Source organism: Lepidochelys olivacea (assembly GCF_965140295.1).
Source record: "Lepidochelys olivacea isolate rLepOli2 genome assembly, chromosome: 4".
In the NCBI taxonomy this organism is placed as follows: domain Eukaryota; kingdom Metazoa; phylum Chordata; order Testudines; family Cheloniidae; genus Lepidochelys; species Lepidochelys olivacea.
The window spans coordinates 37,427,160-37,571,338 of NC_140414.1; the positions used below are offsets into that span (position 1 = coordinate 37,427,160).

A 144,179-nucleotide genomic window follows, 5' to 3' on the forward strand; every position below is an offset into this window, starting at 1 on the left:
AAATTGACGATTGGAAGGGTTTTAAAAATCAGAAAATCATATGGAGAACTCATGAAACCTGTAATAATATTACTAGATTCAGGATACTGATTTGTGAATCCAGACTTATAACAATTTGTGATGATTTTTCAAATTTTTAGAAACAAATTAATGTTTTTATACTCACATTCAGTACTTAATCATTTCCAACATGGAAATTACCACCACTGTCGCCCTTGTAACGGTCAACAAAAAAGGGCAGTTTTTTATCTTAACTTTTTAATTTGTAGTTGGGGCAATAAATCCAAACACACTATAGAAGCTCCCAGGAATTGATTTAAAAAAAAAGTTCTTGACAGACACACCTAATCATCACTGATGTTACTCTTTTTCCATTGTCGTTTAAAGCCAGCATCTTATCCCGTCTTAAGGTGACTCCATAGAAGCTGGACTTAGATTGTCAGGGAAAAATATAAACAAAAATGAAATAGAGGCCAAAGTAAATATTAATTTTTAAACTATGAACTGAAGTCCAAAATGAAGTAACTCTTTTGGCAAACACCTGCAATTTTGCTAAACGGTCTGCACTTACAGTAAATGTGGAGCGAGAGTGTTTTTATAATAGGGATGAGAAGTGAGGATATAAAACACAATACAGAAAGGTCTATGAAATGTTTCATGTGTACTGAATTTGAAATTAAACTTATTACATTCTTTCTCCCCAACAAACTGACTTCATTCTGCAATCCTGACTCATACAAAAAAGGGTTTCAGGGTCAGGTCCCATAGTTTAGAAGCATGGAGCCCTTCGATAGATGTTGTAGCTTGAAGAAAAAAGTGCAATAGTAATGGGTGATATTGCCTGACCCAGGATATTAGTACAGGATATCTTCAGTGATTCCTTTATATGCCATTAGACATTTGCATGAACACTTAACTCTATTCTCCAGGTGTGTGAAAGTGATGCCAGGTATGTGTCATGTTTAAGCTACTAAATGATTTATTTTAAAGTATTCATTTAACACAAAATGAGAACATGTTTTTCAGGTGTGTCCCTTGGGATGACCATGGGTTAAAACACAGTCATCCCAAGAGAGACACCTGAAAAACAAGTTGCCACATCAACTGCTGCTACTAATCAAAATGAGTCCCCCGGCTAAATGGCCAGAATTTATAAATATAGTCAGTCAACTCAAATGATAGGAGATATCTCTGCGTACACATTGCAGAAAGACTGCATCCTCCTGAGGTTCCCTGTGCAATGTCTGCTGCTTGGTCTTAGATTAGAATTTTCATGTTCAGTTGTTATTTTGACATGCTGCCAAAATTTTGCTGATAAGTTAGCAACAGAAGAGCAAAGGGAATTTTAAAAAGTTTATATCTCAGCCACACCTGTATGGAATTTCATGGGACAAAGAAGAGTCATTTCACTGGGCTTTCTCCCTACCAAATTTCAAAGGCCTTCTGCAAACAATAGAGAAAAATTAAACTTATTACATTGTCAAGTACATGACTGACATTCTTTCTTCCCAACAAACTGACTTCAATCTGCAACCCTTACTCATACAAAAAAGGATTTTAGGATAATGGAAAACGTTAATTGACCTAAATATATGGGCCATTACCAGCTTTCCCTATTACATTCATTACAGGTGGAGTTGTGGCACCAGCTTGTTTTACCCCTTTTTACCAAAACAAACAAAAAATTCAGAGTCTTGTTGATTGTTCCAGTTAGAAGGAGAAATTGGTGAGAGTCAGGTATTTCTTTGAGGCAATTTTGTTTATTTATAAAAAGAATGCTTTGTAAAGTGCTGCAAGGAGAACCTTAATTTTGTTATTCCCTAACTTTTAAAGTTGCAAAGTTAAGTGTTACACTTTCTTGGACAGACAGACAAGTGGACACGGTTGTCAAGACACTATAGTTAATTTTGAGTTGAGCTTTGCTATTACCAAGAATTCAACTTTGTTATGTATAAAAAATACAATGTATCCTTTCTAAAATAATCTAATTGTTTTGAGTATTGACTAATAGAGGGTAAATTGATAGCTCAGATCATTGAAAAAATTGTAGCTTAACAAAACAAAATACTTTAGTTTCTTTAAAAGTTATTGTCTTAAAAATAAAAACAAAGCCAAATTCTGCCCTCAGATGAAGTCGACGGGAGGCACATGCTTATCCAAAAACAGTATGTGACTTATATGTTATGGACAATTTTGTACAGAGAACAATCTATACATGGATCTCATGAATTCCAATGGACTGATTTTGCTCCCATCAGTCACTGGCATAATTCCCATTGAGTTCAGTTATGCAAGATCAAGTCCAGTGTAAGAATGAGGGGATAACATACCCAATTGTGAAATTTCCTGAATTGGGGCCCACTTGTTCATAACTGTGAATGGGACTTGAATGACTAAAAACTAAGAAAAAACACATATGCATCTACTAGCATTCATGCACAGGACTAAACTAATTTTTCAAGTGGGTGCAAGTGCTGATGGTCACTTGCATGTGTGCATTTTTAGTTCAGTGAAAAAATGGTGGAGGCATCAGTATGACAGTAAAGTTTTGCAAACTTCTGCCACCACATTGTCAGGTTTGAGACAGTCAATTTAAAACAAACAATGGACATCGTAGACACTGCATAAAACACTATGTGTTTATGGTCCTGCAGGTTGTGTGTCTGGAATGCATCCAAAGAACAATCAAATACTGAGTTCCAGATCATACTATCAGAAAATAATTCGACAATTGGTATTCTTAGTCTTGTTTATACCTTTTACCTTTGCATTTGTTTTTTCCTCGTGTCAATAAAAAGCTGCCATAGACTTTAACAAGTAAAATATCATGATTGACAGAATTATAAATCATACTATATGACCCAGCCATTTATAATTTCCCTGTCATATGCTAGAGGGAGTACCTATTTGCCAAATCTGTATTAAAGACAAAATGAAAAATAAATATTCCCAAAATACAATAAACAAAATTAAAAATATTATTTCTTTTTAGATTATTTCTGTTGAAATGATATGTGTAAGGTGGTTTTAGAAAACACTGATTTGAAAAACGTTACACTTTTCAGATTTTCATTTTTATCTCATTGAAGGAATGCTCAGGACTTTACATCTTTAACTATGTGGTCTTCACAACAACTGCTGTGAGGCAGATGACTAAGTATTTCTGTGCCCATTTCACAGATGGCTACACTGAAATTCAGAGATTAATTGTTTTTTTCAAGGCCATGCAGCAAGTAGATTTCAGTTTAACTGAAATTTAGGGATTTTGTTTTTAATCTTATGCTTAAAAAAAAAGTAGACCATGCTCCTTCTAGTCTGAGTTAGTTATCTGTCAAAACACACAATTGTGTGGTATAAATATCTGAATCAGTTTGACTGTGGAATGACCATAGTATATGATTGTAACTCAGATTTGCCAATCGAAGGTTTCTCTCAAACAAGTGTCATTAATATGCAGAATACCCGATACGGTAACAAAATTATAGAAATGGTTTAAAGCGTTTATAATATTTATACGTACCTTTGTCCTTATATATCCCCCATCTGTAATTCTAGGTAGATTAGTTACCATGAATCCAACTTTATAGACTTTTGAAGGAATAAAAGAAATATAATATAATACATTTTTAAACATGCTAAAATGACATTAACTTTTCTCTACATAAACATGTCACAGCTTTACAATCTGAAACCTTGCTTCCTACCAGGGCTAGAAGCAAGTGCTATGTCTGCATGTACTTTTGGGACTCTCCCTTTCCAGTGGCAAAGAGTCCCTATTTCTGAGCCTTCAAGATTTGGGGTCCTAATCTGTAACTGGTGCAGGACTGAATATTGGCCTTAAACCAGTACTGTGTTTTGTTTTGTTTTGAAAGTGGGGTTAGAGGTGGGAATTTCACATTTGGGCCAAAAATGTGAAAAATGACCAATGGTTTTGAGTAATGGTTTGCGCATCTTAAAGAGATCTGATAGTCAATGCATGGGTTCTCAGCGCTGTCTGGAAACCAGGCCTTTTTTACGGCATCTCAGGTTGGACACCCAAAATCAATTTAGAAAATGTTGACCTTTGAGGAGAAATGTTCTCTGACAGGATATTAAAAATGGCAACTGATTGACGCTGTTAAGAGGTGTGGAATGGATATGGATATGAACAAGTGGGCAAAATGGAGGTCTGAATTAATCAAAAGTGTGTGAAATTTCACTATCACATGGCTCTGCAATGAACAGCTTTTGGAGATGTTAGACTGGTGTGAGACTATAAAGAAACAAACGACACACACACACACACACAACCCCTTCTCTCCACCTGATTCTGCCTGGTTCTCCAATGGATAACAGAGGTTTCCTGGGGATGATGGGAGCACAAACTCAATTGGAAAGACTGTAGAATCCTTTCAGGAAGAAATAATTTTTCCTGATTATTAGAACAAAGTGGTCTCTTTTTGTGAGTTAGTCTATTGACAGTGAAACTATTCCACTAGAGGGCATTCAAACTGGAGTGTCATGCAACTAGCTAGGTTTCTTGTTTTTCTTAACCCCCATGTGGAAACTGGAGGACATCTATATTGCATATATTTAATTGCATAGCTAGTTATGATGGATGCAAAATTTGAAGAGAAGAATGAAAGAACCAATGAATGAAAAAGTAGTGAGAATGAAGAGAGGAGCTAGCTAACATACCTTCTAAACAGATAAGTATTGTATTTCACACCACACAAAGAAATTAGATAAAAATATAAAATACTCTTGCTGGAAGGTTTCAAGGTAACACTACTTTATTTCTTAGAATTCAGAACACACAAGAACCCCAAAACAGAGAAACAAAACAGGCTGCTCCTTAAAACAGAGAGCCACGATGCACCCCACTTTGCTTTAAGCTGGTTCTTTTCAGATGGAGTCCAATCACAGACTACAGAGCCCACTAGCCTGCAAGCAGGACCAGTAAAGCACCCCACTCAAGCAATAACTTTCAATTCCAACATAGTCCTCACACACCACAGTTATACTTCTGAAATTATTTCAGCTAGTACATTTAGCAACTAAGTACACAATGAAATAGCTCATTGTGACCTTGACAAGCCCAAAACAAGCTCTCGCCAAAATAATTTTAACCACCCCATAGCTTGACAAACTTTTAGCTGGATAAACAGTAATTAATACTTTGCACTTGTACAACACCTCCTACCCAAGGATGTGGAAATTCTATGGTATCGGGAATAGATGAAGCCTCAAAAAGTCCCATGAGGTGTGACTATACTGATATTATTTCCATTTTGAAGATAGTTGATTTGACTAAGGTCACACAGGGCTAGACTGTAACCTTACAATCTATGTTCAGTTAGGGGTAATCAGCATCTGCACTACTCCAAGAGCAGACTAGAGAATGGACTGTGACTCAGCCCCCAGTTACCTTGGTTGGGGAAAAAGAAAAGGAGTAAGTCATTTCACTTTTTGTAGAGCAGCTAACTCCTTGCTGTGTGCTCTACCAGCTAGTCTGACAAATGAGATGGGGAAAGGAAGCCAGGGTTCCTCCACTCCTTGCCCACTTGCTTGTAGGTGGGAGTATTGGGCAAGTACCTCTGCTCTCTACCCCCGGGCTAGTCACAAGCAGGGGATGAAGGGGGAGCAAGACCTTATGGTCCCATGGAACTCAGTAAAAGAGCTGTGATAATCTAGTCCATATTTAGTGGCAGACTAGAACCAGATCTTTGCTCCAGAATTGCAGTCCATGGCAATGGGCTGGTAAGAGGGGACTTTGGGCGCCATAACTCAGAAGAAAATATGGCGTCTTCAGTGATAATTTAATAAAATAGCAATATGGCATTATGAAATTAAATTGTCACTGAAGATTCCCAAAATGCAAAATAGAGAAAAAGGTCAAAGCCTGAAAATTTCTCACAGGCTACAACGTAATCTTCCTCAAGCAGCATCCCTTCTCAGATGGCAGCAAAGCATTTTTACAGGGGGCTTTTCCTTTTCCTCAGCTTCCTAATAATACCTTAAACATTAAAAAAAAAGACTTTCAGAACACAGTGAATATGGTTATCTAATATTTGAGTTGATTTTATGAAGGTGGGTACCACGATTCCTTCTTTACAGTCAGAGAAACTAAAATGGCTGCTATAGAAGAATCAAGTTACTTAAATGAAGGGGCATTTCTTTAAACTCAGTTTCTTTAGTTCTCCCGGATTAATGGCAGCAATTAGGCAGATACTGTATTGCATAAAAAACATGTTTGTTTATTTATAGACACATGGGAGCCTGATTCTGCACTCAGTTAACGCCTGTGTAGAACAGAAGTAGTTTCACTGAAGTCAGTAGAATTATATTAGACTATTGTAAAACTGGTGTAAATCTGAGGAGAATCAGGCCCTCATCTTTTGACTGGTCCATGCACACAATCACTTTTGGTATAAGAGTCATTGGAGTTGCACCAGTTTCTATCAGGAAAGAATTTGGCCCCTATTTAAAGCCTTCCAAAAAAACTCCCATAGTAGAAGTTCTTTCGGTTCCGTGTTCTCTTCTCATCTCTTCCAGCCTCAGTCTGCCCAGTGCTCAGGCATTGGCTCAGACTCCTGAGAGAAACTCATTCTCAGAACTTGCGCACAGTGCAGTAATTTCACGGAGAACGTTACCATATGGTGTCAGCAGCTTTTTTGGTCCCAACTTTTGGACCGTTCAAATTTTCCAGAGACTTAGGTGGGAGGATTTTCTGTAGCTCATCCACCCCTCCCCCGCCCTTTAAATGCTCATTTTTCATTGTAGGCCTCATGGGCAGTGGGCTGTCCAGCCAGAGTATGTAAAGATGGAAAGGGGCTTTTCCACCAGCACAGCTTTTACAATAGATGCCTATTATTCAAAATAAGGAAGGCAGTTTTATAAGGCCTGTGAGTACACATTTCCCAGTCTGCTGCTTCTTAAATTACCAGGAATGCAAAAATAACCAATAGTTTGACCTCTTAAATCACAAATTGGATAGGCTTACCATTAAAATACACTGTAAATGTGTTTCCCATTATTTAGCTCATTTAGCATATTCAGCAGTGAGCATTCGGATGTTTTGTATATTTTTTCCACAGAAGGCATTTGATGATTTTCCAACCCATGGGCTGTTTAAAGGACTAAAATATAACTGGCATAATGCTAATAGCTCATCATAAGCCTATGCAGAATAAAGGACACTGAAGATGCAGTGTCATTTTGTTTATATTGAAGGTTTGGGCAGTGAGGTACTCTTAACATGTTCAGTATAAAAACCCTTCAGTGTTTATACATATAGTATATACAATGTGCAATATTTATACTGTACTTATTAAATGGGGATGAAGTTTATAATGGGTAAAATTGCCTCAAATTGAAAATAGTGTCCAAAATTGAGATATCAGTATATCAGATACAAATTTTCTGTCAGAGTGGAAATAATTTTCTTTTTAAACCTTGGCATGTGGGATTTTCAAAGCACGTAGACCAACGTTAACTCTGCTCCTATTGAGCTCTATGGTAACGATCAACTCTTTTGAAAATCCTATCCTAAGCATTTGGATAGGTTTCTCTTTTTTTTTACGCCATAGAAGATTCCTGTTTGTCTTCCAAGTGCTACATCTGCACTTTCTTCTTTGCTTTAGGTTTTTCGCTTTTAAAGACTTTGGCAGCTTGTGAATCTCAGCAAGAAGCAGAGATCCAGTCATAGGTTGGGCTAGAGCTTGGGCTCTCCAGGCCCCTCCTGCCCCAAGCACTGCTGCACAGCTATTTTTAGTGGGTTAGTGTAAGCCTGGCTTGCTCCCAGATGCAGTGGAGATATACCTTTAGAGGCCATGCTATTGTCATTCCCCTGGCCCACACACAGCCTCCCTCCCCACATACACCGTGTTTCTGTTGAGAATGCCCTTATGAAATGACATTCAAGGGGCCAAGGAGTCCCTCTATAGTGTCTCTGCTTCCCATTCCACCACTCATAAAAATGATTCCCTGGCAGTAGTTCCTCTGAGGTTTTGGCCTTCCATGGGCACAGAATAAGTATGACATACTGATACGTATTTGTACACAGATGGTACAATTACTACCTAGATTAGCTAAAAGGGTAACATAGAAAATTATTTCAAGTCATATGACGTCTTGGCCCACTGGGCTATGTTTGATACGGTAGGAGATTCAGCCCTGATTTCAAAGAATAGTTTTCCCTCCCCCCCCGCATCTGAGGGCGGGGGGGGGAATGAAAGGTGTCCTACAGACATCCAGAGGAAATGAAAGAGGGATGAGATCTAGACAATGAGAAGTGCAGGTGGTTTAACTGGTTTTGTGATGAAAATTCTGCCCTTGATTTCTTGAAGGGAAACATGTAACTAAGGAAACATCTATTTTACTTCAATATATAAAGGTAAAATGTGTTTTTGAAAAATATTTACATGACTAGAATATGGATTAGTGAAATGTGCATGGCAGTCTGTGACCAGATAAAATAATCTGTTTAGATATATGCAGTGCAATCCTCTTTTTAAAGTCTTAACAGTAAAGAATTAGACTTACTGATGACAATGTAATAGAACATTGTTCTAACATGACCTTCTCAGCAGAATGGAAGGCATGACCAGAAATAGATAATTCCAAACTCTGCAGCTGTTTTTAATGGAGATGTGTGGCGAAACTTGAACAATGCTGCTAAAACTTTCATGGCAGTTTCTTTTAAAAAGCTAACATTTATCTGCAGCACAGTTTCTATAACTTTAAAGTTTAACTTCAAGAATTCCATTTTTTAAAAAGATTTCCACAGAAGTTAAAATGCTACTGACACCTCAAGAAAAAATTCAAAAAATTATGAGCCAAATTCTGAGACCTTTGCAGCATTCTAATCCATTAATAGTTTCACTGAAGCCCTATATGGGCTATGATATTACTGAATGCTAATAAGGTATTAAATCCCAGGCCCAAGTATTTAATTTCCAGTTGATCATTTGCAGGAGCTAGTTTTGCATGCACACCAATCATTGAATGCAAAATTCCCATTTTAACAACAAATCAGGTAATTTCATGTCCAAACACCTAACAATACACATGAGCAACAGCCCAGCCCCAGACAAAGAAAACTGGATGGTTTGCTGCCTTCTTGGTTTTAGGTCTAATTATATCAAAATAAGATTGCTAGATATCCCAATGAATTCTGTGGATTTCCTATTGATAATAGCTCACATGGGAACAAATGACAATAGTAAAAGGAACAGAAACTAACATGGGATGGGAAAATTGCAGCTGCAGTCAAGAACGGAGAAGAAGGGTACTGGATATACTAAACAATGAATGTAGAGGGCAAGATAGGCGGCTCATGGGAGGGACACAAGGGGGGGGGCGCGTGTTATTTCCCCATGTGACCCACCAAGTGACCCCTCCCCACCTCGCTCCCAGCCTAGGCCCCCACACTCTCCCTGTCCCCTCCCCACGTTACCTGGTGGGGCCTCTGTCCTCCCACTGTGCCAAATACTGATTTCAGGCAAAAGGAGGGCGGCCCCATGCTAGTAGTGTGGGTGTGGGTGTACTGCCCCCAGCCCTTCCATGCAGCTGTGTCTCCTGGGGTTTGCACAGCCCCACCAGAGAACAGGGCTGGGGGCGGTACCGATACAGCCCTGCTGGAGGAGCTGCCGGCAAGGGGTGCTGGCTCCTGGGAGCAGTGGCCCCACATTCTGCTCCTTGCGCTGCTGCAGTTCCCTGCGGAATGTGCTCCTCCCCCAGGCATCTGCAGAGGGGCATGTGACCCTTCTTGACCCTCCCGGGCATGGCAGTATGTCTTTCAGATGATGGCCTGGTTGAACTGGATTATCTCCACTTAAACTGAAGGGGTATGGACCTCCTAGAGCTGGTCTATACGGAGAGTGTGGTGTAAATCTAGTGCTCTAGCCTGCTGCATGACTCTAGGGACCCTACCGCTGTGCACTAAAAGTTTCCTAGCACAGTGGTTCTCAATCTTTCCAGACTACTGTACCCCTTTCAGGAATCTGATTTGTCTTGCATATCCCAAGTGTCACCTTACTTAAAGACTACTTGCTTACAAAATCAGACAAACACACAAAAAAGTGGCACAGCACACTATTACGGAAAGATTACTTACCTTACTTACTCATTTTACTTACTTACTCATTTTTACCATATAAATATATAGTACATCAAATGAAATATAAATATTGTACTTGCATTTCAGTGTACAGTATATAGAGCAGTATAAACAAGTCATTGTCTGTATGAAATTTCAGTTAGTATTGACTTTGCTTTTTATGTAGCCTGTTGTAAAACCAGGCAAATATCTAGAAGAGTTGATATACCCCCTAGAAGACCCCTGCATACCCCAAAGGGTATGTGTACCCCTCATTGAGAACCACTGCCCTAGTGTACATTGACCTAAGCTGTTTCCAACTAGCAAGCCACGTTGCGTGAAGAGGGAAAAGAAACAGTTTCTCCTAACTCACATGATCTGGGGCAAGATTTACAAAGGTGTTCACACTGGTTCAATGAGAGTTAGGCATCTAACCTGCTTAGGTGCTTTTGAAAAAAACATACCCGCCTTTCTGCATCTTCAGCTACCTAAATACCCTTGAAAATCTGGCCCTCAGTGTATTTTTAGAACACTGAAAGCAAAGCAGGAGACATAGTTCTAAAGCAAAGATGAAGGCTAAGAGGAGTATTAACCAGGGCCCTGTGCACTGACAACATAGAAGAGCTGAATTCTACTACAATCAGGAAAAGCTACAGAAATGTCAGGTAGATGTGAATCCAGAGGATTTTAATCTATATAATATGAAAATGAAGGAGTTTCAGTATTCCTTGTTGTGGCTATTGTGTACATTAAATTCAGTACAAATCTCTGTTTTGGATTTTTACACCCTCCCCCCTCCCCCAATTTCCTTCAATGTATTGTGCCAGAGGATATTCTATTTGGTCTGAATCAGTTTATCCCAGTGGCATTCTGGGATGGCCAGTTTCCAAATGGAAGAGGAGGACCCTTTCCTCCACAGGTGTAGAACCAATATGAGGTGCATGCTGTCAGAGAAGCTCTAGAGTTGAGATTTCTGTGCAGAATTTACAAAAAGGTAGATCTCAAAAGTTCTCTTACCACTGCTTGTCATCCCAGCTCTGCAGAATAATCATCTCCCACCAATCAACACTGGTTTTCTGGGCCCAGAAATGGTGCTGAACACTATGTAGGTGATCTAGGAATTAGTCCTCTTGTTCCAACAGTTCAGCCTCCTACTGTCTTCTGCTTCATCCTGCCACCGCTTCAGAGTGTTCTCCTGCTGCCGCTATCATAGACCATTTGCCCGCTCCCACATTATTGGCTCAGTGGTTCAACAGGCAAAGTCCAATGCTGAATTCATCTGGCTCTAAGTGCTGTAATACACTCCAAGCAGTCTAGTGACAAGTGAGACTATATGCACATAGAAAAGGAGTACTTGTGGCACCTTAGAGACTAACCAATTTATTTGAGCATGAGCTTTTGTGAGCTACAGCTCACTTCATCGGATGCATACCGTGGAAACTGCAGCAGACTTTATATACACACAGAGAATATGAAACAATACCTCCTCCCACCCCACTGTCCTGCTGGTAATAGCTTATCTAAAGAGATCATCAGGTTGGGCCATTGCCAGCACAAATCCAGGTTTTCTCACCCTCCACCCCCCCCCCCCCACAAACTCACTCTCCTGCTGGTGATAGCCCATCCAAAGTGACAACTCTTTACACAATGTGCATGATAATCAAGTTGGGCCATTTCCTGCACAAATCCAGGTTCTCTCACCCCCTCACCCCCCTCCCAAAAACCACACACACAAACTCACTATCCTGCTGGTAATAGCTCATCCAAAGTGACCACTCTCCCTACAATGTGCATGATAATCAAGGTGGGCCATTTCCAGCACAAATCCAGGTTTTCTCACCCCCCCCACCCCCATACACACACAAACTCACTCTCCTGCTGGTAATAGCTCACGCAAAAAGAAAAGGAGTACTTGTGGCACCTTAGAGACTGACCAATTTATTTGAGCATGAGCTTTCGTGAGCTACAGCTCACTTCATCGGATGCATACCGTGGAAACTGCAGCAGACTTTATATACACACAGAGAATATGAAACAATACCTCCTCCCACCCCACTGTCCTGCTGGTAATAGCTTATCTAAAGTGATCATCAGCTGTAGCTCACGAAAGCTCATGCTCAAATAAATTGGTTAGTCTCTAAGGTGCCACAAGTACTCCTTTTCTTTTTGCGAGAAAACCTGGATTTGTGCTGGAAATGGCCCACCTTGATTATCATGCACATTGTAGGGAGAGTGGTCACTTTGGATGAGCTATTACCAGCAGGATAGTGAGTTTGTGTGTGTGGTTTTTGGGAGGGGGGTGAGGGTGTGAGAGAACCTGGATTTGTGCAGGAAATGGCCCAACTTGATTATCATGCACATTGTGTAAAGAGTTGTCACTTTGGATGGGCTATCACCAGCAGGAGAGTGAATTTGTGTGGGGGGGTGGAGGGTGAGAAAACCTGGATTTGTGCTGGCAATGGCCCAACCTGATGATCTCTTTAGATAAGCTATTACCAGCAGGACAGTGGGGTGGGAGGAGGTATTGTTTCATATTCTCTGTGTGTATATAAAGTCTGCTGCAGTTTCCACGGTATGCATCCGATGAAGTGAACTGTAGCTCACGAAAGCTCATGCTCAAATAAATTGGTTAGTCTCTAAGGTGCCACAAGTACTCCTTTTCTTTTTGCGAATACAGACTAACACGGCTGTTACTCTGAAACCTGACTATATGCACATAGGGGATGGATCATTGTTGGTCAATGCTGGCAGGTAGCAATTTGAAAATGGCACGAGCCACGCCATACTTACTTTCTGGGGAGGAGACAGCAGAACAGGGTTTAAAAAAATTAAACCCACCTGACATCCCAGAATGCATGCTGCTTAGCATCAAAGTAAAGGGCCATTGGATATCCATGGAGAACACTATGCCTTCAGTTCACAGCAAACTGCTATCATGTCACACAATGTGACTTGAAACTAGAAGAGAAGGTTACTCACCTTGTGCAGTAACTGAGGTTCTTCAAGACGTGTCCCTCTGAGGGTGCTCCACTCCCAGTGATGGTGCGTTGATCGGAGATCTTCAGTAGCAGTCCCTGGTCGGGATGCGTCTGCGCAGTTGCCGTCTCATGGCATCTTTGGAGTCTGTTCGGCACACGCACATCCTGACCCCCTCGGTTCCTTCTCTACCATGGAGTCCTCTGAATCAAACTCAGAAGTAGAGGGGAGGAGGGTGGGTAGTGGAGCACCCACAGGGTGGTGGTAGGGTGTGTGAAAACCGAGAAGCTGTCCAGTTTGTCATGGAAAGTGTTGACTGCTGCGAGGTGTACTCTGATGGAACTGAGCGATAGTCCGTCATTCTTTAGTTCAAAAATGTAGTCTAAGATACGTGGTGCAGGGTGTGAGGCCCTTCTGCCAGCACCACGTAGAGAATAGTTTCCACTTTTGTAGGTAAGTATTGCAAGTGGAGTTTCATCTACTGTGTAACATGTGTTTTACTTGCTCTGAACAGGCCAGCTCATGTATTTGGAATCACGTAGGAGCCACACTTTCAGACGGAGCTTCTCTGATTGTAGATGGAGGATATGACCGTCACTCTGCGAGAGGAAGTCCAGTCTCTTTGGGAGATTTCTTGGAGGGAGGATCGACATGCGTTGCAGGTTTGGATACCAAGTCTGCCTGGGCCATCCTGGAGCGATAAGTATGACCTTGACATTGTCATCCCTGATCTTGCGGAGGACTCTGTACCAGTGGAATCGGTGGGAATGCATACATGAGTGTCTTGTTCCACAGGATCAGCAACACTTCTCCTAGGGATGTGGTCCCGAGTCCCGCCCTAGAACAGAATAGATGGCATTTGTGGTTCTTTGCTGTGGCAAATAAGTCTATCAATGGGGAACCCTGTAGGGAGAATAGTTGGTGTAAGATTGAAGGGTTTTATTCCCATTTGTGTTCTCGTGAGAAGTGTCTGCCGAGTATGTCGGTGGTAGTGTTCCAACATCCAGGCAGGTAGGAAGCCGTGATGTCTGTGTGATGTTGGATGCACCAATTCCACAGTTTGATGACTTCTATGTATTGGGAGTGTGATCATGCTCCCCCTTGTCTGTTGATGTAAAACATGCATGCTATATTGCCCATCAAGACTCCAATTGATTTGTTTCTTATGAGGGGGAAGAAGTGAAGACATGCATACCTGACTGCTCTGAATTCTAAGAGGTTCATGTGCAGATGGGCCTCCGTTGTGGACCCTCTGCCTTGTGTGGTGTGGTGGTCCAGGTATGCTCCCCAGCCTACCAGGGAGGTGTCTGTCATGAGCAAAAGCGCAGGAGGATTTAGGTGATGGGGAACACCTGTACATATGTTCTCCCTTTTTGGCCACCACTGCAGCAGCTTTGTGTGTAGAATTATCATGTGGAGGCTGTGCTTGGTGGGTTTGTATACTGAGCTCAGCCAGTCCTGGAGGCACCTCATGTGTAGTCTGGTGCATTTCACCATGAATGTGGTGGCTGCCATATGGCCCAGAAGTTGTAGGCATGTTCTGGCTTCAACCCTTGGGCAGATGGACACTGTGTCTATGAGGTGTTTAATGAGGAGGAATCTGGTGTGTGGACATGAGGCTCTGGCTGGAATCGAGTCCAGGTAAGCCCCCGTGAACTCTATTTGTTGTATGGGTATCAGAGTGGATTTTTGGAAATTTATTTGCAGTCCTAACCTTTGGAAAAGAGTGATGGTACACTGTGTGGCCATTTGTGTCTCTTCGTATGATCGGCCCTTGCTAAGGCAGTCATCCAGGCATGGGAAAAATATGATCCCTTGTTTGCATAGGTGGGCAACAGCCACTGCAAGAGTTTTGGGAAACACTCTTAGTGCTGTGGAGACACCAAATGGTAACACTCTGTACTGGAAGTCGTTGTGTGCACTGTGAATTGTAGAAATCATCTGTGCGCTGGATGTATTGATACACTGAAGTATGTGTCTTGTTGGTGGAGGGCTGAGAACCAGTCCCCTTGTTCCTGTGCAGGTCTTATTGTGCCCAATGAGACCATCCTGAATTTTTGGGAGCGTACAAATTTGTTGAGTCTTTGTAGGTCTAGGATGGGTCACCATCCTCTGCTTTTCTTCTGGGTCAGGAAATGGTGGGAGTAAAATCCCTTCCCTCTGTGTTCTGTTGGAACTGGTTCCACTGCACCTAACTGTAGGAGGTGAATTATCTCTGTACCTCTGCAAGCAACTGGGCAATAGAGTCAAAACAATACTAATGAAAAAAAATCAGTGGTAATCCATAACTAAAAGATGGGAGAAGTTAGACAGTGAAGGAAAGAACCCCTGCCCCAAAAAGCACAAAAGAAATATATAGAAATAAGACCACAGATGCCCAAGGACCACAAAGGTTCGGCACAATCCAAAAAGCGGCAGTGATTTGAGAAAAAGGAAAGAAAAGCAGATTGTAATTATATACTGATTTAGCTTGTTACCAAGGCAGCCTCCACTGATAGGAGCTTAAGATGAACACTTGATGTGTTTTAAAGTTTCCTTCTACCACTTGAAACCCCCAGAGCGTAGGAGTGGCATGTAACACCAGCTACCTTCTCTTGAGGTGAAATATCCCAAGGTGTGGGGGACAAGGCTGGCAAGAGGAGGTGTATTTTACACCTGTGTCCCTCAATATGAATCTAGCCAAAGATCCGTCAATACCAATACAGGCAGTCTTGCCAGTCCTTGTCAGTATGAGCTAATGAGGAGTGTTCTGATGCTTTATGGAATTTGTTGGAGGTTGGTGGGCGATGGGTTTGTTTTTTTTTTAAGAAACTACTCAACAATTTCCTTTACAGCCAAACACATTAACACAGAGTAATAATGTAATCTAATACTTCTATGAGACAGAGGAAAGCAATGCTTTTTTCCTAGGAATTTAGCAGAATCCAGTAATCACATTGATATACACTAGGCTCAGACCTTCTCCCAAAGAGAAAAGACAGGGGACTAACAACAGATGCTAGGTTGGATATCAGTCTCTTGTGATAATAAAAACATTGAAAGTTTCAAGGTAGGAAGGTCTAAATACAGAAAGTGTTGGAAGATCTGGTTGAAGATTAGTATTAAACCTCATGTGGGGGAAAGGGAGGTGAACTCTTCCATAAATCATCCAGATACTTAATTTGATATCAGACATGAACCTTAACATGTGTCATATAATCTGGTTTAATACACCTGGGTCTTATTAAAATTGTGATCGCCAAAGATTACAATGATTTAGACAAGTTTGAACAAGTCCTTTGCAAGGCAGGAAAATGTACCTTAAGTTATAGAGGTCTCAATTAGAAATTGTTTTACTAGTGTGAAAGTTTCTACCAGTTCTACCCTGGGCACCTACTATGGGTGCCCATTACTGTCAATGGAAATACTCCCACTGACTTCAATGGGCTTTGGATTAGGCCTTAAATGTATAGAAAAACTTTCCAAAAGAGTAAGAATTTTCAAAACATTTAAAGCTCTAGCAAGAGTGAACACATGGGGAGGAAGAGGCGGCCTTGTTGTCCTAAATGGAGCATGAAATCTAAAGATCCCAACTCAAAACAACATTACACGAATAAGCGTAAACGATACCGTTAATCCAAGTATATCTAATATACTGTCAAGTTGATGGAGAAAAGAAAAATCTGATTAAAATGCACAACAAAAAGCAAGATTTCTTGAAAGCACAAATGTTGTCCGAACCCTCAAGTAATGAGCAGGCCTTAGATGAGCAGGCAGGAGAATTAGAAGACTTCAAAAAATGGGAAATTCTACAAGAAATTTTTTCCACAACTATGCAACTGGTGCCAAATTCTTTACATCACTAAGTCCATTGTCTTCTGTGGAATTGCTCCTGATTTTAGTAATCTAAGTTAGTTCAGAATCAGGCCCCACATGTCCTCCATGTTCTTGTTAATCAAAAATTGAAAAGTGTACTTTGGTGGCGGGTCCTTCAGTCGCTGACTAACTTTGGCAGCATTTTGGCAGCGGGTACTTCTGTCTTCGGCAGCAAGATTTATTTCCTGCTGCCAAACGTGCCGGGTGAGTGTAACAACTGAAAAGGCGTTCCCCCTGTGGCAGTCCCGATATTTTGTATTTAGCATCTGGTCACCCTAGCCCGTTCCCTACTGTAATTTGGTGGTGTATAGAGGACACCAACTGCTACCCAATCTTGCGCTTTTACAATGGATGTGTGATCGATTGTAGGTTGACTTTTGAACTACAGCTGACAAGCTATGGCCCACTAATGTAAGGCTTTATTCAGTACATTAAATCTAAAATTTAATTGAGTTAATTCTTTTGGTTAAAATGTTGCATCTTGGATCATATAAGGCTTTAAAGTGTGTGATTTACTTTTATGTATATAAATTCCAGTTTATCAAAAAGTATCCCCAAGAAGTGATCAACCTAGTCAATTCTTTTCTAACACATGCTTAAGTAGGTGTTATTTAAAGAGTCTTAGGCTCTACACTAACTTATTTACACATTTTCCTTTCAATTATGTCTTTAAACGTTATATAGAATACGTCTTATTTTAGAAGTTAAGAATAAATCATAGGATAAGCTAGAGTATAAATATAATTAGCAAACATTTGAGATTCAAGATTATTCAGTACACTGAATAGGGTATGTTAGATAAACACAAATATATTTTATAAAGCTGAGTAACTAATGTTTGACAGAAACAGTATATGAAACTCAGTCAAGTACATACGTCCTAAGACATTAATGACAGCATATGAAATAACTCTCAACAAAACTCTTGTTTATATTGATCATGCTAAATCTTATCTTTAAATATGAACCACCAACAGAGCTGGAGGATTTATAATTGGCTGTTGAGCCAAGAATAGACAGAAACGTTCTTTTTGTTTCAAATTACAAGGTCAAATCCTCACTGAAGTCAGAGCTATGCTGGTTAATAACAGTTGAGGATCTGATTCACTACTTTTGTTCCAGAATTGCGGTTTCTGTTTAAGGCATAACATTGGGAGGTAGGAAGCTCTGATCCCCCCTGCAAAAAAAAGTTTCCTGTGTGTATTTGGGCAAGTAACTTTTTACCTCAGTTTCTCAACTTGAAAAATGAGGCTGATAATACTTAACATCCCAGATGTATTAAAACTTTGATTAGGTATTTCTATAACCTGTTGCTCTTATATTGAATACTATTGTATTAGAACATGACTGAATCACCACTTAAATCAATCTTGCATGTGGGTTATTGGCTCAGTTAGCCACTTCTACTGAACATACTCTCTCACAAAACCTACATATGCTTATGCGCTTTTTGTTAAAGTGCAACTGAGGCTTGAGACAATTATCCATTGGCCTAGAGCAGGGGTAGGCAAACTACGGCCCATGGGCCGGATCCAGCCCCTTGGGGCTTTGGATCCGGCCCACGGGATTGCACTGAGCTGCTCCGGGAAGAGGCCACATCGCGTCCCTGCGGCCCGTGGGGGTGGGGGGCGTGGCAGAGAGCTCCGCACACTGCTCTTGCCTGTGGGTACCTCCCCCAAAGCTCCCATTGGTCAGGAATGGGTTACCATTGGCAATGGGAGCTTCGGGGGAGGTACCCACAGATGAGGGAACACGCGGAGCCCTCTGCACCCCCCACTCCCACGGGCCGTGCAGGGCCGTGGTTCCAGGCGCTTCCTGGAGCAGCGCAGCGTGGGGCCAGGGCAGGCAGGGAGCCTGCCCTGGCCCCGGTCTGCGCTGCTGCCACCGCAGAGCTGCTCTAGGTAAGCGGTGCTGGGCCAGAGCCTGAACCTCTCCTGCACCCTGCCCCCCCAACTCCTTGCCCTAAACCACCTGCCACACCCTGCACCCCAACCCCTGCCCTGATCCTCCTCCTCCTCTACCCTGTACCCCTCCTGCACCCCAACCCCCCTGACCTGAGCCCCCTCCTGCACCCCGTACCCCTCCTCTGCCCCAACCCCTTGCCCTGAGCCCCTTCCTGCACCCCGTACCCGTCCTCTGCCCCAACCCCTTGCCCTGAGCCCCTCCCTGCACACTGAACCCCCTCCCACATCCCGCACTCCACCCCTGTGCCTCAACCCCACAAAACAATTTCCCCACCCAGATGTGGCCCTCGGGCCAAAATGTTTGCCCACCCCGGCCTACAGCATCAGGCCATATCACAGCATACAGATCCAAAACAATCTCTCTATTCAGTAATCTTGATAGTTCAGTGATAAATATTTGTTCCCCAAACTGTTGCTTTAGATGGCATTTATATATTTGAAATCCAGGATCTTCTATAGGATTTGATCCAGATAGATTATAAATGGCTTTACATTTTAAAAGCAACGTTTAATAGCATTACCAAGATGGAAAAAGAGCCTCAGTGAAACCTGTTTTAGCCTCCTCTCATATATCATTAGATATTTCCAGTTCAAAATCTCTCTATTAATATTATTTATGGAGTATTCAAGGTAATAGGTTCGGTTTTGGGAAATAAAACTTTAGGGATTAAACATTGTATTTGTCAGTGCTCATTCCAGTGACTGTACTTTTCCTCCAGCTAACTCCCAAGGTTCTTGAGATAATAGCTTTTACTTGTAAATACTTATTTCTGTAGCCTGATCTTTCCCCATCAAAGATGAGATAATTGTATTCCACAGATAGGTCAGCCAGGCTAGTTTCCCCACACTGCGTCACCAATGTACCTCTATTCTGACTTGGGGCTTGACTTCACTACAGTATGTTATTGAATCAGAATATAACTCTGCAGAATTGAGCTAGCTAGCATGATAATGCCCATGGCTTTGTGACCAGTATATATAAGAATAAGTTGTGTCCAGTTTCATGTCTTTTGATTAAATTATACCAGGACTTCTGTTCAGCTCTGGACAGCTCAGATCGTTAACCACCACTTGTCTGGGTCCACAGTAACCTCAAAGTAATAGTGCATCTGACGTTAGCTAACTGTGCTTTTTCCAGTTGTGATATAGCTTGATATTTTTGTAATGAAGACAACACTTCTTGGAGAATGAAATCTTTCCTAGATATGTCCCCTGCAAGACCATTCAGTTACTGACTGCTTTAAGTCAAGTCTTCTTGAGAAGACAAATTTAAATGACAATTTTGCTGGTGACTTGATCTACATGTCCACCAAGAAATACAGAAAACATTTCCTAAAGGTCACCAAACTTCTAGATTTTTTTTGGTAACCACCGACCTAGAGGGAAGCATGATATATGCACTAGCCATGTGTAAGCAGAGTCAGGATGAGCTCCACCCTGACATCTGGTGGTGAGGTGTGGCAAGTTGTGGAAAAGAACTTCAGGGGCTGATCTCATTTGCATAGGCACACCCACCCCGCCTAGAATGAGGCCATAGCTACCCAAATGGTCACTTTGGCTGCTGTGGGATCCCCAATGTCTCTGTTATTGGGGCAGGAAGAATAAATGGTTATTACCCTGATTATGGGAATCAAGGACAGTGGAACTGTACTTGGCCTTTTGTTATGATGGAGGGACTCGCCATCAACCAAGTAGCACTCGCTAGGCAAGAGACATGGGTTCCAAAACTCTGTGAATTGAGAGAGGTTGGGGACAGGTATTAATACTTGGTGGCATGAGCCCCCTGGTGAGGGCCTTACATGCTAATTGCACTTCCTCCTCTCTCCACTGTGGAATATCAGAGCTAATTTTGATTCCATTAGGAGTCTAGTTACCGGCTGCTGAGCTGAATTCATTTTGAGCTAATGGTGCACCAGTATTGAGGCTCCCTTATTACAAGCTGAAATCACAAGAGAGCTAAACGTATTAAAAGCTGAAATCACTGAGTGTTGTGTTAAGTAGTGGGGGAGCCTGAAGATATATGGTGGAGCAGTTTGTGGGACGGCGAGCTGAGCGGCTTGTGGAGCAGAGCAGTTTGCGGGACGGATGGCAGAGCAGCTGGTGGAGCAGAGCAGTTTGTTGGATGCCTAGAGATGCTCATGGGGCGGCTGGCAGAGCGGAGCCCCATAGAGAGGTGGGGCCATCAGCTTTGGACCATGTAAGGTGCCCCTTAACCCCTCTCCCTCCCATCTCCACCCAGGTTGGGAGGTTAAACTCTGCAGATACACGTTCGAACTCTGGGGCTGCCCTGACCAGGGACAGAGACTTTTGCGTCGTTGGACTTTTGGGAGATTTTGGGTTGCTGGACTCAAGAACCGAAGGGAAAGAACATGCCCTAATTTGCTTGGGGTGGGTATTTTGCTCATGGGTTGTGTTATGAATCCTGTTAGTGGTGTTTCCCCAACATAATGCCACATTGTTTCTCTCTGTTATTAAAAGGCTTTTTGCTACACTCAGACTATGTGCTTGCGAGAGGGGAAGTATTGCCTCTTGGAGGCGCCCAGCGGGGGTGGTATATATTTGTCCCAGGTCACTGCGTGGGGGCTCGAGCCGGTTTTGCATTGTGTTATTGGAATGAAACCCCTAGATACTGAACCTGGCCCTTGTTGCTGCCAACTCTGACAGGCAGAAGGGTTACACATGTAAAACTATACAGAAAATGGCGAAAATGTACTAGACAATTATGGGAAGGTGTACATTTGGAAGAATCATGAGAATTTGACGACATGTTAACATCTTTGATCTACAACCCAGGCTCTAGAATAATTTGTCTGGTTGAGACAAATTGATTTTTTTAAATGGCTTATGAACCTAATGAGCCAAAATGAAAAAAAAGAGTCTTTGTATTTACAACAGACCAAGCCCATGAAGGAGGAGAATAGTTGAAACATTCATGAATGACTAAAGTTATGGGAGTGAGGTCTGGAAGAGAGAAGATCTACACCACTCATTGTCATTTTGTATTAGCATTTAGAGGAAGGCTCTCAAACAATTTAAATCTAGGTATATGCAAAGCAAAGTAGATGAAGCTAGGTTTCAATAGAGAAATATGTTCTTTAGACACTTTCTGAAGACACTGATTAGAGGGACATGCCTTTGGTACTGACCAATTTTACCTTTCTTTTGCAATAGAGAAAGGTCTGGAGCCAGCAGCACATCTGAAAAGACAGATAATGCTGGGTCTGGTAATTTGCAGAGTATGTAGGATTGCATAGCAGTCCTGTCAGCTACAGCCTGGGTGAAACACACCAGTGAAAGTCAGCAAAAACTGTAAAAGGAAAATCAAATAATGTAGTCCCAAATTGGGCCGAACATCTGATCAACAGTCCTGTACTGGAAATATCTTCTAAGGAACGAATGATATTTCAGATTGCATTAGAGATCTCACTGAACAGAGGTAGTGCAATCAGGACAAAAGCCCATTTCCAGAACTTCACTCTCCCTGCCCCCTTTTGGGAATAAAATTCAGTTAGTAGTCTATTCTAAACATGCTACTTCCAAGCCCTTTGATCCTAAACTGGAACACAAAATAGATCTACAGTTTCAAGCTTAGTTTCTTGTCTACTCTGAAGCACTGGACAAATGCCCTCCCACGTATATAAGGGGGAAAAGAACAGTTTCTCATTCTGCACAGGACAAGCAATGCAAAAAATTCACAAATCAAAAGCAAACAATGGTCTTGGTTAGTGTATGGAAGCATTCTAAATCTGACAATGCAATGGGCTCAGACAGGCAGTGCTAGTATGATTTTATAGTATGCAAATTACTGTGGGGGAAAAAACTTTGTCCAACTCTACGAAGATTTTATTCTTTAATGTTGATATGTTTCAACCTTTGCCCCCTGCATGCACTGAATGTATTTTGCATCATGACATAATAGTTGTGTGTTGCTATGGAAGTGCATAATGTTGTTTTAGTTGTCCTAGGAAACACAGAAACAGCATCTGATAGTGGTGGTCATGCTGTAGCTCAAGACAGACAATTGTATTTTCTGCTTCAGTCCTCAACTTCAGCATTTTGCCCTTCTCTCCCTTTTGTCCCTGCAATTGTAGAGGCTTTTTTGTGACTATTTGTGCTGTACTCTGATGCCAACCAAAATGACAACTCCACACCATTGAATACAGAATCTCTGCCCTAGGGAGTTCTCAGTCTACGGCATCAATTTGGCGAATCACTTAAGCCCATGAGCAGTCCCATTGGCTTCAGTTGGGCTATTTACACATGAAAGTTAAACTACACGCTGAAGTCCTTTGCTGAACTGGGGCCTAATTGAAATAAATCAATGTTGCATCAGTTGTAAATGAGGATTTGTGAATTTAATTTGGAGAGTTTTTTACTATCACTTGTGTTTTAAAAATGGAAAAGGATGTTTTAGCTTTCAGTGATCCCCTACCACCCACAACTCAACTGAGTGAAAATAACGAGGAGTCCTTGTGGCACCTTAGAGACTAACAAATTTATTTGGGCATAAGCTTTCATGGGCTAGAACCCACTTCATCAGATGCATGGAGTGGAAAATACAGGAGCAGGTATAAATACGTGAAAAGATGGGAGTTGCCCTACCAAGTGTGAGGTCAGTCTAACGTGACAATTCAGTTGACAGTAGGATACCAAGGGAGGAAAAATAACTTTTGTAGTGGTAATGAGAGTGGCCCATTTCAAACAGTTATAAGAAGGTGTGAGTAACAGTAGGGGGACATTAGGTTTAGGTTTTATGACCCAACTAGTCCCAGTCTTTATTCAGGCCTAATGTGATGGTGTCCAGTTTGCAAATTAATTCCAATTCTGCAGTTTCACATTGAAGTCTGTTTTCTTGAAGTATTTTTGTTGAAGAATTGCCACTTTTAGGTCTGTTATTGAGTGACCAGGGAGACTGAAGTGTTCTACTTGTTTTTGAATGTTATAATTCCTCATTTCACACTTGGTAAGGCAACTCCCATCTTTTCATGTATTTATACCTGCTCCTGTATTTTCCACTCCATGCATCTGATGAAGTGGGTTCTAGCCCATGAAAGCTCATGCTCAAATAAATTTGTTAGTCTCTAAGGTGCCACAAGGACTCCTTGTTGCTTATACATACTAACACAGCTACCACTCTGAAATATGTCGGAGTGAAATTATTTTTAAAAAGAAGGAAGAGACTCCTGAGGTAGCACCATGGAACTGAATGCCAGCTAGTGCTAAAGTGTGTGTGTAGATTGAAGCATGGGTCCAGTATAATCAGAAGTTAAACATGTATGTCTTTATCCCATCCAGTGTGGGTAGGACTATTAATGGCATTATTGTGAACCCATTTTACTGATAGTATTGACTAGTTACTCCCAGTAGTTCTATTGACTCTATGAAACTGCTTGTGAGAATGACTGCTCATTATTATGAGTTAGGGGTTCACAAATTAGCCTTCAAAGAGGCCAAAGAGAAAGTAGGACATGGTAGTTGTGTATGCATGAGAGAGAGCTTCTTCAGAAGCTATTTCCTTTAATATATGAAATGATTGCTTTAAGATTCTTGTCCCAGCAACTCTTTTGGTCTGTCTTAGTCTGGGACAAGCAATGTGTGAAGAATCACATGGAATAAATGGTAGCCCAACTAGAACACTTAAAAAACATTTTAAGAAGCCTCTGTGAAATTAGATTTTTTAAATTAACAACCGTTTAAGGGTTGTGTTATTCAGGTAAACTGGCTGCCTAAGAGAAAGTACAAACTGGGGAAAGCAACAACACAACCAGTTTTTTTTTTAAGTGTGTGTTTGGTGGGGAGTGGGTACGGTTCTTGTCTAATTCTTGAGAGAGACTTCTGGGTGTGGACGACATTTCTGGCTGTAGTTCTCTGTGGACTCAGCACTGGGTGTCAATAGCACAATGTACACCTGCATTTTCTGGCCTGGGATAGTTCATTTCATTACCACATCCTTTTTTTGGAATTAGAGAGAGTGAATCTGCTCCTTTGGGGAGGAATCCAGTGAAACTGTTGTGCCAAATGGAGTTGTTTTGTGTTCAATGCATAACTGCAGAACATTCAAACCATCTCAGTGAGGACTGACTTCAGTTTATTGACTGACTGTGGCTCTAAAACGTATTTAGGGTATTTCAACAGAAGATTTTAATTTAGGTGGTATGATAAAGCAATATTTGATAAAAGACATTTGATAATTGAGGTTCTGATACACAGTTGCCTTCGTAAACATTTAAAGAAGTGTTTTGAAGAAATGATTTTTTTCAAATTATAGGCTTGTTTTTTAAAATCAGTTGAGTTATTCTAGTGTAAAATCAGTGTGACAAGATCAGAATCAGGCCCAATATTTGGAGGTGCTTAATCACATTAGTCAGCTGTTTTAGGCACAACTTGTTATTGGACTTACAATATATACACATAGCAGGAAATTCTAGCAAAATGCCAATTGACTTCAGTGGGCCCAGAATTTCACCCATAGTATACAAGTTGTGTGTTTAGGGCTTGATCCAAATCTCACCGAAGTTAAAGAATACTTCCAATGGTATCAATGGATTTGGGATCATGCCCTTAAAGAATATGCTCACTTGCTCCTCTCTCAGAACCTTCCTCCGTATAACTACTCTTTTACCTTTTCTCACCCAGGTATTAGCATGCCAGCCCATGTTTGGCATTCCCTCCCATTTCTTATGAGTCAAGAGAAATCTTTCCTCTTGCGCGTGCAACCCTTCCTAACACAGGTCTTATCTACAGTTCCATGTTATCCTTCTACACATTTCTCTTTAAAACCCTCCTTTGCCATAATGCTTACCAAAAAAACCTTGGCAACAGTTAGGTGCCAGTGTGCTGAGACCACTGCCAATCAGGATGGCCAATAAAGACTCATCGTTTCCTTTACTCTCCCCATCTGCCTGTCTGTATCAGTAGTTACTTGTCGGATACTTAGATTGTAAGCTTTTTGGGGCAGGGACCGCCTTTTGTTCTTGTCTTTGGAGTGCACCTAGCACAGTGGGGTCCTAGTCCTTGACTAAGACTCCTAGATGCTACAGTAATGGAAATAATGGTGTCTACACCCCTTTACTTTTTTGAACACTTACCTAGTATATGGTATGACTAATTTAGATTGTAAACTTTTGGGGCAAAATGCTGCATCTACTTATATTTCTCTATTGTTACAACTAATGCCTGGTTTTTGCTCCAAGTTTTCATTACTGAATTTTGAAGAGCCATTAGGAGAGATTCATGGTGAAAATTTAACATGCTTTCAGTTAAATAAATTAATGAAACTCCCTTTCCAAAATAAGATTGACTCCTATCACGGTTAGCAAGAATTACTCTATTATACATGAGGAAGAATCAGATCCAAGAATATTTATATGATCATGTCTTTCTTTCTGTTTTCTGTTCATTTCTGGACACCTCTAGAAAGATTGACAAGTTGGAATGAGTTTAATGAACATTCAAAATGTTTGAGGGGCAGTAGGGAGTCACTTACTACATGAGGAGAGATTAAAATAAATGTAGACTGGTTCAGTGATGACTATGGGTGACAACCTACAAATATTTGATGGGTATTCATATCACCAAGGAAAAGAAATATTTGAAGAATACAAAAGGATGTAAGTGAGAACAGAATAAAATTAAGAATGTCTGAGTACCAGGAAAAACTACCTCACATTGATTTATAAGCTTATGGGATATTCTCCTAAATAAAGGGTTAGAAAGTCCCTCCAAGTGACACATTTAAACCTAGACTGGACAAAACACTAGTAGAAGTATTATGAAAAACAGAGATGGGATGACCAAAGGAGTTGTTCCCCTAATGAAATCATACAGCCACCTTGGAGATGTATGTTTATACAAACAAAGCAATTGTATAACCACTGTCTTTTTTGCCCTCCCAATGATTTCACTTCATTCCTCTGAATTACAAGCTACTCACTTGGCCTTGTCATCGCAATTTGTCACAATTCTGTGAAGTCCCCTCTCCCTTATCCCACTGCCCTTTGGCGGGGGGGGGGGGGGACACAATGATCCAAAACTACAGAGTAACCTCCAGGATAGAGGCATTAGTTTTTAACTTTATAGCGCTTAAAAAAAAAGTTGTAATTCAATATTTTTAAAAATTTCATTAATGGATGCCCCCTGGTGTCAAATACTACCCTAAAAATCATCATAACCAGAGACTATGTAGTGCATAAAGTCTCTTCCCCTTTATTTCAAAGGAATTTTAAACTCCCATCGACGTCAATAGGTCCAGGAGTTCACCCTATGTTATTTTCCCATTTTTTTCTTTCAAATGGATGAGTGTTTTAAACATCCCAAAATGCTAAGTTTAATTAAAACTATTTAAAGATTTTGTTGTTGAATGAGTAAAGCATGATACATAACACTGAGTTTGCATCTCACTAAATTTAGGATAGTTTGAGACTAGCATTTTGTTTACCAGTGATTCTGTGTACCCACATCATACATAACTACACATCAATATTTTCTTTCCTTTGTCACTATGTTTCCCTTCCACTAATGGAAACAAATAGCCTTTCTTCGGTGGCTCATTTAAGCTGTACGGTTTCCTACCATTTTTATTGCGGTTGAGTTCTTATTCAATTTCTATTCCTTTCTTCCCAAAACAAACTGACAAGAGGTCCTATTTCAGGCAGGAGGTCTTACATTTGTCTCTAGCTCTCCCGTCTTTCTTTCCCATGTGCTGTTCTCTGCTTCTGTCCCCTTTCCTTCCATTTTCTGTCACCCTTCCTTTCCTTCACCATTTTCTCTTTGCTCAGCCCTTATTGGCCATCTTGCTTCTCCACTGTCTTTTTGTCACCTTCTGGACTCCACCCTACACATCTCGGTCCTCTGACAACTGCCACTGGGTTCAGTAGCTTACCTGTTGTCAGGCAATTAAAGCACTGTTTGCATCATATGGCAGAAGATACATGTGAGCTATTTCATCATAGCTAATTAACAGAATAGACAAGTAGAATATTTTCATTCTGCTCCTAACTATTCACTTGTTGACTACATGTTGACTACATTTTTGGGACACTCATCCCCCTTAGTTCCACCATTCTCAGGAGGATATTATGGGCCAGACTGACAGCCTGTTTAAATCCAATGAAGTCAATGAAGCTACACTGATTTACAGCAGCTTAGGCTCTGGCCCTGTGCACTTTAAAAAAACAACAACCCCCAAAACAATGATGGAGATAAAATTGTGTGGAGATAAAAACCTGAATATGAGCAGATGTAGGCATCTGCAACACCACCACATCCCCCCCCCTTTCAAAAGGGTTTAATTGTTTGAATGTAACATAGTTACATTCAGTGAATTGTGCTAATAATGTGAAATGAAGGGAAGGAGCCCAGTGAATTAATAGCGATGAGTTGAACGCATAGGGCCTACAGAGGAGTCTAACAGTTGGGCTACTCAGCAGCACAGGATGCATATTTAGGACAATGCAACTGTCATTTATGACAATGAAAGCCTTGGGATTTAATTGGTTTTAGTAATGGAAGTTTGCACTGACAATCATGCAAATGGCTCATGCATTTGACTAAGAGCTAATATAGACAGGCACAGGGCTAACTTATTAGAATGACAATGGCCAAGCCTACTATGAGTCAAGGAAGTTTAGAATATAGTAAAGATCTTGATAGCACAGTTTACCATCCCACCAATCTCAGGACATGTTGCTCAAATGCCATTTTGTGGTAACGCAACATGTCACAGACCCCTGAATCCAGTTCAGCTTCGCTCAGCTTAATAGCCAGGAATCAGCTCTTAACTTATCCTCATAACTAAAATTAATATGAGATAAGATTAAACAAGATACTGGAGGATTTATCTGTCTTCCAGATGTGGGGGTGAAGAAAGTATGGGAGTAACTGCATGACCCAAAATATCCATATTCTGATGGCCACAATCCAAGTTCTGACAAACGATTTTGAAACACTGAGTACGGTAGTTAAACAGGCATCTAGATCTTTCACTAGGGAGCTCTTGATCAATGTGTGGGGGGCAAAAGGGAGGGAAGCTCTGAAACCTGAAGCAAGACAAGAGATTAAAACCCATAGAGTCTGTGGATATTGCGGGTAAGATCAAAAGTGCTGTCTTCATATGAAGGAGAAAGAAACAGTCCAAGGAAGGATAAATCAAGAAACCTGAAGACCGAGAACATGAAATTAAATGGACTTGCAGAAGAGGATTCTACTACAAGTTTTATTAGTGGCTTAGGAATGATGCAGTGTTCCAACAGCAGAAAGGATATGCACAGAGATTTCCTGATACAATCAGAAGCCTTGGTCTTTGCTGCACAGGAATTTATGGAAGAATGATGATCGGTACAAGTGAGAGTCCTGAAAAGCTGTATGTGAGCAATAAGAAGTTAATGGGTAAGATCACTGGGAAAATATTGCAAAACTTGGTAAATGATGTTGGGAAATTCTGATTTTAAAGAGAATGATGGGGAATATTCCAATGTTTCAATGTTTCCAAAGAATATGGCAGAAGCACTTTAGACTACATAGTAAGTTTTTAAAAAGTGCATAATGGAAAATTATACTAAGTAATTGCAGGTCAATTAGAAGTGTGCAGAAAGGTCTGGCAAATTCTTCAGATGTTTTCAAAGATTTGCAGAATTTTGGTGATTTTTGACTTTACATCACATTTTAAGGAATGGGTCACTGACTCTTGGCAGACATGCATTTAAATGAGGATATCTGTGATACTTTGTATGTCCAAGATCCATCGCTATAGTCACATTATTAAGAGTGTCTAACCATTTATGGAACAATTCAGTTTAAGCAACATTAAACAGCCAAAGGTAGGAGATTCTATCCAAGTCTGGATTCTGTCTTCCACTTGCTATGTCTGCAAGAGATTGAATATTGCCACTGCACTTTCTGAATTTCTAGGTGAGGCAAATCAAAGGATTTTAGACATTAGAAATGGAAACAACTTATTAGGTCATCTAGTTCACTACCAATGAAGGACTGCACTCTAAGCTATTTGTACAGCTTAAATGGCTGAAGATATGAGATTTACACCACTGATCTTGTGAGATGTTTGTTCTTTTAATAGATCTCACCATGATGAGATCATCCCTTCCACAGAAAGTCCGGTGGGAGGCGGTCCATGAAAAGGAAGCCCCCCTGTTAGTTTCTTCTTGCAGAGTTTCCTCTGATAGATAATTGTAAGGCATGTTATTTGTTGTAGTGTCAATGGACCAACCAATATTATGGTCCCATTGTGCTAGTCCTGTACAAACACTAGTAATAGAGTCCCTACCCTGAAGAGCTTACATTCTAAATAGACAAGAGAGGCAGGGAGTAGGGGAAAGGATAAGAACACATAAGCAGAGCAATCAATGTGATGGTGACAACGGGCATGTTAGTTCTGCCATTTTTGAGGGTGGGAGAGTGGATGTGTTAGAAGATTAGCTACACAGAAAGACAAGGCAAGGAAAAGGAGAGAGTGAGGGGTCAGAGCAGGGGTGAAGAGGAAGATATGAGTGGCAGGCAAATGTGGAGTGAGACTGAGGTGAAGAGATTGAGACGGGGCAGTATGGGATTGGAGCAAACTACCAGTCAGCACAGGGCAGAGACAATCCAGTAAAAATTGTGGAAAATCCTTTCAGTGTCCATTAGTCCCAGCTTTAGATGCTTCTCTGCTGGGTTTAGCTTCTAGCTGGTGCTTCCTTGCAGTTTCTTTTCTTAAAGCCACATGGCAGGGGACAGAGGAGTGTTTTGCACATTTCTGGGTCTGGGAGATGCTTCAGGGAGAGGGTTGGCCACAGCAGCAGGATCTCCTTTGACCTCTCCCTTCCTAATGCAGCAGTCCCTGAATAAATTGCTCCTACAGCTGTTCTGCCAGCTTGAATATTTGGCATACAATACATGCAAAGTTTTACTTTAATGAATCTGTGATATAATAAAGGATTTATGGGCATAAATATAAGATGGCCTCATTACCAGGGGCTAGTCAAACTACAAGTCAGTGCTTTATCACATGGCGCTCCAATTTATATTATCTTTCTTTTCAGTTACTCTAGTTAGTTTGTTTTGTGGTTTGATCCAAAGCCTTTTGGACTCCCATATAGCCTTTAGATTAAGCCATTTCAATAGCCTTTAATTAAGCCATTCATTTGTTGCTTTTATTCCTTTTTTCCTGTAGCGCCTGCTAGTAGATTGCTTTTGAAATCCAGTGTGATACTGTGTGACATTGTATTTTGATTTTCTTATCCATTTTACATACTATATTTTGTTAGTCTACTCATATGCATTGGCAACTCATGTTTTTATCGTAAGAGAAATGAGCATTTTTTAAAGTTAGATGGATGGTTTGGTTTACCCAGTAAATTAGTATACCAGCATTTAGACAAATTCAAAACAGTTACAAAAAGTCTCTGTCATGGACAACCACAATCAATTACAGGGGTATCTTGTTTAATAAAATGGCTGAATCGCCTTATTAAAGGGAAAGAACAAAAGCTTAAAGGCTAGATTTTGAGAAAAGCTCAGCTCCAGCCAGATCTAATTTACACACCTAAATCAAATGGCCAGATTCACATTGTCATTCAAAGTACATGGCATTTTTGGAGCAGGAGCTGATCACTTCTGAAAATCTGGCCCTAATTTAAACTGTGTCTGTTAAGAAGCTCATTTTGCAGCAAAGGAGCATTAATATTTTAAATCAGGTTGCTCTGGAGAAGTTTCTCTTCCTAGAATTCCGAATTCAAATAGGTCAACATCTTATTCAAATCCCATTCAAATACAAAAGGAAAGCTAGTTAATTTAAGTTATGGAAGAAACTGGGGACTTAACCCTTGCTATGTTATATGCAAGCTCTATTTCATTTGAATTTGTTGAAAAAGTTCATGCTGTGCTATTTGTTGGAGAATATGCTGAACCACATGTACTCAGAAGATACTGTAGATTTGTTTCTTCTGTAGGCATCTTCAGTGTATTGAAGGAGACGAAAGACACATGCAACGCCTGGAAAGAGCAAACCATTTCAGAGATCTCTTTTTATTCCGTTTTATTACCAGTCATTCTAGAATGTATTTTTTACTAGACTAGACCTCCCCCAAAATAAAACTGATTACAAAATAGGTTACGTTACACTCTTTGATCAAGCACTCATTATGGAATTCCTCCTTTGATCTCCCTAAACCTAGTACACGGACATGATTAGTGAATAGCATTCTACTGCAGGACAAAAATGTGATGCAAGAAATGATTACTGTTCTTTATGGGTAAAAGTACTATGGAACAAATTTATATCTACATCTTCACGGTGGAAGCTATGGCAAACAAACTGTGCACAAAGTCAGATGAGACTTTGGAAAGATCAATGTAAAGATTATCCTTACAAATCTTGTTTTAAAGATAGTATTTAACAAGCGATACCTGCTTGTTAGAAATTAAAAATCTGAATTTAGATTTACTAAAGGATTTTGTGGGGAAAGTTCTCTCATTATCACTGAGAGCAAGTTGGCATGGATTATTAAAAACAAAGGATGCTAGCACTAGATCTGATCCTGGGAAATTATAGATTTAATGGGTATTTAAAAGGCTTTTAGGAATTGATACTAGGGGGTCACAGAAATTGTATTCCTCCCCCCAATTTGGAAGATTTCATTAATCCACTGAACAAACAAAAGCCCTCTAAACTAGGTTGTACACACAGGACAAAGGGTATGTCTACACTGCAGCTGAGAGGTGTGATATCCAGCTGAGGGAGACATCAAGCAGAGCTGGTGCATGTAAGTAGTGAACTAAAAATAGTAGTATGGTTATGGTGGCATGGGCGGTGACCCAGGCAGTATGAGATCAGGGGTTGGACAGGACTGTACTTGGGTAGCTAGCCTGAGCCACCAGCTACACTGCTATGGCCACACTACTATCTGTGCATGTATATATATCTACCTGAGCTGAGAATCACACCTCCCAGCTGCAGTGTAGATATATCCAAGGTCTGTTCTTATACAATAGACCAGTGGCTCTCAACTTTTTCAGACTACGATACCCCTTTCAGGAGTCTGATTTGTCTTGCGTACCCCCAAGTTTCACCGCACTTAAAAAGTGCTTGCTTACACAATCAGACATAAAAATTCAAGTGGCACAGCCCACCGTTACTGAAAAATTACGGAGTCATTTTTACCATGTCATTATGAAATAAATCAACTGGGATATAAATATTGTACGTACATTTCAGTGTATAGTATATAGAGCAGTCTAAAGCCATTGTCTGTATGAAATTTTAGTTGCACTGACTGTGCAATTGCCTGTTGTAAAACTAAGCAAATATCTAGATGAGTTACTGTATCCCCGGAAGACCTCTGCATACCCCCAGGGGTACATGTACCCCTTGTTGAGAACCACTGCTATAGACAACTGCATGGAGTGCCATGAAACTGCCTGAGCATAACTGGAAGCAGAGTTTGTCCCAAAGTGCAGAACTTGAAGAAATACAAGAAAAAGTTTCAGGAGGAGAGTAGGCAAATGGGCTTTACAGTGCAAGAATGACGCTCACACACCAGACCTCCCCTTGAGCCCCAAAGCCCCAGCCAACCAACAGGAAAAGAAATGACCCGAAAACAAACAAAAAAAAACCCAATCTGAAAACATTTAAAAGTAAATTAATAAAATTAAAACAAAATATTAAAATCCTACTCCCAAGCAGAGATTTTACTTCAAAAAGGGCTAGAAAGTCCATAAACTCTTCTGATCGCAATAATGAAGTCGCTAGTTCTCTGCGGAAGGCACTCCACTATTACAGTGATGGGCTGAAGTGAAGTGATCAATAGAAATAGCACCCGTGGAAATGTATCACCCCAACCTAGGCTCAAAGGCCATAATGCAGGGTGCCCTGAATTTGTGTGTGCCAAATGGAGGTTAGTTTTGAAAATCTCCCTCAAATATTTCGTAGCATTTCGTGATTTCCTAAGTTGCAAACCTTAGTGTGTCTATTGCCGTTTCTTCCACTTTCTTTCATAGCCACAATGAGCACATAGGTCAGTCACTACTGTAAATCTTCAGCTGGGCATGCAGGGAATCAAATGTGTGAGTTGGTTTAGCATAAACAGGATCCTGTGCATCAGGCCTCTAGGGCATTGTGCTGAAATTGTATCATCATGGGTTAGAGGATATTACAGCAGGCTGTCTGGAAACATGCAAATACATAAATTTCTAACAAACACTAGAACAGTTCACTCTTCCCCACATATGAAAAGTCAACAGGTCTGCTGAACAGAATCTCTCAGCTTATTCATCACGTCTCCTTGTGGACTGTGTTGTGGTGGCCACAAATGAAATCATTCTGCTTTGCTAGATGAAAAATGTTGTGTTTCTGAAAGCTTGTTTTATGCTTTGATAAGGCTAAAAGTGTCAATCCTCCTCCTGTCACAGGTCAAGTGGAGTGCAGAACACTACAGGCTTCCCCACATACCTTACCACCATGTATCTTGCCATTTTACTTGGGTTTGATCCTGCTCCTATTGAAGTCAATGGCAAAGCTCTCATTAATTTCACTGTGTGTGACCAGGCCCTTGGAGAGCCTACGTGTCAATAGGAAAAAAAAAAGTTCTCTTTGGTTTATTTCCACATTGGGCCTCTTTCTGAGAGAGCAAATACTGCCAGTTGGACCAAAACTGATTTGTGCTAGAAGCTCTAGTTCTTTGGGACTGAAGCCAATACTGCCAAACTCAGCACATGAAGAAAATGTTACTGTCACATCATCAGAATAAGTTCCAGTCCTTTTGGTGACGCTGGATTCAAACCAGGGTGATTCAGGTGAAAGGTCAGAGACTGAAAATTAAGTTGACAAAGAGCTCTATTCCTTCTCCCTTCTTTATTATGAAAGAAATCTAGACAGAACTATTAACTAGCTCCCTGCTCCTCACTTGGCCAGCCAGCCAAGTATGAGTCTGTCCCCACCCCCCTTGTGACAGACAATTTTAAATTCACATCCTCATGGTCTCTGTTCAACAGGTCTGAGTTAGACTGCTGCATCACAAAATGGGGAAGAGATGGCCAGCCCTCTGTGGAGATAGAGGTGGTTAGGGACTATTTAGAAAAGCTGGACGTGCACAAGTCCATGGGGCCGGACGAGTTGCATCCGAGAGTGCTGAAGGAATTGGCGGCTGTGATTGCAGAGCCATTGGCCATTATCTTTGAAAACTTGTGGCGAACCGGGGAAGTCCCGGATGACTGGAAAAAGGCTAATGTAGTGCCAATCTTTAAAAAAGGGAAAAAGGAGGATCCTGGGAACTACAGGCCAGTCAGCCTCACTTCAGTCCCTGGAAAAATCATGGAGCAGGTCCTCAAAGAATCAATCTTGAAGCACTTGCATGAGAGGAAAGTGATCAGGAACAGCCAGCATGGATTCACCAAGGGAAGGTCATGCCTGACTAATCTAATCGCCTTTTATGATGAGATTACTGGTTCTGTGGATGAAGGGAAAGCAGTGGATGTATTGTTTCTTGACTTTAGCAAAGCTTTTGACACGGTCTCCCACAGTATTCTTGTCAGCAAGTTAAGGAAGTATGGGCTGGATGAATGCACTACAAGGTGGGTAGAAAGCTGGCTAGATTGTCGGGCTCAACGGGTAGTGATCAATGGCTCCATATCTAGTTGGCAGCCGGTATCAAGTGGAGTACCCCAAGGGTCGGTCCTGGGGCCAGTTTTATTCAATATCTTCATAAATGATCTGGAGGATGGTGTGGATTGCACTCTCAGCAAATTTGCGGATGATACTAAACTGGGAGGAGTGGTAGATACGCTGGAGGGGAGGGATAGGATACAGAAGGACCTAGACAAATTGGAGGATTGGGCCAAAAGAAATCTGATGAGGTTCAATAAGGATAAGTGCAGGGTCCTGCACTTAGGACGGAAGAACCCAATGCACAGCTACAGACTAGGGACCGAATGGCTAGGCAGCAGTTCTGCGGAAAAGGACCTAGGGGTGATAGTGTACGAGAAGCTGGATATGAGTCAGCAGTGTGCCCTTGTTGCCAAGAAGGCCAATGGCATTTTGGGATGTATAAGTAGGGGCATAGCGAGCAGATCGAGGGACGTGATCGTTCCCCTCTATTCGACATTGGTGAGGCCTCATCTGGAGTACTGTGTCCAGTTTTGGGCCCCACACTACAAGAAGGATGTGGATAAATTGGAGAGAGTCCAGCGAAGGGCAACAAAAATGATTAGGGGTCTGGAACACATGAGTTATGAGGAGAGGCTGAGGGAGCTGGGATTGTTTAGCCTGCAGAAGAGAAGAATGAGGGGGGATTTGATAGCTGCTTTCAACCACCTGAAAGGGGGTTCCAAAGAGGATGGCTCTAGACTGTTCTCAATGGTAGCAGATGACAGAACGAGGAGTAATGGTCTCAAGTTGCAGTGGGGGAGGTTTAGATTGGATATTAGGAAAAACTTTTTCACTAAGAGGGTGGTGAAACCCTGGAATGCGTTACCTAGGGAGGTGGTAGAATCTCCTTCCTTAGAGGTTTTTAAGGTCAGGCTTGACAAAGCCCTGGCTGGGATGCTTTAACTGGGAATTGGTCCTGCTTTGAGCAGGGGGTTGGACTAGATGACCTTCTGGGGTCCCTTCCAACCCTGATATTCTATGATTCTATGATTCTATGATTTTCCACACAATAGATTAAAACTTGAAACTGAAAAACATCTTTAGCACGACTGTCACAATCATTTATTTAAAAAAAAAATGCTGACTGAGATCTCCATCTACAGCATATTCACCTCACTTGTCTGCAAAATGTAATTTAAATTACCATATTGCTTTAGGAGCATTTTGTAATCCTAGCTATACCAAAGGCATCTGGTTTCACAAGATAGGAATGGCAAATCTAGTAGGATTTCTGTTAACTGACAGTTAACTGCTGTCAAGTGAGATACACCTGAAAATGTTACCGTTAAGGCTACATATAGCCAAAAGAAAGTAGTCAGTGGTTCTACCACTCATGGTGTTTTGCCTCCTTTCCTTTACTGTTTGATTGAAGGATTATCACCATCTCTCCACTTCATTCTCCAGTTACGTGGCTTGTAAGATATTTAGGGCTTCAGTGGGTTATCTAAGTTAATGGACAAAGTCTTTCTATTGACCGCTGTGTATCAGGCCCTCATTTAAACCAGGAGTATGAGGTTCTCCTGCTCTTTGTTTTACTAGGAGACAGGGACACAGGCCCAGCTCCTCAAATGTATTTAGGTGCCACTGCCATTTTCAAAAACCTGTCACTCTGCTGCTGCCTAACCATGCAGGTGCCTAAGTCCTGCTAGGGACCCAAGTTTCTGCACTTGCGGCTCACCCTGACCCCACAGCTCTTAAGCTGTTTGGAATCCTAACTCAAACCAAAGCCCCAGAGGCCCTGAAGTGGGATTCTCAAACTAGGTGTGGGGATGCTTATCTCACCATTGGGGCCTGTCATAAATATAAAGGGAAGGGTAAACCCCTTTGAAATCCCTCGTGGCCAGGGGAAAGCTCCCCTCACCTGTAAAGGGTTAAGAAGCTAAAGGTAACCTCGCTGCACCTGACCAAAATGACCAATGAGGAGACAAGATACTTTCAAAAGCTGGGAGGAGGGAGAGAAACAAAGGGTCTGTGTGTCTGTCTATATTCTGTCTTTGCCGGGGATAGAACAGGAATGGAGTCTTAGAACTTTTAGTAAGTAATCTAGCTAGGTACGTGTTAGATTATGATTTCTTTAAAGGGCTGTGAAAAGAACTGTGCTGAATAGAATAACTATTTCTGTCTGTGTATCTTTTTTGTATCTTAAGGTTTTGCCTAGAGGGGGTTCTCTATGTTTTGAATCTAATTACCCTGTAAGGTATCTACCATCCTGATTTTTCAGGGGGGATTTCTTTATTTCTATTTACTTCTATTTTTATTAAAAGTCTTCTTGTAAGAAAACTGAATGCTTTTTCATTGTTCTCAGATCCAAGGGTTTGGGTCTGTGGTCACCTATGCAAATTGGTGAGGCTTTTTACCAAACCTTGTCCAGGAAGTGGGGTGCAAGGTTTTGGGAAGTATTTTGTGGGGAAAGACGTTTCCAAACAGCTCTTCCCCAGTAACCAGTATTAGTTTGGTGGTGGTAGCGGCCAATCCCAGGACAAAGGGTACCTTGGGGAAGTTTTGACCTAAGCTGGTAAAGATAAGCTTAGGAGGTTTTTCATGCAGGTCCCCACATCTGTACCCTAGAGTTCAGAGTGGGGGAGGAACCTTGACAGGGCCCAATCCTGTAGGTATGCTCTGAGTATGTCTCAGACCTGAGACCTATTAGTCCCTGCAGCAGAAGGGCTGGATGCAAGTCACCAGTAGATGGGGGTGCAGGGGTAGCACAGCAAACCCACAAGAGATATCTGGGGGCACAGGGAAACGTAGCATGGGAGAGAGAGGTATTGAACAGCAGCAGGAGAAAGAGTTTCAGCTATTAGGGCACAGACCACTTAAGTGGCTGACCTGGTTTAGGTGCCCAATTCCAGAAGAGGGTTTGAGGTGCCTCTCTCAGGCCTGTCTGCCGGGCACACTAGGTCAGCCACTTAGTGACAAAGCCTCTCTCTTCTCTCTGCCTCTCTCCTGGCTGGCTTCGCTGGCTCCCTGCTCAGCTTGTTGGCTTTGAGGATCCCTTTCTTAGGCTCCTAACTATCCCCATGAATTAGGGATCCTGATTGCCTAGCTCTGGGATGAGGATTGCACTAACTGGCAGGCCATCTAGGTGAAAAATATTGCAGTGCTGAGCAGAACAGCACCTAGGTACCTTGAGGATCTGGCCACTGTCTTTGTGACGAGATTAATTGAATGATACCACTCCATACTTAGCAGCGCCTGCCTTGCGTTTGTTATTACAAACTTATTTGCATAGCAGTGCGGTTATTCCTGCCTAATATTTTCCCCACTCTCCTGCTCATGCCATCTTCCAGGATACCCCTTATACTTTTTAGAACAGTCTCCTTTCTGTGCATCTACCTTTCCTTCAGCTCCCTCACAAACAATGTTCATTTTATGAAACATTTGAAAAATAACTACTGTAACACTGCAGTACAAACTTAAACTCCTAGTAGCACTAAGTGTAATATATACAGACACCATTTTTTTCTATATTAGAATCCATTCATTGCAGCAGAGTTTTGCTCCAGAACCTTTTTATTTTTTAAAAGTGGCTTCTAGTGCTTGTGAGGGTAGCCTTGAAAATATTAAGCAAAGTATACACCAGTGTTGTCTCCCTAAGTCTGCCTGCAGTGTGAAACAATAGTTTTGAATACAGCTGGAGGAAACTTCCAGAATTTCAAATTTTCAATCAATGTTTTGTCCAAAAACCTCTACTTTGACCCAAAAAAATAAAATAAAATCCAGAAGTGGACCCAAAGAATTTTTAATTTAAAATGTATTTTTCAACCAAGAGAGCTGGTTAAAATTTAAATAAAAATCAAAGCTCATGAAATGATTTTTTAAAAATAAAATAGAAAACAAAATTTTTTAAAAAAAAGTCACTGCAATATAGTCACTGATTTTTGAGCAGCTTTAGCTCAGAGAGCTGTGAACTACAGCATTCAACACACTGTCTCTACCGTGAATTTAAATAACAATGCTAACTTGAGTATTTCACTGCTGATCTGTTTAGCATTTAATGTATTTATCCCAAACATGTGAGAGGACGAGAATGTTCCCTGCGGTGCTTTCAAAACCTCCAGCTCCCCTTCTAGCAACTTCTAGAACATGGAGTCACAAGGAGCCATACTCACAACCAGAAACCCTCCCCTTATAGCCACAGCTGGGGAGAAGGTCATTCAGTGTGATGCCCCTTCCTGCAGGTGCTCACTCTGTCTCTTTCCCTCACAAGGCTCAAACCCTGTCTTCTAGACAGGTCACTGCAGTTTTCCCCTTCTGGGGATGGGGGTTTGTGTACCAAAGTCTTTCTGTACCAGCCATTCCACACAGGCTTCCAATTCACTGCATCTCCATAGTGTCACTTCTCCACTAGCTGTTAGGGGATCCCAGGCCCTCTCTTCTCCAAGTTCCAGCCGAGGGACCCCCATAACCAGCAGCTAAAGTCTGCACTATCCTCCCTTTGCAGCTGTTTCCCTAGACTGCTTCCTGTTCCTACGATCCCCAGCCACAGAGAGAGTGACTGCAGATCTCCTTCCTCCAGGCCCTGCCTGCTCTCAGCTATCTGTTTTTCACAAGCTCTGCCTGTTCCTACCCAGCTGAGCTTAATCCTTTAATTAGTTGCTCGCTGGCTCCTCCTCCAGGTGCAGCTTAAGTGGTTAATTGGCCCACTTAGCCACCTTTAACCGCTTCAGGGATGGGTGTGTGGTATCCCGTACAGCGGTTACGTGTTCTAGTTGAAAAAAAATCTGTGGCGCAATGAAAACTGGGGGGCATTGTAATATAACTGGAATGTGATATCAAAATAAATAACAATTGATAGGAACTACTTGTATTATTCCTTTTGCTGTTTAATTCAATAAACCCAAAGCCATCATAACATTTTCAGTTTGCTGCACTGAGGTGTAACAAAAACCAGGGGATATTGCTAAATTTACTGACCTTCCAAGCCATATACAATAATCTTCAGAAGTTCAATAGCTGGGCGTGCCAGCTGAGTCTCGGGACTTCTGCCCTGTGGCAAGGTACTGGGGCTCAGGGATTCTGTCCTGAGGGGAGCGGGGTCTCTGGGTCCCAAGCCCCAGTAGGCACACCCTGCGTCCTGGCAGGTACCTCCCCCGCGTAGGTAGGTCTGGTAGGTGGAGAATGGGGGGAAGGGGCTCCATGAGCTGCACTTTTAACTGTAAAAAAAGCCACATGCGGCTCAGGAGCCACTGTTTGGCCACCCCTGTTCTATAATTTAGATCCTTCCAGCTTGCCACAGAGCACATCGGAACATACGAATTGCCATGCTGGGTCAGACACAAGTTCCATCTAGTCCACTATCCTCTCTCTCTGTGTCCAGCACCAAATGCTTCAGAAGACCGTGCAAGAAACCCTACAGTAGGCAGTTGTGGGATAATTTGCCTTCTATGAATCTTAACATCTTATAGCTAGATTGGCTGAAGTCTTGAAGCATGAGTTTTAATAACCCTTCAAAAACCATTTTTAAGCCTACATTAAAATCAATTACTAATTTATTTAAATCTTTGTATGTACTGAAAAATCTCTTCATTAAGAGCCTCCTTCTGTTTGCTTGTTCAAAGAAATTATTTCCCTGATGATGGTAACAAAACCATTCCTGGCACAGAAATTATGATATCACAAGCACAGGTTTATGGTGTCATGAGACGAATTGCCTCTTTGCAAATATTTATCTTCAAGAAATAGTCCACCCCCACAAACACACAAAAGGCATATTGCATTAGTTGTGGATGATGAATGGTATACTACAGTACAGCATATATACAGATGGTGCTGGAATGTTTGTGTAGTCTAGGTGTCACTGAAGAACTTGGTTAGGTTTTGCTAGAGTTGTGCCTGTTTACACTAAGGGTGTATTTTTTTCCTTGACTGGATAAATTATGCACTGACTGTGAAAACAATACCAGTTCACATTGCCAGATGGTTACATGTCAATTCTAACTTTTACTACCAGCATTATATATTTTTAACTTTCAGGTTTTGGAGGCATACTATGCTGCATGTATAATCAAAATTGTATAACAATGCATATCCTGTAGAGGCTTTGTGATGGGCGAACCTCAAAAGGTTTGACAGTAGGAGTTTGATTTGGATAAATTTCCAGAATTCTGTATACTTCTCTAAAGTATCTGAACCTTCTGAGTGCAAATTTTGAACTGGAAATCTGATGAAAACAGGCTCGCTAGTGGGAATTTTTGTACTAAGATTCTACTTCCTGTCAGTACTATGAGAACAGCCTTGCTCATGCTATTTTGGTGCTCCCATTTCCAACCCTGGCCAGAACAAGAAAGTCCAGAAGTGCACTGAAATTAAAAACAACCTGACAAATCCCTAGATCAAGACTGTCAGTATGATGCATGCTGTGGTCACTCAGAACTTCATAGCAGCAGGGGGACAGAAATCAGATTTTCCTGCTCCAGAGCTACAGTCTTTTACCTAAGGAAAACCTCTGTTAGAGCACATATGCTCATTTCATTCTCCACTGAATTACACACACACAAATTAGTGTAATTTCATTGTCTTTAGTGAAGTCATAGGATTTATTGTCCTTTACATCACTTTTTGTATGAACACCCATCCCCACCCAGTTTAAAGGCATGGCCATTATATTCAGTAGCAATGGTAATCAGCACTGACTGTCAAACAATAATAACTTTTAAATGGCTTAAACCACTAGTTTATTGGACCACGCAAAGCAACTCTTCCTCCCTGACAATTGGCTAGCTGCATGCCATATTTGAAAGGTTAAAATTCAGCCACTTTTCATCTTCCCCCCAACAAATGGACTGAACACATTTTTAAAGCACATACATTGAATTTTTTATTCCATCTTAAATATAACTATATTACTACAATAGCTAGAACTGCTCAAATAATGAGGAAAATAGGTTTAAACATATTTGCAACTAGATGGCTTGATCTGAATTTGCTGCCACTCATGGGGTTGTTATTTCCAAATATTTGACCTGTCATTGGCATTCATGAATGTATTTGTGTTGTGTATATAGTGTGTTATTCATGACTGTTTACATTTGTTATTCTCCTGTGAAAATGTCAGTCACTCAGTTAGGGAGCAGAACCAGTACCAGGCTATTCACAATTTGTGATTTCTGGTTAGTTGTTGTGAACAGTTACCAATCTGTTTGCAAACCATCCACAGTGTAAAAATCACTAGCCCAAACTAGTCAGCAAATATGGATGAAAAACATATGCAATCTCAGAAAGGCTTTGTGAATTGATCACCAGAAAAAAAGGGGGGCCTAAATTCATAACATTTTTGGTTTGTTAATCACCATTTGAGCTGCTTTGACAATAACAATGGGGAATTTGTGTACCTGGGAGCCCAGGACTAACATTTGTAATCTACCTATCATTTTGAAAAGTATTTTTACGGTTAATTGTGGGGTAGGGGATTTTTTGCTAGCATCTAAGTTTCTAAATTGTCTTTTTCTTTAAAAATGATCTTGGTACATTTCAAAAGGTTAATTTCTACTTAAAGATTCATTCCTCTGCTTTAGGAAATGCATCATGCACCAAACTTCTAAACAGTCATAGAGCAAGCTGGAAATGCATCATGCACCAAACTTCTAAACAGTCATAGAGCAAGCTGGTACTGTACACAACAAGAAGTTTATTTGTACCAGACATTTGCAAATAAGTCATTGACACTTGTGCAACAACAATAGCAGCTCCAAAAATAACACAGAACTGCCAGCATAAACAAGTTTCCAATGAGATCCACCGTACGTTCATCTCCAACAGGGTCAGTCACAGCAGTGGTGCTGAGAGTAATAGCGAAGGGAACAGATGGAGTTCTGTAGCGCAGCAGCAGCCACCTCCTGCTTTCTTCTCTTCCTTCCTTTGCAGCTGCCTTTCAGCAGAAGGAGGTGGACTGGGAATCCAAGGTCACCAACAGGCTGTTGTCTATGCTAACGGCCCAAACGGAGTGTTTTTCTTAAAAGTTTTGACACATCCAAGACCTGTAGAAACACTGAGGTTTGAATAGGCCAGAAAGCCATGCCTGGTGCTGCTGGGGGGAAATGTCGACTTTACATTTTTAAAACGATTTTTTCCTAGTTTGTGCCTCCCACCCAGGAAATCGCTGTTTCCCTCTCTGGGCTTTATTTCCATCCCACTCCATTCGTATTGTATTGAAAGCCCTTAAGGGTAATCTGCAGGGATCTCACACAGCAGATTCTCTTCTGCCCATTCCCGGAGGGTGGAGGTGAGACTGGGGCTTTGCAACCAGAGCAGCTCCCTTTCTCCCCTGTCCTTAGGCCTTTGTGTAGGGAGTGTCAGCAGAGGAATCCATACCCCAAGCACCTGATAACCTCTGTCCTGTCCCTCCTCCCTTCAATCACTCCCTATGCCTCTCTCTCATCTCCTACTATGCTGCACTGAGCAGGTAAGCAGCCGGCTGGCAGAGCAGTGAGAGGGCACAAGGAGAATGAGAGGAAATATTCTGCTACTCAGCAACTGTGACAATGGCCAACAGAAAAGAGCAAAACTGTTGAGGAAAATTTTTTCCCTTCTCCCAACCTCATCTGCTGACTAGAGCTGGTGAAAAAAAAAATCAACGAAAAAATTTGATGGAAAATGTTTTGGTTTTTTTGCTGAAACAGAACTTTCCTTGGTAAATGTCTGTTTTCTGTACTTTTTTCCACACAGGTTTTTTAGGTTTTCAAGAAAAAAATCTTGAAAACCTGAAAAACAAAATTTTGCAGTTTTTGCAGGTGAGGTGAAGAGCAGGGAAGGCAGGATAGAAAGAGGATGGTAAGGGACATAAGAAACCAGGGTGAAATGTTGACCCATGTTTTAGGAGTCAGATGCCACATTTGGAGGGTCTGTGCTCCATATTGCAATATCAGAAGTTATGGGGATAAGTGCATAGAAATATTTTAATTGCTGTCATTTAAAATGTTTAAAATCCATAAATACCATAGGATGCAATACAATGCACTCAAGACAAAGGTGGGTGATGCAACAATTCATATACTATGTATGTAATATGATGTGATGTATGTTTCTATGCTGTTATGCCATTATGTGGTAAAAATGTATTCATTTTAGAGAAGTTAATGAGTATTTCTGAAAGGAGATTGCATCTCTGCAGCTATTTGGGGGCAATAACTAGAACACCCCAGTTGCTTAGCAACAGTTTCTTCAACTCTTGTTTCATGATGTTAGGCTTTTGAAATGTCATGGTGGAGCCAAATTCAGCCTTCAGTTTATTCCGGTAGCAACTCAATAAAGTCAGTTCTTTTTTCTTCTTCTTCTTTTTCTAAATGTTCACAACCCAATTTTGATTTCAGAACATTTATTTCTGATTCAAAATATTGACTGAACAGTTTCTATACAAACAAATTTTAGCCTATGAGCTCTTCGCATGCTGTTCACTTCAGCTATATGCTATTTATTATTTGTGGTATGTGATGGTTTTCTGTGGCCAGTGTTTCTGCTCCCTGATTGGATGATTGATGGCTTGTATTGAGCAAGCCAACTCCCACTTAAGTAATGGGGAGCAGCAGATGTTCACAGTCTTGAAAAGCAGGCCATGAATCTTTTTTCAATAAGAGTTTAACAAAGGGCATATACCAGACAATTAATAGCAAATAATAGATAGCAAATCCTTTTGGTTTTGTACGTACACCACTGTTCACAAGAGAACATTCCATTCTCCAAGAATTCATGTGAATGAAAACCCATTCACACAAATGGTTGCAAATAACAAATAAAAGGGATACAGACATAGTGGAACTGATCAGCTGTTCAAAACTGGAACAAACGTTCACAGACATGGCATTTGCAGTATTTGACCAGCTCTGCCTGAGAGCAGACTTTGACCCTTTATTAGCAATTTGTCAGTAGAAGTCTTTGATTTTGTCATATCTGTTGTTTCATTATGGTAGCATTTGACTGGTCTAAGATGTTGCCTATCTTTGTGACTACATTTCAGTTAACCAGCACTTACATGCTGTGATTAATATAAATATGCCATATTGTTTGAGTACAATCTCTGGCTATTTTCTATCTGTGTTCTCTTACCATTGGGTATCTGAACAGCTGTTCTATTTGATTTCCTAGACTCTGAATATTATATGCATGCAGATGGGGGTATTTTTATTTTAAAAGTAGTTATTCTTGAAAACCAATGGGGAAAATTCTCCTCTCAGTTGCATATACACAGTTCTCATTTAAGTCAGTGTTGCATAAATGACACTACAGATATCTGAGAGGAAATTGACTACAGGTTCCACCATATCATAGTGAACAGATACCATTAACTGAAAAGTATCTCTGCTTCCTGAATGAGCAGCTAAAATAAATGTTTTTTTGTTCTTTAGGCACATGTATTAAAGTAAATGGCAAAACTCCTATTGACTTCAACATCCAGCCTGTACAGTATACAGTGTTGCCAACTCTTGTGATTTTTATGGAAAGTTTCATAATATTTGGTAGGCTTTTTTTCTTGTGTTTTTTTAAAAACCCCTACAGTCAAGAGACTGCCTGAAAACCTCAGCTTTTAAAAAAAGTTTCTAGCCCTCTCAGTGCTGTAAAAAATATGAAAATATGAAACAAAAGCACCCTAAAAATCCAGAAGCCAGATGGCAACTCAAAAGAATCCCAATTTTTAAAAAATATCTAATGATTTTTAAGCCAATCTACTTATTTTGCAGCCTGACTCATGATGTCTTGGCAATACTAAGTATATCTTTCAATCCACCCCATTCAATAAAGACCTACACTTAAACAGCAGGCAAGGAATGTGGGTAAATATTTTTGGGAAAAAGGACATTTAATATATTTCATCTTATTATACATTATTTTTCTAAATTACAAAGTCATCAGGCAGCACATATATTCTGCTACAAAGCTTTTTGTAAGAAATATCTCTATAAGAAAATACATCTCATTAAACATTTCCTGTAAATAAATTACTCCAAATACTAAGTTTTGTGGCGAGAAGGGGAGGTTATGCAGAAGTCAGGACATAAGATGCAAATCACTGGGGAGGCCAATTCCGCAACCTCCTACTCACATTGAGTAGACACACTGAAGTGAGTGAGACTGCTCTTATATGTATGTGCTGTTATGGTGTACGGGTTTCAGAATTGACCTCTATATTTCAGTTGTTCTGCTGAAATGATTCACTTTACAGACCTTATTTCTGTTCTCAGTTGCACTGAAGAAACTCCATTGAAGTCACTGGAGTTGCAGTAATATAGCACTTGTGACAGTGAGATTGGAATCAGATCATCACTTTTTAAGGAATATGAGAGCCTATTTCTACAGACCATTCCCTTTATAACAATAAAAACTGGCTTGCATATGAAAAATATTATCCTATAAATCATTCTCTTTAATCCGGTATATACGTTGGAATTTAGATTCTTATCAGAGATACAGGAAGTGTAGTTCAGATCTGATTTCCAGTAAGAAAGTTTGAGTCAGAAGATGTATCTGAACCATTATTTGTACAAAAGGCACAGGTGCAGAAATGCAAGGGTGGGGAAAGGTGCCATAAAGGGCGGGGGGAGGGGTCAAAAGTTGGTCTTCACAATTAAAGTCAACTACTCTGCTGTACCCAAGCTGTTTGGAACTGATTAACCAAAGGGGAGAGCCATTGTCTTATAAAATGTGGAAACAGATATTTCAGTAAGTTAATTATATAATCAGATGTTTTTTAAAGAAATTCCGGTCTCTTTACTTACATTTACACAGATAACATTCTTTAAAATAAGTGAACAAAGTAAGAGGAGGTGCAAAGGCATTAAGAGAGAAGTCAGATGGTGGACATCCTTCGTTTTAGCCAGTTCACGAACAGGGTAGTTATGTTAACAGATTTCTTTAGCCATTATAGTCAATGTGAATCCACTGTTCACAACAATATCCAAACTGTTAGCATGCATTCAACCAGAACCTGTTCTCTTTTCAGTCTGAGCTGTTGTGTCAGATCTCATGATGATTCGCAGCATGTCATAGATGATAGCATCACATGTCACTGTCTGTTCTTTAGGAGAGGCGATGAGATGCTTGCAAAAGTCAACTTTTTAATTTTTTTGCTGATTGTGTAAGGTGAATCCAATCCATTTTAGCCTCTCCAAACCATAGAAGAACCAGATTTACACTAACAGCCGATTGTTACTGTTATAGTATAAAACTTTTAATTTATTAGCATGCAATCTAATTGTAGCAGATGCATGCAGCATCTCTTATAGTTAAGGTTGCAAAACAATTTCTGTTATCACCTTCCATATTCAGATGTTCATAACTTTTCCAAATATCATCTTTATGGAACTATCTATAATGCAGGCATGTTCTGAGAAGAAAACTATATTTAGTAGCTCAATGAGCAACTGAATGGGTATCATTCTGGATGCATCATGCACATATTTTGCTTTTTCTGCTCAGCCCATGTATGCTAGCAGTATACTGAGACGAATACAAGCTATTAATTATAGTAACTGAAGACGAACCGATTAAGGCATTTCAGTTTAAATATTTATAGAATTATATATATATATTTCAAACAAAAAACCCTGTTTAAATGCCTCTGATCAGAAGAGCTGCCACTGGTGTTTTGAAATCACTATGTGGTGAGATTTTGCCACTCCCACTGGGGCCTGCAAAATCCAGCGCTCTTGCCCTGCAGGAGTGCTTTCCTTTTTCAAGTGACAGCCCTGATTAACAAGGTGTGTGGACATTCACAGTAACTTTTATTCCCATCTCTAACAGCTGCGATTTATCACTAATATTTTAGTAGCCAATAATGTGTTGACAGAAAAAGTCTTCCTGTAAAGCACTGCTTTGTGTTGGAATATGCTGTATACAATTTATTTAACAGTCTATTACCATGGTGGAAACCTATCCCACGCCTAACACTGAACTCTTGAAAAGTCATGGGACCATGCAGCTTGATAAATGTCAATAATTTCCATTGTGCTTTTTTATAATAGCATTTTCCACAAACTGTCAAAATTATTTACACAAAGAAGTTGCATAATGGAAAAACTACCGCCGCCATCGCATTCACCTCCCGTTCAAAACAAATGCAGTTTGGGGTGATTTCTATTCCTACCACAGTCATTACTTTAACCATTCTGTGTTTATTTACAGTCCTCATTTCCGACCATGCTGCAATGCAAATACACAAATTCACAGTCTGTTCGTAACATTTTTCCAGTCCTCATTCAGATTTTTTGACATACATGAAGTCTTGATTTAGAAGAATAAGTGGCATCTTTCCATACTTTGCAAGACAGCCCTTTAGCACAGTCACATCGCTGGAAAATCTCCAAGCCGTGAGAGCCTTTCTTGCGCTGTTTTGTACACACCTCCCCCTGATGCAACACAGGTTTGCAAATTTTGGTCCAGAAATGGCGAGCACAGCAGTACCCCTCAATGCAGTCTGATGATCGTAAGCAGGGGTCTCCTTCATGCCCTAAGAAAAGCAACCAAAATATTTCAGTGCCTGAGACAGAGTGAAAGTATAGATTCAGAATGGTCTGGCTTGACGCTGACTAAGAAACAGAGGATATGATACTCATCGGCTGGTATATGAAGTGCATAAACACCAATGCGTGGCGGGAGTTAGATGCAAGGAGGATATCAATACAATCTACTGTAAGGCCTAATAAGGAGAAGTTCAACTAATGAAGTCTCATGGTCACAAAGGCATGTGTTACATATTGCATGACCATTACAAGATAAGTAAGGTGTGGCCTGAACAGATTGCACAACTGGAAAATACACTTTCACACCACATCTGACACATGGCTTACAGTAAAGGAACAAATGCTATTCCAAGCACAGAGGCTATGAGTGACACATACAAGCAAATTAGTATAACTGATTTGTGGTCTGTGAATTCCTGAGATATACAGATGATGACAATTCCAGACCTCCCAACATTTCATAGCAGATTACTGTAAGTCAGCCTGGTCTGCGTTGCTGTATCTTGTCTTTCTACAGCGAGGTGAATGAACTGGACTATATTGCAAAAGCAATCCTACCTTTTATGTGTGACAGCTTGGACTGTGGTCTCCCTAGATTCTGCCATCCCAAGTCCTTGCTAGAATAAAGACCGTTTTTTTTGTTGCGTGGTCCTTCCAGCGCAGGGATGTGTGGAGTAAGGATGCTTTCAGTTACTGGTATGCAAATACCTATGGGAATGAGATGTTAGAAATGGGAAGGCCTATTTGAAGGTTGTGGTAGAGGCTGAGAGGCAGTGTTGTCCAGTCAATAGGGAACTGAACTGAAATTCAGGAGGCCTGGGTTCTATTCACGGCTCTGCTAGTGACCTTGAGCAAATCACTGCATCTCTCTGTGCCTGTGTATTTCCCCTCCCACCACATGTCTGTCTTGTTTATTTGGATTCAAGGCACTTTGGAGCAGGGACTTCAAATCCTCTTATAACAGGAGCTTCAATCTCAGGTGGGGCATCAGCAATATAAACAATAACAAGAATAAGTTATAACTTCCAAGGCGTCATTTTAGTGGAGTAAGACCAGGATGAATTTGGTTCTTTACATTTATTGAAAAAGAATGGTTGTCCAATTTGCTATTGAATCAGTGAATTAATCCATATTTTAAGTAATCTGTCAGCCACCCATAGTTTAATCATGAAATACAGGTTTTGTTAAAAAAAACCTAAACACCTAAAAGAATGGGGGGGTCAGAGAGGTGGTTCACAGTACCTTAAATGAACAGAAATGTACTATGATGTTGCAGAAAATTCAATGAAAAGGGGGATTTAAAAAAATAGTAAACATTCCCCTGGTGTGTTTGACATTGTATTAGTGTGAAACACAACTGCACTGCATTAACACAAGAATCACGAATCTGACCAGTCACTGCATGACTACACTCTAAATGGTTAGTTATGCATCGAACTTCCTATTGCCACATGCAAATACAGTTTGAGCATGCAATCAAAATGACTGCATCCACAAATAAGGCATACAGTTGCCTACACAGTTTTGAAAATCATGTTTCTTACTAGCAGAGCAAAATCACAGAATCTCTTCTAATCATAAGGAAGAAAGAATATGACATACTTATACAATCCCTGTGCTATAAGTTTTTTGAGATGTTTCCTCTGAAGAAGGAATTGTGGTAACCCAAACAGAAATACTACTACACATGTCCTCTGCTTACATATATTCTCAATATATGCCATTAAACCAGTCACTGTCATATATAAAAGGAAAACAAGAAGAGTTGCTTAAGTACCATTGTTACAGCGGTTCCCAGGGCAGCACATGCCGTCTCTGTGGCAACGCTTCTTTTTCCTTCTGCAGATCATGCAGGCAGAAGTAGCTTGATGAGGACTATGGCAGTATCTCCCAACTTCACATTCTTTATCATTAGTGCAAGGGTATGCCTGGTCAAGAAAAAAGAAGGATTTAAAATAAAGTAGTAATGCACAATAATTCTTAATTCATATAGTTCACATCATATTAGCAAAACCAAAACAAGAAAAACAAAATGTGAGAGGTATGTTCAGAGGGAAGGGGGAAAGGGGGAAGAATTTATCAGATCCAAGAAGGGGCCACAAGGGGGTGAAATTAAGGTGTGCTTCTCTATGGCAATTTACAGTTGCCAGAGAGGTCATTCAGGGACTATGGCCAGCTTTCATAAGTTCGAGCAGCCCATAGGCTGCTCTAGCTGATGTTGGAGCTGTGGCAACTTAAGAATCAGGAAGCCATAACCAGATCCTTAATAGCCGTATTCCTTCTTATATCAAGCATATCTTGGTGCAAGAGAGAATCTGGCCTGTATTTTTTAACGCATTCCAAGTAATTAATACATAAAACCTCAGTAATCCAAAGTAAGGAATGAGCAGTTTTATCTTTGGTGGAGATCTACCTGGAAGTGAGTAAAACTCCCAAAGTGTCCTCTGCACTGGATCTTGTCTAAAAATGGGCTAAATACTTAGGTGGCATCTTTACTTTGAAAGGTTCCAAATTCATGTCAAGAACATGGATGAAGAGACCTTTCCCATTAGCCCATGATATTTACACTGAATACTCCCACATTGGTACAAATTCTTCTTTTGCATGCACACTGTTCCCACTGACACCTATCAGTGGGATCCTTTGAAAGCAAACAGTATCAACATCCTCCTAGCCTTACTGCCACTAAGGAAGGAACACATGGAACACTCCTGTATTCATCAAAACCACAATTCTCTTCCACTAAGACCTCCCTTTTTCATGTGCGAATAGCAGAAGATGGCCCTAAGGAGAGAGAAAAAGAGGCTTTGTCCTTCCAGATCAGACATAATGCTTCCATGAGATCCACATAAGGACCCCAGATCATTCCCGAAATCCTACCACTGGCTCCCAAGCAGCTGTAATTGTGCATCACTGCTGTATCTGACTAGTGCATATTAAATTATCCTTTCACTTACACAAGCAAATATATATTGTTATGTTATCTCACATTAATTAATTCAAGACTTTCCACACACGTGCTTTAAAATTATATTCAGTGTTTTATTTAGTTTTCTATTTAACATTTTGGATTTGGGATGCTAACATGTCTCTCAGAACTAGTGCTGAGAGAAAAATTAGTTTCCCAACAACTGTCAAAAAATGTTGAGGAATTTTTTACATAATTGCCCCCCCAAAATTGTTACTGAAAACAGTCAAAATGATTAATGGAATTATTTGTTTACCACAGAGGGCCTTGTTGGGCTTGTGTAGCTGTTTTCATTGCTATTTTTAGCCATACTAGCTAGATTACAGCTAGCTCAGTTATGCCTACCTGAGCTGCAAATCACACCTTTGATTTCAGTGTAGACATTCCCAAAACCTGTTTCCCAACCAAAGAATCTTCTCCCTGCACAATATGCAGTATTTAAAAAAGCCATTTTCTCACATATGAACATGCAGTAATACAAATAAACACTTGGCTATTTTTGAAAATTTAAATTTACCAGTCTTCACTCAGTGGCATTTACTCCTTCTCCTTTGTAGTTGCCTCAGAAGCTGACACTGCTGCCTCATGGATAGTGGAGGGAGAGAAGGTGGTTTGGCTGACTGGAATTTGGTAATTTAAATGAGGAGGATGAATTTAATCAGGAGCGTCCTCATCCTACACCTTACCGTAGGGGTATCTACATCTGATTTACCTAAACCAACCTGCCTTGGCTTTCAAGTGCATAGGAATCTCAAGGAGCACAATCCCTCTCGGAGATCCCAGCATGCAGGAGAAGTATTTCCTGGCGCAAGTGCTAGAGGAGCCAACTAGGGGGGGTGCTTTTCTTGACCTGCTGCTCACAAACCGGGTAGAATTAGTGGGGGAAGCAAAAGTGGATGGGAATCTGGGAGGCAGTGACCATGAGTTGGTTGAGTTCAGGATCCTGACGCAGGGAAGAAAGGTAAGCAGCAGGATACGGACCCTGGACTTCAGGAAAGCAGACTTCGACTCCCTCAGGGAACGGATGGCCAGGATCCCCTGGGGGACTAACTTGAAGGGGAAAGGAGTCCAGGAGAGCTGGCTGTATTTCAAGGAATCCCTGTTGAGGTTACAGGGACAAACCATCCCGATGAGTCGAAAGAATAGTAAATATGGCAGGCGACCAACTTGGCTTAATGGTGAAATCCTAGCGGATCTTAAACATAAAAAAGAAGCTTACAAGAAGTGGAAGGTTGGACATATGACCAGGGAAGAGTATAAAAATATTGCTCGGGCATGTAGGAATGTTATCAGGAGGGCCAAATCGCACCTGGAGCTGCAGCTAGCCAGAGATGTCAAGAGTAACAAGAAGGGTTTCTTCAGGTATGTTGGCAACAAGAAGAAAGCCAAGGAATGTGTGGGCCCCTTACTGAATGAGGGAGGCAACCTAGTGACAGAGGATGTGGAAAAAGCTAATGTACTCAATGCTTTTTTTGCCTCTGTTTTCACTAACAAGGTCAGCTCCCAGACTGCTGCGCTGGGCATCACAAAATGCGGAAGAGATGGCCAGCCCTCTGTGGAGATAGAGGCGGTTAGGGACTATTTAGAAAAGCTGGACGTGCACAAGTCCATGGGGCCGGATGAGTTGCATCCGAGAGTGCTGAAGGAATTGGCGGCTGTGATTGCAGAGCCACTGGCCATTATCTTTGAAAACTCGTGGCGAACCGGGGAAGTCCCGGATGACTGGAAAAAGGCTAATGTAGTGCCAATCTTTAAAAAAGGGAAGAAGGAAGATCCTGGGAACTACAGGCCAGTCAGCCTCACCTCAGTCCCTGGAAAAATCATGGAGCAGGTCCTCAAAGAATCAATCCTGAAGCACTTGCATGAGAGGAAAGTGATCAGGAACAGCCAGCATGGATTCACCAAGGGAAGGTCATGCCTGACTAATCTAATCGCCTTTTATGATGAGATTACTGGTTCTGTGGATGAAGGGAAAGCAGTGGATGTATTGTTTCTTGACTTTAGCAAAGCTTTTGACACGGTCTCCCATAGTATTCTTGTCAGCAAGTTAAGGAAGTATGGGCTGGATGAATGCACTATAAGGTGGGTAGAAAGCTGGCTAAATTGTCGGGCTCAACGGGTAGTGATCAATGGCTCCATGTCTAGTTGGCAGCCGGTATCAAGTGGAGTGCCCCAAGGGTCGGTCCTGGGGCCGGTTTTATTCAATATCTTCATAAATGATCTGGAGGATGGTGTGGATTGCACTCTCAGCAAATTTGCGGATGATACTAAACTGGGAGGAGTGGTAGATACGCTGGAGGGGAGGGATAGGATACAGAAGGACCTAGACCAATTGGAAGATTGGGCCAAAAGGAATCTGATGAGGTTCAATAAGGATAAGTGCAGGGTCCTGCACTTAGGACGGAAGAACCCAATGCACAGCTACAGACTAGGGACCGAATGGCTAGGCAGCAGTTCTGCAGAAAAGGACCTAGGGGTGACAGTGGACGAGAAGCTGGATATGAGTCAGCAGTGTGCCCTTGTTGCCAAGAAGGCCAATGGCATTTTGGGATGTATAAGTAGGGGCATAGCGAGCAGATCGAGGGACGTGATCGTTCCCCTCTATTCGACATTGGTGAGGCCTCATCTGGAGTACTGTGTCCAGTTTTGGGCCCCACACTTCAAGAAGGATGTGGATAAATTGGAGAGAGTCCAGCGAAGGGCAACAAAAATGATTAGGGGACTGGAACACATGAGTTATGAGGAGAGGCTGAGGGAGCTGGGATTGTTTAGCCTGCAGAAGAGAAGAATGAGGGGGGATTTGATAGCTGCTTTCAACTACCTGAAAGGGGGTTCCAAAGAGGATGGCTCTAGACTGTTCTCAATGGTAGCAGATGACAGAACGAGGAGTAATGGTCTCAAGTTGCAGTGGGGGAGGTTTAGATTGGATATTAGGAAAAACTTTTTCACTAAGAGGGTGGTGAAACACTGGAATGCGTTACCTAGGGAGGTGGTAGAATCTCCTTCCTTAGAGGTTTTTAAGGTCAGGCTTGACAAAGCCCTGGCTGGGATGATTTAACTGGGAATTGGTCCTGCTTTGAGCAGGGGGTTGGACTAGATGACCTTCTGGGGTCCCTTCCAACCCTGATATTCTATGATTCTATGATTCTAAGTATGCAGCCTATACTGCAATAAGCATATCTAGCTCTACAAGCTGGTGCAATGAGGGGGATGGAGCCATGGCCCCCTTCTTATCTCCACACACTTGTTTTTAAGGATATATGAGGAGAGCAATCTCTGGGCTTACTGGATATAATCCAATGCCTATTAAGTCATGGAAAACTCCAACTTGACCTCAGTGGATTCTGGATCATGCTTATTGAGCACTGGAACTGCAACTGTCCATTGCCTTTCCATGGGAATTGCAGAGGAAAGTAGAGGATTCCTTTGTGTCCACTTTCCTACTCAAGGACTAGGGGAAATCTCTCCTTTGGTGTTTACCCTCTTCAGTATTTGTAAACAATTATGCTCCCTTTAGTCATTGCTTAATCATGCTATAATTCCCCCATAAATCAGCCCCTCCGCCAGGCAATGTCATGATTTGGTTTGGCAAAACTTAATAAAGTCTAAGTACTTATCTGAAGTTATCCCAGCCCCTTTGATCTAGGAATTTGGCTAGAAAGCCCTTGTCACAAATATAAAGGGAAGGGTAAACACCTTTAAATCCCTCCTGGCCACAGGAAAAACCCTTTCACCTGTAAAGTGTTAAGAAGCCAGGATAACCTCGCTGGCACCTGACCAAAATGACCATTGAGGAGAAAAGATACTTTCAAAGCTGGAGAGGGAGAGAAACAAAGGCTCTCTCTGTCTGTGTGATGCTTTCGCTGGGAACAGAAAAGGAATGGAGTCTTAGAACTTAGTAAGTAATCTAACTAGATATGCATTAGATTCTGTTTTGTTTAAATGGCTGATAAAATAAGCGGTGCTGAATGCAATGTATATTCCTGTTTTTGTGTCTTTTTGTAACTTAAGATTTTGCCTAGAGGGATGCTCTATGTTTTGAATCTGATTACCCTGTAAGGTATTTACCATCCTGATTTTACAGAGGTGATTCTTTTACTTTTCTTCAATTAAAATTCTTCTTTTAAGAACCTGATTGCTTCTTCATTGTTCTTAAGATCCAAGGTTTTGGGACTTTGTTCGCCTATGCAAGTTGGTGAGGATTTTTATCAAACCTTCCCCAGGAAAGGGGGTGTAGGGTTTGGGAGGATTTTGGGGGGAAAGACGTTTCCAAATGGGCTTTTTCCCTGTTCTATATTTGTTAGACGCTTGATGGTGGCAGCAACAAAGTCCAAGGGCAAAAGGTAAAATAGTTTGTACCTTGGGGAAGTTTTAACCTAAGCTGGTAAAAATAAGCTTAGGGGGTTTTTCATGCAGGTCCCCACATCTGTACCCTAGAGTTCAGAGTGGGGAAGGAATCTTGACAGCCCTAAAGAACTAACTGGTTTTCTTGTGAGATTTCCAATTGGGTACTTCCTGATTTCAGTTAAGCAGGAAATGCCACTATGGCGTGCAAAGGTAATCCAAAGAGTAACTTTTTAATTAAAAAGTTAACCAAAACTTTTTGCGTCTAATTTTTTTTTAAAATATAACAGTGAGGGAAATGAACAGAGCATCAGCCTCAGCTTTCAGTTTCCTGGGTTCATAGAATCATAGAATATTAGGGTTGGAAGGGACCTCAGGAGGTCATCTAGTCCAACCCCCTGCTCAAAGCAGGACCAATCCCCAACTAAATCTTCCCAGCCAGGGCTTTATCAAGCCTGACCTTAAAAACCTCAAAAGAAGGAGATTCCACCACCTCCCTAGGTAACACAGTCCAGCACTTCACCACCCTCCTAGTGAAAAAGTTTTTCCTAATATCCGACGTAAAACTCCCCTACTGCAACTTGAGACCATTACTCCTTGTTCTGTCCTTTGCTACCACTGAGAACAGTCTAGATCCATCCTCTTTGGAACCCCCTTTCAGGTAGTTGAAAGCAGCTATCAATCCCCCCTCATTCTTCTCTTCTGCAGACTAAACAATCCTATTTCCCTCAGCCTCTTCTCATAAGTCATGTGTTCCAGTCTCCTAATCATTTCTGTTGCCCTCTGCTGGATGCTTTCCAATTTTTCCACATCCAGGTTCTGTTGGTTTGCTTCACTTCACAGCTTTATCCTTTTTTATGGGTAGAGTTTTGTCTTCATTGTAACAATCTGCCTGTAGATACTGGTTTTGAGAGAGCCAGCTGTTCACCAGTGATGTGTCAAACGAGTGGGAATAATTTAAAGCCTGAGATGGAATTTTTCACTGTGTTACGAAATGTACCATTATCAACAGTGGCTGAGCCAGTTTATAAATAAAGCTTTAAACCATCAAATTGTACAAATCATGGCAAATGTATTTTTTCACACAGTAAAAATTAGCACAGCTGCTCTACTATCCCGTGCTGAGTTCATTTGTTGTGGAAAATGTAAAGGCTGAAACTTATTCAAGTTGTGATCTTGACGGAGCTTGAGTATGGTTCACTACACTGACTGCTGGGATTAGGTAACCAAGTAACAGTTCAGGGGTAGATTGCCTGTACCTGTCCTTGCATGGGCATGCAGCGGGCAGACAGCCAGGATCCTTCCACACCACACAAGGACATGGGACGAGCACAGCTCCTGCATTTGGGGAACTGGAAGGACTGCTTCCCCCACGCATCCTTGGGGGTGTAAATTAATCCAAAAGGGTCAGGGAAGAGGCAGGGCCATAATTCACCCTTCAAGTCTTCCTTCTCCAATGAGGCCAGCAGAGAGAGGCCCGCTGCACAAAGAGCTCTTGAGACTCCTCAGCCATGGGGCAACATGTCGCTCTCAATGGCTCTAACTGTTTATCCACTAAGCACAGCTCTGATTATAAAGGAACCTCAATGAAACTGAAAGATAATATTTAGCACTCACTGCAGCTTCATTTAGATACACTCATTTCATGTCTTCAGCCCAAAATTAGACTTGGTCATTTCAATAAAACTATAGAATAATGCAGATTGGATCTATGACACGGAGTTGGAAGCTCAAATTGCATTATTAAATCTAATAAGAGATCCTTTGTTTTTACACGGTTTGCTGCTCCACCCCTGCCCCTAGTTTCAGTCTGCTGTGAGCCAATTCATAATAGATATTGCTGATTTTGGTGGCAAGAAAACACATTTCAAATACTTGTTAAATTACTGCTGGGGTAGAGGACTCTGCAACAAGATAGTTTGAATTTTGCTTTCCAAGGGGTGTCTCTGGAAAGTACATCTCTCAGTTTGTGTCATGGCATCAGGTGGATCAGTCCTCAAAGGCTATCCTGTTTCAGCCAAGTCATGGAGAGGTATGGATGTAAACTCTAAAAAGAGACCCCCCCCCCCCGAAACAGTGATTTTGTGCACTCCTAATGCCAAGGGCTGTGAATGAGTCATGGGAATATTCAGGGGAAATCACAAAGCAGCCATGGAATAAAACCTCAAAAGTGGATTATTTTTAGTTTTGAAAACATCAGCAGTATTGGCTGAAAGCATCAGGACATAGTTTGCGGCAAAACTAATCCTTATTTTTCCACTTTTTGTACAAGCTGTGACAGGGCAATGTCCCTCTTCTATCTTCTGCTCTGTGTACACAGACTCAGAGACCTTCAATTGTTAAACATGCCACCACCTTACTGATTCATACACCATAGGCATTTACAGTTTCAATTTTTCCTCAGTTCTCTGCCAAGGGAGAGGGAAAAGATCTCTCTCTACCCCAGAGATCCTTCCTAGCTCTGGTTCTACTAGCTTGCCTCTCTTCTTTGTGCTTCCTTATTGAGCCTTCTTATACCTCCTTCATTAATGGGGCAATTTGCTCACTAGTGCTCTCCCAGTCCATTCTAATCCACTAATTAGGCCTGGTCAGGTCCAGCCTGAGGGGAATTAATTGGTGTTCAAGTGACAAGAATGCTGACTTAGTTGTTAGTTCTCAACTCTCTGTCACTGCTCTTCCCTTCTTGCCTGCTGGCGCTGTCTTTTTCTTTCCTCAGGTCTTTCTCCCTTGCCTGAGGTGTTACTCTGCCGGAGTCTCTACTCACTCCCAGGATGGTCATCTGGGGTCCCTTTGTGGAATCCACCCATTCTTCATGAACAGAAATTTTATTTGATGGGCAGAGGTCACCCGCACAATTCTGCTTCTGCCCATAGGTCCTTGGATCATTGGGCAAACTATGGGATCAGCCTCTCTATTCTCAACCTCTTTACTTTGTGGTGGGGCATAGAGCCTACCTTCCTCCACCTGGTTGCTCAGGATCCCTGTTTCTCCCAACCCTCCAATTTATGTCTTGTCTCTTTCCTTCTGGTGTGTGTGTGGCAGGGGGGAGGACCTGATGACTTCTCGACCCTGGCTACCAGGCTTGAGGTATTTGTTTCTTCTGCCTCTATTTCCACATTTTTCTTATCCTTCCCCTGTTTCTCAGGAGACTCCACTTTCTTTCCCTTCCTGATGGCTTCTTATCCTAGGTACAGTGTTTACCAATCCATATCCTTCCAGTTTCAGTATTCCCCCCCATAGCTTTTATTTCCTCCAGCTTGGGTTACATTTTCCACTGCTTGGGCCCCCTGGTACCAGACCGCATCTCAAATTGCAACGGGCTCCAATCTGTGCCCAATGTCACAAGTTGATGCAATCTCTCTACTACCCTGGTTTGACCCCCTATAGAGGGTGAGCCATCTTTCCTGGGGAGGTCCACCTCTATGCATTCTTCTGTCAGTTTAACAGCCATGTCCAGTGTGGCAGGCTGATGTCATCTGACCCATACTTGTGTGTTCTTGGGGAGGCTCTGTAGAAACTGTTCAAGGATCAGAGTGTTCACAATCTCCCTCAGCCAATGGGTGGTCCAGTCCCGCAGTCTCTGGGCAAAAGCCCAGGGTTGGACTCCCACATCCATCTATTCTTCAGTGGGTTGGCCTACCCCATCCAAGATGGCCACCTTTACCAACTCAGTCTCTCACTTGCACATTTGTTAAAGCCACATAAGCCACCGGTGCCTTCCCAGTCAAATAGGGGACTAGACATTCGGCCCAGGTCTCCTTGTCCCAGCCCGCACCCACAGCTACCCTCTCAAAAGCTGCCTATGAATGCATGTGGATCATCCACAGGGCCTGTCTTATGTGTTCCCTGTGGCTGGTGACTGGTTCCCTGTCACAGGACTCACCATACTTAGGAGCAGCTGCTCCTTCATGTGCAATTGCTCCTTTATAAAGCCTTGCAGGCTCTTACATTGCTCTGCCAGTTGGGTGAGCAAAGACTGTCTTTTCAGATGGTGCGCCTATATGGTTAATTTGCCTACCCTGTGACCTGAACCTCTTCAGGACTGGTATGGGGTGAACACCCCATCACACAACCAATAAGAAATACCTTTAGAGGACATACTTTTTTCTGAACAGTTTTGCCCTGAACTGCCCCCTCTCTGCCCAACTCCTTCCTTACCGCTAAATGAATGTGAGTTCCTGTGTGTGAAGGAAGCTCAAACAAGAGGCAAATAAGCAGCCACTCTGCCCCTGTCAAGTTCAAGCTGCTGTCTTTCTAGGAATGAATGGAGCATTGCAGGTAGGACTACCGTGTGGCTACATGCTGCTCATAGAGTTAATCCAGCATATCATATGTGGAATTCCATTATATCACTATTTGCTGCTTCCTCTGAGGGCAGTAAGCAGATCCTCCACTTGAAGTTCCTTAAGAAAACTGTATGAAGCTAGCTGAAGTGGCCAGAGTGGGTTGAGAGTATTCTCATTGCTGTGGAATAACTATTGCTAACAGCAGTGCTTAATTTGTGCCAGGGCTGAGCCTTGGCACCTCTAGGCTTGGTAGTTCATTGCCCTGGCACCTCTAGGCTTGTATCAGTTATGAAAGTAAAAAAAATTGCTTGAGCCCCAGCAATTCTTTCATTTCAAATTAGGCACTGGCTAACAGGCTGGGCCACATGAGAAACGGGATACAGGTGGGAAATGGCCATTATGTACCACTTTCCTTAGTGTTCCCTATTGTCTGAGGCCACAAAATCTGTGGATGAGAGAGGAGCTTGTCACAACTCTTCATTGACAATGCAGCTTCTTCACTGTACTACCAGTTCTCAACGTCACATAAGCACAGTTGCTGGTGAACAATGCTAGAGTTGACGCTTCTGCTAAAGCTGAGCGGTGTGTGCAAGCAGACAAGGAATCAGCTCCTCCACTGTGGAAATCATGATTTGCTCTCAGATGTTTGCAAGAAGAAAATGAGGCTTATTCCACTGAGAAAATTATTGGCTGCGAATCATTTGTTCAGCTCTCATTTTCTTCCTTAATTTGAAAGTGAGAGAAAGAGAGAAGCCATGGGTTCAGTGAGAGGCTGGGTGTAGCCAGGAATTTCTCGAGCGCTAATCTTGGCTGCGGAATTGACCATTACTGCTCTCACTGAAGCGGAACACTCACTGACTTCAGTGGAAGCCAGATTGGGCCTTTGGTGAGTAGTCACAAGCTCAGCCACGTAGCCTCTCTTCCCCAGTTTGTAAAATGGTGTAACAACACTTACCCACCTCTCTGCAGTGTTGTCAGGATTAAGAGATGGGCCAGCAGAAGCAAGCCCCCTTCAGCCAAGGGGGCTGAGTGTGCTACGCCATGAAGTGGGGCACTTGCTCTCATTCTTTTCCTGCACCAATAACCCCCTTAACTTTTCAGCTTGCCCTCTCTGCAGCTGTTTATAATGCTGTGAAAATGGCAGTACAGCCAACACATACAGGGCCAGATTGTGTGTGTTGATGTGTCCCTGAGTGAGGGCAGATGCTGCCTCCAACCCATAACCCCACAAGCCTTGTGCCTCACAGACAACCATCTAAGTCACAGTTCCTCCCTGTTCCCCCACCCCATTGCTGGGCCAGAATATTGCAACCTCCCCTCCCCCAGCCCTCCACGCTAGCTCAGCTGTGTTGGACAGTGTGCTGAGGGGTGGAGCCAAAACTCTCCTTATTTCTCATCCTTCCCCACCTACTCTCTGCCCATCCATTCTGGGTGAAGGGACTGTAAGCGAGGCCACAACTCCATGTAGCCCATGTGGGAGAATAAGTGGGTTCTTATCCCCTCCCCATACCCTTACTCTCCTTCATGGGCACGTAGTAATTAGTTGCCAACTTGATCTGCTATCTAGGATTTCTTTTAAGATAACAAGAATAAAAAATAAAAAAACCCAACAACTGTGCACAACTTGCTGGCAGCTGTGAACATGATGCTCCTGTCTGCACTGTCTGATTCCATTCACAGCATTTTCTCACTCAGTTCTGGAGAAAGGTACCATATCAGCAAGCAAGCCAGTTTTGGGGGAAGTGAGCTAGCAGGATATAATTCGTCCCCATCTGCCTGTGCTTTCGGGGAGACGGTCTTCCTGTCAGACAATACGGTCATCAAACAATGCAGCATCTGTTTTCACCACACTAGTCCACTTGTATCTCCTTTTCCCTTCAGTTTTCTGCTTTCCCGGCTCCTTGCTATGGCATTAGTGTAGAAGGCACGCCCCAAAAGTCATTCAAGCAAACTGCCTGTGTAACCAAGCTTTTTTGATACCAAGCAAGTTGGATTGCCCCTATATATTCTCAAATCTTCCTCATGGACTGGTGCAAATTTTGACTCTGTTCCATCTCTAATATTGCAGGAAAGAATCCTAAAAGTCTAACCATCCCTGGTGTTTTTTTCCCCCTCTCCAACTACTGTTCTGTCATACTGATTTCAAGTGACACACCACAGCAACTCCATACCAGAGTATTCAGTAGTAGTAGAAGCAGCAACTGGCTCTTTCCTGGATTCAATCCTAATAAGAAATAAATAGCGAGTTACAAGGTTGGAGGGGCGAGTTGACGGTAACTGAATCCAAAACTGGCACATACCAGTAACTCACTGATTATGTGGACTGCAGGTTACCTCTCTCTCTCTCTGTTATCTGTGTGAATGTTTCTGTTAAAGTACAGCAATACTGCACTGTAAAATTAGCAGTTTTATTGTCCTTGAAGACATTTTCATTACAGATAATTATATATGAGTAAATGTACTTGAGTTTGAGGTTTTTCAAACTTCTCAAATTATTCTCTGGGTTCACAAAATTAGTTCCACGTCCTCAACCCATATTTCACCTGTAATGTAAACAATTAGGGTTAGATTTGGACCTTAGCAAGGGACTGTGAATAAATTGCAGTGACTCAAGAATAGCCTCAGCAGGCATTGTGTTTCAGAGACAGCCCTCTGAGGCACAATTTCCCCCCTGGCTTTCTCCTTGCCCCAGGGAATAGTAATTTACTTCTGTCTTATTCTGATAATGGCACCTCGTGTATTGGCTGATATGATGGGGGGTGGGGGGGTTGGAGCCAAGTGTCCACTAATTCCTCATCCCTCCTCACTCACCTGCTTCAGGGGAGAGCTATGCACTTTCTTAACTCTGTGCCCCAGACTCCAATGTTAAGGTAGCTCTCACACAGGTGTGATTGTTCATACCTCCTCACAGTCCCCCATGTGGATGTGCAGTCCAGTCACATTCTAATCTTCATTTTTCATGGTTAATTAAACACAAAAACACCTATGCTTTTTTGGCTAAAGGGAAGCCTGTGCTACCCAGGGTATCCGAGGTAGCATCTTTATAGTTATTCTTTCCCCCTTTTCTGCTCCTTTTTTCACTGCCTTTTCTAAGCAGAACATGTGCACAATAGCATTTGGCTTTGAGTTGAACTTTCAAGAGCACAAATTTGCCCATCGCTCAAGATAATCTTAACAAACTAACAAATTGCATGCTATGCATGGACAGAGCTGTATGCAGGTGTTGCACTAGGGCTTCAGCTCTGGAGACCAGGGTTAAAATCTTGATTAGGTCACAAGTGAAAATGAGTTTGGTGATCTCAGCTTAATCCCTAGTGGACATTTGTCCATATCACAAGACACCAGAGTATCTGATAAACTACAGTCATTTCCTGTTCTATGTACAGGGAAAAATCACATTCCTGCTGTGCTGTGAATGGAAATCACTGTAGTTGTTTAATTATCATTAGCATTAAATGGGACTTATATGAATGCATCTACTTCTGTGGGTGAATAACTTCCTGATAATGAGGTTCATGATTATAAATTAGAAAAAAAATTGCTCCAAATTGGGGAAAGGAGTTACATGAAACCTCTAGAACTTTTCAAAAAAAGTTTTGGGTTTCATGAAACTTATTGAGTTACATAAAACCTTCTTCCCCTTAATTTAAAGCATTTTTTAGCCCAGGGAAACTTAATTTTTAAAACCATGTATTTCTTACTAAATGAAAACCTGTGTTAAGCAGAAAATAAATATTCATGTTTGAGAGTAATTCTCAGCTTGTTTCTAGGACTACCAGGGGAATAAAATTTTAAAAATATGCAGCAGTCCAGACCTCATGCTTTGCCAGAGCCAAATAAAACTCGGACTGTAAAAGTTTTGAGCTCTCTTCGGAATCGAGAGTATGTAAGTATTCAGTGGATTCTGAATTTGCCAAACCAGGTTTTCCCAGTTCTTACTATAATGCTATGGGCAACACTGCATGTGAGTTGTAGTAGGAGCAGTGTGTAGCCAATGCCGTTTAGGTGGGCTATTGGAGACACTGTGTCTCAGGAGGCCTCAGGAACAAGAAGGGTTGGTGCATTTACATTACCAAGAATTGGGTGCAGTGTGCATCCGCCATGCATAGGGACAGCGATTGTGACCAGTCCCTGCTTCATTTTGGAAGAATGGGCTCCTAGTGCTTTCTCCCTTTGCACACCCGCTCATTTTCTGGCCCTAGGTTAGGTGTCATGTTTCAACTGGCTTGTTAGGGTTTCGATTACACACCTATCCAGAGGTGTGAGAGAATATAAGGACCCTCCCTACATTACTCTCTGGACCTTTGGGCTGGATGGATAAGGATAAGCAGACCACATACACATTTACTCTTTCCCTGGAGTAAGTGGACGAGGAGCGGATAGGAGGGGCAGGGAATGGATGGAACCTTGTTTTCACCCCTACACTACTGAGAGGCCAGTGCATCTGAGCCGGCATGCAGGCTAGGAAGTTAACAATTTTATGCTGGTACTATAGGCCAGTCCTAAAATACTATCGCTAGAGAGTAGGGAAGGAACTGTGGTTCCCAGTGGAATGCAGCTACTGGCCGGCACTTTGTATCCCGTGTATCCTTGTGACAAATTCTAGCTATTAGACTATAAATAAATAACTAGTCTCTTTTAGCTATTCTGCATATTTAACAATAATCTCTTGAGTTTATATATATGATACCTCCGGGGAAAAAAGGATGCTTTCTTAAAAGCTTCAGTGCTGCGTTGGTCTATCAGTAGCTAAATACATCCAGTGGGCTCCAGATCGAATCCAACCAAAGAGCACACACAACAAAAGCACTCTGTGGCATTCCTGGCTCCATCTTGCCTGGTGGACCCCAGCACTATATGGCAATGCCTCCCTTTCAAACTTTGGGTGTAAATTTTTTGGGTCCATGGCACCCTCCAAGCTCAGGGCCTGGATCTGTGAAACCCTGGATCCAGGCTTAATTTGTGTGCATCGATTTTGAATGCGGGTCCCTTATTGCACTTTAAAATTAATATGTTTGATGAGACAGGTTAAAAATGTTCCAAGATTGGGGAGCAGTCAGAGTGACCCAACCTTTACTGGCTTTAGCTCCCCCTGAGTGGCTCATATTGGTTGATGAACTACCAGCAGCAGCATTATAATGGAGGGCACCAAAGTAACATGAGATAATTTTTGAAAGCAGCCATACAGAACTAAATCAGTTGTGACTAAAAGCTTCTACCTCTTGATTTTAAGTCATCTTTGGAAGGCCTCACCAAAGTCTTCTTGAAAGATGAAGATGAATCCAACCCTTTCAACAGTCTGTTTGTCCTTTTATCTCTCCTTTCTTCTCACCCATTTCTGCTGGTTTTACTTTTCAATTTGGTCTCTAATTGGCTATTTATAATCTGTTCCAGAATAAGATCTTTCTGGCTTTTTGATCAGCACATTAACTGGTATGGCTGAACAGTGGGTTCCCAAAAATAATGTTCATACATGATCTATTAACGCTGGAAGTATGCATTTTTTTTATTTAAGAATACTATCCAGATGGAAATAGGTAGCAGAGTCTGTGGCACACAGAGCACCAAGAATTAAACTTCAGGTAGGTACTCACACATTATAGTAAGGAGTTTATTAATGTAGACAGGAACCCGGGAAGAAGTTAATGTTTCAACACATTACATATTGCTTCTCCATCCCATCCCCTATCACTCAATATTCTGATCCCTCTCTAGAATTAAGGATGAAAGTTTTTGGAAAATCATAGAATCATATGACTGGAAGGGACCTCAAGAGGTCATCTAGTTCAGAGTCCTACCATGAGTGCAGGGGAAAATATTATCTAAATCTTTACTCACAATGTAGAGAAGGTCAAAAATCAGGGGGGAAATGTTGAAAAAATTCCCCCTCTCTTTTTTCAAAGTCAAAATTGGAAATTTCTATGAAAAAATTTAAATTTGGAACATTTTTGACCAGCGGTTACTCCTGTGTCAGTGTCTATTTGAGGTGAATATACAACAGAGTGAAATCACTGCCATTTTATCTTTTAGATGGATTTCTGGAAGCTTGGTGTCATGGTACTGAACTATCTCATCTGTAATCTGTGACAGCATCTTCAGTCTGGGGGCATCCCCCTTGCAAATGATTAATGAGAGAGTGGTACTGGTGCCAGCCCTAAATAGATCCGGTCATTTCTTGCAATATTTAATTTACCCTGTCCAAACAGAATATCTCATAGTGGTAGAAATGGGCCCAAGTCACAAAGGTTGGATCCAGATCTGAACTTTCCTGAAGTAAGAGGGTATTTTGATCTGGGGTTTTGGTTTGATCCCATCTCTACATAATAGTCATCAGCAGTCATGACCAGGAGAAATTATAAATGCACCAAGAACATGGAAACAAGAGGCGGTTATAGCCTTTCCCTGTGGATTCAAACTGCTGCTCAAGAAATGCACCTACTTTGTACTAAGAAGTCCACAAAAACATAGAGAAAGCAATTAATTAATAGGGTGAAATCCTGGCTCCACTGAAGTCATTGGTAAACCTCCCACTGATTTAAATGAAGCCAGGATTTTACCTATAGAGAATACTGCACGTTTATAAAAAGATATGCAAGGTTCCACATATTCTGCAATTCCATGTCTGTGGACTTGACCATGGACGCCATCCCGTTCCTACAAATTGCTGCAGAATTATGCTACCGCATCTATAATTTCTTTTTTTTAAAATACGTTTCTAGCCCTCATGTTTACATGTTTCATACATGTTTCTTGAAAATGTGAACTCAGTGCCAAACTGAGACAGCCAGAAACAACAACACTGAAAGGCATGACCTGTGCTATTTATCTCAATTGGCTGTTAACTCTGAAACATAAAGATGTCAATATATGGAAGCATTGTTATTTACTTCCCTGCTGAACATTTTAGCAGGAACAGCTGACTAACATGCTTACATCACAATCCCAAAGTGCTTTCCCAGGTGTCAAAGGCCACAACTGTCATCACCCAAGGTTTCAAAATCCTTCACCTTCTCTGTTACATTCTACTTTACAGTGCAAAATCTATTATGTGAAATCTGTACTATTCTTCTGGCTAGAGAGTTGTCAGGGACTGAATCTCCGATATTAATCTCCAAAGCACAGATGTGTATCAAAAACTGAAAACACTGGACAGCAGGAATCAGTCTAATTTTAATATTAAAATAAATAACATAGGGCACTTACACAGATTGTATTAATCATTTTCATTTTTATGATTATTAAAATACCAATTTTTATACTTCAAGCAAGATATCAAAGAATTAGCAGTTTGTTGCACAATCATTGCAGAATTCAGGATCTAGACATAGATGGGGACTTCAATATATGTTAAAACAGATTCCACTTCTGCAGTCCTTACAAGTGACTCAGTGTTGGTCATCACGAGTAAGGGTTGCAGAATGGAACTCAAAATTAAGTCACTGACTGCAACTCTGGGCTTTCATTTTTATTACTACAGTGTGAAGTATAATATTGGGGCCCAATGCAGCAATACTTAGGCATGGATAGTCCCACTGACTTCAAACAGGACTACCTGCATGAAGAAGGACTATATGTAGGTAAGAGTTGAAGGTAGAGGCCCTTGAAATGTCACATGATGGTATCACCTTGGTCTCTGGTTCATTCAGCACTAACATCAGTGAAGTCCATGTCACAGTACTACAACATTAAGGACAATAATCAATCTCTACCCGAAGCCAATTAAGACTAACGGGGCACTATACCAAAAACCCTGGACCCTTCACAGCAACAGAAAAACCACGATGATGGTGTTGTATGACTAACCTGGAACTACCCGAACTATTCCAGCCTGTGGTAAACAATATAGCTCTTAATTTTTTCAACAATGTATAAACTTTTCATTTTTTTTCTTTTAAATTGTTCTTGTTTAGTTTTGTATAAACAAGAAAACAAAAATAATACAGCAAGGCAAAAATGTGAATAAAAACAGATGAACACTAACATATTTATATGGCATTTTGCAGACTTATTATAGACTCAGGCAAAGCTTGGACCTGATTCTGAGCTGCACCTCTCAGGATGAGCTCTGGCCATACCCTCTTCTCCCTCTGACAGGTCCCCTCCCACTTTCAGGCTTGTCCTAGCATCCCCCTACACTAGAGTCTAAAGGAAAAGGAATGGACAGTCCTACACTGCCAGACAGGGAGATCTCAATGCTCTCTGGCTTGTTTAATGCCATAGGAATGGTCAGAAGGGACCAGAATGCAAACCAGACCCAAAGTCTGTAACTCCAGAAAGAACCTTGCAAAATATATGTCAAGGGGAGAGAGAAACCATATGCATTTGGGAAGCCAAGCATGTGCTCTGTTCTAACCCAATGACACATTGTAAGGAGAGTGATCACTTTAGATAAGCTATTACCAGCAGGAGAGTGGGGTGGGGGGAGAGAAAACCTTTTGTAGTGGTAAACACCCATTTTTTCATGGTTTGTATGTATAAGAACATCTTCTGTATTTTCCACAGTATGCATCCAATGAAGTGAGCTGTAGCTCACAAAAGCTCATGCTCAAATAAATTGGTTAGTCTCTAAGGTGCCACAAGTACTCCTTTTCTTTTTGCGAATACAGACTAACACGGCTGTTACACTGTAACCCAATGACAGTTGGTGTGCAAATACATAGAAAGCTGCCCTTTTACATAACAGTGACATTACTGTACCTATACTATATGATGACTCACCCTTAACCTCAAGTTCTGCTAATCCTTCTCTCTATCCTTTTCCCTGACATATTTTACAATATTCATTTGATCCATTTTTACAACCCGTCTGAAAACAATATTCTTGATCTCTTTAGTTAAAAAAATCTCTTCTTTGTTTCTGGATGTCTTGGATGCTAATCCACATAAGTTAATTACAGTGTTTAATCCCCTATGCTTGGCAAAATATCAGCCTGTGAGCAGTTTCTCTGTGGCCTCTTTTGGCGTAAATATCATTGAAGATTTGTTGTTGTTTTTACGTACTACAGGTCACCCACATTTTATAGTGGGTGGCCTAGTCGTTATTCCCATTAGTATATTTTCTACCTCTGAAACTAAGCCAAATGCAGCAACCTGGTACTGACTTTTTTAGCCCATGTAAATCTTCTGTCATGAAACGTTTAATCCTCTCTAATACGAGTTAGATCCTACAAGAAGCAGGAACTCTGGTAATAGTGCACCCCCTCCTTGACAACTGCTATTCTGCAAGTATCAAATTCTCGACCACACCATATACGTTAGCAAACATTTAATGCAATTTTTTCCAAACTTGGGTGCCTTACTGTTGGCACCTGCGGCAAATCCATATTTAAACTCCTATTAATAACCATAAATAGTAATGATGATGATTATTTGTAGTATATAGCAGTGCCTAGTGCTAGGGGCTGCACACGCACAAAGTAAGAGACCATCTCTGCCCCGAACAGTTTAAAACAGAATAGACAAGGAAGGAGAAAGCAAGTATTATTAAATTGCTTACATTGTGTTAGGTAAGCCTGTTCAAAACCAGCTGTCAACCATGGCTCCGGGAGCACTACGCATGGCAAGCAAAGCTTGGATACTTGTTGCAATCATGGTTGTAGCATACCATAGAGTGGGGGTGTCATTTCTTGCATTTCACAATCCTGCTGGCCAAACCTGTGCTGTGGTCTATACACTATGTTCTAATAATGTGTTCGCTGTCCCCATACCATGCTGTAATTGTTAAAACTTGAATAGCTAGAAATCCTAATGTTGACAAGACTTTATATACGTAAATTAGATTGCTCTTAAAAATAAAATATTTTTTCCATACATGCAAAAAGGAAATATGTGTTTTACAATAAGCGTCCAATCCACCAAAGCACGTAAACATTTGAGTGCAATGGAACTATTTGCATGCTTAAAATTAAACATGAACTTATGTACTGGATCATAGCATAAATCTGTTCATAATCTTTTATTACAGTAAAAGTAATCTTTTATTACAGTAATAATAATCTTTGTAATAGTAATCTTTTATTACAGTATTACATTGTACTCTATAGTCTACCTTCTGGAGAGATGGACTATTTCCCTGTAATTACATTGTAAGGAGGCAAAGAAAGGGGACAGATGAAGACTGAAATGACATTAGCCTTTCAGTGAGGAGCAGTGAAGAAATGATAGATGCCTTTCCTCAGCTATGAGAATGATATTTCTCCATCTCAACCAGTTCTCTTTCTTACATGTGCCCATGAAATAGCCCAGGTGAATACAAAAACCACAGGATAATTTGCATTCAAACAAATGGAGTATTACAAAATGGATACAGTAAAACCTTTGAGTGAATCTAGCATAGTAAATGTCACACAGCGGGTACAGTGTGTGCTCCTGCAATCCTAAACTACCATATATAGCAACACAGTCCCAGCATCATACCTCCAAACCTGTGTGTGGAGGGGGTCCTCTGCTCATGGCTTTCTCCCCCCCGCCCCCTGCCCATATCGGAGGGTCAAGTAAATCAATGGACGTTAGGTGCCAAACTTTCTTAGGCATTTTTGAAAATCCAGTGCACCCCCATGGCTTTATGGGCCAGTCTCCTACCAGCCCTCCCATGTATCTTACTTTTGTTACAGGGGAGGCTTTTCTGATACAACTGAACATGACTTGAGTTGATTCATGGGAACCCTGGGGACACATTAATATTTCACCCTCAGTCATGACAGCACAAATTCAGACTGTAACCTACTTTGTGCTAATTCTGCATCCTATAAATATGCACATAAAGTCCAAAGGAAGCAGGAATATTCCCCCTTTGTGATGCCTCCATGAAAGAGAAGAGTCCCTACAAAATCGGACTTCCTAGTGCAGAAAGGTACTGCTGAGAATAGTGTCATAAATCCTTTTTCTCCACGTGGCATTTCTGATACCATATTCCATTACTAATTTTTATTATTGCAAAACATTTATATTGTATCATATGTTTACATGGTGCATTACAAACACTGATCTTCATCCTGCAAACCCTTACTCACGTCAGAGTAGCACTGAGGATGCCCAGGCTGCCTAGTTTGAAAATACCGGACAAAGTCCCCCAAGATGACATATTAGATATTAAACTGTGATACTATATTTGATATTGTTCTTCAGACCCAACAGAATTTAACAGCTCTATGTTATGTTAATTATTTTGCCAGATGGACACATGAATCTTGCATACTAATCTGTGTGAAATTTGATAGTATGAGCAGAAAAGCAAGGACCTGATTCCTCGCTGCCATTCACCTTGTATATTCGTTTGCAATTGTGCAAAGGGGATGCAAAACATTACCAGACCAGGATGGTAGCATGTGAATAGACCTAAATGACTACACAAGTTGCAAGGTAGTGGAGAGTCAGGTCCACATTTTCTAAAGGCATACATAGAGTAATACTTTACACCATGAGAATTCACATGGAAATCAGTGGGACTTTTTCACGGCATGGGATACTACAGTGTGAATAAGGGTAACAGAATCTGGCCCTAAATGAAATAACTTAATTTTATGTTTCTCCAGAAATCCTAAAAGTATTAATTGACATTATAGACTAGTAAATGCTGGCATAGGAAAGACAAAAAAAAAAGATAAAAACAAAGGCCTCAAAATCATTAACCTGAATATTATTTCCCCTGCTGGGTGTATTTTTAGGACCTAGTTAGGAAACCCTGTGAATAGTATTAAATATAGATATAGACGTAGATATATATAGTACTGCTGACTTTTGGCAGTATGACTGGCAGCACTATATCACACCAAGAACACTGACCTACTATGTAGAATAATGGGACTGAGGATATGGTGGTCTGGTAACAAAACAGAAATGACTGGATGCAGTTCTGTCTTCTTTCTGTCATTTATACAGACCTATGGTGAAATCCTGGCTCAGTTGAAAGTCAACGGGAGTTTTGCCATTGACTTCAGTGGTTCCAGGATTTCACTCCTGGTTTTCATGTTCTCTCGTAATACCTTGTCTGTATGTACACACACAAACCCCATGTGTTTTCTCTTTTTTCTCCTGTTACAATTTCAAATACTATGATTTTCTAACAGAGATGAGCCTGAACCACAATATTTAAGGACCTATCCGTTTATTTCAAATGCTCTCCCCACACACACACACACACACAGCTGTCTGTTACAGATTTACTGAGGAATGTGCAGTATTACCCTTATCAGTTATATCAGATGTAACTCAAGGAAGGCTTTTGAAAAGTTCTAAAGAAGAGCAACAAACAATTGTTTTAATGATAATCCATTAGACTTAAACTTTGTTCATAAGTCTTCCAAATCATTGTTTTTTTTTATCGTGCTTCATGAATAATAGTAAAGTTATTCACTACTTAATGACTGGGTAAATGCCAGGTTTCAGAGTAGCAGCTGTGTTAGTTTGTATCCACAAAAAGAAAAGGAGGACTTGTGGCACCTTAGAGACTAGCAAATTTATTTGAGCATAAGCCTTCGTGTAGCTCACGAAGACTTACGCTCAAATAAATTTGCTAGTCTCTAAGGTGCCACAAGTCCTCCTTTTCTTTTTGTGGATAAATGCCGAAACTCTGGGAAAATGGCTTATTTTAGATGTTATATCCAGCACTACTGTTATCCGTCCTGTTTGGAGAAAATTGATACAAATGAATGGAAATTTTGTGGCTGCCCAGCTGTCACAGGGTGGGTTCCCCCTCCCCGTGTGTTTCACTTTGCAAGCAGTCCTCACACACTCCCGTGTAGGTTCAATACAGTGTGCTTTATTTACAAGGTCTTCAACAAGTTTGTGTCCCCACAGCATAAAGCTTTCCCCAAGTTTTAACCTACTCGCTAGGCACAGGGTGAGAGGTGGGGAGAAATCTCACCCCTCTGAGCTCCTGGGCTTTTTTGCCCCTCCTTCTATACTCCCCCGCACCCTTCCACAGAGCAGTGAGTTGTCCTTAGGCTAATCCTACTCTATCAGGCCAACAAAGCATTTTCCCCAGCCAGAATCAGAACAAAAATATGAATTTATTTTGAAAATAAAAAGGCTAAAGGCAAGATATTGCAATCCCTTACTCATGTGAGTTGCTCTAACTGATGTAAAGAATCCCACTGGCTTCAATGGGAGTCTCAATGGATTTACCCTGTAAAGATCTTTCACATGAGCAAAGGCCTATAGCGTAGATTATGCTGCAACGTAAGAATGCCAGGAAATTATTAACCTTATTTACTGGTTGGAACAGTTCAGTTCTAAGGAGTTATTTCAGAACAGTAGATGACTCATGGAAAACACTGAACAACATTCTCTTTAGAAGCAGTTCTGTATACAGGAAAACTTGCTCCTAACAATTAATTTCTCTGAAATAACACATCCATTAATCTCTGCAAAAGGGCTGGGTCCTACTGCATACAGCAGGGGAAGCTACAGAGCTGTCATTCATAATCTGACACTATCAGAACAAGCCCATCTCTTCCATCCAAAATAAACCTTCCAGAGCTAAAAAAGCAGTCACTTCTGTAACTCAACTGGGTTTATAAACATTTAAGAACTGATATTTATAACTCTACAAATGTTTTTTAAAGTGTGATTGCATTCAGGAAAGTCACTGTCCGAACGGCACCTTCAGACTCACTGGAACTGCTCCACATGTATATTCAGCATAGATCTACCTTTATTTCAGACTGAAGTGTTCCTACTTTTCTCCTATTTAGTACTGTGGAGTAAACACAACTGAGAGTGAGATGGAGCAATTTTGGATCATGCATCATCCACTGAATCGTTAACTATATTCTGACCCCTGAATCTTTTTATTGTGGGGTATTTGTGGCCAACATTTTCAAAAAAGGGTGCTTAAGGTTAGCCTCCAAATCCATATTTAGGCACTATGACAGGAGTGGGCAAACTATGGCCTGCAGGGCGAATCTGGACCACCAGCAATTTTAAGCCAGCCCTCGAGGGGGGTTTGGGGCTTGCCCTGCTCCAGCACTCCAGGCAGGGAGCAGGGTCATGGACCGCTCCAGCTCCTATGTGTAGGGGCAGCCAGGGGGCTCTACTCTGCACACTGCCCCCGCCCAAGTGCCACCTCCGCAACTTCCATTGGCTGGAAACTGCGGCCAATGGGAGCTGCAGGCGTGGCGCCTACAGATGGGGCAGCGCGCAGAGCCACCTGGCTGTGGCTCTGCATAGGAGCTGGAGTAAGGACATGGCTGCTGCTTCTGGGAGCCAATTGAGGTAAGCTCCACCTGGAGCTTGCACCCCTGAGCCTCTCCCTGTGCCCCAACCCCCTGCCCCAGCCCTGATGCCCCTCCCGCCCTCCGAACCTCTCAGTCCCAGCCTGGAGCACCCTCCTACACCCCAAACTCCTCATTCCCAGCCCGCATCCCCAAGCCCACCTCCCCACCCTGCATCCTATTTCCCTGCCCCAGCCTGGAGCCCACTCTTGCACCCTGAACTCCTCATTTCTGGCCCCTGGAGCCAATACCCACAACCAGAGCCCTCACCCCCTCCCGCACCTCAACCCCAATTTTGTGGGTATTCATGGCCAGCCATACAATTTCTATTCCCAGATGTGGCCCTCGGGCCAAAAAGTTTGCCCACCCCTCCACTATGATCTATTCCAGTAAAGAATTTAGGCACATACTTAGCTTTAAGTATATGAATGAACCCACTGACTTCAATGGGACTATTCATGCACTTATGTGCTTTAATGGATCTGGACCCTAAATAGGAGATATTGGGAACTCAGCACTTTTGAAAATCAGGCCATAAATATGAGCCAGAAAAAACCTGGATGTTAATAACAGCACTCTAGTAGCAAGCTCCATACCTCAACAACTCACATACAAAACTACATGTTCGCCATGCTGGGGTTCTCTGTGGCATTCATATGGTCACCTTAATGAGGCACATCACTAACATACCATCCCCAATGCTTTACAAACCAGACAGGGGCTGATAAACATAAATAACCTCAGTCTCATCAAAGACATGGCCACTATTACAATTCAGCAGACTTTGTCTGTCTTTGTGTAGTTGAGTATTGGGAGTGATGGGGAAATGGTAATTTCATTTTAAAGAATTTATTAGGCAGACTATTATTTTCTTTTCATTTTCAATGCTCAGGATTTCAATACGTTTTAGGAAGTATCAATACTTTTTATTTTATTAGCGTTTTTTGGAACAGCTACTTTTTTGACAAACAGTAACAACAGAAGCTTCAGTGCTTGTCCCAGAGACAACTAATAAACAGCATTGCTCACAGACTGAGAGTATGGCAAGTGTGTTGTGGTATCTTACAGTAGAACCAATAAGCATCAGGAGCAGATTAATTGTTTCAGACAAAGATCCTACTTCTATGCAACCAGACCTAGTGATAACATACTGAGGGGAGGAAAAACAGGAAACACAATTAAGCCCAGATTCTGATACCTCTTGTATCATGTTTATTAAAGTCTTAATCCATCAGTAGTCCCATTGACCATAATGGGATTACTCGCTGAGTAAAGTGCTATTCAATGTGAGTGAGGCGCTCATAAGCGGGTCCTGAGTATATGACTCTAGACACCCCTACACACCCCTGCAGTGATTTTTGTACAAAATATGCCTTGTGAGGTATCATCTGAAAACTAACACCACACTGGTCAATATTATCATTGTAAAATATGTGTAAAAACACTGTATGTGAAATTATGGACACTCACTAATATTATGTTTTAAAGTCTGTGAGCTTGTCTACACTACTACTTATTTTGGTATAATATGACAGGTTTCAGAGTAGCAGCTGTGTTAGTCTGTATTTGCAAAAAGAAAAGGAGTACTTGTGGCACCTTAGGGACTAACAAATTTATTTGAGTATAAGCTTTCGTGAGCTACAGCTCACTTCATCGGATGCATTCAGTGGAAAATGCATCCGATGAAGTGAGCTGTAGCTCGTGAAAGCTTATGCTCAAATAAATTTGTTAGTCTCTAAGGTGCCACAAGTACTCCTTTTCTTTTTGGTATAATATACATCACTTGGGGTGCAAATAATCCACATCCTTGAGTGACGTAAATTACACTGACCCAAGCACAAGTATGGACAGCACTATGTCGGCAGGAGAGCTTCTCCCACTGACATAGCCACCACCTCTCACAGAGGTGGAGTAAATAAGTTGATGGGAGAGCTCTCTTCCATCGACTTAGAATGTCTTCACCAGACACATCACAGCGGTGCAGATGTAGCCTTCTAGTGTAGACTAGCCCTGTGACTAAAAGGTGTATAAACTGGGCATGTCAGGGGGAGTTGATAAAAGGTACCCTTCAGAAGAATGTATTCGAAGGTTCACTGAACCATAAAGATAGGCGAAGTGAACCCCTAAGTTACCCTTTACCTTAAGAAGACAAAGGAACCAAGCAATTTGATTTCTGTGAGCCAGGCTGGCCAGTAAAAAGCTGGAAAGAAGACTGTTGGTGATAGAAAAACCATCTTGAACAAAGACTACCTTGCTAGATTAAGTTCTAGACTTTTAGATGCATGTTTTCACTTTTTATTTGCTTGTTAACCATCGCTACCTTTATTTCTTTTACTTGGTATCACTTAATCCTCACTCTTTTGTTAATACACTTGTTTTGCTTTCATGATAACTTATCAGTGCTGGGTAAGTTAAGTAAAGTGTGGGCATCTAGTAAGCTAATATGTTACAATGTTATACTGTTTGTATATAGGCAGTGAACCTAATACTTTTTCTGGGAGGGTCCAATGATCGGGACTGGAAGGGGACTGGAAGGGTACGAAGGTCAGACTGCAAAGACTATCCAAGTTGGGATGAGGCAAAGCTTCATAGCCACCAGACACCCAGAGTTGCAGATGTTGATCGAAACCCTTACTGGCCTGCGTGAACCTCAAAACATCACAGAGTAATATAGTGATTTATTTTTCTGGGCATGCTCTTTGTGCCCATATCTGAAAATTGATCTCCTACAGATTGTGTGTGTATGTGCGGGGACGCTGAAAACAATACAGACTCTTACCATTGATATTAAAAATTTCTGACACCTTGTTGCTTACCATGGTTTTATACTAAAGTTTCATATAATCATGCTACGCTGTACTGGCATATTAGAAATAACAAATAATCCTGAAGAACAATACATATATCATAAGGGTATATTTGTTTCTAACTAGTATTATGATTCTATTAATATTTCTCTTTTAGCCTAAGAGCCCCAGGATGGAAGAGGGCTGCATTGTCTAGGCATTGTACAAACATGTATTTCAGTATTTTCCATTAAGTGCCTGAAGAGGTCACATCCATCTCTGATATAGAAGTCCATTGATTGCAGTGGATTTACACAGAGATGAACTGGGTCCAACCAAGGTCTTTCCAGGATATGTCAATGCATCAGACTGAAAATTCATTTATTCCAGCAGGGGATCTGTATGTACTGCACATCTGTATACACTGCACATAAGACTTGGTTTGATCTAACATGTTTAGTTAGGAAACTTTTCATTTTATTTGCTTCTCTCTTTTGAAAACAGCTTACTATATATATATATATTTCTTTTATGGTTCACCAAATTACATATGACCAAATGTACCTATTTAGTGAAAATGGGTTCCATTAGTATGTAATCTTATCCAAGCATTGTTTTCTTCTGAAGAAAAATAATGGAGAACAGGTGGGGATGCTTAGCATCAGGCTCCTGTTTCTAGAATTACAATCTGCTGGGAGCCACCAGCAATCTCTGAAAGCTGTCAAAAGTGCTCAAGAAAAAGTATGATCCAGAGCACACTCAATACATTAAAAAGCCTTTTTGAAAATTTAAGTAGGTGCGACAGGAGAAAACTAGCAAATGGTGTAGGGATTTTAAAGTGTCCCTGTAAAAGGTCATGATTTCCTTCTACGCCCCACAATAACTCAAGCTGTCCTCCATTTCCACAGAAGAAATTAGCCATTTTTTTCTTCAGATCTCTACCATATGCACTGTAATCTATACTGTTTTACTCTCCAAATATAGTAGCATTCACACCACTGGAAAATAGGATCTTTGATTTCTCCTGGAAGAATATTTCCCCACAGTTGTTTATCAAATTATTCTAGTGTCACAAAAGATGCTGTACAGATGACTACCTCCTTAAATTATTTTTAAAAACTGCATGTGATATTCTGCATAGATTTGGTCATTTGGATACAACAGGGATTGGCAACCTTTAGCATGCGGCCCATCTGGGAAATCCGCTGGCGGGCCGGGATAGTTTGTTTACCTGCAGCGTCCGCAGGTTCGGCCGATTGCAGCTCCCACTGGCCGCAGTTCGCTGTTCCAGGTCAATGGGGGCTGCGGGAAGTGGCAAGGGCTAAGGAATGTGCTGGCCACTGCTTCCCGCAGCCCACATCGGCCTGGAATGGCAAACCACGGCCAGTGGGAGCTGCGATCGGCCGAACCTGCGGATGCTCCAGATAAACAAATCGTCCCGGCCCACCAGTAGATTTCCCTGATGCGTCGCATGCCAAAGGTTGCCGATCCCTGGGTTACAACAACGTACTATGAATGACCATGAAAAAAAAAGATAAGTGCAGGCCTAGACACTTTTCTGTAACTGTTAGACTGTTGCCATCCTTGTCTTATTGAATAGGAAGATGATAGGGAAGGGGTATTGTAATTGAGGGCCACATTTTCAAACATGGGGCATTTGCACTCACAAATTTAGCAACAGGTTAGGCTGAGATGTGCAGTTGCGTTTTTATAAGCACATCCATTATATCCTGATTTCAAAATTTGGCTCCAAAGTTTGTTTGTGGGCGAATATACTTAAGGCAAATTTCAACAGACCTCCACCTCCAATTTTATTAAACTCGTCACTGAAGCTTGGTGGGTACTATTGATTACAATTGTGTGTCTATTTATCTACCTGTACAGCCTTATACAGAAAGGGTCTGATTCAAAGCCCATTGAAGTCAGTGGGCATCTTTCCATGTACAGCCTAAACTTATACTATCTGAGGACCTATGTTGCCCTAGGATAATTGATATTTTATTGAGTTTTTAAATGTAAAACAGCTTAGATGGGTTGAGGTTGTGACAGAGTAGTTCATTTTTTAATTTAAGCTGGGGAGCAAGAAGGGAAGTTAAAGTTATATATTTAGGGCCAGATTCTCTGCTGGTGGAAACTGGCAAAGTATCACTGACTTCAATAGAACTATGCCAGCTTACACCAGCCGAGTATCTTGCCCTAAGAGTGAAGTAGTATTTGTTTATAGTTATACAAGTACAAATCTCTATGTATTATATTACGAATTATTATTACTTCTGTTTTGGAGCCTAATGCAAAACCCGTTGAAGTCAACGGAAAGACTCCCACTGACTTCAATGGGCTTTGACTCAGACTCTCTCTGTGCCTTGGTAGTTAGTTCTGTCTAATATGTGCTCGTCTTGCTCCTCTGAAGTAGATAGCCTGCTGAGCTACAGGTACCGTAACAGGCATATTCTGTCTCAGCGTTGCCCCAAGATCTTCTTTTCCTGCTTCGGTTGTTCTTCAAAGGAGACTAAATGGCAGCATGACCTCTGACCCCTGAGGATACTGGTGTAAGTGGCACTTCATATGGAAACCTTTTGCTGCTGTCAAAGAAAACCCTGGGATGCCTCATAGCCTTGAAGATGCTACTTGGGGCCCAGCAGAAACTCCACTTTGGGCAAACAGTTCAGCACAAATCAAATGGAAGAGCCAGCAAAAGAGAAAAATAGTTGCTTAAGGGAGGTGTTTTGCTTCATTCTTGGATTTGAAAGAGGGATGATAAGAACAGGAGTTTTCAATTTAAAGGAAAACCTATTGCCTCATGAGTTGAAAAAGTAATTGCTAAAAAATTTTCAACCTGAGGAGCAACTGTTTTCTGCTACACAGACTTCAGTACTATTCAGTCTGCCTATCTGAAACTGTGGATTGCTGAGACAAGTGATTGTATAGATGTGTCAGATGCATACTCAGTAGATCTGCTCCCTGTGTCTGGAATCATATGGATTCTGGACTTTTCTGACTAAAATAAATGTTTTACTACTTTTTACTCCTGTTAGCTCAGCAGAGCCAATACAGCTGGATACAGATAGAGTGAACTGGATTCTCTTCCGACTTGTGCATCATCAACAGAATTGTTGACCAAATTCCAACTGTAGAATCTTTATTACTGGTGATGATGTGTGAGCCAAAATGAATGCAGCTTGACTTTCTGTTCCCAGGGTGAATGTGAAGCTCCAGCAGTTAGATTTAGCATCTCTTTATTTGTAAACTGAGCACATTTTATATGGAGTGACTGAAAGACAATAAACATGAAAACCCAGGATGCCATTTTTACAAAGTCCTATTCAGAATATAGTTGTATTATAATGCTAAAGTTCTAAATTCCCTTCCAAAGATATTTTGAAATACAATATTAAAAGTACAACATATTGGTAAGTGAAATATGTCTCAACAGGGAGCTCAGACAAATTTCTTAATCACCTTGTAAGCCAATTAAAATCAAACGATGTAGATCTACTTACATACTAGGATTACAGTTTTGTAAGCCAGATAAAATGTAAATTCTTTGGCTGAAATTATGGTGCATGTGTCATTATTAATACAAAAGAATTTAGACTGAAAAAAAGGTGAGTTACTGTAGTGGGAAAATTCTCCCCTCACGCCTACTCTTAAGTTATTTTCTCCCTCTTCATAAACATTGAATACTTTTCTAATCAGGAATTTATTTGTCTCCTCTTCTATCTATCATTCTGCAGTTTAAATGAACATTTGCTAACTCTATTTCAATATGTAATTCACCTCAATCTGAAGCATCAAGGCTTGGGTTCAGTTCTTAGGAATTTCACTAATTCCAAATGTATATTTGTTTGCTCATATTCAACCATTTTTCACTTACGTGGTATAAACTGAGAATTACGCTTTTGAAATCAGTAGACTCACACTGGAATGAAACTGGCATAAATCAGAAGGAATCAGATTCTTGGATTTTCAATAATGTAACTTTGTTTTTGGCGATTTAGATATATGGATACATAGCTTTAAAATAGATACGTGTGCTTGAATGTTCTTCCTGCACCGGGTTTACCATTGGTTTTTAATTGTTTATTATCCACTACATTTGGTTTTACAGTTATAAAAGAACACTCTACATTTCCTTCCTTTTCTCTAGACTGGATACTATGTCAGGAATAGTAATTAGTATAAAGAAGCTTGGATTCCTTTTAGAAGCAAATGCTTTTCAACTTGAAATTGCAAATGCTTTTCAAATTGAAATTGCAAATGCTTTTCAACTTGAAATTGCAAATGCTTTTCAAATTGAAAATTCAATTTACAAGAAATAAAATAGTGAATTCAGTGAAGCAAAAGTGATGTTAGAATAAAAGATACACAGGGAACAGAATGTCTGATTTCATGAAAATCTCATTGCGTGCTTAATTTTATGCACTTGGTCCATAATGACTTTTCCATCTTTCTTCAAAGCAAAGAAATCTTCAATTTCAAAACCATGTGTTGCCAAATAAATCTGTCCTGAATTATATCATTCTGAACTAGCTGGAAGACGCTATATTTTATATAATACCACAATTTTGATATACAAACAGATTGCTTAATTTTTTCAGGACTGGGTTGCTGCATGTTCAGAACACTCAGTATCACTTTGTGACAATGCTGCTTGCAGACCTAGAGTGCTGCTCCTGCGTTTGACACAGTTGCTCACCCTTCCCAGTATGCAAAATCTGGATCCAATTTTCAAATGAAAGATCCCTTTGCTGAACATTTATTTTACTGTGGAATGACTTTACCAATCTTTGGTGTATAGATTCTTTTCAACCTTGGAGGTTATTTATTTAGGTTTTTATTCTCTTCAAAAAGTTGATGGAAAATCTTTGTCTGCTAGAGGAGTAATCACATGCTTCTGATTTAAAGGTTAAGTGACTTATACTGCCAAAAAAGCAACTGGTCAGCAAATATGTGTGTCTTTATGGATGTTAAGGCAAGAATGAGGGTAAAATTTTCTAAAATGACTTGTAAGCCTAACTTCCATTCTGAAAAGGCAGTTAGGCACTTAGAAACCCAAGTCTAATTGAAAGTCAGTGTGATTTAGACTCCTACGTGCCTACCTCACTTTTGAAAACGGGACTTGGGTGCTTTTGAAAACGTTAGCTGGAGTTCCTTGCTCAGGCGTGGTACTCTAGTGAAGGGCTATGTAGAGGTTGTAACTAGATTTACTTCTCAGAAAGCAATACAAGTCCCACATAGTTTCTCAACTCTCTCCAGTTCATTCCAATGCATCCTGTGACAGAGGAATCCTGAATTTGATTCCAAGTCCTGGGGTGACAGAGGTTTGAAATCTGTGGAGTCAAAATATCCACTCAGGCCCTAGTGGAAAAGAAGAGCCTTGTGTCACGGAACAGCAGTCTGTCCTGGTGCTGTATTGTCAATGGGATGCAAAGGATATCTTGCTTAGTGAGGCAGTGGTAACACACGGGGAGAGTGTTAATGTGAGGAAACGGGGTTAAAGTGGAAAAATCCTCAAGGGTTATACAACATGCACATCTCTGTAGACAAGGAAAAAATTAACAAACTCCTTGTTTGCCTATTAAATCACGTCATGCTTTTTTAAAAGGAACAATAGCAGTAGCAATGAATTAAACTATCCCCTAATACTTAAAATATAAGTTAATTGAAATCAGCATCAACAGCTGCCTTATAATGGCACTTTTTTTTAAAAAAATGGTGTTTTTGTATAAGGGACAGAACTGCCCTCCATACAATAAAATTATAACAGTGTGGTAGCATAGCACTATAATAATATAAAAGTTGAGACTAGCTTACTGTTTAAATCCACATACTTATTCAGATTGTCTTGAAAATTGCTGTACTTTCTGGGGCCCATGGTAGGGTTAGGGTCCAAATTTGAGGTCTGAGCAGAGGGTTCCTGAGACATAGCCCCCATCTAAAAATATCATGTGATATGAAAATTTTATGGTTCTTATCATGTGTTTTGCACACACTTAGGGCTCAAACTATTGCTCTGATCCTCCTCAAATTGATGCTCACCCGCTTCGGATTGATCACAGCTATTGCATGGACATTTCAAAAATTATTCAGGATACATGCTGGATTCTCTATTGTGGCTTGAGCCAAACTGACAAGATGGAGAATGTTAATTGTGCATGTACAGCAGGACTAGGGAATTGATTAGAAAGTAAATACAAAGTGATACTCTTTCTACAATATTTTTAATCCATAATATACCACATAGTTAACAGAGAAGAATGATATTCTTCCTACAGAATTCTATAGGGTGATTTACAAGGCTATAGGTAGTAGATGAGGGCAAAAGTTTTCCATCAAAACATTTTGTTGATGAAAATGGCTTTGAATCACAATAAATTTGTGTGGAAAATTTTCATTTTGGTTGAATTTTTCTGGTCTGAAAACTGAAATTTGCAGTAAAATTTTTCAGTTACAACTTTTTGTTTTTGGTTAAACTACGGGGGTTTTGGTATTTGAAAACTAAATCTTTGTTTTAAAATGGTGGTGGTGGTGGTGTTCGGGGGGGAGAGGTTTGACAAAAATGGGTTCAAAAATTGAAATTATATTTGGTTTTGTTTTCCCATAGAAAAATCCAAAAATATAAGTCGATCATTTAGGAAAAATCGCACTGTTAAAAAAATGCATACAAATAATTTTCAAACAGCTCATTTTCTGTATATTTTTTCACTTGAATCCTCTCTGATTCTACTCCAGTCTTTTCCTATATCTCTCCAGTTTGATCTTCTCTTTTATTATCCTCCTAATATTTATTTCATAGCCAAAAAAGAAAAAAAAAATCCCATAATTGTCATGCAGAAAAAAATTGCAGCCATAATACACTAGCTGTCTGGAGATGTAAAATCACTATTATATAGTAGCATATCTCCTTATGTCTAGAACTGAGAGGAAAGATGGTCTTGTGGTTAAAACACTGGACTACAACTCAAGAAATGTGGTTTATCTGCTGGGTCTGTAACCAATTTCCTGTGTAACCTCAGGTAAGTCACTTAGTATTTCTGTGCCTCAGTTCCCCATGGGTAAAATGATGACAATACTTCCTTTCTCTCACTCTTTGTCTGTCTAGTTTATTTGGGCCTTATCCAGAGCCCACTGAAATCAATGGAAGGAGTCTCAAATTCTTCAATGGGCTTTGGAATGTAAACTCTTCATGGCACAATAGGGCCCCAACCTAAGTGGAGGCCTCTAGGCACTACCGTGAGAACAAGAAGATTGCTTACAATATTATAATATATATATAATACACATGGAAATAGCAAGGTATAGTATAATATGTATAGTGTTACAGTACATGCAATCTTACTGGGTGATAATTGTTTGCGTTGCTGAAGAACATCAGGTAAGGATAACATAACCAATTACTGGAATTAATATAGTAAAATCTATCTTAACAGCTCACCTAAGAGACCAGCAAACATTAAATGCCTAGTCAAGTGGTCTTTAGTTAAAGTGCTACTTTTAAAGTGATCACTTAAAACAGGCCCTTGGTGCAAGTTTCACTGTATTAGATATAACTAAAGGAGACCCTTTTTAGAAATTTATTTGTTTTTCAAATGTGGCTATTTCCTTTGCTCACCAGTTGGAATTGTGTTTACTTTCTTCATGTGCACCCCACGCAAACTGCCATATTGAGGTATTCAAGCCAATCTCTGATCCACACAAAATCCTGAAAATTCAAACCAACTCCATCATTTTAATTTGCTAACTAGTGCAAAGAGGGAAAAGGGTTTGACATAGGATAATGGATTTAATGGGCCTGTCACTGGTGCTATTTTTCTTGAATGCCTCACCTCCTGACTGCGATTCCGTGGCCTTGGTCAGTGAAAATAGCCAGCAGACTAATTTTGTAATTTATTTGGCAACAACTGTGACTTTTTAAAAAAATACTGGGCCATATTCATCCCTTGTGTAACACCACTGAAGACAGTGGAGTTACACGAGGATAGGTTTAGGCCACTGTTCTTATTTGGAACTGTACATTTATAGATCTATAGATTTAAAAATCCATTGAGAGCACAAGCAAGAAATCCCTTCAAAAATGAGAAATGACCCACACAGCTAATTGGACTGGATGAAGGCTAAATGGAGCCTGAATCCATAAGAATTCTGGTTCCCACCCCAGACAGACGTCTCTTCTAAGCTACCCCCATATCTCTGAGATGGATTTTTGTCTTCCTCCCACTTCTGAGTCCTTGATCTGTCTCCCAGGCAGCCCGGCCTGCAGTTGGCCAGCAACAATCAGCTGTGGGCTGAGCTACTGCGGGCTACTGACTCTCACTCATAGTTCCATCTGCACCATTTTGGGCTGGGCTGCACAGTCAGATAAGATCCAGCTTTGATATGCCCCTGCAGCTAACAGTGTCCCATCTTACTGTGGAGATAATGTGATGTCCTTAGTATTTTACAGTTAGAACTCTCACGCCCCCAAGCCATTCTGTAGCTCAGTTTAGTATAACTCATCACAAGAAAAGAACTTAGTAAATGTTGCTTCTGAGGCTCTCATGGTGAGTGCTGATGTATGGCTGAGATTTTGAACACAGGTGCCTGAAGTTAGGCTTTGTTTACACTAGTACTTTTGTCGGTAAAACTTTTGACGATCGGGGGGCTGAAAAAAACCACCCCCTGACAGACATAAAAGTTTCACCAACAAAAACACCAGTGTGGACAGTGGTATGTTGGCGGAAGATGCTCTCCCACCAACACAGCTACCGCCACTTGTTGGCGGTGGTGGTTTAATTATGCCGGCAGTAGGAGAGGTCTCTTGCATCACCATAGAGCGGCTACATGGGAGACCTTACAGCAGCGCAGCAGCAGCGGTACAGCCGTGCCACTGCAAGATCTCCACTGTAGTGTAGACATAGCCTTAGGCTCCTAAGTCCTTAGCTAGGCACCTAAAAAAACACTGAAGTCACTGGAAGCTGCAGGGAGCTCATTTTGAAAATCAGGCCACTTATTTAGTTGCCCCAATATGGACTTATGAACCTAAATTTAGGCACCCATTTTGTTAAATCTTAGTCTGTGTCTATATGGTATGGCATGCCAGTGAAAAGGAAGGCTCGGGGGGGGCAGGGAGAGAAGAGGGAGTTAAGCTATGGTCATCAATACATTTAATGAAAAAGCAGCAGAAAACACACACATCATTTGTCAGTGTTTCAGCACATGGTAAAAGTAGGGCTGCTAGGAGCCATTCACTAGACAGTCCAGTTCTGGAGACAAGCTCCTTTAAATCTATGCCATAGAGAAGACTGTATATATGTTTCTGTCACTTTTTATCAAGAATCATGGATTATTCTGAGAGCCTTCTAATAATCACCAGGTAAATCACCAAGTCACAGAGTGTTCGACGTGCTCTGGAGCAGAGCCCCAACAAATGGCTGGTTGGTCTGCTAAGCCAGCTGGCATGCTCTTCACTGTGCTGTGGGGGCGGGGAACCCAGAGCTTAATGTCTTCAAAGCAAGCCAGATGGGGTGACAGACATCATGGATTTTGATCAAACAACCTAGAAGTCATGGGTTTTGTCACATTTGTCAGAGCCTGTGACAAAAATACAGCCAGGCTCATTAGAGGATTACTTTCAAATCAGTTTTCCCATTACACTTGCACCCAGTTTAAACTGCTCCATCAGGCTCCCTTTGACTCATTGTCTTCATCATTTTTCACAGCTGGTTTATTTTGGAAGCAGTTGGAAGCAGTGTACGGAAGCAACAGCAGTCAACTTGGGAGAAGCACTGGTACAGTTTGGACTTCTCAATGAAGTATTTCTGCAATCTAAGGGCTGAGAAACTGCCATGGGGCTGAGAAACGGCTGCTGGGAGGTAGAAGACGGGGGGCAGAAGATTATTTTTTGTTTTGCTTTTAATATTTTAAACATATGTATTCATCATGGCTCCAAACAGGGTGGGAGTTTACAGCTGGAAGGGTAAGGCAAAGGGGGGGAAATATTTTTATTATTAAATATATTTATTAAGTAACGTGTAACAGGAAACTGCAGCTGGGAGAGGGTGCAAAGGGAACACAATATTTTTCAGATCACATGCAATCTCTTGCCTGCACACAGTGTTGGAAGGGGACTTACCTGAGTCAACATCAAAATGGGCAAAGACCTCATTTAAAATACAAAGTAACTTTTATTAGGTTCCCTCAGTCCCTCATCTAGTAAATTTAATATGAGTCTGGAAGAAAGCCCCCTTGAGTTCTATTCCTGACTCTGATACTGAATTGCTATCTGGCCTCTGTTCTCAGTCTCTCTTTTCTTCCCTCTGAAAAATGGGATAATGACCCAAATTCATCCCTGGGTTAAGTGGGTGCAACACCCAGGGAGTATCTGGGTCAAATTAAGCAGTGAATTAAACAATGGTGTAACCTTTATATTGGGGACAAACTGGTTGCAAAAGAGAAGTGGTAAAGAAACATAATTTGCACTAATATGGTAGTCAGTGAATGGGTGAATGAAATGTGTACTACTTTACAAACATTTCCTCAAAAATGTTTCATAGCTACTGGTTGGGTCATCAAAAACAGGGGAAAGTGCTAACCACCTCTACTATTTACATATAAGTAAGCTATACTTATTCTGCTGTAAGGCCTGATTTTGCAGCTATTGTCCATGGAGAACTCTGAATGACTTCAAAGGGAGTTATGTACATAGAAGGGCTGCAAGAGCCGCACAAAGAATGTGAAATCTTTTCTGGGGGCAAAAAAAGGCTTAATAGCTGCATCTCAGAGCAGCAAATAATTTACTGTGCATTCTCGGAATGAAAGTTACAGGACCTGTTTATGATCTTTTTATTTTGTGAAAGTTTATTTATCCTCACCTGTAATCAGAAATTATTACGGGAATTTTTTGGGAGGAAGAGCTTCACTACTTACAGCGAACATCACAGGAAGTTGCAGGGAGAGATTTTTAAAAGACTACAGCTCCCATCGTTGAATGACTTGAAAATCTGAGTGCTTTTGAAAATCTTATCATTTCCTTAACTGCCTACAGAGGAGCAGAACTCTTCTGAAGACCCAGTCCCAGCTGTGTGTGCTGTACACTTCTGCAAATTTGGCCCTAAACCTATTACTCTGTTTCTCTCTCTTTCCACTGATTTTTTTTTTTGAGCCATGCTCATTTTTCCCATCCCCTGCAGTAATCTTATCTCATTTAGGAGCTAAGCAGCCTCTTTGGATAACAAGCCCCTACTGAGGTCCATATTTTGATATCAAGTCCATGAGAGTTTTGTCATTGATTTCAATGGAAGTGAGAGCAGGCCCCAAATGGACTTGATATCAAAATATTCATATAACAGGATACCAACATCCTAGGCTTCAGTTCAGCAAAGTACTTGAGAACATGCCTAACTCCAAGCAAATGAATATTCCCACTGAAGTAAGTGAGACTATGGTCATGCTTAAAGTTAGGCAAATGCTTAACTTTACACTTGCTAAATTAAGGCCCTCATTATTAGTTTTAGCATCTGCATTCTGGTTCCATTGACATTAGTATTTTGTAGAGTTGTGGCAAACAGTTTTCCAGAGATAAAAATGTTTTGGTTCACTTGTGGTTATACTCTGCCATTTGCAGGGTCATCTTTCTTGCCAGACCTAATGATCCCTTTAGGGTTATGATTAAGGGTAAACCTTAAAACACTGTTACGTAGGGCACTTGAGACAGACAGGAAGGAAGAAGGAAATGTCTGGGTTATTTTGCTCTGCCAAATATTTGTGGTGAAACATATTGTGAAAGTAAACTGTAATCAGGGTGAACATATCCGAAATTCTTCAAATATCAGAAATTTACCTTAATTTCTTGACATTTACTTTTATGCCTGGAAGCATTATGCCTGCTTTTGCTTTTTTTTAAATGAGGCCAAATGTCAGGGGTGAAATCCTGGGCTCACTGAAGTCAATGGCAAAATTCCCATTGACTTCAATGTGGCCAGGGTTTCACCCTATATGTGGAGACTATGTACCTCTGGGTACCTGTTTGTATGTTGGATCCCATTTTTTATGTGTATATATAAATATATATGTATGTATATACACACACACAGTTTAGAAGTGTTAGGACAGTATTATCTTACACTGTCTCTGTTTATTTCAATGGGAATGTTATGAGTAACTGCTTCAGTTCAGACAACAGGCTGAATGACTTAGTGGATACCCCAGTGTCCAATGGTATCTAAACTATTTTGACCTCTCTCTAGCACATGTCTGTTTAAAATAATAAAGGATTTTCTTAATGACAATCCCTGTTACAGAGACAATCTGCAGCTCATTTGCTATTCCCTTTTCACTTTATTTTTAATGGGCCCTTAAAACATATTTCCCCTTAAAATTACAACATCCTTTTCAGCCCTTTTTGTTCATAGGACTTGTGTGCTCATAAACAGTTTGAGCATTCCCTTCACACCTGCAATGCACATGTCTGCCTCTGTTAAAGACTCTCCTATCAATCCCTCATTGATAACTAATGAGAACAGTGTTTATACAAAGGCACTTGTCCATTTCACTGTAATATCATAAGAGCATTCTTTTTAAAGCAAACATGTTGCAAGTAGAGATGGGCCTGAGCTGCAAAGTTTGGATACAGATTAAAAACTTCCCCACTGTTAATGGGAATCTCTAGTTTTGAATTATGGTGTGTAAACTCCTATTTAGCTGTCTTCAGTAAAGCAATTAATGTACATTTCAAAATAAGACTTTCTATTTACAAGGTGCCTTTCCCATGAGTCTCTACAAGCACATTACAAATATTAATTAAGCCTTATAACATCTCTGCCAAGTATAAATGATTATATCCATTTTACAGAGGAGTAAACTGAGACAAAGCATGATTTCCTGATATACCTAAAGTTTCACAGCAAAAAAGAGCTGAGTGGGAAAAAGAACCCAGGAGCCTTACCTACTCATTCCTTCTTTAACCACCAGAAACTGTCTGCCCCTCAGCATTCCATAGTTTGTTTCTCCTATTTTTGAACTGTAATCCAGTGATAAAGAAAACTCTTATATTGTTCTATATTTATTATGTTGTCTTTTAATTTAGGATTATATATTTTATTTTAAAGTGTGAAACAGATTTAGGTATATAAAATGTAGGCTTCCTTCATATACAGTTCTGCCAATTAAATTCTGACCGGCAACAGCTGTGCAGCAATTTGGGGGGTTATTTCTGGCTTTGCTACTGACATGGGGAGGATGGTAACTAGACCAACAGTTTCAAACTTGGGTGCCTAATGTTAGACACTTATGTGGATTTAGGCAACTAAATAAGTCGTTTTGAGAGTTTTACATATCCACAGCTCCACCTGAAACAATAATAATGCTTTGTCATATGTGGTACCTTTTATCCCTTTGAGCAAGTCAAATGTTTATAGTTCACATGGTCCCTAGTTCTAGCAAGCGCTCTTCTCCCCCATCCCTTGTGCACTCCGTGCAAGGGCCAAGTCAATCACATGCCTTAGGGAAGCACAGGGGTTGTTCCTGCCTTGTGACTCATATATGTAAATTGCCCCAAAATTGGGGGCAGGTGGGGTGGGGGTGGTAGCAGGGAGGAGAAGCAGGCTCTGCCATGGCTCTATCCACACACCAGGTAACAGAACTGGCTAGGAGCACTGGGGAATCAGCCTGTATCAATCCAAGGTTTTCCACAGTATTTTCTTGAGGTCCCCTAGGGCAATGTGACAGACATGAATAGGGCAGAATCTAAATGCCAGTATCTAGTCCTCATAAAAATGTACTCTTACAACATCCCTGGGAAGAAACTAAAGTACATATGGGGAAACGGAGGGTCAATAAGATTAAGGCTCTCTCCCATCTGCATAATGGGAACAATGGAGGTTACCCCTCTCACAGGCATTTGTGAGGCTTAATTAGCTTGTGAATGCAAAGTGTTCTGGGAAGCTCAAAAAGGAAGAAAATTTCCATGTAAGTATTCTAACAGAGCAACACGAAGACAAGGCATAAAACTTTTGTAGGGGATCCTGGAAAAAGTGTTCTGAAAATGCTTCCCATTTAATGTAATTTGGTATCCCAAAGGTAAAAGCGTTGCTTTTCAGAAGCATCTTGCTCTTATAATTTTCCCTGGCTGGGATGGTTCAGCAGTGGGGAGCTGAATGATAGACAGTCTTTTGTTTAGTTTCCTCACTCTGGGACGGTTTGTGCCACCCTTACTCATGCGGAGTTGTATCTTACCTCTCAGACAGCCCCCGCCCCTCCGAAATGGATGGAAATACTCAAGGAATAAGATGCTGCACCAGCATGAGTATGGGTATGGGAATCTGGCCACGGAAAGGCACTCAGATGCCACAGTAATTGATGGCCATGATATAAGAACCTAAATCAAACAGAACCAAATAAAATTAGTGTCAGGAATATTTACTCAGGTCCCTTCAATTCAAACACTGGTGTAAGGGCTTGGAAATACTTATTTTTGTGCAGAAAGCTTGATTTTCTGGTTAGACAATTAATTTGGCATCGTGCAAAACATTGCTTAATAAATAAGTTATAATACAAATATTTGTTTGGTCACCTATCCTTTTAACAACGAGAACCAACGGAGACTAAAGTTCAGTTGCAATTTGTTGCAGCTGCTGTGGCAAGGACCCCCTTGGAAATGTAATTTCAAGAGGATTCTTCTTGTTAAAAAGCCATTTCCTTGTGAAGGGGGTTCTGGAAGATAGCAATAGGGAGAGGGGGGAAAAAAAAAGCAAGCACAGAAATTTACAAGCATTCCTGAAAAGCATTTTGAAAGCACTGTATTAATTTAAACAATTGCAGATACATTTTTACCAAGTTAAACAGTTTAACCCTTCCACTAAAACTTTATATTAAAAGTGGATTTTTAAAAATAAGTTTTGACAGAACTTTGGCCTCAGTGAACACATTATCCTTAACAAGATGCACATGATGTTGTGTATGCCACCCAGCTCTGCTTTGGAGTTTGTTGGGAGAGAGAATAGCAGCCCACCTTTTTTCCCTGGCCCCTTCCAGAGACATCAGAATGCACTGTTTCCATACAGATACAACTCCCATGTGTTGCCCAGTCTTGGCTCCCTCACAAGAGCTAGCTGAGTTATTTCATGGTGAATAATATTCTTTGAGTCATTCATAAACTGATCCTGATTGCTACTAATTTGTTTGTTATTCATAAGTATTCATTCAGTAGTCTGGATGAACAATTTCAGCTCCATTAGCTGATCACAAACTGTTTACTTCATTCTGCACCATGTGTTTGGTTACGTAAAACTCATAGTATCATTCCTGCGCCCTGACTGGGTGATAAACTGAAGAGAAAGAATGACAAAACTCCAATACGAGAGAGACCAGATGGGTGAGGTAATATATTTTATTGGACCAACTTCTGTTGGTGAGAGAGACAAGCTTTCAAGTTTACACAGACCTGAAGAACAGCTCTGTGTAAGTTTGAAAGCTTGTCTCAACCACCAACAGAAGTTGGTCCAATAAAAAAAAAATATTAGCTCTCACCATATCTCTAATATCCTGGGACCCACACAGCTTCACCAACACTGCATACCACTCCAATATGGCTTTTCAGACTGTCTGTGCTAAAAAGTGGAAACGTCTAGGATTCCAGAGTAATTGCTACTTCTACTTAGTGGCCAACCACATATTCACAAATAACTAATATGACCTCACGTACAGTAGTACAATGAAGTTGGTCTGTTTACTTCTGAATGACCTTGTTTAATACTATTTATCTCTACCAATACTACCTTCTTTCTCCTGCAAGAGGCCTGCCTCTCATGTATGTCACCCTATAACCATGCCCCAGATACATAATTGGGGTGAATGTATTTTCTGACCCAAGACAGAGACCTCTTCCACTGGTGAAGTACACAGTTCCCATGTGGGTTACCTCCTTTGCAATGCACAATTTACTCTTCCCCTCTCTAAGTCACTTCAGTGTGCTCCCTTCCGTACATGAGACAAGCATCCTTCCTTGCAAGATCCCCCTATCCAAGGGACAACTCTCTCCTCACTCCATGAGCTATCATCTCCCCTCTGAGAGATGGATGGGGCACTGACTCTTCATGTGAAGGAAATGCATGTGAATGACCTCCCAAAACCTAACCCCTTTGCCCAATTGGAAAGAAGGCAGAATCCACTATCTAATCATTTACACTTCCACAAGAAGGAGAACCAGGAGGAGAGTAAACTCACAGTCCTGTCCTCAGAGCCACTCCCCCTAAAGAAGACTGGACTGACACCAGATTCTCTCCATCTGATCATAGAATCATAGAATATCAGGGTTGGAAGGGACCTCAGGAGGTCATCTAGTCCAACCCCCCTGCTCAAAGCAGGACCAATCCCCAATTAAATCATCCCAGCCAGGGCTTTGTCAAGCCTGACCTTAAAAACTTCTAAGGAAGGAGATTCTACCACCTCCCTAGGTAACGCATTCCAGTGTTTCACCACCCTCCTAGTGAAAAAGTTTTTCCTAATATCCAATCTAAACCTCCCCCACTGCAACTTGAGATCATTACTCCTTGTCCTGTCCTCTTCTACCACTGAGAATAGTCTAGAACCATCCTCTCTGGAACCACCTCTCAGGTAGTTGAAAGCAGCTATCAAATCCTCCCTCATTCTTCTCTTCTGCAGACTAAACAATCCCAGTTCCCTCAGCCTCTCCTCATAAATCATGTGTTCCAGACCCCTAATCATTTTTGTTGCCCTTCGCTGGACTCTCTCCAATTTATCCACATCCTTCTTGTAGTGTGGGGCCCAAAACTGGACACAGTACTCCAGATGAGGCCTCACCAATGTCGAATAGAGGGGAGCAATCACGTCCCTCGATCTGCTCGCTATGCCCCTACTTATACATCCCAAAATGCCATTGGCCTTCTTGGCAACAAGGGCACACTGCTGACTCATATCCAGCTTCTTGTACACTATCACCCCTAGGTCCTTTTCCGCAGAACTGCTGCCTAGCCATTCGGTCCCTAGTCTGTAGAGGTGCATTGGGTTCTTCCGTCCTAAGTGCAGGACCCTGCACTTATCCTTATTGAACCTCATCAGAGTTCTTTTGGCCCAATCCTCCAATTTTTCTAGGTCCCTCTGTATCCTATCCCTGCCCTCCAGCGTATCTACCACTCCTCCCAGTTTAGTATCATCCGCAAATTTACTGAGAGTGCAATCCACACCATCCTCCAGATCATTTATGAAGATATTGAACAAAACCTGCCCCAGGACCGACCCCTGGAACACTCCACTTGACACCGGCTGCCAACCAGACATGGAGCCATTGATCACTACCCGTTGAGCCTGACAATCTAGCCAACTTTCTACCCACCTTATAGTGCATTCATCCAGCCCATACTTCTTTAGCTTGCTGACAAGAATACTGTGGGAGACCGTGTCAAAAGCTTTGCTAAAGTCAAGAAACAATATATCCACTGCTTTCCCTTCATCCACAGAGCCAGTAATCTCATCATAGAAGGCGATTAGATTAGTCAGGCATGACCTTCCCTTGGTGAATCCATGCTGACTGTTCCTGATCACTTTCCTCTCATGTAAGTGCTTCAGGATTGATTCTTTGAGGACCTGCTCCATGATTTTTCCAGGGACTGAGGTGAGGCTGACTGGCCTGTAGTTCCCAGGATCCTCCTTCTTCCCTTTTTTAAAGATGGGCACTACATTAGCCTTTTTCCAGTCATCCGGGACTTCCCCCGTTCGCCACGAGTTTTCAAAGATAATGGCCAATGGCTCTGCAATCACAGCCGCCAATTCGTTTAGCACTACTCTCATGAAGAGAAGCAGTCTGTAGAGAGGTGGGTGAGGAGGGAACAGCAGATTTACTAAGCCTGATTCTACCCATTATGAAGAGAGGAAACATGATGATCTTGGCTCAATATTTACTCCATGGAGTCTTCCCCCCACATGAAGAGAAGTGGGAGGGAAACTAGCTTTTCTAATAACATGCCTTTCACCACTCTGTCAAGAGAAAATGTGAGAGCCTCTTCATTTCCCTATCCCCATAATGAAGAGAAGCTGGATAGAAACTGGCATGTTCTCCCCAATCTTCAACCCAGAAGAGGAGAAGACAAGTGGCAGATGAGATTTGTGCAGTCCGTTCAACCCATGTAATTTTAGTTTCTTTGGGAATTTCATTAAACTGAAAAGAATTGGGGAAACCGTCAAAGTCTAACATGATGTATTAAAAGAAGGGTGTCTGGAGATTACCCTGCTCAGAATTCTGTGTCAAAAAGAGCATCATCTAAGGAATCTTTTCCCATAAAGTTTGTTACTTCCAGGGTTGTGGTCCTCATGGTATACAGGAAACAGCATGGATGAATATGAGGTTTTAGGGATGTAAGCTGGCTACTGCAGGTCAGAGTATGTATATACATATATATACACACACATACACACCCACCCCACTGGTATTCTTTATCATTCCATTTAAAAATATCCCTACTTAAAAAAAAAGTCAAAATGTCAGTTCGGCAGTCACAAGCCCTGCAGACGACTGGCTCATTCAATGCAAACTTTATAAAGTGCATGGAACTGAAGCCTATACTTTCATTCACTGGACTGATGTGTCTACTTGTAAAAACATACACAGCCTGGTTAACACTTACATTATGTGGAGAGAATGAAGCAGAATTCCTGTGGAGTTGAGTAACACCTCATACCCTGAGCATTTGCAGAACAGTCCACCTTTGTCATGTGCTAAAATGTATTAAAAGTTGTACTATTTGCACTACATATGTGCAAAGTGCAGTTTTCAAAGATTAATAACTGTCATATGAACACTATCATATCAAAGAGTGAAGGCAAATCCCATGGGACTGAAGCAAGTGCTTAAGTGATTTCTTGACAAAGGGCTTAAACAATGTTATCTTCCTTTCCTCCAGTCTTTACTCATAGGAAGTCCAAAGCAGTTGTTAAATGAGGAAGCTTTTTATTTTCATTCATGATTTTAGATATGCTTATTTCAGAATCAATGACTTCTGTGTCTATTTGCCTAAAGGAACTAATAAATCATAGATGGGTATGGGGCTTGCCACAAGAACAATGATTATTGTGAGAACCATAACTATGAAATCACTGTTGATTTGTACTTCGGCCATTTGGTATAATTGTATATGTCCATTTATGTCTCCTTCCCCAAGGTAGAATGTAAGGACACATTGTGTATTTGTAACATGAATTTTTGTAGCTAGTTCTAGAGCTGTGTGGAATTTTCACTGTGAAGCTGAAAACCTGAAATGTCATTGTTTTCAAGTTTCATTTTGAAAACGGCTCTGTTTTCATGAAATTTTGAGGGAAAGTGGATCTTTATTTGCAGCAAAGAGAGAACATTTAGGGCTGTCAAGTGATTAAAAAAAATTCTGATTAATTGCACGGTTAAACAATAGAATACCATTTATTTAAATATTTTGGATGCTTTCTACATTTTCAAATGAAGTAATTTCAATTACAACACAGAATATAAAATGTAAGGTGCTCACTTTATATTTATTACAAATATTTGCACTGTAAAAAACAAAGTTGAACTTACAAATGTAGAATTATGTACAAAAAACCTGTATTAAAAATAAAACTATGTAAAACTTTAGAACCTACAAGTCCACTCAGTCCTACTTCAGCCAAATCGCTCAGACAAACAAGTTCGGTTACAATTTGCAGGAAATAATGCTGCCCACGTCTTGTTTACAATGTCACCTGAAAGTGAGAACAGGTGTTCACAAGTCACTGTTGTAGCTGGCATCGCAAGATATTTACGTGCCTGATCATTAAAGATTCATATGTCCCTTCATGCTTCAACCACCACTCCAGAAGACATGGTGTCCATGCCGATGATGGGTTCTGCTTGAGAACGATCCAAAGCAGAGCAGCCTGACACGTTCATTTCCATCATCTGAATCAGATGCCACCAGCAGAAGGTTGATTTTCTTTTCTGGTAGTTCAGGTTCTGTAGTTTCCATATCGGAGTGTTGCTCTTTTAAGACATCTGAAAGCATTCTCCACACCTCGTCCCTCTCAGATTTTGGAAGGCACTTCAGATTCTTAAGCCTTGGGTCAAGTGCTGTATCTATCCTTAGAAATCTCACATTGGTACCTTCTTTGCATTTTGTTAAATCTGCTATGAAAGTGTTCTTAAAAAGTGTGCTGGGTCATCATCCAAGACTGCTATAACATGAAGTATATGGCAGAATGTGGGTAAAAAAAAACGAACAGGAGACTACAATTCGCCCCCAAAGACTTCAGTCACAAATGTAATTAACACTATTTTTTTTTTTAACAAGCATCATCAGCGTGGAAGCATGTCCTCTGGAATAGTGGCCAAAGCATGAAGGGACATATGAATGTTTAGCATATGAATGTTTAGCATCTGACATGTAAATACCTTGCAATGCTGGCTACAAAAGTGCCGTGTGAGCCTGTTCTCACTTTCAGGTGACATTGTAAATAAGAAGCAGTCAGCAGTATCTCCTGTAAATGTAAACAAACTTGTTTGTTTTAGCAATTAGCTGAACAAGAAGTAGGACTGACTGGACTTATAGGCGCTAAAGTTTTACACTGTGTTGTTTTTGAGTGCAGTTATGTAACAACAAAAATCTACGTTTGTAAGTTATACTTTCACGATGACGAGATTGCACTACAGTACTTGTATGAGGGGAATTGAAAAATACTATTTCTTTTTATTACAAATATTTGCACTGTAAAAGTGATAAATATAAAGTAAGCACTGTACACTTTGTATTCTGTGTTGTAATAGCCATCAACATATTTGAAAATGTAGAATATCCAAAAATATGTAATACATTTCAATTGGTATTCCATTGTTTAACTGTGCAATTAATCACAATTAATTTTTTTAAATTGCAGTTCATTTTTTTGAGTTAATCGTGTAAGTAAATTGCAATCTACAGACCTAATAAAATTTCGTTCAAAGCAGGTGTCATTGAGGAAAATTAAGCCAATTTTTGATCAAGGATGGATCTGCAGTGAAGACATGAAACTTCATGTTTTCACTGTAAAAGTTAAAGGCAAATTTTGCAGACAAAACATCACCTGGAACAAAATTATGAAAGTTTTTCTCCTAAGGACTTTGGCTGCTGTGTGGGGCTTTCCATGTCACTGGAGTCACAGCTCAGTGAAGCTAGCTTCAATTGAAGGGTGCCAAAGGCACAATCTAGCCCTTAAAGAATTTTCAAAGGACCCCATGAGGCTTTAGGATTAACAGTTTAAATGTACACAGGACTTTACTTTCTTCGATAGTTCCTTTCATGCTTAAGGATCCTTAGACAATTTACAATCTCTACACATCTGACACTTCTGCCATGGACATGAAGCACAGTATTAGGCATGTAAAGCATCAACCAAATGGTACACTTACTGTGGGATCAGGAAAGTTTGGTGAAGGTCACCAGGGCAAAGCCTACTTATAAAGAGTGCCCTGGGATCTGGCCAGAGATCTTTAATGTCCACACAGAGGAGGCCAGGCCTCTGCCTTTAAAAAAAAAATCTTTTGGATAAAACCTTAATTCTTGATGTGGCAAAGCTTAAAATAATAAAGGGACACATGAAAAAACAAACTCAGGAACTGGTTTCAAGGGGCCCCTTTTGGGCAGAATTAAATACCTACTGTACTATATGTCCTGGGATGCGTAGTTGTAAGGCAGTCAGTAATAAGACCCAGAATGCTTAATCAACTAACAGAATATGATAGAGATGTAGCATACGGCCAGACACAAATGCTTAGTTTTATCTAAAATTAAAACTGTACATCATTTGCACATACAAAGCTTCAGCTTAACTGAGCTCAGGTAGATGCTAAAAAACCATTTTCAGAGGGAAAAAATGTTATCAAATGCTTTCTCCACCATTTGTCTGTGTAGTCTACTGAGACTGTTAGATCTTCAGGATAGGGATAGCCTTTGAGATGTGTTTATACAGCTTCTAGCACAGTGGCACTCCAATTTCAGCTGAAGGCCTCTAGATGCTACTGTTATATGAACAGTCATAAATTGTAATATAAATAATTTAGAGAAGAACTCCCATAAAATAGTAAGATGTTAAGAAAAAACATTAAAGTGGACTCAAAGTGAGACACTGAAAGGAAATAATTCCCGCCCAGTTCTCTAACAGGAAAAGAAAGAAAGTTTCCTCAGCCACTTAACAAGATTGCTAACAATCTAAGTGTCCAGATTCCAGACAGCTAAAGAGGAGGGCAAATAATAATTTTTTTGGTGGCCTTTATAGATGCTAGCAATTCTGGTTACTTACATAAAATTATTGTGGCTGGATATAGTTCTGGGTACTGTAGTTAAATTATTCTTGATCCTGTGGTTAAATAATTGGTGCTGTCTTGCTTGTTAGCAATTCAAGAGACTGTGGTTACATTTTTGGTGTGTTTGGTACCTTTTATTGCTGTGTTCTTAGGATACTGTGGTCAATTACTGAATCTCATGCTGTTTTACTTGCCTGCTACTAAAAAAAAAATCTCATCTTAGCATTTTCTAGGATGTCACAGTGTTAATGCTGGTAATTATGTCCAGTTGGGAAACACTAGTATGTAAATGAGCTGGTGAATATTAGAGGTATGCAAAGCTCTGCCATTTTGATTCAGCTCACATAATGCTTATATAGTCAAAACACACACAAAAAACCCACCATCTGAACTCAAAGGTTTGCTTGGTTTCAACCTCTTCTCCACTTTCCTCGCCTGTTTCTCCCTTAACTAGCCTTTTTTACCCTCTCAGTTTCTCACTTGCTCTTTCCTCTAACCTCTTAACCCCTTGGTTCTTTTCTCTTCCCCAGCTCAGAGCTATTGCCCACTCCCTCAACAACTCCCACCACCACCACAAAAGGTTAGGTCCATTGAAGAACGGCAATCCAGTTCAGCTTCTCAGCATCTGCTCTTTTGGCCATCTGCAGTGGGGGAAGTGACTGGACTCGGTAGAAGTAGGAAGGAAGGAGGGACCTGTAGCTGGGGTTAGGGAAAAGTTGGGGCGGGGCTACTAAGACCCATGCATTAATAAAGGAAAGTAGTTGGAGCTAGTAGGTGGATAGAGCACAGCAGAGAGGATAGAGTCAGAAGACGGGAAGGACCTTTACCTACAGTAGTGGGTAGTACTCAGCAAGGCTGAAGCACAGAGAGTGGAGAGTCTCCAAAAAACAGAGGGGTAAATGCAAATTGTGGTGAAGTGAGGTATGGAGGCAGCATACAAATAGTCTCACTGAATTCAAGGGAATCTTCATTACTTTCAACCAGGAGTAAGAATTTTGCCCATAGAAGTGATAATTTTAGAACAGTGGGGGACAAAGGAAGGCTTGCCCGGCCACTGTGTAAACTACGCATGATACGTGGCTAGAAATTCAATAGGCAGTACTGCTAATCTGGCATTTTTCATTAACCTTAAATGGTTTCTTTGTTTTGTTTTTAAAGATTCTAAATCCATAATCACTCTCTCAAGAGGCCAAAATAGTAGCTGTTCCTAGAATTCACACATCTAAATCAAAATTAAAAAGAAAAGTGAGAGGAGGTGATGGCATGTCAAGGCCCTCTTAGAATAGCACATTCTTACACTATTCCTGCTCAGGAAAAGAGTCCATTGATTTCACTGAGCCTCATGGAGCAACAACTAACCTGGGGCCTGATTCTGCCACCTTTCCTTGTGGGATTACTTATGTGAGTCAGTAACACAGAATCAGGCCCTTACTGAGTAAATGGAGGCGTGTATGGCCCCATAGGTGTATATATTTTCCCTAGTGTGACTGCTAGTACATTTTACATTTTTGTAGAAGTGGATAAACAACCATAAAATGAGAAGGAGTGACAGGGATGAAGGGACAGCCAAAATCCAAATAATTTAGCAATTCTATGAATACTTGCTCTTGGCTATTGAAAAACTGCTAAATTATGTTATGGCTATTTTTAAAGAAATAATGCTTATTGTATAGGCATACTTGTGTTCAAGTAGTATTCAAAATCGTATTCCTCCTGATTGCCCCTGTATGCGTATGTCTACGCTGGAGTAAAAGACCTGAGGCATACCCAGGACTGGCCTGGGTCAGCTGACGTGGGCTCTCAGGGCTTTGCTGTGCAGGATAAAAATTGCTGTCTCAGGCTGGAGCCCAGGCTCTGGGATCCTCCTCGTTCCTGGGGTCCAGAGCAAGAGATCTAGCCGAGCCCGAACATCTATACCGCAATTTTACAACCCCGCAGCCGAAGCCCTGCGAGCCCAAGTCAGCGAACCCAGGCCAGCTGTAGGTATTTAGTTGCTGCGTAAATGTAATCCGAGACCAGATTCTGCTTGCTTTACTCATACAAATATTCCCATGGACTTCAATAGGAGCTTTGCCTGAGAAGGATGTGCAAGATCATCCCTTTCAAAATGAAAGCATTATGAAGTGTCAATTGCTAGAGAAAACATATCAATATTCCAGAGAAATCATGAATTAATATCCATTTCTTTAATTGACTAAATTAGAGTCAACCGTAATCTTGATGTCGCAGATCATCATAGGATGTAAATAAATGTAAGAAATGCACCAACAGCATACTGGTCTAACACAAAACCACATACCCACCCACAAACAACTAATTGTTGGCTATCGTTCTCTTGTTCAGCATGAACCAAATTCTTAGCTGGAAGAGTTCTGTTGACTTCAGTTTAGCTCTGAAGGTAAATTTTATTAGTTTTTTTTCCCCACTTTATGCCCTAATTATTAGGAAAGCCATTTTCTATTTCTACGTAAAATAGAAGTCTCAACATTTTATTTCTTTGGTATTAAAAGGTACTGCTATTTTTATCAGACTAACAATCCCGCTATGGAAAAAACATCAACGAGAAAGATGTAGGAAGCGATGCTCTTTTAACATACATATCAAGTTCCCACTACAATGTCCGATTGTCTAAACAAATCAAGGAAGAGTACTAATTTAATAAAGCTCTATTTTATGAAAATTATTAAAATGTCTTAATTGGTTTGTGATATACGATACCACTGTTTAGAAATTCAGCAGCTTACCAACTCTGAAACCATACATGTCAACAAAAAATGATCATGACAAGATTTGTTGTTTTTTTTTTACTGAAGTGTTGTGTTAATTATCTTAAAGAATGAGAGAAAAATAATGTCTAAGAATTATTGGTTGTAAATCTCAGCTATTTTCATGGCTATCCAACCCCACACCTAACAATGTAGCCACAAATGAAGATGAAGCTTCATTAATGAGAATATAATGAATACATTACCCTCTCAACAGGAGCCAATCCTGTATTCCCTGCTCAGGATAAACAGCCATTGATTCTAATGGGAGTTTTTCCTGAGTAAAGAGTGCAGGAATGGGGCTCCTTGAGCTAAATCTTGTTTGCCTTTCTCAGCCATGTAATCCATTAAATATTGACACTATTCACACTAGTAAACTGAGCAGGATTTTGGCTGAAGTGATATTTGTAGTGCAAATTATATGAAAACAGGATCTGTAAACTAAGTGGCATCTTCTTTCCCACTAAGGACATTTATAATTATATATAGATGTCTCAGTGTGCTTTGCAGTAGAGCATCATTAATTCGTGCTAGTGAGTGAGAGCCATTATAAATTAATGAATAGTTCAAATTAGCAAATAAGGGCCCACTCCTGTAAATCTTACTCCTGAGTAGTTCCACTGACTTCACTGGGATTAAGTGAATTGTATCAACATCATGTCTTTAGCGCTAAAGACATCTTATCCTGAATAAGGATGGCCATGTTAATACCAAATAGCCAGATTCTGTCTTCCATACTCTTGTTGTATAGTACATTACTGTGGGAGCAGCAGCACAGAAATTAAGGGACTGCTCAGAGAGCAAGATATTATGGGGTGCAAGCATGGGTGGCAAAATTTGACTTTGTGATTAAACACAGTGAAGAAAGCAAGGCGAATGAATAAAAATGTACATTGCTCCTTTATTTTGTCAATGGCGAGTTATAAGCCATACTCCATTGTTTCCTAGTAAATGTAAAAGTAGTAAAAGAATGCAATAATCTTAGTAATATGAGACTTTGCTACAGCACCTGCTATTAAACTTTTGCTCAGAGGTAAGGAATTCTGTGTGAATTATAAAACAATTGTGGGGTCTGAGAAGAGAAGCTACAGAGATTCAAAAATCATATAATTAGCTTAAAATAAAACCCTAATCACATATTGCTAGTTTTGCATGCACTCAGAACAAAATAGCTACATCCAGTTATTAGGAAGCTGCAGTGAAATAATTCAATGAATTCAATGAATCACTTGAATTTGCAGCTTCTTTCTTGCTTTAAAGAAAGATGTGAACAGGACAGGGACCCTTCAGCACTGGAAAGGAAACATACTGAGTGCCTGAATGTTGGCAGCTCCCTTGCCGCAACACTGTCTGTTGCTTATGAAAAGCAGCTGTATCTGGAGGTGCTACTAGTGTCTGATTGTATGAAAACCAATATTTTCCAAAGCAGAATAATGCATGTTCTAGCTATGTCATTTATACAATCACTATAATGTGCCATTCAAGTGGAGACCTAAGAGATGATAGAGGGCTGATGACTTAAAACGCTACTTTATCATTTGCCTTCCAGGAAACATGAATGCAGAAATGTTTCAGTCAGATGTGTGTGTGTGTATATATATATATATATAATCTCCAAAGCAGGGGGAGGAAGGAGTTGTTGTTCACAGCCAAATCAGGTTCCCTTCCTACTTTAACTGTAACTCCTTTTTATTTCAGCTCAACTTTGCCCTCCCCATCCTGAGGGCTGTCATTCTGACCCCAGCCTAGCATGGCCATGACCAAAGAAAACATCTGCAAACATTGTTGGGTGTCCCAGAGTGAAATATGCAAATCTTTTCCTACTTCACTCTCAGCACAAAACTATGCGCAAGAATTTTGCTAAAATATTAGACTAGCAAGCCTTCTGACCCTCATTAGTACACTTTCACACAAGAGGATTTCTCCTGCTCAGTCTCCTACTTGTGATTTTTATGAAGGGTTTCATTTTATCACTAGCAACATCGTTTTCACTTTGAGCTCTAATTTGACTTCTGTTCAAACTTGACTAACTAAAATAAATAGCAAGCAGCTACATCCTTTATTCATTAAATCATTTTATTATCATTATTAATATTATTATTAATAATGGTTTTATTTCCAGCCATCTTTATGAGCAAATCCAGCAGAGAAGTGCACAAGGCAATCGTTTAAGATTACTGACTCCCTCAGTCAATTTTTGATACTTTATTTTTCTTAAGGTTTAAAACCATATCAATCCCCCTTACATCTACTCCTCTAAAAACAGTGTTGTCTTTGAGAGTCTTGGAGAAGTGAATTCATTTCATTTTGGAAGGAAAGCTCTGTCAAGAAGAGAGGAACTACAAATCTGACTTTTTTAAATATAATAAAGTTGAATTTTAGACCTATGTGAAGTAGGGAGGGAGAGAGATCACATAAAAAATCATCATTTACACATTAGGGAGAGAAAAAGAGATGTGTATATGAACTGTGTCCTACCTCTCCTTGCCGATGATGGTGCTTTGGAGGTTTTCCCATCTGCCCTTGGATTTTGCCCTTCTTACTGCTCCCAAGTGTCAGTCCCTGGTGGATGCCTGCAGATCTGTTGGTTGCCTGTGTTGGAGCCTCCCCCATCAGGGTGGACTTGATCGAGTTCACCTTGGAGCTGGAGCTGTCTAGCTGGGAGCTCTCCACCATCAGGATCACAGCTAGTAAGAGGAGACAGCAGGAGCACTTATTCCATATCAGCAGCATCATCTCCCCCTCCCCACCAAAAAAGGGATTTAAAAAACAGCAGAGGGATAAAAAGAAAAAAAAATTCTCCCAAAGTTTGTTAACAAAACAACTCAATAGATTTCAATGCCACACGCTCAGGAAACTGCTGTCCTGGGAGAGACAGGAAAAAGAATCCCCTAAAAAAAGTACAGTCTAAAAGAAATGAGCAACATTCAGATCAAGTGAAGTGACGGCTTTTTTCTCCAGATTCTTGAGAAGTTCAGGAAATTTTTTTAGTGACTGGGAGCAATAAACTGAGGCAATTGCACCCAGGAAAGCTTCCCACCAGTGGAGTCACCCTGCAGGTTTGCTCAAACTTCAGACGAAGAGTCAGTTACTTATTTCCCCCCACTCCTCCTCTCTTGCTACACAAGTCAGCAGGGAGAAAACTCAAACCAGATCCAATCCAAGCAGCACTGTCAAGGGCTGGGATTAGTTTTGTTTCTCTCTCCCTCCTTTTTATTCCCCTCCCTTCTTCTTTCTTTCTTTTGCCTCAGTCTCTGTAGCCAGTGTTTGTGAAAAGGACACGTTCTCCTCCTACAGACGAGCTGGTGCTGGGGTGAGGGGCTCCAGGCATCCGGCAGACAAGGCGAATCCTGGGGACTGAAGACCTGGAGTAAGGATCACACAGGCAGAAACAGACAGACATCTAGACAAACTCACTGACAAACTCCTTAGCACAGATCTCTACACACTCACTGTTCTCTGACAGTCTCTCACTTTGCTCTCGTCTCCCACTGCCCCCTTTACTTTTTATAGCTTTCCACAATGGATTTCTCTTTCCTCCGCCCCCAGTTCAGAGTGACAAAGAGTGAAACTGACTCTTCTCATTCCCCCCTTGCACCCACCTTACCAACAGCAGATCTTTCTTCCCATTTTGGCTGGGAGATGGAAGTATCCCCTGTCTTTAGGAACACAGGGGCTGTGTCTGTCTGTATCCCCCTGAGTGACCAGCACACCTCCTGAACACATGTACATACACACAGTGTTTCAGGGATCAGCATACTCGAGGACACATATCCCTTTTTACTGGACTATCTGTAAGGCTCAGATGTTGGCACCAAGGTATGGTGTTCAGAATAAATCAGGAATTTCAATGAAGTCCATGATGAGTTTGTGCTGCAGTGGTGGCTCCCTCCTGCAGGTTTGGGCCTAGCTCCATAGGCACTTGAGACAGAGATGAGGGGGCAAGGGGCCATGTGCCCCACTTATAAAAACCTGGACAAGAAAAAAAATTATATATATATATATATATATATATATACTGCAGCGTGGTCCAGCCAGCTAGCCCGCACCCAGGTCCTACTGTGTGTAACATGCTGGCCATGTCCTGCTCTGCACTGTGCAGCAGAACTCAACTGCCAGCAGCTGGAACTGCAGAAGTAGCTCCTCTTAGCACCAGGGACCAGCCAGGTCTGGGATACAGGATGGACCAGTTACTTGAGGTCTTGTTCTTGCTGATAAGGAGCTGTAGGGAAGATGGGCTAGGGCTCCAGCAGGGTCAGGCTGGTGGGAGAGGCTCCCTCAAGAGCTCTAGGAGGGTCACTGGGTGACCATTCTGTGACTTCCTCCACCCACCTCTGCTGTGAAATTTACATAAAATAAATAAATAAATCGTAGCTTTAATTATCTAGGATGAGAGTAAAAGTTGGATCCTGCCAGAAAATAGTGCATTCTGCTAGATCCTGCCAATGTTTATACCCAGGCCCCCAAAATTCCACTGTCTAAATAAAAAATGTCCAATCATTAGTAGTGTGCAGAAAAATTCCACAATGAGACATCTTGGCACTGTAGCTCCACAAAAACACAGATCCAGGACATGAATCCTTCTATATCCCACCAATTTTTGTGCCCAAGCCTCTAAATTCCATTATCCAAATAAAGAACACATCCAACTACTATCAGTATACCAAAAAAAAAGTCCTGAATACAGCACATCTTGGTACTGCAGTGCCACAAACTTCTGGATCTGGGATGTGGATTCCAGTAATTTTGGCATGCCGCTTCTCCAAATCCCACCACCTAAGAACCCATCCAACTGCTACCAGTGTGCTAAAAAAAGGTGCATGGCACATCTCAGCACTGCAAACAACTGGAGACAGGCAATGGAACTGGGGACTTGGGTGCAAAAATCAGCAAGATCTGGCAGGATCTGTCTAGATCTGGCTTTTACCTATTAACTGCAAGGGACTCACTGCAAAAGGCTCACCCTGGATCAGTGTCTGTACTGCTGCAGACTAGTTACAAACCCTTGATTCCTTAGTGAGTGTTGTATGTATGTATAGTGAGTGACAGGAGGGGAGAGAACAGTTTTTCTTATAAGTTGCTTATTTACACATGTAAGTGTAAGCAACAACATTTTGGGAGGTGAGGAGTTCAGTAACTGGGTCTTCACGGGTTCTTTTCCTTCCACAGGGCTACTCATCTGAAATAGAATCAATCACTTCTACTTATTATAGCCCTTTACATGGGTAATGGGGAGGAATAAATTAAACTTCATTTCCCTTTTCCCTGTTAAATCAGCAGTTGTGTGAGAGGAAATCACTAAGGCATGCATGGAGGAGGGAGGGCAGAGAGACGAAAGCCCCTTGAACCAGCATCCTTTATTCTTCTGATTCTGTGAGCTCTCTTGCCTGGCTGCGAAGCTAGATTCTGTGAGCTCTCTTGCCTGGCTAGATCCTTTTTAAGGAGATAAGGAGCTGTGTCTCCAGCAATGACCTCATATGAAACATTGCCTTTTACAGTCTTTTAAAAGAACACAGAGGACTGTTTCTGTCAACGTGTCCCAATTTTAGGCTTTGTGGTAATCTAGAAGGAGCTCCTGGTAACGGGGAAGTGAACCTATAAAAAGTTCAACTCAAGCCTTTGATATTTTTTTTTTTTAAAACCCAATTTTACATGGAGGAATTCTTTAAAAATCTCTTTTTTCTTATCCAAGGAGGTTATCAGCTTCAGTGCTCATTTTTAGTATGGATGGATTTAAAATTAGTTTCATTTCTCAGAAGTGGCAGATCAACTATAGAGCTTGGATCTTAAATCCATAGGGTCCTAAAATAAATTGTGTTGAGTAGTTTAGAGTCTGATTTCAGGGTCAGATAAGTCCTTGTTTTAAAGATGAAATTGACTTTATTATGGTCAGTACAAAGGTTTATAAGTTTCACATTTTTCCTATGCTAGCCTTTGAGCAGAGAGGGAATGAATGTGAAATGAAACTTCATTGACAATCTGACAGTTTTTCTTGCTAACAGCATTTGTCTTTTGCCCCTTTGTGGAGCCAGGATCAGGTTAGGAAATGAAGGATGGTTTTTGCATTTGCATCTGTGTATAATCATGGAAGGCATTTCTACAGGAAAGTGCTTTGAAATTTCCTTAGGAAGGAGAAAATAATCTCCCCCACCCACCCGCTTTTGTTCACACACCTTTCCCCCATGTGATCTGGTTCATCGGAAACCTGTGAGAGAAAGCAAGGGCAATCATCTATCAGGACAAAAGCAAAAGGCTACCTCTCATCAGTTCACATATGGATGAGCCTTTCACTTATACCACCACCAGTCTGACTGGGAACTCGGTGGCAATTTAATGTGTTGAAAAGATCCTTCTCCGTAATAATTTCAAATCACTTGAGCTTCACAGAAAACTAGTGAAGTGAGATCTGAACAGACTGCACGCAGAAAGATCCCTACCACACTGCCAGGTAGAAACACCCGATCAGCTCTGATACCCCTGGAGGCACACACACAGGCACACCAGCCACCAAATTCAAACATAAATCGTACTGAGATGGACAGACACGCAGCTCACTGGTTTATCGCTGCAGTGAGAGACGTCCTGCGTTTCTTTCCTGTAGTCAGAAGAGTTCTCAAACCAGGAGCTGAGGTATTACAGAGAACTACTACCATGGAAATCACGTCTCTTTCCAGTCTTCACAGTGGATTTCACAAAGCAGCCTTCCCTTAGCCTCAGTGTGCAGCGCTCATTGGCTTGTGATAAAGGAGCAGAAGGATAAAGTGGCAAGGTTTTGCAGGCTCTGCTTCCCATCTCAGTTATCACTCCCCCATGGTATACAAGATCAGTTTAGTACTCTGCTTAGTTAAACAAACCTTCTCCCCCCTTACTTAAATTGATGGCACAACTTCGACCAGATTTTTGGCTTATTGATCAGAAAGCTGTGGGTGATTATACTAGACAGCTATGTGGGATGGAAAATGTGATCCTTCATTGACAGTTTAATTATTTCATAAGTACCTTTAGGGACAGACAGTGTCTCCTCTATGCTTTGTATAACTAGGAACACACTGCAAGCACTCAATAAGAGTCAGAACCTTCTCCCATTGAAGTACATGTGAGTTTGCCTACTAACTTCAGAGGGAAGAGAATGAGGCCCTACAAGAATTTATTGGGACTGTGGATCTGGTTCTGTTGTCCTCAATTAGGAAACATTCCCACTGACTTCAACCTGATTTTTTGGCTGAGCTAGGGCGGCAGGATCAAACCCCATATTAGCACTCACTAATATTTATGTTTTCCATTTATTTGAAGTAAATATCAACAGAAATAGACAAATCAATGATGAGCAAGTCTGTTTGGGATATTGCTTCTTATGGGATTATAAAACAGTGGCTGAGAGAGAGAAATACAGAGAGAGTCCATGAAAATAAAAGCTACAATCTAATGACCTGTTCCAAGCAACAACAGCTCTCACTGAAATCAGTGGCCATTGAGGGTGCTGAACATCTCAGAGGAGGCACTGAGCACCTAGCTGGATTGCACTCTAAATCTGATGATTTGTCCTTAAATTAAAAAAAAAAAGAAGCATATATCATGTACATAGCCTGAACACAAACCACGGGACAAAATTCCCAGTAGCTTCTATGCCCCTGGGTATAGGTTCAAAGGAGAGAGAAAAATGTGGGGGTCCAAAGGTGATACAATAGATAGTAGAATGGTAATAGGATGTATTTGGTGGAGTTCAGTGAAGGGATGAATCAGAAATAAATGTGACCTAGAATAAGCATTGCTCAGAGGATGGGGGAAACCAACTGAGAATCCAGCAGTCCAAAAGGCTAGAACCTATTTTATGATATGTTTCTTACATGAGATTCTTTGGAGTGAGGATTGCCTTGCAGGATTTGGAGAAAAGGTCTGCATTGTCTCCTTGACATTTGATTTTCTCCTTGAGGACTGAAGATGCAAGTTCTGGGTTTCACTATAAGTGCAGGAGGGCTAAGGATTTCTCCACTTGCTCAGGGTGCATCTTTTGCTCCTACCCCACCCTTCCCAGAGCTCCTGTCCCCCTCTCTGCTCCTAGGTCCTTTCTCCCTCCCCTCTCCAAGCGCACCAACTCCTGTTTCACTCACCATCTGCACTTATTTACCATCTCCAGCCTCCTCTGCTTATATCCACCCCACATACAGTCTCCTGCCCCCTCACCTGCTGTCTCCCTCATCCTCTGGCTCCTGCATTGATCTCGCCACTTCATTCCTTCCTCCACTGCATTCAGTACAGCTGGTTGCTGCAGCAGTGCAGCAGGGGGTGGGGAGGCTGCAATCTTCCTGCAGAGTTCCAGAATCTTGCTACAGCAGACAGGAGGAACAACTGCAGGGAAAGCTCTGTTCAGCCCCTGCACACAGAGGCTAGAGCATGCTCACTTGCTCTCTGGGGATGGTACATATACAGTCTAGTCAGAAGATGGGGCACGCTCAATATGAATGGAATCTTCAGATAATTTACAAGCCAAACTAAGATCTCTACTGAGCATGTGCAAACAGATTTTTCAAAAGCTTATACCTTGACCAAATTTGAGGAAATTTTCACAGGGACAGCAAAAGGAACCCTTCTGACATGCCACTTCCCACATACCCCTGTCAAGTCCCTGCTCAAAGCATGGAGGTGCTAAAGCTTCTCAATTAAACAGTTGTACTTTTTGTTTTAAAAACATGCAGAAAACAATGTATTTTCTAAACAGTTGAACTGATTTATCTTACACTCCTCCACACAAAAAACTAAATCAGCATGCAGCAAACAGGTCACGGAAAATTTCTGCCCAAATGGGACAAGTCTGGCAAACTTATAAGCAACTGAAATAGGGTTTCACAATGGAAAGTGTTGGGAGAACATTAAGTATAGACTGCTAGTGCCACCTATAATACTAAGAACATTGCTCTACACAGAAACAGCTGAAAACTCAAATAGTGAATCCCAGCAAGATGCAAGTTAGGCTGAGAGGTAACAATAGGGCTGGTCAAAATTTTTCCAAAGCTATTTTTGACAGTAAATTGGATTTTCAAATAATTTTTTTCACCATTTCTATTTTCCACAGAAAATTTAGAGTTCCCTAATGGATCAGGCTATGGAGTCATTCTCACTTTCTCTTGCCCCATGAATGTTCTTGTTTCACCAAGAAAGCAAACACACTTTGTTTTGGGCTGACCCGAAACACACGTTTTGCTTTTCGATTCAGTCAGCAAACCTTAAAACAAAAAACAAGCAAACAAAAATAAAACAGTAGTGAGGGGAAAGTAAGCTTCCATTTTCCCCTTCGGGAAGAGGACAGCTTCAGAAGTTGAAATGTGATTAACTAAAGCTCTCTTATTTCTAAAGAAGTATGAAGGTATCTCCTTGATGGATTTATCCCTCAAGTTTGTCTCTGGACATTAACGTTTGCAACTTTCACTGAGCCTCTCATTCTCTGGGTACTAGGAAACCATTTTAGTTGTATGAAGGTTTTTAAACATACTGTTGCACATAAAAAAATAAATACTTTAGACTTGTTCTAGAAATATATCAGGGTGTTTTCTTTAATTACAGCTGGTCGTGTATTTTTCATTCAACACATTTTTCCCCTACCAACAAATGGGCTTTTTTTAAAACCTAGAAACTTGAAAAAAAGAGTCCAGTTTTATGATTTTTTCCCCAAAACTTCAAAGAAATGAATTTTCAACTATATGTATTTTAAAATGTTAGTTTTTCATAATTTTGAATTCCCCCCTCCTTCTTCCTCTTTGTGTCACAGAATGCATTAATTATGGCCAATTTGTTTGTCCACTTTTTCCATGTCTTTCCTTTTCATTTTTCCTTTTGTCACTCTGAAACTAAGAGATGAGGATGTTCTGAAAAAGTTAGACTGGCAGAAGGAAAATTGGAAAGAAGGAAGGAAAATTTTTAAAAAAAATCCTGGAAATCATTTTACTCAATGACAAAAAGGAAAAGTTTTTAAACACTCATTTTGCTTAGTTACAGGTATTAATATTTGGTCCATATTTTGACAGCTGATGTAGTCTTTTCTGATATATATTAGTTCAAAAGTGGAAAATAGCTCTTTCAAGGATGTTGCAAACTTTTTGAGTGAAAGGATCTCAAAGAGCATTTGACTGGCTAAGGTAACAACCTATATGTGAAAAATATTACAGGCCAGATTCTAATCTCACACATTTTACACTAGTTACACCATAACTCAACTGACTTCAATTGAGCTATTCCTGATTTATACCAGCTTGAGTTCAGTTTCCGGTCCTAGGTTTTTATTTCCCTTAAACAAACAAAATTACCTGTTCTAATCTGCTTTTAATTCTGTGTAAAGCATTGTGGGATACAGATTATATGAAAGACATTATATAAAATAAAGGTGTATTGTTTGTGCTTTTTTTTTAGATTCTCCAGCTGCACTGAATTTCCACCACTCCATGCAACAGCTCTCGCAGCCCAGATATAGCCAGTGCCTCCCTTAGCACTCCCACTAGGGCCAACTCAGCAGTTTAATTTCTTACTGAAAAAGACAATCATGGTCATTAAGCCGTTCCCAGTTTTGTTTGGACTCACTGAAGAGTGTTAAGTAAGAGGTAATACTTGGATACCAAAAAGGAAGGAAAATAAACTGACTTCCAAATGCCCCTGCTGCCTTAGTACCTTTGCTGCCTAGGAACATTTTATACTTGAACATAGCTGCGCACTTTCACTTTCTATATTAACGCCAATAGAAACACTCATGGCAGACTAGCATGAAGGGTCTGATCCAAAGTCCACTGAAGTCAATGGAAAAACTCCCACCATCTTCAGTAAGCTTTGAATTGGGCCCTCAGTGTTTATAGAACTGGGGCTCAGATCCAGAGACAGGACACAGGCACCTAAATCACAGATACCACTGCAATTCACAAAACCCCCGCTTGGCTGTCACCTAACGTTACAGCTAAAGCGTTGCTGTAAAAGTGCCTATGTTTCTGCCTGTACATAATAGGTGTCTGGAGACCTATTACAGGACTGCCCTTCAGAGTAGAGTTGCCAATTTTGGTTGGACATATTCCTGGAGAGTTAGTCACATGACAGTCTTGGAATTAAAGATTAACTCCCGGAGACTCCAGACCAACCCTACATCAGGAATCCTCAAACTAGGTGAAGGTAGGTGGGGTAACACCTATCTTGCCTCTAGGGCCTAATTCAATAGGTGTGCTTAGCATATGCCTATTAGGTCAGGGCCTATTCAAAAGGCAGTAAAAGGAGGAGGTGGTGGTGGCGGCTCATGCCTTTTAACTTCTAGCCCTGTAGTCAGAGCATGCACATGGGTTGTGGGAGATCCTAGTTCCATTCCCCTCTCTGCCACAAGAGTGCCCTAGCTACAGAATGTAGCTCCTGGAAAAGGAACAGGAGATGTCATGTTCTCTGATAGTTCTGCCTAATTTCTAGCACCTCATTCCACATTGGAATGGAGGCAAAGGATGCAGTAATTTATAAAATGGGTTAAAAATCCATGTTGACTTATTCAGACAGGGGTGTTCTGAGTTTTATTCTTGTTGGTCATTACATGAGTTCACCTCCTTGATTAAAAACGGTACAGAACAGTGTAGCAGTATTAACTAACTGCATGGTAGCCTGACGGGCTTGGCCAATCACAATTCAGGATTTACATAGCTCATTTGTTAATAGTTGTTAACCTTTCAGGGTTGGGAATCACAATTTCCCTGGGGCAAAAATTGTTGGCCAGGAATATGCCAGAAACAGGGTGTGTTAATGTCCACCCTGTGGCTATCACTGATCTTTTCCAGGACAAGCATTACTCATACATGGAAACTATTTAAGATTTGGCATTTTGATCAGCCAAAGGTGAACTTGGTCAGTAGAAGTTTATAATTTACATGAAAGGAAGGTCAGGACAATTAAGCCAGTCATGGAGTATTATCATTCCTGGTCACGAACCATGAATCTATGACTAATCACAAGGAAATGCTTCTAACTATACCCCATCCCACACACAAAAGAAATGATCGGTATCGACAAATATTGCTTTAAGAAACTAAAATTGGGTTCCCAATTAATTTAAATAAAATTATCCCAAAATATTCTTAAATATACTTTCACCCATTCATTGAATTAAAAGTGGAATCCAAGTTGAATTGATTACCCTTTCCACTACTCTGTTTATCTCAGATCCTATCAGAGAGCATGAGGAACCAAAAGGAAAGATTTTGGTACAGAACAAGCTAGTTCCATTCCATTGTTGGGGATGCAAAACTGAAAGGTCTTATTTACTCTAACAGTAATCATTAGGTATCAGAGGAAAGCAGCAGATAAAAGGGTGTGTTAATGTCCACCCTGTGGCTATCACTGATCTTTTCCAGGACAAGCATTACTCATACATGGAAACTATTTAAGATTTGGCATTTTGATCAGCCAAAGATGAACTTGATCAGTAGAAGTTTATAATTTACATGAAAGGAAGATTCAGTCACTTTTATTTAGTGACATAACCAGTCAGAGAAAAAGAAAGGTTTCTATTCCCTAAAAGTTTATTGTACTGTGTGGCAAAGAAAACTATGCTATGGTAATTAAATGTAAAGATCAGGCAATATTGTTACAAGTCAAATAATTACAACTCCGCTGAAGTCCATGGAGTTACATCAGGGATGAATTTGATGCAGAACGTGTATTTCTCACTATTAAAGGACCAGATTTTTGCTTTATGCTGCACCAGTGATGGAAAGTAACCATACAGAGGTCAGGCTAGTCATCACAGTAGTACTTTCTGGCCTGAAAATAATAATAAAAAAAAAATCTATAAATCTGGCTAAATTGACCAGTCAGCCATGTTTACAGCTGTTTGGCATTGCTGACCTGGTGGCAGCTGAAGCATGTTGATGGATCCCAGCCTAAATACTTAAACTTGGGATAAAAACTTGGGATAAACTTGAGATGAAATCCTGGCTCTGAGTAAATGGCAAAACTCCCATTGACTTCAGTGGGGTCAGAAATTCATCCTTGGTCTCTTGGAATCACCATAGAGTGGATTCTCTCATCTATCTCTATTGGAGAGAGAAGAAAGAGGCAACAGACTAGGACCAGGAACAGCAGAAGGGAAGAAGCAGTGGTTCTGTGTCATGTTCTGCTTCTCCCCTGACCTTACAGAAGCCCCTCTGCAGGACTATGGCTGAACTGATGTTCTTCTGTGCTCAGAGAATGCCTGAGCAGCACTTTAACAGCAAAATATGGTATTTATGTGCCACATGCAATTTTCAAAGATCATAACAGTCAAACCAAAACTTAATTTTGCTGTAACACTCAAAGCCACTTCTCAACAATGACTGTTTCCTTACCAAAAGGTAACTGTCTATCCCCAGCTGCAAAGTTGCTCAAAAAGGTTTGAATAATTATTTATAGTTGGGAAAGTCTAAATACCCCAACTTTCCTTATACTCAAGCAGCTAAACCATTTTTGCTCAAAATTCCCAAAGAAAAATAACCTTAAATAAAACTCAAACCTCAAGGATGAAAACTTCAGAAAGTTATGAGGGGTGGAAAACAGGGGTAGAAGGAAACTAGCTATAATACAAACTAAGAAAACTGTTATTTTCACACTTTTTCTGATATATGTGGAATCAGATCTGAACATTTTTACATCAAGTAAACTCATAAGGTCATTATGTTTTCTACCTAAAACTAGATGGGGCAAAAGATTTTTCTTTATATAATTTTGGGAGTCAAATGCAAAATGTGAAAATAGGGGGGGAAAAAAATTAACAGTGAAAAAAATAGTCCCCCAATATTTTCACAGAACTACTGAATGCAGTAAGATGTCAAGTCAGTTTCAAGAACAAATCCAGAAGCCAGAACTCAGGGGTGGGGAGTATAGGCAGGATTAACAGTTCAGAGTAAATAGAAAAGTAGGACTGCCCAGGGCACGTCAGAAAAATTAACTTAAAAGTTGTGCTGCCATCTCAAAAAGGTTCTGAAAAACGTGTAAATGCTTATTTACACCTTACCAGACTGTCCTGAGTTCTGCAAAACAAGGCTATGAAAATAGGTTCTCCTATGATGTTTCCACTATTTCTTGTACTTGGAAGGCCAACAATACTGTAAGGACAGCCATTCTTATAGGGATAAACTTGCTGTTGTGCAGAAAGCCAGCACGAGGTTTATCTATGCACCATTTAAGTCCTATTTTTGGTTCTTAGGACTTAAGGAGGGACTTCGGGGGAGGTAGAGAGATAATGTCATCCTTAGGATTTTTGGCTCTTCCCCATCCTCTCCAAGATGAAACTAGGAAATATAAAATGAATGAAAAATACTAGGTTAAAAGCCCAGCATTCAAAACTCTGACAAGGCTTTGAAATAAATTGCAGCAATTTTTGGACGTAGTTCATTATATCTAAAGAGTGTGTAATCTGGAAACATCTCAGGTATAGAGATCTAGCAGTGTCTCTTTTTTGCCACGCAGTTCTCTAGTCTTTCTGCATGATCATGCTCAATTCTGTTTCCTATTTTTCTTTAAAGATAGGACTAAATTGATATTGTAGTGAGCGTAACTATCTAAAATGTGTTAACATGTTTTCACATTAAATATATTTTAATGAAATCAAAAGCAAAGTGTGAAAATTCCTTGGTGAGTAGATACTACAGTCATGAGCTCATTAAATAGATAAAATAGGTTTAATCCATCCATCCCATGCAGATATTTAATCTCTATACTAGATTTGCTAAAACTACTTGTTATTTATAATTTGTTAGACTGCCTTGTGAGACCCATATAGGTGTAGATCGGGTCACTGTGGAGGAACTTGTTTGATGTGAATGAGGAAAAAAACATAATTGTTCATAATGAAACCAAGAAAAATAGAAGTATGAACAATGGCTCAGTTTGGGTTTGGTTCAAGATTGTGGAGAAGGTTCAAGCTGGTTCTCATTCAACCCAAAAACTTCTTTCATCCTTGCTTGAAAGTCAGCTAGATGGGCAGTTACAAGAGGGCACCAGACAGTAATGTCAAACTATATATATATTTTTAACGGATTTATCTGCAGTGTCCAGATGAAGCAAGTAAAAGGGGGTCCAAAAATTCCAACTTTGGTCTTACTTTAGATTGTTTGTTTTTATCTTCTAGGCAGAGGGTCCAAATACAGGATACCAACACAATGAGCTATTTCTGCTCCATTCCCCACTATTTCCACAGCTACTTTCTTCTGTCTGTATCACCCTGTGGCTGTGGATGGGAGGGCAGTAAGGAGAAGAGCTTGTCTTTCAAACAGGGTCAACTAATGCCTGGCTAGTCTAAGAGGTGGGGAAGGTGCAATTGCTATATCTCATCTGATTTGTTTATCCAGTCCCTTCTCTCCTCTCCGCCGCCCTCCCCACTCTTCCCCTGCCCAGTTTCCTTCTCTCCTAGGGTCACTTGATGGAAGAGCTCTTCCAAATTCATCCCTGGAGAACTCCACTGAAATCAGTGGAATTACAACAGGGTGCATTTGGTCCCTTGCCTTTTTCACTAATATCACCATGGGCAGCTCCATGCTTCTGCCTAACAAGTACCAGAATACTGAAACATTACAGCTGCCAAGAAATGCAGAACAAACAGATTTACATGTTTTTCCCTTTATTTCCATCATTTGACCCATGCTTTTTAGTCCTAGGAGAAAGTGCAAGTATATTTACACATTTAATCTAGAAGAAATGTTAACTTTTGTTTAGATGGCTATGGAGACTTTGATCTTTGACTTTGATTTTCTAATTTTTTTAAAGCAAAATAATGTATTAATGAAAACACTGAAATTAGTTTTAAAGACTATTTCCAGTTTATGTTTTTGATTCTTTCAGCTCCTGTTAGATCTTCTTTGGCTTCCCTGAAGTTTTGGAACTTTAGTTCAAAGTCCAAAAAATTAACTTGTATCCCACAGGGTAGGCACTCAAATCACTCAGACTATCCAATTCATTTCAACCCTGGTTGACTTTGAATCATCACAGAAGTATCTGGCACTAGCAAGGCGTTAGAGCTTTGTTACCTACCTACACAATTATAAAGCCCCAAGAATGGAGAAAGGAAATCTGGGGAGCAAAAAATTAAGGATTTTGATGAACAAATATGCATCAAGAAATAAGATAAACAGCACAGGAAAAAAAGAAAAAATATTGTAATAAGAATTGGGGAGGGGTATTTAATTATGTATTAGGCTTTACAATTAAAAAAACCCAGACAAAACTCTGAACATTTTCACAAGCCAGATCTGATCCCTTTTAGATGCCAAGTATTACCCTTGGTGGTTGTGGTTGTTTTTTTCCAAAATGTTGATAGCTCACTATTCGAACTGAGCCTTGGCCGCCAATATATGAAGAGCATTTAGCACTTTCATTTCTTAACACAGACATACACACACACCTGAACCATAGAATCCACCCAATGTTTTATTGACTATATGCAGGGGTGAAAGTGGGCCGGTACAGTGTACCGGTAAGAAACCAGTACTGGCCCATACGCAGCCGATAACCTCGCTGCCCCCATAGGGACATAAAAGGGGCAGCTGCCCCCAAGGCCGGCGATTTAAAAGGGCCTGGGGCTCCAGGCCACTGCTACTGTGGCAGCAGCCCCAGGCCCTTTTAAAATTGAAGCCGGAGCCACGGGCAGTGCGGACCAGACAGCGCGAATAGGCTGGCTGGGGGATGCAGATCCCCAGCCCCGCCACGTCCACTCAAGGCCCCACCCCTTCCAGGGCCTGCTCTGGGCCCCCGTACCAGTAAGAATTTTATATTACTTTCACCCCAACTATATGTAAATAAGTTGTTGGTGATATACCATTAGAATGGTCTTTCATGTTTCTTCTGCCATTAACTCAAAGAATTTCTTGCAGATTGAGGTTAAAGGGTCACCGATACTGAAATATTGCAAAGAAAGAAGAAAGACTGAGTGTGATCCATTTCCTATTGCAGATAAATGATGTTTGATAATTTTGCAATTCCTTGTAAATTACATCAAAAGTCTTCGTAATGGAGTTGCACTCACATCTTGCACTCACCTGGCTAAGACTGTGGGCCTGCAGACTCTCTACCTGTTTGTGGAGGGTCTTTGCTGACTCGGCCCTCTGGCCGAGTCACACACAGTCTGTATGTGAAATACAAACAAAGCAAACCCTTTCCAGGGTACAAGTCCAACTGGGCCTATGTCAGTAATGTCTCTTGATCTACAGCCCTATCTTTGAGCTCACTCCTCAATCAGTCCAGAAGGGCCTATCACAGTACCCTTATTTGAACTGTCTCAGCCCCTTCTGGGCCTTCTCAAACTGTCCCTGCTCTTCAAGTAGTCCTAGTATGGGGCATATTCCCCAGTGCTCCCTCCCTGGAGACCATTTCCCTCTGAGCCTTTCTGGTCACAGCTCTTCAGATGGGCCACTAAAAGAGTTCAGTCCCCTTTCTGGGATGCATCCAAGGTCCAATCACTTTCCTAGTGGCAGAGAGGGGACAACCAGGCCCATCCTTTACTCTTGGTCCCAGCCCAGGGACCCTATGGATATAGCTGTCTGCCATATCCCTTTAAATAAACTGTGTTGCTGCTACAATTCCCTGGGCCACTTCCCCATGGCTCTAACACATTCTTCACCCTTACCTCAGGGCCTTGTCCAGTTGAGTCCTAGCAGCCAGCCCACAGCACCATCCACTCTCCTCCAGCTCTAGCAGGGAACTGATTTAAGTCTGGCCCTACAGTTCTTCTTATACTAGCCTGCTGGGCCCTGATTGGTTGCTTCCCACACAGCCACTTTAGGCAGCTTGGAGGACCCCTCTACTGCCCTTTTCTGAAGCAGGGTGTGGCAGGGCCACAAGGCCTCTAGCAGGGGGCCTCAGAGCCCAGTCTAGCCTGTCAGAGTCCTATACACATGTATCATCCTTAAGTATCACAAATGTGTATCATTCCATTTTAACTGTATTGCTTTACCTGAAAAAGACTTAGTTTTTCTACATTGGCCCTAAAGGAAATAAAAAGGATGTTTACTGCTCTAATATTTGCTTACCAGTATTTGCCTTCTTTTTACAGAGCCTATTCATCAAATCGTATATGCCCTTTCCCCTAGATTCATAGACTCCTAGATATTAAGGTCAGAAGTGACCATTATGAACATCTAGTCTGACTTCCTGCACAATGCAGGCCACAGAATCTCACCCATCCACTCTCACCTATGTCTGAGCTATTGAAGTCCTCAAATCATGGTTTAAAGACTTCAAGGTGCAGAGAATCCTGCAGCAAGTGACCCGTGCCCCATGCTGCAGAGGAAGGCGAAAAACCCCCAGGACCTCTTCCAATCTGCCCTGGAGGAAAATTCCTTCCCGACCCCAAATATGGCGATCAGCTGAACCCTGAGCATGTGGGCAAGATTCACCAGCCAGATATCTAGGAAGGAATTCCCTGTAGTAACTCAGATCCCGCCCCATCTAACATCCTATCACAGGCCATTGGGCCTATTTACCATAAATAGTTAAAGATCAATTAATTGCCAAAATCATGTTATCCCATCATACCATCTCCTCCATAAACTTATTGAGTTTAATCTTGAAGCCAGATAGGTCTTTTGCCCCCACTGCTTCCCTTGGAAGGCTGTTCCAGAACCCTTTCCTTCTCACCATCCCCTTACAGATGACCATACCCAAGTTTACAAATGACTATCAACTATTGAGAGGAAAGGAAAGGAGAGTGTTCATGGTGGTGGACTGCTGAAGATTTGAATTTACTTCCCTGCATGGAGTTTTTTGTGAAGCTATTTGTGGCTGTAGTGAAGACTAAGAGAGGTTTATTTTCTTCTGCTATTGCATCTAACCAGTAAACTCTTGAGAGTGGTGGACCATCTACCATAAGGTTCCAGACCATCTCAGTTCCAGAGCTGAGTGTAAAAATGAAAAAAGGAAAAAAAAAAAGAGGAGATTGGTGAGATTTAGAAAAAATCTCACTGGACCAATGGAGGCAACACTACCACAGAAAAGAACAAATGCACCTTCCTCCTTTTGCCCAATTTCAGTCATCAAAAGATTCTATATGCACAGGGAGATTTCTATGCAGGTATCGAAGAGGTAGAGCTCAGCTTCTTGTAGTTAAAGCCATTCGATATTGTCTGCATTCATTATTAAGGGAGATAAAAAGTGTCTCACTGAGGGAAGGCCAAGAGTCAAGACCCTCAGGGGGAAAAAAAAAGTAATGACTGTCTTTTTTCATAAATTCCAAGACCAAGGGACATATGTGATCATCTGGGCTGACTTCCTATATAACAGGCTGTAGAAAATGCTTGACTTTAACAAATTCATTACATTGCTACTCAGTTTTTAAACTTACCATTTTGGGGATGATCACTGAGAAATTGGTGGCTAGTTAATTACAACATCTGATATCCTCAAATTTTTATGTTCCAGTCACTCAGATTTCAATCAGGCTATGACATGGAAGATGCATTATCTTGGTGGTTGTTGACATAGTCAGGACAATGCATAGAGATCAGTCATCTAGGCTGATATTGCTACATCTACGTGCAACCTTCAGTGCCCTGGAACATCTGCTGTTACTTACTTGACAGTAGTGGGTTGGAACGACTTGCCTTAAAGTGTTTTCTCCTGTTCCTTTTAGAGACGTCACAGAAAGTAGTATTATGCAACTACTATTCCTTCCTAACGCCTCTCAGTTATGAAGTACTATACTATGGTAACCCATATCTTTGACATCTCAAGGCTTAACTTCTGCAATCTGATCCATTCATAGCTAACTTTGAAAGCCATCCAAAAGCTTCATCTGGTACAGAATGCGACAGCCCATTTAGACAGAGCAGAACAGAAGTATATTACTGTATTCTGTACTGGGAATAACTGGGAATATGATGTGATGAAGTGATGAAGTGAGCTGTAGCTCACGAAAGCTCATGCTCAAATAAATTGGTTAGTCTCTAAGGTGCCACAAGTACTCCTTTTCTTTTTGCGAATACAGACTAACACGGCTGTTACTCTGAAACCTGGGAATATATAGGAATAACTACTCAACCCCAATTACAATTACCTCTGGATAGCACCCTTTCTGACCCACCCAATTTTATGTATTGTACTACTGTTCTTTTTAATATATAGGAAGAAGATGAATGTTTCTGGAAGGCAAGAATGATAACTTGGAATGTTGTACAGCAGTTTGAGTTCAACTGTATGGAGTTCATAGAAATTAACTTGTCCTTTCAGGGTGTTCTTGAGATTATCAAAACTTCACTCTCAACAGCAGATCTCTGGGAAGAATGTAAACTGGGAGAAAACACAGTACATTCGTCATTGTCAGAGCTCCAAAGGATCTTTAATATAACTCCTGTCAGTTTGAGAGACCTTGAACTTCCCAAGACAAATTAAACATCCAAGTAATGCAGAACTTTAAAGCAAGAATACATATAACCTGTTTTGGACTAGATCTTCTGAGGTCTCTTCCAACCCTAATCTTCTATGATTCTATGATTCTGCTATATTACCACTTAAAACAATACATTGTGCTGTTCGTTCAATTTCAGATTTGCTAAACACTGGGTTTGCTTTCAAAGAATAATCCTGTACAGTGTATGCAGATACTGGCTCTAAAGCAGAGAAACACAGTTAAGAATGTTTGGGTTTTGGCTTCAAAATTAACCATGCTTTAGTAATCTAGTACACTAAACTGTTTCTTATTACTAGATCATGCAAGTCCTCTCCCATCCCCTCACAAGTCTGACACTTTTCCAACATATCAATAACAAATGTTCTGTGAAATGTGACTTTCTAATGAAGCCCACCCTGACTTTTATTGTGGTCTTAAGCCACCAAACTTGAATATCAGATGTATTTTTAAATAAAGAAAACAATCTAAAAAAAAAGCTTGTTAGTTCAATACCCCAAGTTTGTTTTTTTCTCTGTAGAAGGAAGTCTGTCTGCTTAATCCTGATTGAACAGATTTCAGTTTGTTGGGTTTATCAAGTGACTTTGGGAGAAGGTTGGTGTCATGTCCCTCAATGTAATCGTTTGCCATAGAATATGGTTTTGAAGGGTTTCAGCTTTAAAAACAGCTGTTTTCCTTTTCAATACAAGCAAGACTTGTCAAGTAATTTTTTCAAAGGATTTAATTTAGTGAATGAATTTTACAAACACTTCTGAGATGTGGCCTAACAAAAATCTTTGTCTTCTGTATCAGATTATTTAATATTCATATTGCCATGGTGTCCACAAGTGTCAATCAGGACTGGGCCCCACTTGTGGTAGGCACATATAGAAACACAGTCTCTTTCCCAAGGAGCTTGCAAAGCTTAAAAAGACAAATGACACAAGAAAGATGGGGGAAGGGATATATATATATCATATATAGTCATTTTTCTTAGATATTCATTTTCAGTTTTTTAAATGATAATAAATAGACAAAGTATCATCTATCCCCATCTGCCTCTAAGGCTCACCCTCATTAATTATCTGATTTTTATAGGCATTGTGGCAGAGGTGAGTCTTGAGGAGAGATTTAAAGGAGAAGAAGGTAATGGCCCTACAGGTATCAGGTCAGGGAAGGAAATTCATGTATATGAGGCCGCACAGAAGAAAGCACAGAGAAGGTTGTGTGAGAAGCCATCAAATGGATGGATAAGGCTTGCACCATTGGTGGAACAGAGGAGTTTGGGTCTGGGAAACACAGAAGACACATGAGCAGAAAAGTACAGGGGGGGCAAAGCAAAGGCTTTGAAGGTCCAGACAAGGAGCTTGAACTTGATGTGGTGTAACTTGGGAGGGGAGGGGAAAGTGGAAAGATTCAATGTGGGCAGTGATGTGATCAGAGAGGCAAGCAAGGATGATGCCCTTAGCCGCTGTGTTTCAACTGGAGTAGAAGGGGAATGTGCTTGTGAAGGATGTCAGAGAGGAAGAGGTTATGTTAATCAAAATGGGAAGCAATGAGTGTCTGGACAAGAGTTTTGACTCCCCATAGAGAAAGTAAAAAGGATAGCTCATAGAAATGTTACAGAGAAAGAGAATTGGAAAGATTTACACACAACCTGGATGTGTGGAACAAAAGAGAGGAAGGAATCAAAAGTAAATCCTAGTTAACATGCCTGAGAGAAGATGGTGTTTTCATAAGTGGCAGAGAATGGGGGAGTAAAAAGTGTGTTAGAGGAAAGAATAGGATTTTAGTTTTGTAAGGTTTGATGATGGAGTAACCCATTGAGTTCAACAGATAATCTACAGTCAATCACTTATTCTGAGTCTTGAGATGAGACCAAAGACAAATTTTGGACTTGCAGCCCCATCTGCAAGTGCCATGAGTAAAGACAATTGTAGATGAATGTGCACTGGGTTTAGCTTTACACCTCACATATCTTCTTGATTACAAGAATGTACAAGTTCTCAAAATCTTTCACTCCAAGATGGCAGAGCTGCTGCCATTGGATCTTGTCACAGGCTAGGAACTCCCAGGTGTTGAGTTTATGATGTTTTCTTGGTCTGCCCCTAAAGCAATTCCAGCCCTCAATTCTCCATAAAAAGAGACGACCTTTGGTATGCTACTCTCAGACATACAGACCACATGACTGCACCATCTCAGCTGCACTCTCACTGTAAAGGTGTCAGTACCTGTGATGGTGCATCACTCAAGGACCACTGTGTTTGGAACAAAATCTTGCCATTTAATTCCCTTTATCCACCATAGACATCACAGGTGGAATTGGTCCAAGCACTCTATGTGGCATTGGTCAGTAGTCCACATATCACCATCTCAGAGGAGTGTGGTTATAACAATGGCATGGTAAACATCAATTTTTGTTTTCTGTCTGTTTCTGGAATGAACACTGTGTCAATGCTGAAGTTCTCCAAAGCCATTGCTGGCTGCACCAATGCGTTTCATAATGTTGTCAACAATCATTGCATCTAAGGTTTGAGTCTCTAGTAAGGCATCCAGGAAGAGATGCCAGAGAGTTTAGCTGAGATGGAGGATGGTATGGAGAGAATGGATAGTGGATGGAGGTCAAGAATGGAGAGGTAGATTTGTGGGTCATGGGAGTAGAAATGTTAGATGAGATTGTAAAGGAAGAAATGGAAGAAGGCAAGTAAGGACTCAAGGAGAGAATCAATAACTAAATAGGAGAGAGGAGAAAAAGAAATGATTGATAGAGATGCAGAGGTAGCATTCAAAGGAGTAGGAAGAGAGACAGGAGAGGATGGAGTCACAAAAGCCAAGAAAAGACAATATTTTAAGGAGTGTGTGATTGAGATCATCAGAAGAAACCGAGAAGTCAAGAAGGAGTAGAATGGAGTAGACCCTTGTATTTGGCCATTTATCATAAAGGTCCACTATGATAACACTCTTTTAAAAACCTATGAACCTTTATTATATTAATCTTTAAACAGGTAAAAAGATTTGTGTGTTTAAACAGATATTCCTTTGGTACTCAAAACTCCCATTGAGATGTTAGTGGAAGTTTAAAGTGGGCAAGGATTGCAAGATCAGGCTTTGTATCTCCAAGATGAGCAACTGTAATCTAAAGGTAGGTAGCTAGTAAAGGTACAATCTATACATTTGCCTTTGTAAATTTAACACAGTTAGTTCTCATCTAGCAATGCAATATAGGAACACACTAATTTCAGACTGGATCAGACGCAAGGTCCATCTAGTCTAGTATCCTGCCTCCCACAGCGGCCAGCACCAGATGCTTCAGAGAAAGATGCAAGAAACCCCTTTTTAGGCAGATTTGGGGTGTTCTGTCCCATGAATCTCTCATCCTAAATCCTAATGGAGTTTGTCTTAAGCCTTAAAACATAAGGCTTTATCTCCTTTCCAATACTCTTTTTGTTAGCTTTAATAATTATTATGGACGAGTTGAGCAGGCACTTGCATTATAAGCTCTTTTATAAAAACTATGCCTAAGATGTTATCCAGTACTCAAAAAGAATTATCCTTTGAAATATCAGAATTTGAAAAAATTGTACTCCTACTTATTTAGGTATTTGTCAAACTTTTTTTTTTGGGGGTGGTTCTTGGATAATATAAAAATGCCATGACTAACTGGCCACTCATCCATCATGGACAACTTTACATACAGTCATTTCACTCCATGCCTCTTTACAAACTAAGAAGAGATGTGACATCATCCAAGGCATCGAGTCCCTCTGCATGGGTTCTACACTGCCTAGTCCAAAAGTACACTAGCAACACAGAATTTCCATTGTAGCTGGAGCTGCCATGGGCTTGCAAGGTCATCCAAGTGTTTTCCAGCACAGTATTTTAGATGAAACTGGTGGAACTAGAATGTAATTGAGACTAACCTCAACATATATTATGACGGTGATTTAAAAAAATAAAATACCAAAGCTTGGGTAAATCCTATTAACATCAATGAGAGTTTGGATTAATCACCTCTTCATTTGACCCAGAACTTTCAATTCAAGGAAATCTGGAATCTTTGATTCTATTCCATTCTCTTTTTTATGCTGTACCAATCATGGTAGTATCGGAGTGTTCTTGTTGGAGGTTATATTAGGATGTTAGATATTTATAAATGACTGATACATTCAGGCATAGTATGAGAAAATGCAACAGAAAACTGGAAAAAGAAATCCATGCTGATATTTAAATTTTTTAATCCCAAAAGCTTTTGGCAAATGAAAGCAGAGAAAATACTTTAAATGCGGAGAATTTCTTGCTTGTTTCCAGAGCAGGTGAAGACAGTAGCATTAGACAAGCATACCTGTATATTTTAAAGCACTATAGAAGTGGAATAGTTATTATATTAAAAATAAACAAGTTCTCTAGGCTCTGTTGCCTATGGAAAATGGAAATCTAAAATAACTAAATCTAAAATAACTGTTCAAGAACTAATTTCATTTAACATGTGTGTAAGATTAAGTGGTTACAAATAGAAATGCTTGATATTTCATAATAGCTGGGCTGCTTGTTTTGGCAGCTTTCATAGGGACGGGATCAGTATGGCATCTGTTTTGCTTTGAAAGATCTCAAAAACATTAAGAAAAACTGATGTGCAATGAAGACCTGGAGAAAATGAATTCCGAATGAATTACAAAGAATACCTCTCTGCCTCACCAATGAGTTTGGGCTGAAGCTCCCTTCCACTGTATGGTATGCCAAGTGAGTGAGTTAGGATCATAAACAGTGTAATTTTAACATTTCTTGATTACAATGCAGCTACGTCAGCCTTCTCTGCTGCATTCACTTTAGCTAGACCTTCCACAGCTTTAGTTACAAGACAGTCAAATGCCCTTTAGTGACTAATTAGCAACTGCACCTTGTCATATGAAGAATTTTAAACACATTTCTAAAAATTGAAGAGGTGCATATTTACAAAGAAACATTTTCTTTCTTTACTCTCACAGACAGTTTTCTTTCATGCATGTTAAGCAGAAGTCCTATGCATCACTTAAATCCCAGGAAAGCTTTATTTTGCAGGTTTAAGTTAAATGATCATATGTTCTGGCCTATACATTCAGTGGAATGAGTGTTCAGTGTGATGAACAGTATCTGGAGTGAAGAGAAACACTGGGACTATGAAAGTTACTCTGTTACTCAGAGTAAACATCAATGGCACTTGTTCAGTATTTTGTGATAAACTCATACAAAACACTACATTTCTGTATATAAAGAATCAATAAATGCATTATTAGTCTATTGAAACCAACAAAGATACAGAAAGTCTAAATCTTATCCTGGTTTCTCTTGATTGGCTCAGAAAACTGTACAATACATCAGACTCAAATTAGCTTCTGACAGCCAAGCTGAAAATTAAAATATGACTCTGTCTCATATGAGAAAACATAAAATGCCTTTTTGAAATGTTAATTGAAATGTTTGTGACAAATGAGAAAAAATTGCATCCAAGATATGGAGTCCAAGTGATTGTCATAGAATGTATATTATTTTATACTACCAGCTTTAAAGCAATATACCACATAACTACAGGCCTTTCCATACTTTCTAGCCAACAAACCTACAAGAATATACCTGAATTAAGTTCTTACCTTAACATACATAACCACAGAACAGCCTGATTATGCACCTGTGACTTCCTAGAACTATTCCCAGCCCTACCTATGATCCTGTGTTTGTTTCCATCATTTTGTTTTTGAAATAAGTTCTAGTTCTTTTCCATTGTTATTATCAGTCAATGTGTTTTTCTCTCAGTTTTAGGCATACTGAATTAGAAATAGAAAGTTTACTACATACACAAAGTTCTCACTGCACCTATGTCTAGTCCGTGCCTAGTCCTCAGAGGTAGCCTCACTATTACTTAGTGTAATCTAGTACAAGGCAGAAGCATCCTTCCTACCTGTACTGAGACCCATGCTGCATGTGCATGTGCAGCTTCAAAAAGACATAAATGATTGTCTTAAATGGCAAGAGGACTGCTTGGAAATATCTCTGCACTGTATTTTCTTAATAGCTGTAACCGAACTATATAACGTGTCAAAATTCTGAAAAGAGACCAGAAACTCCTGATGCTTTGTGCAATGTATACAGCTTGCTCTGATGTTTCTGGTTCTTTATTTGTATTAAATTATCTGGATTTTTTTTAAAGGAATTTGTCCTTTGTCTCTCATTACTGACCTGTCAACATTGTTTGAGCTAAAAGAGCAGCCAACACCTTCTGGAGAATTTGAAAAATTAAAAAAGCATTTGACTGTATGTTATAGTTTCTGTTGTGAATGTTAGCGACTGGCCCACATGGAGGGCAGTGCAGAGCCATGCTACCCAAGGGGGCTTTGTCTCTGGCTTACAGGGGAAGCGCACCCACTACATCATCCCTTTGGGAGAATGCAGCATTCACATAGAATCATAGAATCATAGAATATCAGGGTTGGAAGGGACCTCAGGAGGTCATCTAGTCCAACCCCCTGCTCAAAGCAGGACCAATCCCCAATTTTTGCCCCAGATCCCTAAACAGCCCCCTCAAGGATTGAACTCACAACCCTGCGTTTAGCAGGCCAATGCTCAAACCACTGACATCTGTACCTCTGGCTAGTTCTGCCTTGACTCTGCCTCTCTCAGTCTCCTTTGGGATGTCTTATACTCTGAGAGCACAAAAAGTGACTGCAGCTGTGCCCAGCTGCTCTTCATGGGATGGATGGGTGGCAGAGGGACTTGTGTCCTTGCTCCCCTGGCACATCCACCCACATTATACCCAAGCACTATCTGGGCTCTACATTTTTTGTTTGGTTTAAAAGTTTGTTGCTTTCACTGGCTTTTTCCTCACATGAAGCCGTATAACTTTTTGTGAAATCACTACTAGCTGCTGTAGAGAGGGTTATGACTTCAAAGTTCTTTTCCTTCTGTTTAGTCCTCACCTGAAGACACAAAGATCCTGTTTCCATGAAGACATTTCTAGTAATAAATGGAGAGAGATCCAGAAAGTACAAGAAGATAGATATCTAAGGAGAACTGACTCTACAGAGAAGAATTTATAAAGTTTTCCATAGTTCTTTAAACTAGAGATGGGCTTGAGTTATCCAAAATAGCAGGGATGATCTAGTTCAGCCTACTATAAAATGATCCCAACCACAAAGTTCATCTCGTGATTTGAATGCCCTCATTGTTCATGGGTTGGACAGGCTGGGATCTCCTGAGCTGGTCTGAGACCATCTGTACCCTAAGCAGTCCCAAATCTCTTTAATATCATAAATATACAAATGCTAGAGGGTTATGATATCTTATAGATCCTGACTCACAAGAGGGAGAACTAAGTTTAAATGGAAGAATGTTCATATAAGTGACATGAACTTATGCGTCTGCAGTTGATCAGATTTAGAAAATGTTGTTCACATGTTTCCTGATTTGGAGCCAATGGTTAATATAAGCATTCAGAAATGTAAGATCCTCCACCCATACATAGGCTGTTCCTCAGCTATAAACAAAGCTGGGCAATGTCAAAGAGCTGAAATGGTCAATGTCAATACCTAGTATTAGGTTAGAAACTAGATTGTTTTTCAACAAAATATACATGAACTTTCTAACCCTTAGATAAAAGTACAAACACTAGTAAACCAACAGCTCAAAACAGTAGAGTAGAGGTGCACCAGAACTATAAATCAAGTGCCCACCTATATTATTGCAACGTACAATAACAGAGGGTGTCTGTAATGTGTCTCACTTAAATTTCAAGATCTATATGAGCCTGATATAAGACAGAAAAGTCAAATCAGAAAGATGCACACAAGGTGAGGGTGGGTGGGGGGCCTGCAGATCAATTTAAAGTGCTACACTCACTCACTGTAAGGTGTAAGTACTGTCACGAGCTCAGCCACCAATAACACTGGAAAACGGTATCCTAGTGATTCCTAGTGAGACAGGTACTACCTATTCCAGGAGCAGATCCTTGGAGTCATTGAGAGATGAGGGTGACAGTCGCTGCCAGGGCATTCAATGTGTTACAGCTTTGAGCTTGTACGTGGTTAAGAAAAATTAAGTGTCAGTGCACAGAATGCTATTACTTGATTTATGGCGCTGATTCAGCAAAGCACATGCTGAATCAAAACCCATGTGCTTTCCAGGATCAGGGCCCGAAAGCAGGTCTGAGAGTATTGTGACGTTTTGATGCTCAGCGCCTCCCAAAAGGCACACCTTGCAGGATGAAACTCTAGGTGATCAGCAACCACCACTCCCATTGACTTCAATTAGTGTGGTGAGTGGTCAGTACTTCTGAAATTCAGGCTCTAAAACCCTGATCCAGTAAAGCATTTAAGCACAGGCTCAAATTAAAGCACACGAGTAATCCCATTGACCACAGATAAGCACATACAGTGTTTTTCTAGATCAGGCCCCAAGTACAATCAATCTGGGCATGTATATCAACAGTGCATATATTTCAGTAACTGAGTATAGGAAAATAAAACCCATTTTGATCAGCAAAGCAGCCCATACAGTAAGAAACACTTTTTAAAAATTCATTCTGTAGTGTTTGTTAGCCTAGTATGAGAATAAGGAAATCTAAGTTTGTGGAGCCAGCATTACAAACAGTTTTCCAACCTGCTTTAGTAAGGATTTAACAATCAACATGTATAATATTTAAATGTTTTTTTCTCACTATTAAAACATTAAAAGCAGATTCACTTGATTACTAGTGTCCCTTACTGCAATGACATCACTTTTTAGCAAGAGGGCTACTTACAACACTGTCTCAGAAAAGTCAAAAGCAATTAAAATAAACCCTTAAAATACCAAGAACAGTGTAACAGCTTTATAATGGTCGTAATCTTTCTACCTAATTAAAGTTTAGACTCAGGTTGAGCAAAATTCATACTCTTGCCCTTTAATCTATTCCATAACATGCTATCCCCTTTTGCTAACCAGAATTAAGGCAATGGAAATGTTTATGGTGGTCTAAAAAGGTCAACCGTGGTGTAAACACTAGCATCCAAGAAGTTAAAAGCGTCCTTGGCCGTGGAATAAAGTCACCAGCAGATCTATTAATGTAAGAGGTCACATAAATGCTGCATAATATATCAAACCACAGTACAATGAACAGCTTTTGAAAACTGAATTTCTCAGTCTCCTAAGGCCCAAGCACGACACAAAGAAAAACAAGAAAGTCAGAAATGATGTAAGAGTAGCTTGCTTGGGAACAGTATAAAAATTCTGTATCACTTTGAGGTCCTCAGTAGAACCAGGAAAAAATTTGTGTGTAAATACTTTTTGCACTGAAAATGGAAGATTTGGCTTAACTGAAACAGGTCGTGAATTTGGGTCAATTTTGACAAATTGTTTCAGTTGGGAAAAAAATCAGAAATGCTCAAATCTTTTGAAAAATGAAAAGTTGAAACATATTTCACTTGGGAATTCCTCTTGATTTTATTAAAATAAATAAATAACTTTTTAAAATTTCAAAATCAAAATGAAATGTTTCGTTTTGGATTGAACTAAATGTTACATTTGATCTAAAATGAATTTTTTTTTTTACTTTTGCTTTTCACCAAAAAGTTCAAAAATATTGCTTTGCACCAAACCAAACTGAAAAATTGGTTATTTGTAGTTATTGTTATTTATTTATGGTCATGAATCAGAATTTCCAATGTGCAAATATTCACCATTAAAAAAAATCAACATTTGCCAACGTTTAGTGAGAACCATTTTTTCCTGCTATAGTTAGGCAATATCTGTGCCAATTGCGTCCAAGTCCTGATCCCGACGTTCAAAACCATCAGTGGATTTGGCCTGACCTATATCAAAAGCCACTTCCTGCTCTGAGACTGACAGCAACTACCCAGTTTTCAGGCATGGAAGGTGGGGACAGTGACTGAGATGCAGCCAGAAGAGAGGTGTTAGACCCTGGGAGGTGCTGGGAAAGTGTCCTTCCCATCAGTGAAAAGTAAAAAAAGAGGTGATCCCCGTCACACCCTATGTGTATGTTCTATACATTTCTGGTTGAGTTTCTTGAAATACATCCTCCCCCTACCCCCAAAAAAGAGTCAATTCCCCCTGAGAGTTCAAATATCAAAAAACTAACCAAAAAGTAATGGGATTTTAAAACATTTTTTTTGTCTATCTCATGATTTTTGATGTTGCAGATGTTCCGGTTGACAATACTAGAAGCTTGGACTCTTGCCCCAGAACTTACCTCCAGCTTGCCACAGAGCACATGGGGCCATGGATATGGAACTCATTTCTTCAGGAGGAAAGGATAAAATATAAAACCCACCTGTTGCAAGCTTTGCTCTGGGGCCAGCATGCCTCGTTGTCAGGCCACAGCCAAATACTGTCTCTGGGCTTGGACACCGCTCTTCTGGGCAGTTCGGAGCCCTGGCAGCCAGTCCATCATTCATTGCCCCCGTGGAGTCCTTTAGAATCTCTCAGTAGGTTGGGGGAAAAGGGGAAGGATATGGAGATCCAGGCCCTCCCTGCCCTCTGACTTTCAGCCCACAGCTCAAGAAGCGAGAGGCAACGGGGTAGCTCAGTCCCTTGTGGCTGCCATTCCAGATCAGCCTCTCCTGAGCCACTTCCTATCTTCCCTGTTTTCCTTCAGTTTGGGGAGTGGCCTGAGCCTTCTGCTTACACAGTCTCAGTAGTTCAGGGCTTCAGCTGGGGTGAAGAATGCTTACCTACCCACCCTCCGTGTCCATTTTCCCAAACTCCCTTAGTCAGGTGCAAGGGGGGATACCAGCCAAGCCTTACTTACAGTCCCAATACTTCCTCTGTAGACTGTGCTGCCTGCCTTCTTGCAGCCACTATCTCCTCCATGCTCCTCCCACAAGACTGCCAGAGTTCCTTTTAAGCAGGCCCTCCATAGAGAGCATGCCTGGCAGCTGCTGAGGGGCAGGGCCTTCTTGGCCCCACACTGTTCCACCACCCCATTTATCTTAGTATGGGGTCTGTCAACCCCATCAGACATATACCTAGAGGAGTCCCTTCTCCCTAACAAGACCTACCTAGCAGTGATGCTGCTTGTTTAAGTGACCTGCGCAACAGGATGGAGGAGGTACCTGTTTTGAGGTATTATTCTTCATGTATGATGGACTCATTGCATCCCCTGATAACCGCCTGCCTGAAGTGTCAGTTCTTAACAGCTGCTACTCCGTCTGTACTGCAGCAGAGGTGTCCACGTGGTGAAACTCCTGTGTGTCCTGCTACTGCTAATATCATTTTCACTCTCATTGCTCCATACTTCATTACCACCCTCCATAAATCCCTCTATTGGTTATGCATAAAACTGCTCATCCATCCATCAATACATAAGCTCATTTTCGTCTAAATTCCTACTCATTTCCCATTATTCCTTTCCCACTTCCTAAGCATTTCCCAATCTTCTTACCTTAGTCATTTTTTTTTGTCTCCGCTCTTCAAGTGCCCTCTATTATAATGCCTGGAACAGTCTCACTGTTCTGATCTGCCAAGCGCCCTCTCCTCCTTCAAGTCCCTGCTTTTAAAAAACCTTTTCAGAAAGTCCCTCCTCCCTTCTTCTCTGTACTGGTTAACCCAAGACCTGTTGTTCCCAAATTGACATTCCATGAGTTTGCCTTGTCTTATTTAGATTGGGTTCTTCTCTCATGGAACAAGGGAGAAATGTGACCTGAACTGCGACTGTCAGAGTGACCATTAAGTCCCTGCCCAGCTCTTGAGGACTAGCACACAATTAATCTGCCTTCCTCATAAGCTCCTTGGAGCAGAGAATATGTTTTAACTATACTCTGTAAATTGCAGTCTAATTCTTGGAAACATGTCAACATTTAATAGTATTAACAAAACCCTATGTTTGAGCAGCATAGACAGAAGCTCAAGAGGATGATTGACATCAAAGCCTTGATTTTCTGGATATCCCAAACCTTTACGTGGCAAATTTCTCTGATCACTAAAGTAGCTGGCACTGGACAGCAGGGATGGATCCCTAAATAAATTGCTCTGTTCTGTTCATTCCCTCTGAAGCATCTTACACTGGCCACTGTTGGAAGACAGCATACTTGGCTAGAGGGACTATATATATATGTATATATATATAAATATATATGGTTTTACACACTTTGAAAACTTCCTTTGGAACATATTTCTTTTATAAAGCATAGGTATTTCTGTAAAGTTAGTTCTCAAAAGCTAAACATTTGTTGAGCTGTTTTCAATTATAATATTAATAGTCCAACAGTTTAAAGCCAAGACTTCTAATTTACAACAGGATTTGTTAATTTACAACACTGAACTTGTAATGTTTAAGTAAACACTGCACTTCTGGATGACAGATAGATAGCTAAACAATGAAATAAAACTTCAGAAACATCCCTACTCCTAGAGTTTTCAAAGAGCTTCCAGTGCTGTAAAAACAAACAAACAGCATTCAGCTGGCCAGCAGTCACTTACAGTTATGTCTCCTGTACCACTAATGTGGGTGAAGCCAACAGCTTAAAATTCCTCATTCAAAAGTTTCTTTTATAATTTCAAACTTAAAAGGAAAATGCTGCCTTTGTCTCTCCCCCCTCACCAACCCCTCTCCCATGGCAGGAGAAGGGAAAAGAATTCTAAGGATAGCTAATCTGTTATCATACAGTAGCTAGCTCAAACCTCATTTCTTTCTCCAAATCAAACCTTCCTAAGGGCCAGTTTGGTCAAGGAGAACTTGTCTATGTGCCAGCTTCCTATCATGTGACTTCTCAACATGCTGAGAGTTTCTTGCCACAACAACCCAGCCCCAAGCCTCCTTCCCCAGAGAACAAAAAGTTCTTCTCAGCTACGCTGTGGGTTGCTTCTCCGTCAGACAATCCCTCTAACATGCCATCTATCATTCAGCCGAAAACCCAATTTTCTGTCAAACAGTTTTAGATGGAAAAATTTTGACCAGGCCTACCTAAAGCTTGTAGCTTCTATACTTGAGGATCCATTTCACAATCTGGCTGCCTTCTCCTGGGTTCTTGGGAACTACAATTTTCAAATTTCAAACTTTGTATGTAGTAGTGTAGTCGGGGGAGACATCTCAGCCTGGAAGCCCCAGAACAGGCCAGAATGTAGAAAATTTATTTCAAAGCAGTTCTTCCAAGGTAGGTGGGATAGAGGGACTCACAGGTCTGAGGAGTTGAGGTGTGTTCCAAAAAGCAGAGAGGGGTGGGTGCATTAAGGAGCTTGAGTTATGCTGAAAGGTAATAACATGAGAGTAATAGCATCAAAGTCATGTTGCGGAAAGATGAGATACTGAATTGGCTTCACAAGGTTTGTGACCGTCCAAAATTTTGGATAAATTATATTATAACAGTATATAAAGTTTCTAGTACCCATTATTCTCAGAGGGGAATGAAAATTATGAAATTAGGCAGCATTCAAGTTTGGAATAAAGGGACCACTGGTTCACAAATACTGTCATAAGGCCACATCCTGAAAATTCCTTTTTAATGAAAAATCCCATTGATGTCAATGGGATTTTACCTGAGGAAAGGTTTTAGTAAAGGCTTCAGCTGATGTATTATTACTGGAAAAAGTGCACTGCCGCTCAGGAAAGTCTGGGGACAGACTCCAGCAAACCAAATACTGCATATGGGCTCATGAATCTGTTATGTTTTTCTCATGTTTTAAAATGAAGTGTAAAAACCATTCCTCTTCAGAGTTATACTGCAACAAATCCCCAGATTTAGGCCCAAGTTCAGCAAGGCATTTAAGCATATGCTTATCTTTAAGCACGCAAGCAGTCCCACTGACATCAATAAGCACATGGGTAACCCCATTATTTAAAATTAAGCATGCATTTAAATGCCTGGCTGAAATAGGGCCACAATGATATTGCTAATGGGAACTCCATTAAAATTCATTTTAAGAGGTTTCCACAGTATTTAAGATGGGTTCTAGTGGAAGCCCTCTGACAAAGACAAATGTGCCCACATCTAGTCATGAGTGATGCCATCTACACTGTTACATGTTTACATATATTGAAAAGCCATCTCCCCTGCTGTATTATTTATCTACATTAAAAAGTAAATATTTACTGACAGTGAGCATGACATAACTACTAAGGCACCCTAGTTATTTCTTATTGTATGTACAGCTACGTCTTCATCTCAGAGACAGACTCCACCGAAGCAGAAGGATCTAGAATTATACTAAAACTGGAAAAAGAAAAGGAGTGCTTGTGGCACCTTAGAGACTAACAAATTTATTTGAGCACAAGCTTTCATGAGCTACAGCTTTTTGCGGATACAGACTAACATGGCCGCTACTCTGAAACCTGTCATTATCTAAAACTGAAATGGCTTGTTTAAGTAGGAAAGAAGGGAAAAGGGAGCTTTCACTTCACTCAAAACTAATGCATGCTTTCAACATACAAAATAAGGTACAGCACAGAGCCACATATGAAACAAAAGACAAAGAATAGGAAGAGTATTAATTTACTACAGTGTCTGTACACTAAAGAAAGAAGCAAAGGACAAGCACCAAGAGCTAGAATTAATGGAGACTATAAACATAGTCACAGAGATTGATTCTTATAAATAGAAATGTCAGTACTTGGTAAGTGTTAATAAAGCTAGATAGAAAGAGAGAGCATGCATATGTGTTTGTATATGTATATGTGTGTATTTGTGCATACGCATGTGAGTTTACCCTGGGAGTAGAGAAGGATACACAAAGAAGGAATGGGAGCACAAGAGGGTCCTGGGAAGGAAAGGGCAAGAATTAAGGTAATTGCTAAATTGTCCAGTTGTGTGACAGTCATAATAAACAAAATAATAATAATCAAACTTTTATAGGACCTTTCACCCCATAGCACTCACCCAACTGAAATTCAAGGATTGCCACAGTCAGCAAAATAAGAGATACACATTTTAAAATAACCTGATTTTCAAAGGCACTGGTACCTCAGCTCCCACTGAGGTCAATGGTCAATACCCCTGCAACTCAGGCAGTCATAAAATCTCTGTTTTGCCAGTCATAAAGGGTCATGATTACAAAGCACAACTTGAATTTTCCTTTGGCAAAAATGGAAACCTTTGGGTTTTGCAGTGGCATATAATTGACATGATTAGCTGGACCATAATATTTAAGAAGCTCAAAATTACCAGTAAGAAAATGTGATCATACAATGAGGTTTTAAGCAAGATTAGATGAAAGCTATGCTCATAGTTAAAATGAACATACCTAATACTAACCCCAAACTGATGTGATATTTGCTCTATTTTTATTATTTATTATGAGCATCATATCTTCAAATCCTGGTTGTCTTTTACTCATAACTGTCCCAAGGTCATTTGAAAGATGTGAGCATTGGCTTATGGTTAGGAACAGATGATTTAATATCATGCCGTGATGCCACTGGCAGAACTGTGAGGAGTCCCAGCATGAAAGTGTGGCATGAAGTAAATTCCATTTCTACTTCCCACAGGGAGCAGAGATTCCATCACTCCAGCTTCTCTCCCCATTTGCCCTCTCCTCCAATGAGCACAGGAAATCCTGTCAGAATTCACATTCCACATTCCTCTGTGGTATCAAAGAGATATTAATACATTCCTAGCATGGCATTTGGGGAAAATATGCCAGAGAAGTACAATCATCTCTTTCAGCTCTCTCAAAATGGAAAATTCCTGCTTGAAGACAAGGGTAACACACTTGCTTGGGGGGTATAAGGACAACATTTCTGAAGCATGGAACATGAACTTAGCTTGGTTTCTTTAGATTTACATCTGGATCTTGCAATGATCTTCATGCTGATGGACGGCTGCACTCGTGTGGTGTTCTGTGGACTTCAATGGGCATCTGAACAGGCACAGGGTATGCCTAGGCAGAGCCAGCGTACCTAAAGCTAAACTCATACTTAAGTGCTTTGGTCAGTTGGGACCAGAGTTCTCCGTACTTTGCAGGACCGAGCTGGTACAAAACATTAATTTAGGATAAATGATTTCAGTCTTCTCATTTTCCAGTATCATAAAATGCCTTTCATGTGACTTAATGGATAATTATGTAATCAAGTACTGTCTATAGGCCTCTATCCAGCATTGAGAACTAAGTGGGCACAGGGATATGTCAGCACAGTTCTCAATGCAAGATCAAATCCTAAATCTTCAATATCACTAAACAGTGCTGCACTCTATCTAACAGAGTTCTCTGACTCATTATACCTCTGTCAAAATGGAACCAGCAAAAGAACATACCCAGTACACATTATGTTGCATAACAAAATTCATTCATTCAGCTACTCACATAATAAATATTATTTGCCTTTTATGTATAAACTTTCATAGCACCAATTACAGGCCTCAAATCACATCCAGATATATGGATAAAATCTGGCCTAAGGTAACGTGTTTGTCTGTAGAATTAATGGTAATATAGCCCTGATCCCTTTCTGCTGAAGCCAATTGGAGTTTTGCCATTGCATATAGTGTGTGAATATAGCATCTGGGCATAAATGAACAAACATGCTGCTATATACAGTCATTCTAATTCTCTGCAACACCTGTTAAGTGGTGATAGCTGAAGAATGGGATTAAGAATACCTTTGCTTGACATTCATTGAGAAAATATTTGACAGGCCAAATACTCCCCATTCTCCATCACTGTGGTTTGTTGTTCAGAAACTATTGGACCCACTGATTGTCCATTCAAAGGCTGATTTCAGAGCACATGATGTGACTGAGATGCCAGTCAAGCATCCCCTATATATTTCTGCAACAAAACTTATCCATACTGCAATAGCCTTATTTTTAATAGTATTTTTACTGAATTCTTACAAGACACAATATAGACAATAGCTCATAAAGTTCAACATATAAACACTATGTTTTAATATAAATGATGCAGCTATAATTATATATCAGCCAAACTTCATATTAAGTTCCATTAATAAATGGTTTATAAATTAATTAATAAATTATCAACAGCTGTTTTAAGCATGTTATTGACATGAGTAGTATGTATTATAGATGGTTAGAAGTAGATCAGTTAAAGGTGCTATAGATCAGTGGTTCTCAACCGGGGTATGTGTACACTGTGGGTACACAGAGGTCTTCCATGGGGTACGTCAACTCATCTAGATATTTGCCTGGTTTTACAACAGGCTACATGAAAAGCACTAGTGAAATCAGTACAAACTAAAATTTCATACAATGACATGTTTTGTCAATGCTCTATCAGTGTTTGTCAACCTGGGGGTGGGTTCATGATTTATTTTATAATTATATGATAAAAATGAGAAAGTCAGCAATTTTTCAGTAATAGTGTGCTGTGACACTTGTATTTTTACAGCTGATTTTGTAAGCAAGTCTTTTTTAAGTGAGGAGAAACTTAAGGTATGCAAGACAAGTCAGCCTCCTGAAAGGGGTACAGTAGTCTGGAAAGGTTGAGAACCACTGCTATAGATGATTATAAACTATGGTTATAAACAACCTATTGACTTGCTAGAATCTATAACAATTGATTAACCATTTATAAATCCTTTATAAACTGTTTATGCATGGAACCTTAAGATAAAGTGTGACCAATATAGTTATATATATTTAGAAATAAAATGCCATATCTAGTTACATTTCATATGTTTCAGCTCAATATCCAGGAAGCAATGGTGAAGCCAGAAAAAGGCATATAGGGCTCATGGAGGAAATTTCTATATATGTGAAATAACACGTCTATAAGCAAAGCTGCCACTAATTCCATAGGTGTCTCATGATATACATGAGAAAAGCCTTCTTAGGGCTTGTTTACACATCAGGTTACTGTTAGTGCATGACAAGCCAGAGTATAATTGTACAGTGCACTAGCTTGCCATATGCTAACTCAACATGTGGACACTGCTACAGTGCATTAAAAATTCTGTAGTGCACTTTGATGTACTCCGGTTTCAAATAGCACACCCGCTTGCTCCACTAAATCGCTGTGGAGACAAGCCCTTAGGTTTGGGGAGGGAGGGAGCATGCATGCTGTTGCAAACCTTCTGATGAAGAAGTTCTTAGGGCTAAAACAGAGATTTCCTATGTTAAGGAAATAGAAGCATATTTATTTCAGTTTATAAATGTGTGTCCAGTTAGGAGTTCTGAGTGTATTCACTATAAATATAAATTATAAATAGCTACGTCCAATCAGTAACCAATGGAACCCTCTGAAATCTACCACATCTCCACATTCAAAATGTAACTATGTTTTCCCTTCCAGGAAAAGCTTTGGATAACAAATTGGCCTTGCAGTGACCCAAAGGACAACATGGGCTTTGACAAAATGATGAATGATGCAATTTCCACAACTAAAGGCCTCCTCACTGAGTATGTCCTGCTTCCAGCCCCCTCCTAATTAGCTCAGCACTGGAGATGATCTCAAGCTTCCTCATTATCATACAAAGAGTGTATTGCTATTCATATTAACGTAGGGAGACCTTGTATTTAGCACCTAAATTACTTTTATTTAAATATTATATAACATAACAGCAACCAGAGCCTCGTGTTGACTGTAGGGCTCCCTGTAGTTTAGAGCCCACCTTCCAAAATGGAGGTTGGTCTTTGGTCTTTTCAACCACACCTTCATCCTGACATCACAATAGCAGCCACTTCACTCAAGGAATGAGGTGGCTTCTGAGGTAACCAAGTCTCAACATATTCAAGGCTGGTCCACACGCAAATTCGCACTGAAATATCTAAATCAGATTTCATCCACATCTTTTGTTATCTTACTGAAAGTGTCTGTGTGGACAGTTATTTCCAAATAAAACTGTCTAATTTCAATAAGCAAAATCAAAAAGGACTTGTACCAAAAGCAGCTTTTTACTTTCTCCCAGAGGGGCTGGCATAGGAAAAAGCACTCAGATGCTTGTGGGGAAAATGGGTGATCAAGGTGGATGTCATTGGCAGAGTTAATCCAGGGGACCACTTCACAATAAAATTAATTTTGATGTGTAGAGAAAAGCTAAATAAAATCTTAAATTCTCATAAATTAATGGGAGGGAGAGCAATGTGATTTGTCTATATTGGAATCATTCTCCAGACTCAGTCAGCCTATACACACAGCTGAAAAAATCACTGGTAGGTTGATTTAAGCAGTTTTATAGCATTTTTTTCTATTCACTTCAAAGAGATAGTATATGCTACAGTTAATTAGATTTGGCCCAAATAAATAGAGACAGGCCCAAATTTAAATCCTACATCAAGTGTTCTACATCTGAACCTGCAACAGATCGAAAGTTTGCCTATGGGCTTTTTATGAGGCAGAATCAAAATTCCAGATCCAAACATTTAAGACTAGACTGAAATTCAGAGTATTAGTAATTTGTACATTGACACTGTGGCTAAATAGTACACTTAATAGTAAGCTAGGGGATCAAACTAATGTAATTGGTATAGGTGGTACTTGTTAGTAACAGAAATATTAAATTGTCTTAAACGTTAACCATCACTCCATCATACAAGCAATGTGTCTTTCATTAGGAAATAACTTCATGCACGACATCCTATCACTCTCCTTTTATGCTTAAGGTTCTATAAGACTTAATTCAGAAATTTAGCTATTTTGGTATGATTAATTTTGGGAAAAATATCTTTAAATTTAGGTTAAATTCAAAGGGATAACATGTCTGACAGCTGGAAAAACTGAATACCGATTACAATATGCGAAGCTGTCTGATCAAATTAGCTCTCTCCAGAGCAAAAATCCCGCTTTCTAAATTTGTCTGTTTTATTTAAACAACATGCTGTCTCTAACAGAGCTAAAGATGGAACAGTACTTGAATGTTTAAAAAATGCTTTAGAAAAACCCACCTCAACACTCTGGATGCCTTAAGTCTTGCTTAGTCTGCATAAACTATGAGCTGAAGGGCAAATGAGTTTACAGTAGCATTTTTATGTGGTCCTGAAAAATATATTCAGCCATACAGAAGGCTAAGAAACATGTAAGTACAGCAAGAGGTGGGTGACTAAATGCACTTGTAATGATGTTTTGGAAACTGAAACTCAATGAAGATACTTAAAATAACAAGCCTGCACTGAAATTCCTATCAGAACAAAGCTGATATACGTCAGTCAAACTGATGATCGCTAAAGGATCAATAATTCAATATGGGCTAGAGTCAAAAATAGAATACATGTAAGTAATTATTATTATTTGTATTACTGTAACACCTGGAGACTCCAGTCAAGGTCAGGACCTCATTGCATTAGGCCCTGAACAAACTATACAATAAAGACATAAATCGTGCCCTGAAGAACTTGCAGTTTAGACATGAGAGAGCGAGAAAGAGGCACACAGTGACTTGCCCAACCTCACACAGCAGGAAGGAAATAGCACCCAGCCTTGTAATATGTTATTGTCCTATTGGCAGCTAACATCTGGTACCTCAGAAAATACTTGGTAACTAAATTAATTGCCTAAAAATGATTGGCTGGGATTTGACAAAGCAAAATAAATGGTCTTATCAGCATTCAGTACCACTTCCAAATGACAACGAAAGAGAAGAGAAACAAAGATGAGTGAAGAATTAAGAGAGACTAATAACATCAAATGTTGTTGACTGAACTATGTACTCTCTCTTTATTTGATCCCCTTTCCATAACTAATCTGAGCTGGCACAAGATGTTACATGATATTTCATGCTGTGGTAATTAGAAGCTATTGTTTTCAGTAGAAATAATAAAGAATGAAACTAGTAACATGTGTCAGCAGTTTCAGATCCTAACATGGCCAATTAAGAATGTGCATCTTTAGCAGTGCCATGCCTGTCTATCTTGCCTCTTCTACAGTGCCCTTCACAATGGTATTGAAGCATCAACAGCGGGTTCCTTTAAAGAGTCTACCTTCTATAGAGCTCTGTGATTTTACTGGTTCTAACAGTATGCTCCATTATAGGTGTGACATTGAGCCAGCAGGCTAAGTGACCCAAAATCAACCTTTAAAGACATTAGAGAAGTATTGAAATGGTAAACAGGACCATTTCTAGTAGAGTTATTGAAGCCATATTAAGTACACTACATTCTTTGAAATCTAAACCTGTATTGTCAGAGAACAACAAGTAGATACTAATTGTATTAGTCTGTGTTTACCTATATCTGTTAGATTGCATTGATAAACTTCTGTTCCTGTTACTATATTCTATTGATTCAGAGATCAAAAGGGAATATTAACATCTTGATGAAACTTGGGATGTAATAATATCATTGTCTATTTTTCTCTTTGAAGTTT

General features: G+C 40.6%; 1 protein-coding gene across 2 annotated transcripts; it reads right to left on the reverse strand.

The window, feature by feature from the left end:
• Positions 1-47,997: 47,997 nt before the first annotated feature.
• DKK2 (dickkopf WNT signaling pathway inhibitor 2) lies at positions 47,998-110,938 on the reverse strand. Of its 2 annotated transcripts, XM_084627404.1 has the most exons (5): positions 110,786-110,938; positions 105,080-105,288; positions 50,741-50,891; positions 49,522-49,671; positions 47,998-48,950 (listed from the first exon to the last, which is right to left on the reverse strand). In XM_084627404.1, exons 1-5 carry the CDS (start codon positions 110,832-110,834, stop codon positions 48,700-48,702), a joined length of 810 nt encoding a protein of 269 aa, XP_084483530.1. In that variant the 5' UTR covers positions 110,835-110,938; the 3' UTR covers positions 47,998-48,699. The 2 variants fall into 2 exon arrangements, with proteins under 2 accessions (XP_084483530.1, XP_084483529.1); XM_084627403.1 differs by lacking the exon at positions 110,786-110,938 and having other exon boundaries at positions 47,999-48,950; positions 105,080-105,487.
• Positions 110,939-144,179: the final 33,241 nt, after the last annotated feature.

Bases quoted from the DNA above. Each gene is read 5' to 3' on its own strand.
- DKK2 (XM_084627404.1), bottom strand. From the start codon at position 110,834: ATGAAGTGGCGAGATCAATGCAGGAGCCAGAGGATGAGGGAGACAGCA. The intron at 50,892-105,079 runs GTAGGACACAGT...TTTCTTGACCAG, and splicing joins ACCATCATCGGCAAGGAGAG to GCATACCCTTGCACTAATGA. The intron at 49,672-50,740 runs GTACTTAAGCAA...TCATTCCCATAG, and splicing joins TGGGAACCGCTGTAACAATG to GTATTTGCATACCAGTAACT.